Source organism: Lucilia sericata, unplaced genomic scaffold, assembly GCF_015586225.1.
Source record: "Lucilia sericata isolate MDLA Ls3-8-SP2 unplaced genomic scaffold, ASM1558622v1 Contig000603F_arrow, whole genome shotgun sequence".
Lineage (NCBI taxonomy): Eukaryota > Metazoa > Arthropoda > Insecta > Diptera > Calliphoridae > Lucilia > Lucilia sericata.
In genome coordinates this window covers 118,074-224,391 of record NW_023994610.1, presented here as the reverse complement: position 1 = coordinate 224,391, position 106,318 = coordinate 118,074, and the positions used below count along the sequence as shown (strand labels likewise).

Genomic DNA, 106,318 nt, shown 5'->3' with positions numbered 1-106,318 from the left:
AGAATTAGTTTAATTTTCACCTATTTTTGTTTAGACTTGTTATGCAGATGAAGCTAATTCAGAGAAATTATGGAAAAATTATCATTCTGTTATGCTTTATCTGAAATTGTTACTTACATTTATCTAAAAAATCATGACTTGATGTTAAAATGCATTAACAACCACAAAAGCTGAACGCTAAATTTTACGATATTCAATATTCCGGACACTTATTTACGTAAACATGGATGCAAATAAAGACATTTCTTATTCTTTCAGTTGTTATTTTAAATTTTTAAAACAAAAATCGCAAATTTCTGTTGTGTTTATTTATTGTTTTTCTATTACACACACACATTTTTTTTGACAGTTTGGCCTATTTTACAATAACAAAATGCCTGTTGTTTTTGTATTATTGTATTTGTTGTAGCGACGAGACTACCTTGTTAAATATACCATGGCGTTTCTAGAAGATTCAACAGTATTCCCTCAAAATATCTAGAAAATACCAAAGTTTGTGTGACTCGTATAAATACCGCAACACAAACTCTCTTCGGCATTAGTACAATACAAACAAGCAAAGTGAAAACATTAAAGAGAAATAACAAGCGAGTTAAATTAAACTGCTACATTCAAGTGAACAAGAAATTAAATAAATCAGAATATACAAAAGAAAACAACAAATAACACAATTCTATAAAAAGTGAATCTTAAGCAAGAAGTTTTTTAAAATCAGCTACATTTTTTTCATCAAGTTTTCATACACAAAGAAGAAGAAAAACAAAGTCACACAATGGTAGCAATTGGTATTGATTTGGGTACAACCTACTCCTGTGTTGGTGTCTTCCAACATGGAAAAGTTGAGATCATAGCCAACGATCAAGGCAACCGCACAACACCCAGTTATGTTGCCTTCACAGACACCGAACGTCTTATTGGTGATGCGGCAAAGAATCAAGTCGCCATGAACCCCAAAAACACAGTATTTGATGCAAAACGTCTTATTGGTCGCAAATATGATGATCCCAAAATAATGGAAGATATTAAGCACTGGCCATTCAAAGTGGTCAGTGATGGAGGCAAACCAAAAATCGGCGTTGAATTCAAGGGTGAACAAAAGAAATTCGCTCCAGAAGAAATCAGTTCAATGGTGCTGACAAAGATGAAGGAGACTGCCGAAGCCTATTTGGGTCAGACAGTAACAGATGCAGTAATTACAGTTCCTGCCTACTTCAATGATTCACAACGTCAGGCTACAAAAGATGCTGGTCGTATTGCTGGTTTAAATGTATTGAGAATTATCAATGAACCCACGGCGGCTGCTCTAGCATATGGTCTCGATAAGAATCTGAAAGGTGAACGCAATGTACTCATCTTTGATTTGGGCGGTGGTACATTTGATGTCTCCATCTTGACCATCGACGAAGGTTCATTATTTGAAGTGAGAGCAACTGCTGGTGATACTCACTTGGGTGGTGAAGATTTCGACAATAGACTCGTCTCACACTTGGCCGACGAATTCAAACGGAAATACAAAAAGGATATACGCTCTAATCCCAGAGCATTGAGACGTCTAAGAACTGCTGCTGAACGTGCCAAACGTACATTGTCATCCAGCACTGAAGCTTCCATTGAAATTGATGCCTTATTTGAAGGTCAAGATTTCTACACCAAAGTGAGTCGTGCCAGATTTGAAGAATTGTGTGCAGATCTATTCCGTCAAACATTGGAACCGGTTGAGAAGGCTCTTAATGATGCTAAAATGGACAAGAACCAAATACATGATATTGTACTGGTTGGTGGTTCTACACGTATCCCTAAAGTTCAAAATCTTCTCCAACAATTCTTCTGTGGCAAGAGTCTGAACTTGTCCATTAATCCTGATGAAGCTGTGGCCTATGGAGCTGCTATTCAAGCGGCTATACTTAGTGGTGATAAGAGCAGTGCTATTCAAGATGTTCTGCTGGTAGATGTGGCTCCACTATCACTTGGCATTGAAACAGCCGGCGGTGTAATGGCAAAGATTATCGAGCGCAACACACGCATTCCATGCAAACAAACACAAACCTTCTCTACTTATTCGGATAATCAGCCTGGTGTTAGCATCCAAGTCTTTGAAGGTGAACGTGTCATGACAAAAGACAACAACAAGTTGGGCACATTTGATCTCTCTGGCATTCCACCAGCTCCTCGTGGTGTGCCACAAATTGAAGTCACTTTCGATCTTGATGCCAATGGCATTCTAAATGTCTCTGCAAAGGAAATGAGTTCTGGCAACGTTAAGAATATCACTATTAAAAACGATAAGGGACGTTTATCGCAAGCCGAAATCGATCGTATGGTCAGTGAGGCTGAGAAATTCGCCGAAGAAGATGAGAAGCAGAAAAGTAAGATTAGCGCTCGCAACAATTTGGAAAGTTATGTGTTTGGTGTAAAACAAGCATTGGATCAATCCGGGGATAAGATTTCTGCACAGGAAAAGAGTGAAGCATTGCGTGCATGTGAAGATACAATTAAGTGGTTAGATGCCAATACATTGGCTGAAAAGGAGGAATACGAAGACAAGATGAATTCACTCACAAAATTATGCACACCAATAATGACCAAATTACACAATGGTGGCGGTGCTGGTCCATCATGTGGTCAACAGGCAGGTGGATTTGGTGCCGGCAGAAGTGGTCCCACCGTAGAAGAAGTAGATTAAATCAATTAAAAATCTCAGTATCATTCCTAGAAACATTTCATCCTTAAAACTCATCAAAATTATTAAGTTCATTTAGAATATAAAAATTGTATTTTAGTCATAAGTATTATAGTTATAAGAACTAAAATAAAAATAAATTGTTTTATGTTAAAACGAATATTTAAATAAAAATTTTCGTGTGTTTTTATTAAATAAAGGGCAAAGCTGTGAATGAATCATTCATTTTTTAATTCGCGAATTAATAATTAGCAAATTTTGAATTGTTTTCTCGGAAAAATTTAGTTGAATAAAATTTAAGTTAATTTTAATAAATTAGGTAAAAATGAATTAGAATTTATTTCCAATACAAATAAATTTGTCGAACGAAACAATTCGTTTCCAATTCAAATGAATTGCAATTTGTATCCAAATCAAATGAATTAGACTTGCCGATGACATACCGGATTTTATAAATGATGGTTGGTGTCTTCCCTATTTTCTAAGCTTTAGTTAATTTTTTTTTTCAAAGTAAATGGGTCAAAGAGTGTTGACAAACAAATTTTAACTATCAGAAGGAATTTAATTAAAATGTAAATACAATTTTTTTAATTGAATTAAAAATAAGAAGTAATTTAACTCTCCATAGGAATAGTAAATCGAATGCTATATGAATTAATTTTTAGGTAATGGGTTTCGAAATTTATGATTGCTGGAATTTAAAACATTTTGTTAAAAATTTTCTAAAAATAATCACAAATTAATTTAAATTAATTAAATTATTAATTTAATTATTTTCAAGGATTAATTTTGATTAATATCAATATATCTAGAGTAATATCCTTTTTTACATTAAGTCTAATAACAAGTTCACACGACCAGTTGAATTACTTAATTCGGCCTATGAATGACGATAGCCAATTAACCGTTTCTACGACACATTCGTAATTCATTTTGACATTTCATCGCCATGTTGTTTTTTCATTTATTATTTTGTAATTTTTTTTGGAATATTGGTGTGTGTGTGTATGATCCAAAAATACGTCTTTTACATTATTTTAACAAATTAAGTTATATATTTTCTATTTATTTGCATTTTTTGTGATTTTATATTTTATTTGTATCCAACCAATGAAAACAAACAGCTGATTATAATAAATTAGAGATGACACTCATTCATTCGTAATTCGTACGTAATTCAAACTGTATTACTTACAGCTTGTGTAATTCGCAGCTGAAATTTTTTATGGCCAATCATGTAATTCAGTATGTAATTGGGGGTTGAATAATGAATGAGAGTGTGAATGACGAATAATTGAATCATGTGAACGGGGTATAATGGAAAACAGTTTTTCAATTTATGACACTATTTGAAGTAAATATACGTGTTAATAAAAACAATAAATTTATCAAGTTTATTTCAATTGAAAATCTTGATCTCAGTATAACATGTTTTCGAAATGGTTTTCAAAAAATGCGCAATTTCCAGCTGATTACGGGAAAAATATTTTTTAGAGTTTTTTTAAAAGAAATATTGACTTTTTGCATATAAACCTTATTGAGATCAGTTAATAAATAAATAAATCAGGTTGAAAAAATCGATGTACATACATATACAGTATTGTTCGAAACCTAAGCAACTTTTTTTGACATTGTATACAAAGTGCTATATTTTCTATTTTAATTGATTGATTCAAAATTATATAATTGATAATAATAATATTATGTGTCTACATTATAATAACAGCAACAAAAGTTTAATTCGATTTCGCTGTGAGTTAGAAGAAAATAATAATAAAATTAACTCCATAAATAGATGTTCGAAACTTAAGCAACTTTTTGATCTTCTTATGAAAATCTTTGGTCCTTTTGAGTTCCAAACACCTTTATGGAATAGATTAGTTACTAGTGTAGTTCGTAATAAATCCCAATCGGATTTTAAGCCATTCGCCAGCTGTAATGTTTTCTAAAACTGCGAGTTTCGACCCAGCGCTTCAGAATACCGAACAGCATCTCCAAGGGGCTTGAGTCAAGAGATTTTGATGGACAATCAAAGAATTTGGGTCCCATTATACGATAACTACTCTTAGATCAACTTTGCCAAAGGTTTTGGTTCATTATCATGCTGAAAATCGCGATAAAGTAAGTTGTTCTGTTCAACACACTTAATCCTTTGGTTCATTTTGTTGGCCATAAATGTCCCAGAAAGTAAAACAATCCAATTTTATTTGTATTTCAACATCAGGACTTACTCTACTCACTAAAAATCTTGCCCACAACCTTAATTGTTTGACCTCCATGCTTTTTTAAGTTTTTAATGTACGATGATGTAACCGCATATGAATCCCGCAGTGACATGGCACAGAGTTTACTTAAAGAAATTTGATTTTTTCAAAAATTGTGTACAAAGTTGGATTGTTTTTCCTTTTGGGACGTGTTTCGCCAACAAAATGAATCATATGATTGAGTACACCGAACAGAACAACTTACTTTATTGCGATTTTCAGCATGATAATGAACCAAAAGCTTTGGCAAAATTGATCTAAGAGTTGTTATCGGGTAATAGGACCCAAACTCTTTGATTGCTCATCAAAATTTCCTGACTCAAATCCCTTAGAGATGCTGTTCGGCGTTTTGCAGTGCTGTTTCGGAACTCGCCGTTTTAGAAAACATTGCTTAAAATCCGATTGGGATTCATTCCGAACTACACAAGTAACTAATCTATTTCAAAAAGGTGTTTGGAACTCAAAGGGACCAAAGATTTTCATAAGAAGATCAAAAAGTTGCTTAAGTTTCAGTTATTATTTTCTTGTAACTCACATCGAAATGGAATTAAAATTTTGTTGTTGTTATTATAATGTAGACACATAATATTATTATTATCAATTATATAATTTTGAATAAATCAATTAAAATAGAAAATATATCACTTTGTATACAATGCCAAAAAATTAATATTTTCAATCACGAAAAAAATCAAAAAGCGCAAAATATCAAAAAAGAATATAATTCTAGACACCCCCTATTTTAACGGATATATAATAGTTATGCGCATTTTTGTACAGTTGTGTTACTTTTTCACCTTTAAAGTTTTGAAAATTTACCATTACTATGTCTTAAAAATTCGTAAATTAACTCTCAACAATATATAATATTATAATTCGTAAAGAAAAAATAGATTTTTTATAATAGAACGTCCTATTATTAACATCAAGTATAGGTCTTTCAACAGGAATTATTACTTCATTTCATTTGAACTCAGCTCAAGCTCAGTTTAAAGCTACTAGGAAAAATGTTGTGAACAAATCTTATGCAATAAATTGTCTTCTTTCAAATGATATATAATTTGTTTTATAAAAATCAGTTTTCATTTCTGACTTATCGCCACAGGTCTCTATGTGGCTGCCCCATCGTGTAATGTTATACACTGTTTTTCTTAAAGAGAGGTTAAATTTTATTAAAAACAAAACAACTCCTTTGTAAGAGAAATTGTAAGTACTTCTTTAACTCTCCATATTTGTAAGCAATCGTTGAAGTACTTGCCTCCAATGACATCACCGTGTTAAAATAATGTGTTAAAATGTTAATGAAGAAGTAATGAAAAGAGTTTTTATTAGCTTTTAAACACATTACTTTTCAATGTAAGTTTTTCCTGGGAGTATTATGAAATAGTGAAAAATTGAACAATTGAAATTCTTCTTTCAATAAAAGCCAAAATAAATTAAGTTCATTTTATTTGACTTTTCAAAATACACCAACATCAGAACCACCCGTTAGTACTTTAAAGGCACTCTGAAGGGTTTTGTTAATGACAATTTTTGTCCCGAAATTTAAAATAGTTCATTGAAATTCATGTTAATAAATTAAGGATTTTTAAATTGTGAATAATTGTTCAGATTAAGTTTTTTCTTAAAAGTTATAAAAAATAGTTTAAAAAACACAACAAAATTTTAATTTAAATATTTGTTTTAACATAAAACAATTTATTTTTATTTTAGCTCTTATAACTAAAATACTTATGACTAAAATACAATTTTTATATTCTAAATGAACTTAATAATTTTAATGAGTTTTAAGGATGAAATGTTTCTAGGAATGATACTGAGATTTTTAATTGATTTAATCTACTTCTTCTACGGTGGGACCACTTCTGCCGGCACCAAATCCACCTGCCTGTTGACCACATGATGGACCAGCACCACCACCATTGTGTAATTTGGTCATTATTGGTGTGCATAATTTTGTGAGTGAATTCATCTTGTCTTCGTATTCCTCCTTTTCAGCCAATGTATTGGCATCTAACCACTTAATTGTATCTTCACATGCACGCAATGCTTCACTCTTTTCCTGTGCAGAAATCTTATCTCCGGCTTGATCCAATGCTTGTTTTACACCAAACACATAACTTTCCAAATTGTTGCGAGCGCTAATCTTACTTTTCTGCTTCTCATCTTCTTCGGCGAATTTCTCAGCCTCACTGACCATACGATCGATTTCGGCTTGCGATAAACGTCCCTTATCGTTTTTAATAGTGATATTCTTGACGTTGCCAGAACTCATTTCCTTTGCAGAGACATTTAGAATGCCATTGGCATCAAGATCGAAAGTGACTTCAATTTGCGGCACACCACGAGGAGCTGGTGGAATGCCAGAGAGATCAAATGTGCCCAACTTGTTGTTGTCTTTTGTCATGACACGTTCACCTTCAAACACTTGGATGCTAACACCAGGCTGATTATCCGAATAAGTAGAGAAGGTTTGTGTTTGTTTGCATGGAATGCGAGTGTTGCGCTCGATAATCTTTGCCATTACACCGCCGGCTGTTTCAATGCCAAGTGATAGTGGAGCCACATCTACCAGCAGAACATCTTGAATAGCACTGCTCTTATCACCACTAAGTATAGCCGCTTGAATAGCAGCTCCATAGGCCACAGCTTCATCAGGATTAATGGACAAGTTCAGACTCTTGCCACAGAAGAATTGTTGGAGAAGATTTTGAACTTTAGGGATACGTGTAGAACCACCAACCAGTACAATATCATGTATTTGGTTCTTGTCCATTTTAGCATCATTAAGAGCTTTCTCAACCGGTTCCAATGTTTGACGGAATAGATCTGCACACAATTCTTCAAATCTGGCACGACTCACTTTGGTGTAGAAATCTTGACCTTCAAATAAGGCATCAATTTCAATGGAAGCTTCAGTGCTGGATGACAATGTACGTTTGGCACGTTCAGCAGCAGTTCTTAGACGTCTCAATGCTCTGGGATTAGAGCGTATATCCTTCTTGTATTTCCGTTTGAATTCGTCGGCCAAGTGTGAGACGAGTCTGTTGTCGAAATCTTCACCACCCAAGTGAGTATCACCAGCAGTTGCTCTCACTTCAAATAATGAACCTTCGTCGATGGTCAAGATGGAGACATCAAATGTACCACCGCCCAAATCAAAGATGAGTACATTGCGTTCACCTTTCAGATTCTTATCGAGACCATATGCTAGAGCAGCCGCCGTGGGTTCATTGATAATTCTCAATACATTTAAACCAGCAATACGACCAGCATCTTTTGTAGCCTGACGTTGTGAATCATTAAAGTAGGCAGGAACTGTAATTACAGCATCTGTTACTGTCTGACCCAAATAGGCTTCGGCAGTCTCCTTCATCTTTGTCAGCACCATTGAACTGATTTCTTCTGGAGCGAATTTCTTTTGTTCACCCTTGAATTCAACGCCGATTTTTGGTTTGCCTCCATCACTGACCACTTTGAATGGCCAGTGCTTAATATCTTCCATTATTTTGGGATCATCATATTTGCGACCAATAAGACGTTTTGCATCAAATACTGTGTTCTTGGGGTTCATGGCGACTTGATTCTTTGCCGCATCACCAATAAGACGTTCGGTGTCTGTGAAGGCAACATAACTGGGTGTTGTGCGGTTGCCTTGATCGTTGGCTATGATCTCAACTTTTCCATGTTGGAAGACACCAACACAGGAGTAGGTTGTTCCCAAATCAATACCAATTGCTACCATTGTGTGACTTTGTTTTTCTTCTTCTTTGTATATGAAAACTTGATGAAAAAAATGTAGTTGTTTTTAAAGAACTTGTTGCTTAAGATTCACTTTTTATAGAATTGTGTTATTTGTTGTTTTCTTTTGTATATTCTGATTTATTTAATTTCTTGTTCACTTGAATGTAGCAGTTTAATTTAACTCGCTTGTTATTTCTCTTTAATGTTTTCACTTTGCTTGTTTGTATTGTACTAATGCCGAAGAGAATTTGTATTGCGGTATTTATACGAGTCACACAAACTTTGGTATTTTCTATATACTTTTAAGGGAATACTGTTGAATGTTCTAGAAACGCCATGAATGTGTTTGTTTATTTAAGAGAAGTTTGTGATTTTTAAGAGCGTGAGAAAGTTTGTTGGTTTGTTTGTGAGAAAGTGGTTGAGTTAATATTTTTGTTTTGTTTTATAGCGGTGTTTTTTTTGTTAATATGATTGTTTATCTAAGAGAATTTTGGATTTTTAAGTGAGTGAGAAAGTTTGGTGGTTTGTTTGTGATAAAGTGGTTGAGTCAATATTTTTGTTTTTATAGCGGTGTTTTTTGTTATTACCCTGCAGTTCGACAAAGAGTCAGTGCATCCGAACTTGAAAGTTAAATAAAGATACATCAAAAACTTGTCCATTAGAGGTATAAACAGATAGTGGACCTATCGCCACACGATATCTAATTTTTTTTTCGTTTTCAATCAAAAATTTTCTAACATTTTAAATTTGGGTTAGAATAAATTTGAATTATGATACAAATCGATAACTATTTGCGAAAAATATAAAAAATATAACAACTATGTAAATACGTAATATTGGTAATTTGGAAAACTTCAGCCCTCTAGATCCCCTCGTTTAGTGTTTTCGAACGGTCATAGCTATATTGTCTGAAAAACGCATGTTTCTGGAACTTTTAGATCACAGAATCCCATTATCTTTTCAAGATTTATGTCAGGATTCTGAGATGATATTTTCATGAAGTTATAAACGAAGAGTAGCCAGGATCATACTTTGTAGGTTTGGTGTATTTGGGTCATTAACCTGATAAAAGTACCGTCAATCCTTAGGATCTATTTTATGAAATGATTTTGATAAATTTTGCCTTAAAGTCCTCTTTCCGATTCCTCTTTCGATTCCAAAAGCCTTTTCTCAATATTTGTATAGTATTAAAAATTTATCATTAGTTATATGTACTAGTATCAGTGTGACCATTTTGGCATTTTTGCAGCTAGATTTAGCATTTTTTATTTTGATTTAGCTGTAAAATTTTAATTTAGCATTTGGCATTTTATTTAGCATTTTTATAAAATATTTTTAGCATTTTTAGCTTTTTTTGCAATTTCAGTATATAAACAAAAAAAAAAAAAAAAAGACAAATTTTTGCAGAATTAAATGTCTACCCAAACACAAGTAACAAGAAATATGAGAAATGTAATAATTTACACTGTAATTCAAAATAATGCAAAAAGATTCATAAAGATAAATAACTTAAAATTACGCCAATACAAGAGAATACTTTAAAATGTTGTATTCTAAAATATTTTTCTGGAACCCAATGCTTTTTTAAATTCGAGGTGATAGAAATAATTCAAGAGATTTCATATATTTTTACAAATACGTTCAGTACGCTATTTTACAAACTAATACTCTTTGTTTGCTCACGGAATGAAACATATAATTTTGGAAAAGGCTATGTATGACAATTAATTAACAAATTTAATTTATTCCTATACGAAATAAAGATGTTTTAATTTTTATCATTCTTCAGGAGTTCTTGTTAATTTATTGAAAATAAGTATTGAAAAAAATCAATAATATATAATTAAGACTTTCTCATCCTACTTTCTGTTCTTTTTATTTTTACCAAATTTTTAGTAATTTTGTTGTGACGTTTTTTTTTTTTTAATTAAAAAAATACATAAATTTCGAAAATATTATTGACAATTTATTCCAGAATTACAAACTTACGGATTTGAATATATCTCTCAATTCATTTCATATATTCTCATATATATTTTTCCGAAAAAATCTTGGAAGTATGAGTTATAAACCTGACATCTATTCACCGAGATTTAAAATTATTTCAACGGAATTTTCAATATTTTTGTGACATGAAAACCATTTTTAAAGTGTTTTGAGGAAGACAAATAAAATTGTTTATATAAAAAAAAGTAAAACTAGAAATATTATACTTTTCCTTCCGAAAACACATATAGGTTTTATACCATGAGCAACTAGTGTAATTAATAGAGTTTTAATGTAATTTTTGCATTCAGAAATATTTTAAAGTTAGAGACATTACATATTGCTAAATTTACAAAAATTTTGAAATAATTTTTAGCATTTCTGTTTATCTTAATATCACGGAACTTAATTTTTTACCCTACTCCACTATACTACGTTTGAGTATACTAATCAGTTAAGAATCATTTTCTGAATCGATTAAGCCATGTAAGTCTGACCGTCTGGTAGAGGTTGAAATTATCAAAACAATAAGCACGTATGCTTTTTGGTCCAATGACAAAACCTTTTAAAAATGGTTAAAGTCCGTCCTTTATTTTACCTAGCCCCCATACATATACAAATGTATAAAGCCTTTCTCAGAAAATTAGTTTAAATATATCGGAACCAATGTTCAATTCAACATAAATGCTTTATTACGAAAAATAAATCAAATTTTATACTCATATGGTCAACCACGGCAGAATATACATTCTTACTTGTTATAAATTACAATGAATTTCAGTTACAAATTAATATGAATTGTTCATAAAAACACTTAAAAAATTTTAGCATTTTTAAATCAACTTAGCATTTTTTCTAGCATTATTTTGGATGGGATTTAGCCGCAACATTTTTTGATACCTGGTCACACTGACTAGTATAAGTTAAAACTATAGAATGTTCATTCACGTGAATTTAAAATAAAGACAAGTAAGAATTTTGTAAGAATATTGTAAGTAAGTAAGAATATTGTACCCTAAACCAACTATGATAATAAAATATGATTTATTTCTCATATTAAAGCTTTATGTACATATATACATATTTATGTATGTATGTTCAATTTTACCTTGCCTCCGTTATATTTAAACAATTTATTGATGAAAAACTAACCTTTTGAAAGAGGTTTTATAAGTGGGTTTTGGGATAATAGGGTCTGATCCTCGTAAAGTTTGGTGGTTGGATTTATGTTTACATTTCATGTTGCGACATTAGTCTTTTTTTAGAAAATTGTGGACATTTAAGTCATTTTCTGAAAGGAGTTTTGTATGGGGGCCAGATTTTTACGAAATTCGGCAGAGTCATCAAGGCTTGTATAAAATTTAGTTGTGCCGCTTTTTGTCGAGATACCTACTAGTGTATTAAACATAATTATGAGCAAATGCCCTATATGGGGGTTCACTTGTATGGGGGCTAAGTGAATCAATGCACGGATTTGAACCATTTTCAGTGAGATCCGTCCCTGTTACAATAAAAGAAGGTTTACTTAGATGAACAGACGTAGCTTACATGTAAATCGACTCAGAAAATGATTCTACTGAGTCTATCGGTATACTTTAAGGCAGTGGGTACGTATGTATGTACATATGTACATACATACATATGTACATATTTTTGTGCGTTACAAACATCAGTAAAAACCTAATATACATTCCCCACTAAAGTGGTGTAGGGTATAACAAACAGTATATGTACATATAAACAAACAATGAAAACGTGCAGAAAGTTCCAGAAATAAATACAAATATTCCAAGTATTATTCCATTACATTTGTCATTCATAACATTACCCAAATAAATTTAGCGTACATATAAACAGAAATACATATGTATGTACATAGATACAAACATACACAGTTCATTGTATGATTGCATCTACGTATGAATACAATAACAAAAAAACACCGGCATAAGAAATAAAAACAAAACAAAACAAGTAAGAAAGTATAGTCGGGCGTGGCCGACCATATGATACCCTACACCAGTTATGAATATTTTATGTGATTTATTTTTCATATTAAAGCATTTATCTTCAATATTCCCTTGTTCCGATACATTTAAGCAATTTACGGATGACAAACTAATTTTCTGAAAGAGGCTTTATATGGGGGCTAGGGGCAAATATGGACCAAGCCCGATAAAATTTTGTGAATATATTTATATTTACATAATATTTTATTGTGCTGAATTTCATCGCGATATTTGTGTTTATAAGTTAATTTGGGACATTCAAGTAATTTTCTGAAGGGGACTTTGTATGGGAGCTAGGGTCAAATGTGGCCCGATCTTTATGAAATTTGGCAGGGTCATCAAGACTTCTATAAAACTTAGTTGTGCCGTATTTTATCGGTATATATGTATATTTAACATAATTATGAGCTCAGAAGCCCTTTTCGGGGGGTCCTGTTCTATGGGGGCTAGGTGAAATAATGGACCGATTTTAACCATTTTCAATAGGCTTCGTCCTTAGGTCAAACAAAACGTGCGTGCCAAATTTCATCCAATTATCTTGAAAATTGCGACCTGTACCTTGCGCACAAGGTTTACATGGACAGCCAGCCAGCCAGCCAGACGGACGGACGGACGGACGGACATAGCTTAATCGACTCAGAAAACGATTCTAAGCCGATTGGTATACTTTAAGGTGGGTCTAGGACGAATATTTTTGTATGTTACAAACATCAGCACAAATCCAATATACCCTCCCCACTAAAGTGGTGTAGGGTATAAATATTGACTCAACCCCTTGAACAGAAACAAATCATCAAACCTTCTCACTCTCTTAAAAATCACAAACTTCTCTTAAATAAACAAACACATTCATGGCGTTTCTAGAACATTCAACAGTATTCCCTTAAAAGTATATAGAAAATACCAAAGTTTGTGTGACTCGTATAAATACCGCAATACAAATTCTCTTCGGCATTAGTACAATACAAACAAGCAAAGTGAAAACATTAAAGAGAAATAACAAGCGAGTTAAATTAAACTGCTACATTCAAGCGAACAAGAAATTAAATAAATCAGAATATAAAAAAGAAAACAACAAATAACACAATTCTATAAAAAGTGAATCTTAAGCAACAAGTTCTTTAAAAACAACTACATTTTTTTCATCAAGTTTTCATATACAAAGAAGAAGAAAAACAAAGTCACACAATGGTAGCAATTGGTATTGATTTGGGAACAACCTACTCCTGTGTTGGTGTCTTCCAACATGGAAAAGTTGAGATCATAGCCAACGATCAAGGCAACCGCACAACACCCAGTTATGTTGCCTTCACAGACACCGAACGTCTTATTGGTGATGCGGCAAAGAATCAAGTCGCCATGAACCCCAAGAACACAGTATTTGATGCAAAACGTCTTATTGGTCGCAAATATGATGATCCCAAAATAATGGAAGATATTAAGCACTGGCCATTCAAAGTGGTCAGTGATGGAGGCAAACCAAAAATCGGCGTTGAATTCAAGGGTGAACAAAAGAAATTCGCTCCAGAAGAAATCAGTTCAATGGTGCTGACAAAGATGAAGGAGACTGCCGAAGCCTATTTGGGTCAGACAGTAACAGATGCAGTAATTACAGTTCCTGCCTACTTCAATGATTCACAACGTCAGGCTACAAAAGATGCTGGTCGTATTGCTGGTTTAAATGTATTGAGAATTATCAATGAACCCACGGCGGCTGCTCTAGCATATGGTCTTGATAAGAACTTGAAAGGTGAACGCAATGTACTCATCTTTGATTTGGGCGGTGGTACATTTGATGTCTCCATCTTGACCATTGACGAAGGTTCATTATTTGAAGTGAGAGCAACTGCTGGTGATACTCACTTGGGTGGTGAAGATTTCGACAACAGACTCGTCTCACACTTGGCCGACGAATTCAAACGGAAATACAAGAAGGATATACGCTCTAATCCCAGAGCATTGAGACGTCTAAGAACTGCTGCTGAACGTGCCAAACGTACATTGTCATCCAGCACTGAAGCTTCCATTGAAATTGATGCCTTATTTGAAGGTCAAGATTTCTACACCAAAGTGAGTCGTGCCAGATTTGAAGAATTGTGTGCAGATCTATTCCGTCAAACATTGGAACCGGTTGAGAAGGCTCTTAATGATGCTAAAATGGACAAGAACCAAATACATGATATTGTACTGGTTGGTGGTTCTACACGTATCCCTAAAGTTCAAAATCTCCTCCAACAATTCTTCTGTGGCAAGAGTCTGAACTTGTCCATTAATCCCGATGAAGCTGTGGCCTATGGAGCTGCTATTCAAGCGGCTATACTTAGTGGTGATAAGAGCAGTGCTATTCAAGATGTTCTGCTAGTAGATGTGGCTCCACTATCACTTGGCATTGAAACAGCCGGCGGTGTAATGGCAAAGATTATCGAGCGCAACACACGCATTCCATGCAAACAAACACAAACCTTCTCTACTTATTCGGATAATCAGCCTGGTGTTAGCATCCAAGTGTTTGAAGGTGAACGTGTCATGACAAAAGATAACAACAAGTTGGGCACATTTGATCTCTCTGGCATTCCACCAGCTCCTCGTGGTGTGCCACAAATTGAAGTCACTTTCGATCTTGATGCCAATGGCATTCTAAATGTCTCTGCAAAGGAAATGAGTTCTGGCAACGTCAAGAATATCACTATTAAAAACGATAAGGGACGTTTATCGCAAGCCGAAATCGATCGTATGGTCAGTGAGGCTGAGAAATTCGCCGAAGAAGATGAGAAGCAGAAAAGTAAGATTAGCGCTCGCAACAATTTGGAAAGTTATGTGTTTGGTGTAAAACAAGCATTGGATCAAGCCGGAGATAAGATTTCTGCACAGGAAAAGAGTGAAACATTGCGTGCATGTGAAGATACAATTAAGTGGTTAGATGCCAATACATTGGCTGAAAAGGAGGAATACGAAGACAAGATGAATTCACTCACAAAATTATGCACACCAATAATGACCAAATTACACAATGGTGGCGGTGCTGGTCCATCATGTGGTCAACAGGCAGGTGGATTTGGTGCCGGCAGAAGTGGTCCCACCGTAGAAGAAGTAGATTAAATCAATTAAAAATCTCAGTATCATTCTTAGAAACATTTCATCTTAAAACTCATTAAAATTATTAAGTTCATTTAGAATATCAAATTGTATTTTAGTCATAAGTATTTTAGTTATAAAAGCTAAAATAAAAATAAATTGTTTTATGTTAAAACAAATATTAAAATTAAAATCTTGATGCCTTTTCATTATTATGTAGTAGAAAAAAAGTCATAGCCCCTATTCTGCATATCAATTCGAATCGAAATTTTCTCCGTTTGGCAATTTTACTATTCTGCATTTCGATTCGACTCTCCGCCACATAAAAACAACTTATGTACAAAATCGTAGGTACGATCGTAACGCAGAATACATACATTCGTAAAGCATTGAAACGAAATGTAATTGCTTCTTCTTTTTCTTACGATTCAGTTTTTTGTTGGAATACCTTATTTCGATTGTTTCGTAACTGAATGCGTAAACGTAATCGAAATGCAGAATAGGGGTGATAATTTTTTATTTTAAGAACGGAAAAGAAAAACAATGGCATGGTATTCTGCATTTCGATTCGAATCGAAGTTTTCTCCGTTGCCAACTTTGGTATTCTGCATTTCGATTCGAAGCTCCGTCACTAAAATAAAAATGTACGAAGACATAGTTACGATCGTAATGCAGAATACACACAATCGTAAAGCATTGAAATAAAATTGAAACGTAATCGAAATGCAAAATAGAGGTATAGGTATTAACATAAATTTTCCACATATAAAATTGATATCAATAGAAATCTATTACAAATTAAAACCTAGATCAGTCCAAAATTGACCATATACAGCGCCCATATAAAGTCCACTTCCGAAAATCCGTAGCTTCCATATAAAGTGCACTTCCGAAAATCACTTAATCACAAATAACTCAATGAATAACGATATCGAATATGTTTTGTGGAATTTTTCCGGATCGGCCCATATAAGGTCCTCTTCTTAAAGTTACTTAATTGTAAATATGTAACTCATAACTTAATTATGATAAACATACAGTTAATCTCAAAAATAAGTATACAGAAATACTGACAATTGGTTTTATTTAAAAAAAGGATATTATTTTTTCAAAAATCAAAAAAGTAACACATTTATTTATTAAAAACAATTATGATAATTATTATTCACTACTTTTTTCTGGGTTATTTTGGTTACTTGAGTTCTCATTTAAGGTGAGTATACAGATAATTTCAAAATGTATTTGGCTTAATGATATTAACAAAATTCATGAAAATTTTACCTGTTTGAATGTAATTATTTTATAATAAAATATTCTGTACACTATAACATGGAAAAAATTCACTTTTTGTTCCGAAAAATTGAAGTTTTTGGTAATTGATCTGAATATTATTTATAGGAGCATTTTTTCCTATTTAAGAACATCTGACTATTTAAACCCCCGGAGTTTTGGATCGGGTATTCAATAACATCCCTCGTTTGTTCATTATGATACATTAGAAGACGATATTTTAACTTTTAAATTAATTGTTTCTTTACAATAATTGCAATCCATTGCGGAACATTGACGTTTTTAACATAGTATAGCGTTCATATTCGATATTTAATGGCGATTTCCTAAAATATATATCATAAAATACGATATTAATAATATTTGTACTAGTATCCATTAATTAAAACAAGTTTTTTGGTTCCAATCATCCATTACACACTCCTAAATACTACCAATAATCGTCAAATGGTGACCATGTCAATAACTTACACTACATATCGGTTCTGAAATTGATTATTGTCCAAAATAGTAAGATTTTTACATTAAATCAGGCTCAATTGGTGGTATGAATACGAATTGAACAATTTTGAACACGGATACATCATAATTTGTTGCTAGAACAAATAAAATGTCCGATCCATAAAACATGGTTATTGTATCGATTATATCAAGATATGATTGGTAGCATTATTGTATGCTTTGGAAATCGGAGTATTTCGAAAACCTGTTTAAATTAAAGGAAATATATAGAATTATCCAAATTTTAAAGTTTATGTTATAAGTCTTAAGAAATCGAAGTTAAGTTTCGGTTTTTTAAGAACGTACTGTGTTCAAAATAGCCAAATCCATGCACATAACATTAATTTCGAAATAACAACTCTTTTCAAAAGTTAAAAATTCTATTTCCAATGCATCATTTGGAGGGTTCAATGACCACCAGATCCAAAATCCGGTGTCTAAAGTGTAAAAAAATCGTAGAAATGAGAAAAAACTGTTCTACTAATTAATTCCGGAGCCAATCGGCCCAAATTTCAAGATTTCGGAACTAAAAGTAGATGTTTTCCAAGTTATTGTGTAAAAAAATATTTTATTAAAGGTATTTTTAGACTACAATACTGAGTATTAACACACTTCAAATTAAAAATATTATGAAAATAATTCGCATTTTCAAAAAATCAATCTGAAAAATACATTTTATGTTTACACTATAACATTTGTAATATTTTTTATCCAATTTTCAATTATTTATGCACTTTTCGTTCTTATTTTCAATGTATTTTACACTTTTTGTTTGTTTTTTATTGTATTTATAAAATACATACCGAATACGTTTGAAAATAAAAAGGTTTTGAATTGTTTTAAAAAATTTATGAATTACAAATTATATTTAGACTAGTAAATTGTATTATGATACAAATATTTTTGACAAGTATTAATACTCAGTATTGTAGTCTGAAAATACCTTAAAAAGTAATTATATTAATACAAGTAAAATTTTCATAAATTTTGTTAATATCATTAAACCAAATATATACTGAAATGATCTGTATACTTACTTTTGTGACGTAAATTTTGCACCTTTTTAACTTCAGCTTAAATGAGAACTCAAAGAACCAAAATATGAATAAAAAAAGTAGTAAATAATAATTATTATAATTGTTTTTAATAAATAAATGTGTCACTTTTTTTTTTTTTGAAAAAATAATATCTTTTTTTTAATAAAACCAATCGTCAGTATTTCTGTATACTTATTTTTGTGATTAACTGTACATATCATTCTGCAATGAGAAAATTAAGCTGATATTGATAAGCAAAATAAGTTGTATAACTGTTTCGAAGAAACCCAAAGACAAATTACAAATGCTCTGATTCTTTTGTGCGAGACAAAGCTAATGCTGGCTATGAAGTCGTATAAAGTTCAGAAATATCCAGAACAATTCGGTAAATTACTTACACCTTACACAACTTATCCACTGGAAGGCTTTTAACAATTTCCAGGTCAAGATTTTTATGCGGCTGATCGACGAGGTAACAAAATTTCCCAAAATGTTTCCTGTGTGACAAAAGCCATTTGCAGTTTGTGACATCAGGCTTGATAAATTCAGAAATATCTATTACGAAGTGTCTAAAAAAGGGGGTTTACTTATTTTTAAACAGCCTATAGTGTCTTCATATTTCTGGGCCAATTTGGCATCATGCCACTATAAAAAAAGGTTCTTAAGTGGTACAAAAACCGTAATGACAAAAAAGCATTTTATCTATAAACTGAAAGTTTAAACACAACCAATATGTATAACATGTTCAAGGTCAAGGAATGTTCGAGTATCCTTTTCATAATACGACAAAGAAAATTTCAATATGAATTTGTTCTATTAAATACATTAAATGTTATTATTCTGCGTGATGTAGGTCAGTAATTATAAACAGATTACAAGATACAGACTAGGGATGCCAATCGGGACTGGTTTTTAGAAATCCCGGGATTCGGGATTTTTAAATAAATCCCGGAATCCCGATATCGGGATCCCGGGATTTTCGGGATTTCTAAATCCCGAAAAATATAAAAAAAATTCAAAAAATCTTAATAATTTACCGACAAAAATAAAATGATTTATTTCATATTGCAATATGAATACTCTTAGTAGGTATTTACTTTCCAATAAGCATTTTGTGAAAAGAAAAACAAATTAATTCAAAGTACATACTTAGAATAAAAATCTTTCCATCCCAGGCACTGAATAGTAGAATAAAAACCTAAAATATGATATCCATGATATCCAAATTTACAATGGTTTCCAAATAATATTTAAATAGTATGTGTAATGGGGATCCATACGAGGCTACATAGAGCACCTGTACTGCACCTATATCTCCTCCACCTTATATTCCGTGTTCACTAACCAAGGGAATTATCTTCTCGCCATCTTATTGACAGGTTGACTTCCATTATAGATATCCGATAGTATCAATGCCTATTTATTGCCCTTTTTATACCCTTAGTAGGGATGGTATATTGGGTTTCTCCGGAGTAGTGCTTTTGTTTTATACTGTCCTAAAATACGCTGATGAAATTTGAAATGATCGGGCTTTTGATCCGAGCCCCCATACAAAACACAGCTTTAAAAAAGAATTAGTGTCCACAATTCGCTTAAAAAGAGAACTGTCGCAATGAAATTCAGCATAAAACATTTTATGTAATCGTAAATTCGCCCTCCAAATTTTATGAGGATCGACTCATATGATGGCGTCCTTCCCCCAAGCATATTTCAGAAAAATAGTTTTTTAACAATAAAGTGCTAGAATATATCGGAGGCGAGGTATACATTTATTATGAAAACTAAATTACATTTTACTCTCATAACTGGTGTATGGGGTTATATGGTCGGCCTTGCCCGCCTATAATTGGTCTAAAAAAATTATGAAAAATTTTATAAAAACGGTCAATGATTCACCCTACCTCTCATATAAGATCCTAACAGTAAATTTGATGAGTAATATCACCCTGATGTTTATAGAAAAGCATATTCGGCATAGCCGAATATAGCACTCTTACTTTTTTTTGATATTTCAGCTTGTAAGTTAGTAGAGTCATCTTAAGTCCAAAAACTTTTAAAATTCTCTTATTTAGTACTTTATAATGTATAAAATAGCGGAAAAATACTTAAAAATTCGGGATTTTAAAATCCCGAAATTTCCCGGGATTTCATTTTTTAAAATCCCGGTTTTCGGTACTTTCAAATCCCGAAAATCCCGGGATTTTCGGGAATCGGGAATTCCCGTTTGGCATCCCTAATACAGACAAATAAAAAGAGAAAATCGTCAAGCATTCATACAACTCTCTTACAAAAGGCACACACAATCAAATATACACAGAACTCTCTTTTGTATATCTCAAATTCATACCTACATACATGTTTGTGTATTTTTGAATACAAATTACATGAATATTGTAAATAATTACACACATAGATACATATACATATATGTATGTAACTACAATCCTTCAGAAAGTTCTGAGAAAATTCCCGAATTTTCTCTTGTGTAAATGCAAACGTGTCAGCAAGTATAAAAGGCCAGTGCATTCCGAAAGTCGTTACATTTAAGTACAAGATATCAAAGTGATAAGTTAATTTTAAAGTGAAGAAATTAAAGTGAATTTTTTAATTCTAACTAAAAAGTTTTAAACAATAAAATAATTAACAATTTAAGTGCATCAAAAAAATAAAATTACAACAGAAAACAAAATGGTAGCAATTGGTATTGATTTGGGTACAACATACTCCTGTGTTGGTGTATTCCAACATGGTAAAGTGGAAATTATAGCCAACGATCAAGGCAATCGCACAACACCCAGTTATGTTGCCTTCACAGATTCGGAGCGTCTTATTGGTGATGCGGCCAAGAATCAAGTTGCCATGAATCCCCAGAATACAGTATTCGATGCAAAACGTTTAATTGGTCGTAAGTTCGAAGATCAAAAGATTCAGGATGACATGAAACACTGGCCCTTCAAAGTGGTAAATGATTGTGGAAAACCAAAGATTTCAGTAGAATTTAAGGGGGAACAAAAGAAATTTGCTCCCGAGGAGATTAGTTCCATGGTGTTGACAAAAATGAAGGAGACAGCTGAAGCGTTTCTAGGCACAACAGTGCGTGATGCAGTCATTACAGTGCCAGCCTACTTTAATGATTCCCAGAGACAAGCCACCAAAGATGCAGGAGCCATTGCTGGTCTTAATGTATTGAGAATCATCAACGAACCGACAGCCGCTGCTTTAGCTTATGGCCTGGACAAAAACTTAAAGGGTGAACGTAATGTTCTAATCTTTGATTTGGGTGGTGGCACTTTTGATGTTTCCATTCTCACCATCGATGAGGGTTCATTGTTTGAAGTGCGTGCTACAGCTGGCGATACTCACTTGGGTGGTGAAGATTTTGACAATCGTTTAGTCAATCACTTCGCCGAAGAATTCAAACGTAAATACAAAAAGGACTTGCGTTCGAATCCTAGAGCTTTACGTCGCCTAAGATCAGCAGCTGAACGTGCAAAACGCACTTTATCATCCAGTACTGAGGCTACAATTGAGATAGATGCTTTATTCGAGGGTGTGGATTTCTATACTAAAATAAGCCGAGCTCGATTTGAAGAATTATGTGGCGATTTGTTCCGCAACACTTTGCAACCTGTGGAGAAAGCCTTAAATGATGCTAAAATGGATAAGAACCAAATCCACGACATTGTCTTAGTAGGTGGTTCTACACGTATCCCAAAAGTCCAAAATCTACTACAGGAATTCTTCTGCGGAAAAACTCTCAACTTGTCCATTAATCCTGATGAAGCTGTGGCCTATGGTGCCGCCATTCAAGCAGCTATTCTCAGTGGTGATAAGAGCAGTGCCATACAAGATGTTTTGCTAGTAGATGTGACACCTCTTTCATTGGGCATTGAAACGGCTGGAGGTGTAATGACCAAATTGATTGAACGCAACAGTCGCATACCCTGCAAACAATCCAAGACCTTTACCACATATGCTGATAATCAACCAGCTGTCACGATACAGGTCTTTGAAGGTGAACGAGCCCTGACCAAAGACAACAATCTATTGGGTACCTTCAATTTGACTGGTATACCACCAGCACCTCGTGGCGTGCCCAAAGTAGATGTAACATTCGATTTGGATGCTAATGGTATTTTGAATGTAACAGCCAAAGAAATGAGCACTGGTAATGCCAAAAATATTGTCATCAAAAATGATAAGGGTCGCTTGTCCCAAGCCGAAATAGATCGTATGGTCCGTGAAGCTGAACAATATGCAGATGAAGATGAAAAACATCGTCAACGTATAGCAGCACGCAATCAATTGGAAGCTTATGTATTCAATGTCAAACAATCAACCCAAGACGCAGGCGATAAAATACCTAAATCCGATAAAGATCGTGTCATGGAGAAATGTGAAGAAACCATCAAGTGGTTGGACAACAATACCACCGCTGAAAAAGAAGAATACGATTACAAATTGGAGGAAATAACAAAATTGTGTCAACCCATTATGACAAGACTACAACAGGAGGCTAGTGGTGTAGCTGCTGGTCCACAGGCAGGTGCTGGTTGTGGTCAACAAGCAGGCGGATTCGGCGGTAAAACTTATGGCGGTCCAACTGTTGAAGAAGTAGATTAAGAGTTTTAGTTTATAATTTTATTTAAAATATATTTAATTGAAAAAGACTGAATTTAAGTTATGTTAACAAATAAGTTTTAAAAATAGTTGGTTTGTTTTAAGTGTTAACTTAATTTTAAATATTTTGAAATTGTTTTTTTTTTTTTTTTTTTTGTTTAAATATTTAAGAATAAAGTTTTTATTTAAAAGTTTAAAAGTTTTGTGGTAATTTTTACTTTATACTAGTTTCAACTTCAACAGTTTATTTATAAAAATATAGCTATAAATTTAATGAAAATAACAAATTTTATGAAAATCACCAAATAGAAGAAAATTGCATTTACAGATATACCATTCGATATACATATGTACATATATACGATATACCAAAAATAATACTAGGGACCTTCTACAAAAATAATACTTTTTGAGTCGATTTAGTTATGTCCGTCCGTTTGTGTGTCCCTGTGCGCACATTTGATGAAGTTTTGCAATTTGACTTTGACAATTTAACCCATGCCGAAAGCTTATTGAAAATTGTTAAAATTGGTCCATTATTTCGCCTAGCCCCCATACAACTTACCCCCCAAATAGGTCTTTTGAACTCATAATTATGTTAAATGTTCTAGTATTCCTACAAAAATCCAAAAAACTTAGTTTTATATAAGTCTAAATGAAATAATGATCATTTCATCCTAGTCCCCATACAAAGTTCCATTCAGAAAATGACTTGAAGGTCGAAATTCACTTTTAAACATTAATATTACGATGAAATTATCGAATTAAGTTTCTACTTATTTAGAAGTTAGGTTAAGATTATTTATTTTGAGGATTCACTGGACTTGTGCACACTGGATTAATTACCACTCATTTCAAGTCATGGTTTAAAAATCAAGAACTGCACTACTACTGAACTGATTTGTTCAGATTCCTCCTCCATCGTAAAAAAGTTAGCGAAATATTAGACAAATTTATTTAGTTGAAAACTATTGAATCCCACTATCAAAAATTATGGGGGTATATTGATTTTGTCATTCCGTTTGTAACACATCGAAATATTGGTCATAGACCCACAAAAGTATATATATTCAGGGTCCTTATTAAATTCTAAGACGATCTAGTTATGTCCGTCCGTCGTCTGTCTGTTGAAAACACGATAGAGTCCGAACGGAATGAGCTAGAGGGTTGAAATTGCACAAATATTCTCTATAGGTAAGGTTTATTTGGTATTGAAAATGGGCAATATCGATTCACGTTTTCGGATAGCCCCCATACAAGTGGACCCCCGAAAAACAGCCTTAACAGGCATATATGTTTTAAAAGTGTTAGTATAGCAATGATATTTGACTTAAGCAAGTCTCTTACGAGCCAAAATCTCTCTGTGGATCGGTTTATAATTGATCCTACACCTTATATAAGATCCCCTTCGGAAAATGACTTTAATGGTCATTACTGGCTTAAAAATACGAGTACAGCGATGAAATTCGACTGAAGTAAGTTCCTTGCGAGCCAAAATCTCTTAACTAAATTTTATGTTAAAGATTTTGTAAACATGTTTATATTCGATTGTAAAAATGTTTATATGAATCAAAATCGGTCTAAAAAATTTTATGAAAAACAGTCAGTTAATTTGATGAGTGATTCTTTTATGACATACGGTTTGATGGTGGGTATATGAGATTCGGCACAACCTCACACTCTAACTTGTTTATTTTATCAACATTATCCTACAATGTTAAGTTAATAAAACACTTTTTTTTAATTTGTTTTAACATAAAACAATTTCTCTTTATTTGAGATCTTATTACTAAAAATAAATAATTTCTTATTCTAAATGAATTAAATAGTTAACATGAGTGTTAATGATGAATTGTTTCTAGGAATGATGTTGAGATTATTCATTAATTTAATCGACTTCTTCTACGGTGGGACCACTTCTGCCGGCACCAAATCCACCTGCCTGTTGACCACATGATGGTCCAGCACCGCCACCATTGTGTAATTTGGTCATTATTGGTGTGCATAATTTTGTAAGTGAATTCATCTTGTCTTCGTATTCCTCCTTTTCAGCCAATGTATTGGCATCTAACCACTTAATTGTATCTTCACATGCACGCAATGCTTCACTCTTTTCCTGTGGAGAAATCTTATCTCCCGCTTGATCCAATGCTTGTTTTACACCAAACACATAACTTTCCAAATTGTTGCGAGCGCTAATCTTACTTTTCTGCTTCTCATCTTCTTCGGCGAATTTCTCAGCCTCACTGACCATACGATCGATTTCGGCTTGCGACAGACGTCCCTTATCGTTTTTAATAGTGATGTTCTTGACATTGCCAGAACTCATCTCCTTTGCAGAAACATTTAGAATGCCATTGGCATCGAGGTCAAAAGTGACTTCAATCTGTGGTACACCACGTGGAGCTGGTGGAATGCCAGAGAGATCAAACGTGCCCAACTTGTTGTTGTCTTTTGTCATGACACGTTCACCTTCAAACACTTGGATGCTAACACCAGGCTGATTATCCGAATAAGTAGAGAAGGTTTGTGTTTGTTTGCATGGAATGCGTGTGTTGCGCTCGATAATCTTTGCCATTACACCGCCGGCTGTTTCAATGCCAAGTGATAGTGGAGCCACATCTACCAGCAGAACATCTTGAATAGCACTGCTCTTATCACCACTAAGTATAGCCGCTTGAATAGCAGCTCCATAGGCCACAGCTTCATCGGGATTAATGGACAAGTTCAGACTCTTGCCACAGAAGAATTGTTGGAGGAGATTTTGAACTTTAGGGATACGTGTAGAACCACCAACCAGTACAATATCATGTATTTGGTTCTTGTCCATTTTAGCATCATTAAGAGCTTTCTCAACCGGTTCCAATGTTTGACGGAATAGATCAGCACACAATTCTTCAAATCTGGCACGACTCACTTTAGTGTAGAAGTCTTGACCTTCAAATAGGGCATCAATTTCAATGGAAGCTTCAGTGCTGGATGACAATGTACGTTTTGCACGTTCAGCAGCAGTTCTTAGACGTCTCAATGCTCTGGGATTGGAGCGTATATCTTTCTTGTATTTGCGTTTGAATTCATCTGCCAGGTGTGAGACGAGTCTGTTGTCGAAATCTTCACCACCCAAGTGAGTATCACCAGCAGTAGCTCTCACTTCAAATAATGAACCTTCATCGATGGTCAAAATGGAGACATCAAATGTACCACCGCCCAAATCAAAGATGAGTACATTTCGTTCACCTTTCAAGTTCTTATCGAGACCATAAGCTAAAGCAGCCGCTGTGGGTTCATTGATAATTCTCAACACATTTAAACCAGCAATACGACCAGCATCTTTTGTAGCCTGACGTTGTGAATCATTGAAGTAGGCAGGAACTGTAATTACTGCATCTGTTACTGTCTGACCCAAATAGGCTTCGGCAGTCTCCTTCATCTTTGTCAGCACCATTGAACTGATTTCTTCTGGTGCGAATTTCTTTTGTTCACCCTTGAATTCAACACCGATTTTCGGTTTGCCGCCATCACTGACAACTTTGAATGGCCAATGCTTAATATCTTCCATTATCTTGGGATCATCATATTTGCGACCAATAAGACGTTTTGCATCAAATACTGTGTTCTTGGGGTTCATGGCAACTTGATTCTTTGCCGCATCACCAATAAGACGTTCGGTATCTGTGAAGGCAACATAACTGGGTGTTGTGCGGTTACCTTGATCGTTGGCTATTATCTCAACTTTTCCATGTTGGAAGACACCAACACAGGAGTAGGTTGTACCCAAATCAATACCAATTGCTACCATTGTGTGACTTTGTTTTTCTTTTTCCTTGTGTTTAAAAATTTATATTTTTTTTTTGTTCAAAAAACTTGTTGCTTATAATTCACTTTTTATAGAATTGTTTTCTTTTGTGTCTTCCGATTTATTTAATTTTTTATTTACTTGTTCAATGTAGATCTTTTTAACTTGATTGTTATTTCTCTTTAATGTTTTCACTTTGCTTGTTTGTATTGTACTAATGCCGAAGAGAGTTTGTGTTGCGGTATTTATACAAATCACACAAACTTTGGTATTTTCTAGATACTTTTGCGTGAATACTGTTCACTGTTGCCAACTTTTTTCCCAAAAATATCGCTAAAGTCGACTGAAAAATAGCTAGAAAATAGCTAAATTCAAGACATTTTGAAAAATTTAGCGATAAATCGTCAAAATAATATTTATTATATGATTCTGAAAAGAAATAGCTAAAAATACTAGCTAAATTTTTCAGATTTTTTATATTATTCTAAAAAGTCAGCGATTTATCGCTAAAATCTATATACATACGTAGGAATGGGATAGTGATACAAACACATCTTATAACAAACACATAAAAGAATCTTTTTTTATGTTAAATATTTTCACTTTGGGTTAGGAAAAATGTCAAGTTGAGGCTAATTTCGATATGCGACTCTATACAGATTGCTTTAGAAATATTGTAAAGATAAATTGAATTTCGAAATGCTGGCCTTTATGGATCGATCCTTTATTTTCGGCATAAGAGTATTATTTATTTTTCCATTACAATACAATTACAAATTATATTCTAACCTAATTTACCGAGCAGGGTGACGATAACCATACGACCGTTGTAGTGTAGCAGACCAGGATCTCTGCTGGGAATCGAACCCACAACCACCAGACTGACAGGCTAGCACACTACCAACTAGCCTACCGGGGCACCCAATATTATTATTATACACTCCTTTTGTGGGAAGTTTATCTGCAATATCGATATGCGGACCTATACGCCTTAGAAATGTTGTAAATTTTTAAGACTTTATGGATCGATCCTTTCGTCACTTCCAATGTTCACTAATTTTTAGAATTATGGTAAATTTTATTATCATATCACTCATTTACTAAAAGACTAGAATAATTAAATATTCGTTTTTTAATTGAGTACAACAAAATATACCCCTTTTAAAGTTTTTCGTATAACTTTACCTGTACGCACAAATATTTGCTCCTAATTATGTTCTTCAGAACATTCAAAACAAGTATAATACACACAGCTAAAACTCAAATAATTTACATTGAATGCATATTTTTATATACATACATATATGTAAATATCGTCATTCGTAGCAACTTTTAAGAAATATTATCACAATATAAATGAACAAAAAATGCCTTAATATCTAAAGAAAAATCGCTAGATTTCCCGCTAATAGCTGAATCATATTTTCCACCGCAAAATGGGATTAAAAATCGCTAGATTTGACGAGAAAATAGCTAAATTGGCAACAGTGATACTGTTGAATTTTCGGGAAACAACTTGAATGTTTTTGTTTATTTAAGAGAGTTTTTATATTTAAGAGAGAATGAGTACGTTGGTGGGTTGTTTATGTTGAGTCAACATTTATACCATTGTTTTTTGTTATTAATAAACAAAAAATACATACATATGTATGTACATATATAGGTACTTGCATACATACATATGTGTAAATAATAAACTAAGTATCTGTGTATATCTTTGAGATATTTTACGAATGGTAAATTCTAGAACTTTCTACACGTTTTCATGGTTTGTTTATAGTTTTTTTTTAATTCACGTGAATGAACTTAGTGTAGTTTTAGTTATAGTATAATCATTGTAAAATATTTTTGTATTTTTGAACCAAATTTTGCAAACAAATAACATAAACAAAGTGACGGCAAAAAATAATGGATACAAGCTGTATTCCAAATACATACAGTGTCTCTCATAATTATTCGAATTTGGGTAAACTATAAAAAGAAACCAAGTTTAATAATATATTTTGTGTGCAAAATAAATAAATTAATTTGTTATATTGTCTAGATAGTCGTTATGTTTGATATCACGCTTTTTAAAACTTGAAAAATTTGCATTGACTTAAATTAATTATGGATTTTTAAAAAAAGTCCATGAAATTGCCTCTCAAAAGTATACGAATTTTTCCTGTATTTCATATTTGATCATATTATACGCAACACAAATTTTAGAATCGAATGGTTTTTATGCGTAATATTGTTTTAAGGGGTTACTATCCACGGAAAGGATATATTTTTGGACCATTTGGTCCACAATTTTGGGGAATTTGTACCTTTTTTCAAGTAATATCATTAAAATGGCGATTTTTGGCCATAATTGTAAATTTTTCTCCTTATTTCCAGAGATAAAACAAAAATTTGATATTGGGACTTATAAGACCCCTTGGGGTATATAAAAATAATATTTTTTGTTACAAGAATCTGTATTTAAACGTTCCAAGATAAATTATTCGGATCATTCTTCTGTCGCTAATTCAATATATTGGAACTTAAGTCCATTTTTATAATACTAGGATCAACTATTTTCGGGGAAGTTTTCTGGTATATATTCTTTTAGATATCAGCTTTTATACATTTTAAGTTTTCAATGTGTTGTGGAAGTGTACAACTCCAAAACATGCCTCGAAGAAACACCATTCAAAATAGTAAAATCATTATTTTTAGATACCAATGGCCTCCATGCTGCATGGCACGATATCATTATGATCTAACTCAAAAATATTGATATATGTTTAAATATTATTTACTATGATCAAATTAAAACCAAAATTTTGGACTTACAGTGTTATTGTAACGGGCAACATAAGCGTGAAAGTTACGAGTAGTAAAAACTGAAATCTACTATATAGGATGACGTTTTATTAAGGTATGTTTTGGGGTTGTATACCGCTATAATATATTGAAAATTTAAAATATATTAGTGCCAATATGTACATGAATATACACTAGACAACTTTGTCGGAAAATATCGTCCCTAGAGGTACGAAAAGGGACTTATGATCCAGATAATTCAATTAGAAACTGAAAAACGATACCAAAAATACATCTTGGAACGTTTAAGTACAGATCTTTATAACAAAAAATATTATTTTTAGATACCCTATGGGTTCTATTAAATTCCAATATTAAATTTTAGTTTTATCTCTGGAAAAAGGGTGAAAACATTACAAATATATCCATGCGGTCCCCTTAAAACAATATTAAGCATAAAACCATGCGATTCTAGAATTTGTGTATCGTATAATATGATCAAATATGAAATACAGGAAAAATTCGTATACTTTTGTGAAGTAGTTCCATGGACTTTTTTTAAAAAAGCACAACTAATTTAAGTAAATGTAAAGTTTTCAAGTTTTAAGGGGCGTGATATCAAAACTAAGGACTATCTAGACAATATAACAAATTAATTTATTTATTTTCCACACAAAATATATTATTAAATTTGGTTTTTTTCATAGTTTACCTAAATTCGAATACTTATGAGAGACACTGTATGTATGTATGTACATACATACATACATTAGGAAAAAATATAAAATTATATTTTTAGATTCAGCATTCTTTGTTTGTATGACGAAAATAGATTATATCAATTTTATTTTTAAAGATTTTTTAATATGTTTAAATAATTTTTATATTTTTAGTGAAAATGTTGTCATCAACTACAAGAAATCAAAAACTATTTCGTGTGCAATTATTACTAAAAATTATTTAAATTTTCTAAATAAATAAGTATTAAACAAATAGAAAAGATTTGGCTCAAAACGTTCATTTAGGAAATTAAATCAGAAATTGTAATAGTTTTTAGTTATTACTCAATCCATAAAGATTCCTAACTCATGTCTCTGTAACTCTGATCGATGATCAAAATGACAAACTTTTGACCACTGCAGTCTCATTGGAAGAGAAATAAATAAGAATCGAAAATATTTATTAAATTCGTACAAATATTCGAAAGTAACCTTGACATCGGGGAAACAGCTCCAACAGAGTTTCCGAATAGGGACAGTTGGCTGGATCCGATAAGCTGTTCGAGAGATGTTCGATGGATATTGGCATAGTTATAAGAATTACCTTTAAACTGCCAGACGAATGTAGTGCTATACATGTGGAAATCTGGAAAGCAAAGGAACTGATATTGAATCACATTAATAGGGAGTCTGTTGTGATAATTTATGTCGATAGTCAGACTGACAATCTTTGGCCGATTATGACTCGGGTCGATGGCTATATCTGCGACCGTTTGAATAAGACCCTCAGCCCAAATTATGGCATACGATATCGATTGAAATCTCAGTAAAATCTAAATGGAGATTTCGATCGATATCGTATGCCATAATTTGGGCCTGGCTCTCGTTCGAGTACATTTTCCAGAGGGAAATTATACGAAATAACTCCAAGCCGAATGAGCGTTTCATATACATATTACGTGTTCTCATGCTATTGGCCTCATGCTCTGATAGAGCTTATGAGACTGTTGGATATCTGGATATCGTAATATGTATGAACTTTCAAGATAAGATTTTAAAGTAGATCTAAATGGAAGGGACAGTTGTAAAAACACTAATTTTTCATTAATCTCTGAAAGATTCCGTAACTCTCTCAACCAGCCCTAGAATAGTAATATGGATAGAAAAGTGTCCTAATATTTGAAGCAAAAGATAGTTTTGGGATATGACAACCGTAGTAGAATCCTTCTTCCTAATCCTAAGCTTAAGAAATATGTTCCACGGAAGCATTGCTGGGTGTAAACCATGCAGTCTACTAGGATTTATTTGGGGAATAAACCGTTTTCGACTGGTAGACTATAGCCAGTAGTCGGATCTCCTAACACACTTCTACCAACTTGAAATCTGAATCTAGGTATTGTCTATTCAGAAGCTAAGTTACGTAGGTCATTGTTCTCATTCTATACCACTCTTTCGCTCTCTGCATTAAATTTATTTTTTCTCCTTTTTCATTCTACCAGAAGTAATCAGAATGGATCACAGCCTCGTATGTACATATGTATGTCAGTGTGAAGTTGTATTTTAGATGTGCAGAATCCTCCGAAATCTTTTACAAATATTTCTTACATCAATATTTCTTGATCTCACATTTGTCTTCCGTTTCATAAAAATATGACAAATTGCAAGTCATGGGTATTTCAAGAATGTTCGTTTTTACTTCTGACAAACAGAGAAGAAACATTTTCCAATATGAAATATGTATGTATGTATGTACATACATATGTATGTATATGAAATCTTATTTACAGTTTTCCTATTCAATATTCGAACATATTAGTTTGGGTAAGGTAGGTCAGTAATTTTAAAGAGATTTGGAAAGACAATCTAAGAGTGAAATATATATACGATACAAACATAGATACACTTTATTCTCTCTTCTTAAATGCATATGTAAACACACACAACAAATACATGCTAAACTCTCTTTTGTATCTCTCTGTACAATTTGTTTTGAACAAAAATATTAAAAAATATTTGCACACTAATACTAATACAATATGTATCTACAATTTTCATGAAAAATCTGGCAAAATTCTCGAATTTTCTCTTAATTGAACGCAAACAGAGTCAGCGAGTATAAAAGGCCAATGCATACCGTCAGTCGTCACATTTAAGTACAAGAGATCAAAGTGAGAAGTTATTTTTAAAGCGAAAAAGTTAAAGTGAATTTTTAAATTCTAACTAAAAAGTATTTAAAAGTTGCAAACAATAAAAGAAAGTAATTGAATAATTAACAATTTAAGTGAATCAAAAAAATAAAATAACAACTGAAAACAAAATGGTAGCAATTGGTATTGATTTGGGTACAACATACTCCTGTGTTGGTGTATTCCAACATGGTAAAGTGGAAATCATAGCCAACGATCAAGGCAATCGCACAACACCCAGTTATGTTGCCTTCACAGATTCGGAGCGTCTTATTGGTGATGCGGCCAAGAATCAAGTTGCCATGAATCCACAGAATACAGTATTCGATGCAAAACGTTTAATTGGCCGCAAATTCGAAGATCAAAAGATTCAGGATGACATGAAACACTGGCCCTTCAAAGTGGTAAATGATTGTGGAAAGCCAAAGATTTCAGTAGAATTTAAGGGGGAACAAAAGAAATTTGCTCCCGAGGAGATTAGTTCCATGGTGCTGACAAAAATGAAGGAGACAGCTGAAGCGTTTCTAGGCACAACAGTGCGCGATGCAGTCATTACAGTGCCAGCCTACTTTAATGATTCCCAGAGACAAGCCACCAAAGATGCTGGAGCCATTGCTGGTCTTAATGTATTAAGAATCATCAACGAACCGACAGCAGCTGCTTTAGCTTATGGCCTGGACAAAAACTTAAAGGGTGAACGTAATGTTCTAATCTTTGATTTGGGTGGTGGCACTTTTGATGTTTCCATTCTCACCATCGATGAGGGTTCATTGTTTGAGGTACGTGCTACAGCTGGCGATACTCACTTGGGTGGTGAAGATTTTGACAATCGTTTAGTCAATCACTTTGCCGAAGAGTTCAAACGTAAATACAAAAAGGACCTGCGTACGAATCCCAGAGCTTTACGTCGCCTAAGATCAGCAGCTGAACGTGCTAAACGTACTTTATCATCCAGTACTGAGGCTACAATTGAGATAGATGCTCTGTTCGAGGGTGTGGATTTCTATACTAAAATAAGCCGAGCTCGTTTTGAAGAATTATGTGGCGATTTGTTCCGCAACACTTTGCAGCCTGTAGAGAAAGCCTTAAATGATGCTAAAATGGATAAGAACCAAATCCACGATATTGTCTTAGTAGGTGGTTCTACACGTATCCCTAAAGTCCAAAATCTACTGCAACAATTCTTCTGCGGAAAAACTCTCAACTTGTCCATTAATCCTGATGAAGCTGTGGCCTATGGTGCCGCCATTCAAGCAGCTATTCTCAGTGGCGACAAGAGCAGTGCCATACAAGATGTTTTGCTAGTAGATGTGACACCTCTTTCATTGGGCATTGAAACAGCTGGTGGTGTAATGACTAAATTAATTGAACGCAACAGTCGCATACCCTGCAAACAATCCAAGACCTTTACCACATATGCTGACAATCAACCAGCTGTAACGATACAGGTCTTTGAAGGTGAACGAGCCCTGACCAAAGACAACAATCTTCTGGGCACCTTCAATTTAACTGGAATACCGCCAGCACCTCGTGGGGTTCCTAAAATAGATGTTACATTTGATTTAGATGCTAATGGTATTTTGAATGTAACAGCCAAAGAAATGAGCACTGGTAATGCCAAAAATATTGTCATCAAAAATGATAAGGGTCGCTTGTCCCAAGCCGAAATAGATCGTATGGTCCGTGAAGCTGAACAATATGCAGATGAAGATGAAAAACATCGTCAACGTATAGCAGCACGCAATCAATTGGAAGCTTATGTATTCAATGTCAAACAATCTACCCAAGATGCAGGCGATAAAATCCCCAAATCCGATAAAGATCGTGTCATGGAGAAATGTGAAGAAACCATTAAGTGGTTGGACAACAATACCACCGCTGAAAAAGAAGAATACGATTACAAATTGGAGGAATTAACTAAATTGTGTCAACCCATTATGACAAGACTACACCAGCAGGCTAGTGGTGGAGCTGCTGGCCCGCAAGCAGGTCCTGGTTGTGGTCAACAAGCTGGAGGTTTTGGTGGTCAAAATTATGGTTGCCCAACTGTGGAGGAAGTAGATTAAAAAATTTAATTTATTATTTTATTTAAGCATTTTTTATTTGAAGAGACTGAATTTATGAATTCGAATAAGTTTAAAAATTACTAATTTATTTACTGAAATTTATTTGTTTTAAGTGTTAACTTAATTTTAATAAGTTTATGTATACGTATTAGTTTTTAAGTTAATTATTTTAAGAAAATTTCCAGATATTTTCTTAAATATATATTTTTGTTACAAAAAATTTAACAAAAAGTTGTTTTATATTTTTTTTTCAGGAAGTTAGTTAAATTTGGTGTACATTTTCAGTTTAAAAATGGCCTTACAAAATAGGAAGGAAGTACCAAAGATGGAGAAAAAGTGAGAATTTCTATTGCGCCAATTGTTCCTAGAATATATTTTTATAATCACCCCTATTCTGCATTTCAATTCGAATACAAATTTTCTACTTTTCTCAACTTTGGTATTCTGCATTTCGATTCAAAGATCCGTCACTGAAATAACAACTTACAAAAACGTAGTTACGATCCTAATGAAGAATACACGTAAAACTTTTCCAAAAATAGAGAATTGCATATTTATAAAAGTCCTTTCTGAATCTTTGTCCGATTGGGAATCGGGTCGTTCCGCAGCGAAGATCCAATTGTCGGGGGAACGTAGGAACTGAACGACAGCCTCTTTCACTTCTCTTTGCACGCCACCTACATTTACCATAAAGTGAAATCTAGAAATAAAGTCTTAAAGGCACTCGCTGACACCTCCTAGGGAATGGATAAGGAGACAATCACTGCGACATACAAAGCAATTGGTCGCAGTGACACACAAGATGACAAACGGCACCTACACAAGCTGGATAGACAATTCCTGGTGACATGTCATCAGCCATCCCATTTCAACCATCAACTTTTGATAGAAGATCCCCCCTCGACACATTCGGTCAGACTTTCGGCGTTATATTGGAGACTTCCAGGACGTCATCTTATCAGACGTCGACAAATTGTCAATAATAATCGTACAGAAGGCATTGAACCAAAAGGCTGTCACAGAAGCCATTAACGGCTATAGGTACAATAACATTCGAGTCTAAACATTTTTAATAATAAAATAAAAAAAACATTTTTGTTTCAGAAAATCAATAAAAAGCTCATGACATCATGTTTAGTTTCTAATTATATATTCACCGAGACAAACAGTATTAACAACATTAAAATTGTTTTCAGTTTTAAGCAAACTTTTGTTAATATCAAAATTTATTAATATCAAAACACGGCAGTTGAAATTTTCAATTAAATACTAAAACATTTACTTAGGTAAACCTTCCTTTTCAGCATATTCCAACCAAGAACCCACATAGTTTTTGGTATTTTCATAGCCAAGAGTTCTAGCTAATTCAGCAGCACTCTGTGATCTCTTACCCGATCTGCAATGGAAAATAATTTCCGAATTTTTTTCCGGCTTATCACGACCATATTTTGCCTTAAAAGCAGCTTTATCTACACTATCAGCCAATTCTTGGCCCACCTGTCCCAGGGGAATATTAATGCTGTTAGGTATTTTACCAGTTTCTTGTAATTCTTTAGGTTCTCTAACATCAATTAAAAGTTCTGCAGATTGATTTGTTAATTTTTTAATTTCTTCATAAGTAACAATGGGTATATTATTTTCGCCCATAGTCGAGTATTGTTGTTTGGCAAAATTGACACTGTTTAAGGATTTGCTGGCCGTTGTTAGGAATGATAAGTTTTGTCTAGACAATTTTAGTGGTATGGAACTTGTGCCAGTTCTGACTGCTTTAAGGCAAGTCATTCTATTCAATTGTCTCAAAAAAGTTCTTGTGGCCATTGTGGAGAATTTTAATTAGCTAAAAAAAACAGAATTGTTAAAGAATAACAATATTTTAGGAAATATTTATTGTATTTATTATATAATCTCTGGAATCTTACCGATGGTGGTGCGTGTATGTACTACAGTTGTTGATTGTTTGTATTTTGCTCGAATAGTATAAATAATTAATATGTATGAACAAAAACACTATTTTGCTTTCGTTCCCACTACATTAATTAGCTAAAAAAAACAGAATTGTTAAAGAATAACAATATTTTAGGAAATATTTATTGTATTTATTATATAATCTCTGGAATCTTACCGATGGTGGTGCGTGTATGTACTTCAGTTGTTGATTGTTTGTATTTTGCTCGAATAGTATAAATAATTAATATGTATGAACAAAAACACTATTTTGCTTCTGTTCTCACTACAACTAATAAATAATGTGCGTAAAACTAACATTTAAATTTTACAAATGTTCAACATGTGGAGATATGAGTTGCTAAGTTATTTTAATAATAGCATAATAATGCAATATACATACATATTTAGTAAACTTCATTAAAACATTTGAATTTGTTAAAACTGAATAGAGATCTATCGGCGTCTATCTAGCTAGCGAGCGAGCTATTATCTAGCGAGCGAGCTATCGAGCGCGAGATCAGCTAGACGAGCGAGCGAGCGAGCGAGCGAGCGAGCGAGCGAGCGAGCGAACGAGCAGCGAGCGAGCGAGCGAGCGAGCGAGCGAGCGAGCGAGCGAGCGAGAGCGAGCGAGCGAGCGAGCGAGCGAGCGAGCGAGCGAAGCGAGCGAGCGAGCGAGCGAGCGAGCGAGCGAGCGAGCGAGCGAGCGAGCGAGCGAGCGCGGGCGCGCGCGCGCGAGCGCGCGAGCGCGCGAGCGAGCGAGGAGCGAGCGAGCGAGCGAGCGAGCGAGCGAGCGAGAGCGAGCGAGCGACCGCGCGCGGCGCGATCTATCTATCTATCTATCTATCTATCTATCTATCTTCTATCTCTGTCTCTCTCTCTATCTCTCTATCTCTCTATCTATCTATCTATCTATCTATCTATCTATCTATCTATCTATCTATCTATCTATCTACCTCTCTCTCTCTCTCTATCTATCTATCTATCTATCTATCTATCTATCTATCTATCTATATATCTATCTATCTATCTATCTATCTATCTATCTATCTATCTATCTATCTATCTATCTATCTATCTATCTATCTATCTATCTATCTATCTATCTATCTATCTATCTATCTATCTATCTATCTATCTATCTATCTATCTATCTATCTATCTATCTATCTATCTATCTATCTATCTATCTATCTATCTATCTATCTATTGAATTGCCGGTAATAAGAAATTTTAAAAAAATAATTTCTTTGTTTTAATGAAAATCTTAAGAAAATTTATTCAAGTTAATTCAGTAACATATTACTTGAAATCCACTTAACTTTACTTAGCCAAACCCTCCTTTTCAGCCCATTCTGTCCAGGAACCCAAATAGTTTTTAGTATTTTGATAACCTAAACTTCGAGCCAATTCGGCAGCATTTTGTGATCTTTACCAATTTTACAATGGAATATTATTTCAGTATTCTTATCCGGCTTATCTCTACCATATTTTGCTTTAAAGGCTCCCTTATCCATATTAGCTGACAATTCTTCGGCCACTTGCCCCAAAGGTATATTAATACTGGTAGGTATCTGGCCAGTTTCTAGCAATTCGTTGGGCTCTCTAACATCAATTAATAGTATTTTGGGTTTGTTTTTTAACTGTTTTACTTCCTCGTAGGAAACTATGGGTATATTGTTGACAACCGTACAGTAACCCTTGGATAAATTGTGAACATTTGACTTATCGTTGGCTGTTGTTGGATAACTTGCCGTTGTTAGACATTTTGTTGCCGTAAATCCATTATTAAATCTTGTTAAATTTACACTGGCAATTTTTGTTAATTGTTTGAATAAAAGTTTTGCCGCCATATTTAATATGATTTATTCTAAAATGTAGTTAAATTAAGTTTTTTTTTCAAGAATTACATAATATTTAACTATTACCGGTGTAACCAAAATTATTGTTGTGCCGGTGTTTAGACAAACTCAAGTGATGATAATCTTTACAAATACAGGCGATTTTAAAATGAATTTTACCAAAGTGAAGTACTACATAGTTTTTAAAAGCGTGGTTATAGGTTACAGCGTGGTTATAGGTTACAGCCAAGGAATGTTTAACTGATACTTAGTTTTTAACATAATAGGTGCAAGGTAAAGGGGTTTAAAAAAATCACCTGTTTAAAATTAATTTAATACCTATTATGTATTTTTATAATCGGTATACAAATATAAAAATAGGAGTGGTCCTAGGTTTTTGCCAATCCAAATCTTAAACCAATTTATAAGATACAGTTCAGGATGGTTAATACTAAAAATCGGTTCATATATAATATAAAACTTAAATTATATTTACTGATTTTTTTTCCATTTTAATGGGTATTTACTACTATTTCCCATTTTTATTTACATACATACATACATATTCTGATTTTTTTGTTATAATAAATTGTTATGCAAAAATATAAATCTTAATTTATTACTTTAATTAAGTTTATATGTAGATGATTTTTAATGAATAAAATTAACATCACTGAAAACAAAAATAAAAAAAATGGGAACAGTATGAGTGAAATCAAATTGCCATGTGAAGATAACAACACATTTGACTAATAATTAATCATGTGTTTGTTTCATTACTTATTAAAAAACTTAATGAATAAGTTTATTTTAAAAATTGTCTTCATATAAAGCTTTTAAGTATTAAATTTTTTCCAAACTTAAAATTTGCGAAAAATAATTTAAAACGTATGGAAATTTTTAATATCGCCATAACTTACCGACTGAAAACGGCAGGCAAATACAATCATCAGGTTAAAATCCGTCGAAATTTAAACCGCATTTAATAGGTAGATAGATAAATAGATAGATAGATAGATAGATAGATAGATAGATAGATAGATAGATAGATAGATAGATAGATAGATAGATAGATAGATAGATAGATAGATAGATAGATAGATAGATAGATATATAGGGCGCTGTGGTTAAACTTGCTGTTAAACTCGGACTTTAACCGATTACTGTGTTTTTTATTAATGATTAAATTAAAAATTTACATAATCATTTTATGTAAATTTGTATACCCTAACCCTTGTTCTCGGGAGTTTATCGATGTAAAAGTAAACTAAACGAATAAGATATTAAAAAAGGGAAAAAAGTCGAATGATAATATTCTTTAAATTATGATCTTACATCCATCAAAAATAAAAACAAATTTAACAATTTAACACAAAACATAAATTTATTAATATAAAACATTTTAAAACCCAAAAGTACTTAAAAACCTCAAAGTGTTTTCAATAATAAACCATAATCCTTTACATCAACGAATCTGTTTCGATTCCATCCTTTTTATTCCTTAGGCAAACCTTCATGTTCGGCCCAATCCAACCAGGAACCCTTGTAATTTTTAACATTCGTATAACCCAATTGTACAGCAATTTCTGCAGCTTGCTGAGCTCTTCTGCCGGATCTGCAGGTGAAAATTAAAGGCATATCAGCGGCTGGCTTATCACGACCATATTTTTGCTTAAAATCTTCAGCTTTGACATTAAGCGACAGTTCCTGTTCCAACACAGACAACGGTATATTGATACTAGTTGGTATTTTGCCCGTCTGTATAAGTTCCTCGGGTGTGCGTACATCGATTAAAAGTTTTTCCGGATGATTGGGTAGATCTTTAATTTCCTCATAATATGCAATTTCTATTTTATTATCACTATTACTCAAACTTTCTGCATGACTTGCTGCTTGAAGTAAGCACAATTGCAAAGCCAAAATTGCGAAACACGACTTGAGAGTTGTAGTTTGTTTCATAGTGCGCAATAAACTGTTTAATTTTAGCTAAAACCGAATCCGTATTAAGTTTATTATGATGAATATCATGTATGTTTTGACATTGAAAAACAAAAGTGGTTTAGGTAAGTTGTCTGTCTGTCTGTCTGTCTGTCGGTCCGTACGTCCAGTGTTTTGGGAAGAGTTTGAATTGTTAAAAAAAAGTAGTGATGAGCTAGCAATTTTTTTAAGACATTGTTGTATTTAAAAACCAGTTATTGACATGGATCGTTTAGTTTAAAACAACTAAAGCCGGTAATTTAACGGTTTATAATTTAAATATTTGAAAAATAATTGATCATGACAATTGTTTAGAAAGAGACAGTAATAACATTTCTCGATGGCTAGTGCGAACGGCACATTTAACAAAAGTAATTTAGATTTAGCAAAATTCTGAAATCTAAAATTGTTAATATCAATTTGTATTAATTGTAGATTAGTTTTGTATTTACTATAAAATGTTTTATTTAAAGTGGTCCCACTGTGTATACCTATAATTATGAACAAATTTATATATTTAAGTGTGTATTTGCAATTTGTTGTAATGGCGCGCTTGTTTATTTGATCTCTTACAAGTTCAATCTGGTGGGAATATTGATCCGGTTCTTATCAACAATTTGTTGCTTCTCAACAAAATGGCTGTATCTATCACTTGAAACAGTCGGCAACAAATAAACAACATGTTAAACGATTTATTTATAAATTAAAATTAAAAAAGACATACGGATTCAGATTTTAAAAAGAAATCACAAGCATTTGATAATAATAGACATTTCGTCTAAGATTTTTAGGAAATGATGTAGAGATATCAGCTCTAAATGGGGTAAATTACTGGGCAAAATACAATCACATTGGGTACTGTCATCAAAATATTTGGATTTTAAAATACGAAAAAAAAAAAGTACATATTTTAATTTAGCTTTAATTGATAAGTTCTTTTTTAGACATACATACAAAGGTATGTATTGAAATATTCATTAACAAAAATTTTGCGGAATGTTGTGGATTTTGAAAATAATTCTAAAATGATTGATAGACTTAATAAAATTTTAATTTGTATGTACAATAAAAAAATTCCCTTAATGGGACAACAATTACGTTTTGTAAACTCCCACCCAAAGAACGGTTATTTAGTTATAAACTTTCACACTTTAGATCGCAATAGTAATAAGATCAAATTGAAAAGTTCAATAAACTAGTTTAATCTAAATATTTTTTTATAATATTTGTCTGTGTGTATATTGCAGACGTGTGAGAAAAATGGGCAAAACTTGAAAACGTCATAACTCAAGATTTCAGATTTTTGATCCGATCTTTAAGAGATTTTAAAGATTGAACAAACTTTTCAACTTTTTGAACATTTTGCATTACGTTATCGACTTCTTTGAACTGTCGATTAATAGCCTCCTGAGTACCCTATTATTTTATAGCGAGCTTATAAATTTTCTCATAATAATACATTTTGAATTGTTTAAAAATCTTTTTTATTTGCTGAGATATCGTCTGATGAAATTTAATCCGTAAATTAATTTAAGGCAATATCTATTTTTTTGGAATTTATTGTTGCTTTTAACTTTAGTTTAAGATATCTCTAAGTAAGAAAAAAATATAACAGAGGTTCTAAATTTTAGACTTTAGACTTTAGGTCGACATTATAAATTATATATATAAAGATATCTACGCACTGTTATAACATCTCAAATATGGCCTAAAACGGGGGTTTACAATCTTAATGAAACGATATCTGTAAAACATGATAAGATAGGGGATTACTATATTTTGGTCTCTGGGTTTCGATTTTTTTTTTTTTTAATTTTGTTGTTTTAACAAAACAGGACCAAATTAAATAGAACCAAGTGAGCTGCTTGTGAAATAGCTGCCCTTGAAACATAACCTCTGTATTATATGGACACGAATCCATTCTGAACGAGAAGTCTGCTCAGTTCGAGTGAATCTAAGATAGAAAAATCTAATTTATTTCAGCTTTTTCTACTATTTCTAAAAAAAGACTTATTATACCCTCCACCACCATCAGTGGTGATAGAGGGTATATATAACTTTGTCATTCCGTGTGTAACACCAAGAAATATTCATCTGAGACCCAACAAAGTATATATATTCTTGAACCTTATGAAATTCTGAGTCGATTTAGCTATGTCCGTCCGTCCGTCTGTCTGTCTGTCTGTATAAAACATTCTCACGTTAACACGAAGCAACAAAAATTAACGAAATTCACCCAAAATATTTATTATTGTCCTAGGCAGTTTGGTATTGAAAATGAGCAAAATCGGTTTACACCGGGAAAAGTTATGAATCAAAATTTGAAACAACCTCGAAAAAAATAAGCATTTTTTACACATTCTGATGTAATTTTCTCGAAAACTATGAAAGATAATTCCATGAAAATCAGCATACATTCGTTTCTACACAAGAGCTTGACTCCTGCTGAAAATTGCCAGAATCGGTCCACAATTTCATATACCTCCCATACAAAAGTACATATTCCCGGAAAATGGGGTTTTTGTTAATAACTTCCGTCAGAATCTCGAAATCTTCACAAAATTTTACAAATTAAAATCTTATGTCAATAGAATTCATTCAGAGAAAAAATTTTCTGGATCGGTCCATAATTGGACATAGCTACCATACAAGGACCCTTCCCGAAAATCACTTAAACGCGCATAACTCATTACTAAATTAAGATATCCATATAAAATTTGTTACAAGTATTGCTCATATGCACAGAAATATTACTGTGAAATTTTTTTCCGATCGGTCCATAATTGGTCATAGCTCTCATACAAGGTCCCCTCCCGAAAATCACTTAAACGCGCATAACTCCTTACTAAATTAAGATATACATATAAACTTTGGCACAAGTATTGCTTATATGCACAGAAATATTACTGTGAAATTTTTTTCCGATCGGTGCATAATTGGCCATAGCTCCCGTACAAGGTCCCCTTCCGAAAATCACTTAAACGCACTTAACTCATTACTAAATTAAGATATCCATATAAAGTTTGGTACAAGTATTGCTCACATATACAGAAAAATTACTATGAAAGTTTTTTTCCGATCGGTCCATAATTAGTCATAGCTCCCATACAAGGTCCCTTCCCGAAAATCACTTAAACGCGCATAACTCATTACTAAATTAAGATATCCATATAAAATTTGGTACAAGTATTGGTTATAAGTACAGAAATATTACTGTGAAATTTTTTTCCGATCGATCCATAATTGGTCATAGCTCCCATACAAGGTCCCCTCCCGAAAATCACTTAAACGCACATAACTCATTACAAAATATTGATATCCATACATTTAGCACAAATATTGCTCTTATATACATAAATTACACTATAAAATTGTTTTACGATCGGTCCATATTTGGTAATAGCTCTCATGCTAGGTCCCCTCCAGAAAATCCCTTAAATGCACAATATTTATTGCCAACTAATGATATAGATACAGAATTTTGAAATTTTGTCTTTATATACATAATTGGTCATAGCTCTCATACAAGGTCCTTTTACGAAAATCTCTTAAACGCACATTACTTATTACCAATTAAAGCCATTGATACAAAATTTGGCACAAATATTAGTTTGGTATACAAAAATTCTATTTCAAGATTTTTTCACGATCGGTCCATAACATGGGTGCGGTCGGTCCCATGCAAGTGTACCTTCAGAAAATCACTTGAACACACATTAGTTATTACTAAATTACGATATAGATACAAAATTTGACTGAAATATAGCTTTTATGTACAGAAATTTTGCTTAAAGAATTTTTTACGATAGGTCTATAATTGGTCATATCTCCCATACTAGGTCCTGCCCCTAAAAGCAATGTAACCGTTTTTAACTAGTTGTATTATCAATTTGTGTAGAACAAAATTATATATGTATTTTGAAAATCCTTAAATTTTTCACACATATGCACACATGGACATTAAATATCGTTAAAGCATATCTTAGGGCGTTATAAAAATATAAAAGAAAATGGGGTTTGTAATGTTCAATAAATCTTGGAATTGTAACAGATTTAAGCTGTTTAAATCTTGGGGGTTTTCTATTTAAGACATAAGAATACTTATTTCTACAAATATTTGATCAATTAAAAAAGTATTAATATAAATGTAGCTGGTGGAGGGTATTTAAGATTCGGCTCAGCCGAATATAGCACTCTAACTAAGTTATAACACTTTTACATTATATGAGTGATCATTCTACATATCTTATCAGTTTTAAAGTCATTCCTTTGTTTAGATTTGTACTGATCAGGGGTAGCGTGTTAATAGTATTAACTTAATACTATTCGTCGGGGGTTTTAAGTTTTAGACAGTACATTCAAAGATTAAAATGTATAAAACTTAATTTAAACTAATAACTTTTTATATTAACTTTATATTAAGACAAATCTAACCAGGAAGCATTAATATTTGGATATCTTCTATTGGATCTACAAGTGAAAATTAAATACAATCTTATCACGATTGTTTTTATGTCCTACATCGCTATATTGAGAAGTGTATTATACGTTTGTGCTGATGATTATAAGCATAAACCTATCGTTCCTACACCCACCTTAAAGTATTTAACAAATCGGTCCAGAATCAATTTTTGAGTCGATTAACCTATGTATGTCCGTCCGTCTGTCTGACCATGTAAACTTTCTGCGCCCGCTGCAGGTAGGATTTTCAAGAACGAAACACATTGGAAATTGTGATAAACGTTCCATTATTTAGTTTTAACACACTATGTATGGTAAAGGGCACAGCCGAATATAGAACTCTTACTTGTTAAAATTTAAAACAAATCTGCAGAAATTTCATTTCATAACACTTTTCCAAAGAAACTATAAATTTTCATGAATTAATTATTTAAAGTTACTGATTATGTTATTACATTAATCTATTTGTATACAAAACGGTAAAATGCGTCTACAATGAGTGGATCACACTTAAAATTTTAATCATTAACACTACGTCATACATTTTTTGTGCAATTTTAAGCATGGCGTGAGGTTTGTCCAATTTAAGTCCGGGTTCACTTTTTCTTACTTTTCACTTTAATAGTTGATTAATAATGTTTATTATTAAACTTTCCCTGAATAATAAATCGAAAACGACAAAGAAAAAAAAATGATCCGATCCTTATCAAAAAGAACGAGAACAGGCAAGCAACACGCGAATAGCTGAAAAAAGTGTCATTTAAAAAAAAATATTCATCAAGGAACTTATCATCTACAAATGGCACAATTTACAATAAAATATGTTTATCAATACATCGGCTGAAAGTTTTATAAATAAATGAAAATAAAACATAGAACCGGAACTTTTAATTAAGTGTTTGCAAGAATTTTTAACAAACAGCCGGCACTACGAATCCAGCAATATAAAGGATCCAGTTTAATATAAACTGCTTTGTCAACTATTTATTAAACAGGAAATTCTAAATGGTTGCTAAAAACACAACATTTCTTATGGGATTAACATAAAAATAGTTTATTTTTATAAATAAACTATGTACTAGTATAACAAATTTAATATTTTCCCGATAGTATGTCAATAGCATGCATTTCGGCTTCAGCCAATCGCTTCTTTTCCTCAGCTAATGTTGCATCACGTATAGCTTTCTGTTTAGCCTCAGCTTCACGAAATTTTGCTTCCTTTTGCGATAAGCGTTTTTGATTGTAGACACCGTAAATTATGCCCAGACTTAGCATGGACCAACGTCCAAATTTTATCAATGGAGATACAGCAATAGGTGGTTGTGACATAGTTTTTTTTTTTAGCGAAATAAATATTAATATTCTTTTCAATTTATAAAATTCGTTAATATTGACAAGTTAGTGATGACACAAAGTCGATGTTATTCAATATCTAATGAAATTATAGAATGTAAATCACATCTCTAAACAGTGGCTAGTTTCTGCAATTTATAAGAAAAGTTTTTAATTTGCAAAAATTGTTTTAATAAAATTCTAATAATAAAACAAGTAAGAAAGTATAGTCGGGCGTGGCCGACCATATGATACCCTACACCAGTTATGAATATTAAATGTGATTTATTTTTCATAATATCGCATTTATCTTCAATATTCCCTTGTTCCGATACATTTAAGCAATTTATGGATGAAAAACCAATTTTCTGAAAGAGGCTTTATATGGGGGCTAGGGGCAAATATGGACCAAGCCCGATAAAATTTTGTGAACATATTTATATTTACATAATATTTAATTGTGCTGAATTTCATCGCGATATTTGTGTTTATAAGTTAATTTGGGACATTCAAGTAATTTTCTGAAGGGGACTTTGTATGGGAGCTAGGGTCAAATGGGGCCCGATCTTTATGAAATTTGGCAGGGTTATCAAGACTTCTATAAAACTTAGTTGTGCCGTATTTTATCGATATATCTGTATATTTAACATAATTATGAGCTCAGAAGCCCTTTTCGGGGGGTTCTGTTCTATGGGGGCTAGGTGAAATAATGGACCGATTTTAACCATTTTCAATAGGCTTCGTCCTTGGGTCAAATAAAACGTGCATGCCAAATTTCATCCAATTATCTCGAAAATTGCGACCTGTAGCTTGCGCACAAGGTTTACATGGACAGCCAGCCAGCCAGCCAGACGGACGGACGGACGGACGGACGGACGGACATAGCTTAATCGACTCAGAAAACGATTCTAAGCCGATTGGTATACTTTAAGGTGGGTCTAGGACGAATATTTTTATATGTTACAAACATCAGCACAAATCCAATATACCCTCCCCACTAAAGTGGTGTAGGGTATAAAAAGAATACTAGAAAGCTCTATATTATAATTATAATGCCCGTAGTTATTATTCTTATTTTAAGGGCAATAAAGATGAAGCCGACTTTTGAGTAAAATCGACTTGAAAAGAAACAGTGGGAGAGGTATATGTTTATACCCTATACCACCATAGTGGGGAAGGTATTATGCATTTATGCTGATGTTTGTAACGCTCAGCCTGAACCCATCTTAAAGTATACTGATCGATTAAAATTATTGCTGAGGGACATAGTTAATGAGCGGTTTTTTTTCCCCTTTTTGCCCTCTACGATCAATATTGTTACAAACGTATATAGTAACAGTTCGTTCCCATGACAATTGGATCTTCGTTCCGTAACGACCGGAGTCATATTCGAGATTGTTAATTCAACAACAACTGTATCAACTGAAAGTTTTTTCCCAGGAAAAATTTATTGCCCATAGCCGAACTGCTACAACAATAAAACAAGTAAGAAAGTATAGTCGGGCGTGGCCGACCATATGATACCCTACACCAGTTATGAATATTAAATGTGATTTATTTTTCATAATATCGCATTTATCTTCAATATTCCCTTGTTCCGATATATTTAAGCAATTTATGGATGAAAAACCAATTTTCTGAAAGAGACTTTATATGGGGCAAATATGGACCAAGCCCGATATTTGTGTTTATAAGTTAATTTGGGACATTCAAGTAATTTTCTGAAGGGGACTTTGTATGGGAGCTAGGGTCAAATGGGGCCCGATCTTTATGAAATTTGGCAGGGTTATCAAGACTTCTATAAAACTTAGTTGTGCCGTATTTTATCGATATATCTGTATATTTAACATAATTATGAGCTCAGAAGCCCTTTTCGGGGGGTTCTGTTCTATGGGGGCTAGGTGAAATAATGGACCGATTTTAACCATTTTCAATAGGCTTCGTCCTTGGGTCAAATAAAACGTGCGTGCCAAATTTCATCCAATTATTTCGAAAATTGCGACCTGTAGCTTGCGCACAAGGTTTACATGGACAGCCAGCCAGCCAGACGGACGGACGGACATAGCTTAATTGGTATACTTTAAGGTCGGTCTAGGACGAATATTTTTATATGTTACAAACATCAGCACAAATCCAATATACCCTCCCCACTAAAGTGGTGTAGGGTATAATCAGTCTAAAATCTATGACTTTAAAAGCCACTTAATAAAAACGTTTTGTTTTGATCGCGAACATTTAAAAAAATGTTCTTTTTATACCCTACACCACTATAGTGGGGAGGGTATTATGCTTTTATTTGTAACGCACAAAAATATTGGTCCTATACCCACCTTAAAGTATACCGATCGACTCAAAATCACTTTCTGAGTCGATTAAGACATGTCCGTCCGTCTGTCCGGCTGATTGGCTGCCCATGTAATCCTTGTGCGCAAGCTACAGGCCACAATTTTCAAGATATTTTGATAAAATTTGGACCATCCGGACGATGCCTTTTAAAAATGGTTGAAATCGGTTCATTATTTCACCTAGACCCTAACCCCCATACAAACCCCCCTTTTAAAAATATATTAAACGTCCAAAAATTTACTTATAACCATTAATATCTCGATGAAATTCTGCATAACTAACCTTTATATAAAAATACATCTCTCCTCTCAATTTGTTCATGATCGGCTCATATTTGACCCTAACTCCCATATAAAGTCTGTTTTAGAAATTTAGTTCGGAATTAAGGTAAAATACAACATAAAAGTTTCTTTATGAAAAATAAATAATTTTTAAAATATACCCATGGTGTAGGCTATCATATAGTCGGCCATGCCCTTTCCTACTTGTGTTAAATGCATAGAGAATAAAGTCGGAAAATGTTGAAAAGTCCGAAAAAATATTTTATTCATTCTTAGCCACCACTAAAGCTAGCTTTACACGATATGATCTGACAAAATTTTATGTAGAAGAGTACGAATGGGATTGTGAAAAGGTATTTCAAAATTAACAGTCGTAGGACAGATTTAGATTCACATTAGGTGTTTGAAATATCGTATCCTAAAATAAACAAGTAAGAAATTATAGTCGGGCGTGGCCGACCATATGATACCCTACACCAGTTATGAATATTAAATGTGATTTATTTTTCATAATAAAGCATTTATCTTCAATATTCCCTTGTTCCGATACATTTAAGCAATTTATGGATGAAAAACTAATTTTCTGAAAGAGGCTTTATATGGGGGCTAGGGGCAAATATGGACCAAGCCCGATAAAATTTTGTGAATATATTTATATTTACATAATATTTTATTGTGCTGAATTTCATCGCGATATTTGTGTTTATAAGCTAATTTGGGACATTCAAGTAATTTTCTGAAGGGGACTTTGTATGGGAGCTAGGGCCAAATGTGGCCCGATCTTTATGAAATTTGGCAGGGTCATCAAGACTTCTATAAAACTTAGTTGTGCCGTATTTTATCGATATATCTGTATATTTAACATAATTATGAGCTCAGAAGCCCTTTTCGGGGGTTTCTGTTGTATGGGGGCTAGGTGAAATAATGGACCGATTTTAACCATTTTCAATAGGCTTCGTCCTTAGGTCAAATAAAACGTGCGTGCCAAATTTCATCCAATTATCTTGAAAATTGCGACCTGTACCTTGCGCACAAGGTTTACATGGACAGCCAGCCAGCCAGACGGACGGACGGACATAGCTTAATCGACTCAGAAAACGATTCTAAGCCGATTGGTATACTTTAAGGTGGGTCTAGGACGAATATTTTTGTATGTTGCAAACATCAGCACAAATCCAATATACCCTCCCCACTAAAGTGGTGTAGGGTATAAAAAAAAACAAAATTTTTGGTCATATTTGAAACGTTATAAGGGCGCAAAGACACTATTAAGCTGAAGGTCCACACTACACGTCTTCGCCTCAAAGCATTGCTTGTTTGTCATACCTACTGAAAGCGGAAATATTCAAATTAAAAAATAAACTCCGTACAATTAATTTTATAAACATCTTTATTTCATAAATATACAAAAAAAAGTCTTTTATTCTCCATAATTAATTTGGAGATACAATTAAACTTTAAATTATTATCAACAATATACACAGCGAATTCTTAAAAATAATACAAATTAGTTTATAAATTATTTGGCCTTTAATATGGCATATTTTTGTGTTAATTTTTTTTTTTTATAAATATTAATAATTTTACATTGAGAATTACTATGAGAGTACGTATTTATGTATGCATATTAAGTTAAATAAATAAGTTTAAAGTAATAGGAAAAATATATATAAAAAAAATACTTGAAAATTTTAAAAATTACAATAGTATTTTTAGGTAATATAAAATAAAACTAAAAATTAGGGACCATTTTTGTAAAACGAACCAAAAACTAAATTAGAAATTAAGTTTTACAAAAACAGTTTCAAAGGTATATAGAAAGTGTGTTTAAATTAAGATAAGTTTAATATTTTTTTTTTTTTATCGCAAAAGGCACTTAAGCTTAAGTTTATTGCCATACGACAATATATATTATATTCTTTTTAATTTTAAACCATACATTTATATTTGTTTATATTTTCAGGTATGTATTCTTCTAATTGCAATAATGCTGAAAGGTGAAGCATAATGAAATGATAATTACCAAAAAAACAAAAGTAATTATGTCAACAAGTCACATTTGTTTTCATTGTCGTAGTTAATTAAGGTAACTATATAATTCGATAAATATGTTTCGAGTTTTGAAGTTCTTTGTACAATATCATTTATACAAGAACTCAAACTAATAAACCACAAAAATATATATTAAGATTTTTAAATCGTTAGATGTTTTTTTTATCGAATTCGTGGTGGGTTTTATACTGTCACTTATTTCAAACAGACTTGTATTGAAACTGTTCTTGAAAATATGTAAATTTGTTAACACATAAAATTTCAAAATAGTTCTTTTGAAAAGATAGATACTTTGAAATCTACATAAAATGTGCGTTTTGAGAACAAATTTAAACGACGAAACTTTATCGAAATTCCTAGAACTCATTGAGCCATATTTCGATAAGCAAAATTCCAAAATAGAATCGCTCCAAACAATTTGTATACAAACTGCTTAAAACGAAGAGAATTTAAAAAAATAATGATTTCATTGTTTTTGTATTCTTAAGCCATGTGACCTAATGCCTGGCCTACTTTAACCTTTTGACCAGCTTCTATATCAAAACGGAAATTATTGGGAGCCTCAAATAACAATACTATAGTACTACCCATATTAAATTGACCCACTAGATCACCTTTCTTCAAGCATGGTTTTTCGGCCAATAAAAGTTCATCATATTCACGGTTAGTTCTCAAGCCAACCCAACGATTGGTTTTTAGCTTTTCATCCATAATTATTTCCATGGAACCAACGTTGGTAGCGCCGACAGCGGTATAACTGAAGAAACCATATTGCCATTGGCCCAAATATAAGGCGCGTTCGTTAAGTACAAATAAGCCGGGTAACCAGGTGGCAATTTTTGGATTAACTGATAGCAATTCGCCGGTAAAATGTCTTCGCAATGTAGGCTGCCATTCGGCGGCGGAATGGAAACGATGATAATCACCAGGAGCCAAATAAATAACACATTGGTAAAGAGTGGTAGAGCCATCTTGTTTGTGCTTAATGGCATCGGCATATTCTTCGTAGGTCTTGTTGTTATTCTCCAGCCAAGTAGCGGGACCCAAAAAGTCTTGTATGCTATAGTTTACACCCTTTACTTGCTCTATAAGTGACTTGGAGGCCGTGCCAAAATGTAATATTTTTCCATCGGCCGGCGATACTATGGGTGCTTTCATGTCAATTGGTCGTACACCTTCTCTTAATGGACGAGTGAAAAATTGTGATAAACTTTCATAGTATTTATAGTCTGGATATAAAGCCTCTTCAATATTCACACCAAACGACTTGGAATACCAGCCATACACAAAGGGTCTAAAGTTCTCCGGTATATAACAGGCGGCCAGCCAACCCCAAGCTCTACTTAGCAATCTCAAAGGCAGGGAACAGTAAAACTTTGTCTGAAATTCCGAGGCGGTCTGTGGCAACTGTTCTCGTACACAATTCTGCTTATGTAATTGCCATTCCAAAGCACCAAATACACAAATACCCATAGGAGCCCATTTCAATAGAAAACCAGTCCATTTTAACCATATGCTAAGACGTCTCTTTTGTAATTCTTGATGTCTGCGAACTTGAAAACTCGTGTTTTTATTTAAAGAATTATTTCTTATAAGATTATCAACTTTCGACTCTGTGGTCTGATTGTTGACATTATTGCCAGCTGCTTTGGTGGAAAATGTTTGGCGAAAATTCTTAATCAACGGCCATTTGCCGGTTTGTTGTTGGCCGGTTTGTTGATGTTTCTGATGAGCTTGTCGTAAATTACCAGCCTTGATAAGGAAACGACCGCGAGGTACAAAATAAGAAACCATGTTTAGTTCAACAGCAACGAAAAACACACGATATATTTTTTTTTTTTTTTACTCTATAATAATGAGGTGATTACGTATTGTACTTTTGTTAGTTGCAACAACAAAAAGAAATTAGTAAACAATTTAAGTTAAAATTTCTCTGTCATTAACCACTTAAGAAAAATTAACTTTACAATTTTCAATTCTTTTTTAATTTTCAAATAGTTAAAACGGAAAAAACACGTCCTCTCTGATGGAGGTTATAAAATTGAATGAACGTTCTTTTACTGCGGCTTGTCCAAAAATTGGGTTAGTTTTCTTCATCTGCTGATAATTCTTTTGCTCTTTTTTCTCTATGCATCAATTTCTCGGCTGGTGTTTCTTTCATTATTTTTATTATGTATTTCACTGTGTGGTGGTTGTTTTCTTATCACACATATTTTTTTCTAAATTCTTTCTTATTTTGTTATTATTCTTCTATTCGCATTTTAGTTGATGTCAGTCAAGGTTGTCAGTGTGTTTTACACAATATTATTTTGTTTTGTTTTATATACCTCCATATGTTTGTATAAAAAAAAAATTATGTATTTTGGATTATCCAATGTTTAAAATTATCACAAAATTCTGGAGATTTCTGTCGCAAGTTCTTATATGTTGTTAGTTATTTTATTTTTAGTTAAATTTTGTTTTTGTATGTAATTTAAAGATTTTAATTTATAAGTTTTTACTTTGATTTCATTTCTGTCCGTTTCGTAAATAGAAAAAAATGAACAGCGTTTTGAAATAAAAATATGTATGTAGTATAATGAGGGATTAATTCAGGAGAACAAAAAAAGTGAGCAGGCATGGAAAATTCAGTATTTTAGTACCTTTTTCAGTACTTTTTAATATCGGAAAATACCGAGGTACTACCACGACATTTTCGGTACTATTTCTAACTTATAAACTTTTGATAAGTAGTCCACATAGTAGTTAATATATCAGTCTATAGTCTCGTCTGTAGTCCAGTCTATAGTCTAGTCTGTAGTCTAGACTATAGTCTAGTCTGTAGTCTAGTCTATAGTCTAGTCTATAGGCTAGTCTATAGTCTAGTCTATAGTCTAGTCTAGTCTATAGTCTAGTCTATAGGCTAGTCTATAGTCTAGTCTATAGTCTAGTCTAGTCTATAGTCTAATCTATAGTCTAGTCTATAGTCTAGTCTATAGTCTAGTCTATAGTCTAGTCTATAATCTAGTCTATAGCCTAGTCTATAGTCTAATCTATAGTCTAGTATATAGTCTAGTCTATAGTAAAGTCTATAGTTTAGTCTAGTCTATGGTTTGATCTATAGTCTAATCTATAGTCTAGTTTATAGTCTAGTCTACAGCTTATTCTATAGTCTATTTTATAGTCTTGTCTATAGCTTATTCTATAGTCTATTTTATAGTCTTTTCTATAGTCTAGTCTATGGTCTTGTCTATAGTCTAGGAGGAAAATTAAATCTCTTGATTGTAAATAACTCGTGAATTAATATTGGTAGCTGAATAAAATTCAACTCGAAGGTATTTTGTATATGTGCAATTCATTCTGTGAAAGCTTTTTTCCTATCGGTCCATAATTGGTCATAGCCCCATATAAAGCCCTCTTCTGAATATCACTTAGGCGCAATTTACATGAAGACTTTTCAGACGTCTGTTTTTTCCAATTCTCTTTTGAGAATCTTCCAAAAAATCATGAACATTTATACGGTGATTTTTTACATGCAACTATGCATGTCTTTTTTTGATGTTTAATTGTATAATCCTTTTTAATTACTTATTCGTAATAAAAATAAAATGAAATTTTTAACATAAAAACCATTTAATTTGATTTAAAAAAATTTAATAACACGCTATAGTATTTTTTTAATGCAAATTTTAATGTTTTCATGTAAAAAAAAGACATAATTATTTTTTTACACGAGCATAATATCAACAGTACGAATGAGTTTAAAGAGGAATATCAAAAACAATCATGAAAATCCCAAATCATGTTTGTTTTCTTACCCCCCATTCTTCTCTACCCCGCTCACCACCAATCATCGACAAACATGAAAACAGACGTCTGGGCAAACATGAAAAAAATCATCGTGTAAATTGGGTGTTAAACGCAAATACTCATTAACTTAATTACAATATCGGGATAACATTCAACACTAATATGTTGTTTATATATGTATACAAATCATTTTGCAACACTTTTTCTACTCGGTTATCTTCAAAATATTTTCGTCACTAATTTACTGTTTTTACTTATCAGCTGTGAACTGAAGAAAAAAGTGAGGAAGAAAGAAGAAAACAAATAAACATCAAACAATAAAAAATTTACCGAAATTAGGTGTTTTGGAAATTAAATTACAACACTATTCATTTCATATATAGAGAAACTCTATGGGGAAAAACAAATTATACAATTTAATGTATGTAGGTTTAGGTTAAGGTCTATTGTGATTCCCTTCAAGGAGTGAGGATTCAAATATGTATATGGCAAATAAGAGGGATCGAGGACAAAACTTAATGGAAAGTTGTAGGTAACAGAAAAAGGTATCAATGATGTATCATTGGTAAGTTAGTTTCCTCCAAATTGGTCAGAAAATTCTTTGCTTCTCAATTATAAAGGATCTAATGGGTCGATTATGTATGGCAACCGAACTTAAGTTGCCTTGCCAACAACTGGCAACGCAACTGAAGTAGCAATCGAGATATACATATAATCGACCTACAAAAGTTTAATCTGATTCTTTACATAGAATTATTTAAGAGAAAAAACCATTAAATATTTCATAACTAAAGGATTTCTATTCTTGATCATAGTGATATTCATAGACAGTAAACAGTTGACGGAGGACATGAATTTTTCTACATTTTCCAAAAATTCATGAAAGAATCCTGTACAAATTACTGGCTTCTACAAATTCAAATAGAATATTTTACATTTATATGTTTTTTCATATTAATTTATTACCTTGGGCAAAACTTTTGCCTTTTTGTGTTCTATGGGTTCTTATACAATTCCATGGCGATTTTTATAGCCGATATATAAGTCTTGGATATTAGCCAAATAGGATTGCAGCCAATTTCTTAAATATTTGTGGTCCTGATTTTTATATGACCACCCACATTTGTTTGGTGAAAACAAAACGACAGTCATTAAGTGTCTGAGCATCACTAAAAATGTTAAATATTATAAATAGCTCTGTTAATTGTCAAATTAAAAGTTGTTTTGTCTTCTCTGTCAAGATTCAAGAATTCTTCATATTTTCCTAGGGCAGAAAAAAACGTAATTTTGTTCTATTTAAAAGAATTTGAAATCTTCCAATGAGACCAAATTTTGAAAATGCTCAAAAAAAGCTTCTTAAATTTTTCTACAAAATAGTCAAAATTTACTAAGCTCATTTTCAATTTGTAAATTTTAAAGGGACTTTTTGGTCTAGAAACTGACTTTAATGATTAAAAAAGGGCAGAAAATTCATAATTTTTCGCAAAATGACTTTTATCAACTAAATATTTTAAAGATTTACAAACATTTCGGTTAACCGTTCTTTTATACTCGGTTAACCGACAAACCGGTTTTCTTGAAATGGTCAATTTTCTGTTAACCGAAAAATCGGTTCCTACAAAAGTCGGGTTTTTTATAAACACTATATGTAACCCCATAATTTGTAATCAATTTTAAATTGATTCTAATAATTTTTTAACCAAATTTAATTAAATTAAAAATCTATTTTTGTTTTAATAAATTATAAAGTTTTTAGTTTGAATTTGTAAAAATATATTTACAAATGTAAATAAAAATTCAATTCTTAAAATTTTTGTCGCAATAATTCATGTACTCCTTAGTTATAAAAGTTTTATCGGTTTCACCACTAAATATTTCATAATTGAAACTTTTCTCATCTCGATTATAGTAAAAAACGTAGACCGTTTTCAAGCAGTCGACAGAAGACATGAGTTTTTCTACGTGTTGTAAAAAATCATATAAAAATCCGGTGCAAACCGAGGGTTTCCAATAAACATTCTGAAAAAAAAAATAAACTTTTTTTATACTATTTTTCTTAAAATATTAATTTATGTACGTTACATACATTAGGTATATCGCCTGCGACTTTATGCTCTAAAGGTTCTTCTATTATATTATCTTTAATTTTGTAGCCGATATAGAGATCTTGAACATTAGCTAAATATGCTTGCAGCCAGAATTTTAAATACTTGTTATCGTTTTTATATTTTTTCCACATTTGCTTAGAGAAAACAAAACGACAATCATTGAGAGCTTCCAAATCGTCACTAAATAGAAGGAAGATCTATAAACTATAAAACTATTGTGTACCTAGTGCTAGATAATACTTACAAATCTTTAATTTCATCTTGGGAAATGATTCCTTGTATTTCTCCTGAGTAAATAATATCATATTTACCAAAGTTACTTCTGTGTACTCCAACTAGTTCAATGTTTTCGTCATATGGTTCATCAAGATTTGGTGGCTTACCGGGTGAATCTAAAAAGACAGAGTAGACTACAGATTAGACTATAGTCTAAACTATAGACTGTACTATAAACTAAAATATACACTAGACTATAGGCGAGACTATAGAATAGACTATAGACTAGACTATAGACTAGTCTATAGACTAGACCATAGACTAGACTATAGAATAGACTATAAACTAGACTAAAATATAAACTAGACTAGACTATATACTATGCTAAAAACTAAACTATAGGCTAGACTATAGACTGTACTATAAACTAAACTATAGACCAGTCTATAGACTAGACTGGACTATAGACTAGTCTATAGACTAGACTATAGACTAGTCTATAGACTAGACTATAGACTAGACTATAAAGTAGACTATATACTATGCTAAAAACTAAACTCTAGGCTATAAACTAGACTATAGACTATAAACTTGACTATAGACTATAAACTAGACTATAGACTTTACTATAAACTAAACTATAGACTAGACTAGGAATACTTCCAAAAAATACGACTTGACATACCAGTAAATAACAATTTCTCCAAACGAGAATGATGCGTTTGATATGGAATCAATTTATGTGTTGATTCATCCTCTTCTTCCAATACCATATATATATGACCATTATAGCGTGATACACGTATTATTAATTCATCAGAATACTTTTTACAATAATACGATTGCATAATATAAACTAAAGTTCCACGACGAGTGATTACTTTTGTCTTCTCCATGTTTTCAACACTATCGCGTTCGCCAGCCACGGACATGTCATATTTAAGTGATAAATCTATATTCCTTGAGTACATGGCCGATTCACGAGGTATATACTTTTCAAAACCATCATTTAAATTAATTGGATAAATATTAGATTTTAGGTTTTGAAAATAGTTCATTCTTTTGGCAGTTGTTATTTTTCCGTAATTGTAATCGTAGAATGCAACCAATTTAGGTTTGGAGAAAAACACTGATTTTTCTTTATATTTTTTTATAGATTGTGGTGTTATATTATAAAAAAACATTTTTTATTTCGTTTAATATCTATGAGATTATTATATTCTTTTTATCTGCGATAGCTTTCGATGCCAAAAGTGTACTATTAATAAAAGTCATAGATTTGTTATACATACATACAATATATATAAATATCATATTCATCAACGATGACGGTAATTCCCCTAATTTTAAAATTTATTTGACGCAAGTGAAAACAAAACTAGGGGTCTATACACTGTTGCCAGATTTGACGATTTTTATTAAAATCAAATTAAAAGTTGTTTTGTCTTCTCTGTCAAGATTCAAGAATTCTTCATATTTTCAGGACAGAAAAAAAACGTAATTTTGTTCTATTTAAAAGAATTTGAAATCTTCCAATTAGACCAAATTTTGAAAATGCTCAAAAAAAGCTTCTTACATTTTTCTACAAAATAGTCAAAATTTACTAAGCTCATTTTTAATTTGTAAATTTTAAAGGGACTTTTTGGTCTAGAAACTGACTTTAATGATTAAAAAAAGGCAGAAAAATATAAATATTTTATCGTTTTAAGATAAATTTTGATATCTTTTTCAAAAAAAAAGTCATTACAGATAAATATTCTCTTTACTTTTCGAAGAAACCCGGGCAACGCCGGGTACACGCAGCTATTTCATAATTTTTCGCAAAATGACTTTTATCAACTAAATATTTTAAAGCTTTACAAACATTTCGGTTAACCGTTCTTTTATACTCGGTTAACCGACAAACCGGTTTTCTTGAAATGGTCAATTTTCTGTTAACCGAAAAATCGGTTCCTACAAAAGTCGGGTTTTTTATAAACACTATATGTAACCCCATAATTTGTAATCAATTTTAAATTGATTCTAATAATTTTTTAACCAAATTTAATTAAATTAAAAATCTATTTTTCTTTTAATACATATATTATAAAGTTTTTAGTTTGAATTTGTAAAAATATATTTACAAATGTAAATAAAAATTCAATCCTTAAAATTTTTGTCGCAATATTTCATGTACTCCTTAGTTATAAAAGTTTTATCGGTTTCACCACTAAATATTTCATAATTGAAACTTTTCTCATCTCGATCATAGTAAAAAACGTAGACCGTTTTCAAGCAGTCGACAGAAGACATGAGTTTTTCTACGTGTTGTAAAAAATCATATAAAAATCCGGTGCAAACCGAGGGTTTCCAGTAAACATTCTGAAAAAAAAAATAAACTTTTTTTATATTATTTTTCTTAAAATATTAATTTATGTACGTTACATACATTAGGTATATCGCCTGCGACTTTATGCTCTAAAGGTTCTTCTATTATATTATCTTTAATTTTGTAGCCGATATAGAGATCTTGAACATTAGCTAAATATGCTTGCAGCCAGAATTTTAAATACTTGTTATCGTTTTTATATTTTTTCCACATTTGCTTAGAGAAAACAAATCGACAATCATTGAGAGCTTCCAAATCGTCACTAAATAGAAGGAAGATCTATAAACTATAAAACTATTGTGTACCTAGTGCTAGATAATACTTACAAATCTTTAATTTCATCTTGGGAAATGATTCCTTGTATTTCTCCTGAGTAAATAATATCATATTTACCAAAGTTACTTCTGTGTACTCCAACTAGTTCAATGTTTTCGTCATATGGTTCATCAAGATTTGGTGGCTTACCGGGTGAATCTAAAAAGACAGAGTAGACTACAGATTAGACTATAGTCTAAACTATAGACTGTACTATAAACTAAAATATACACTAGACTATAGGCGAGACTATAGAATAGACTATAGACTAGTCTATAGACTAGACTATAAACTAGACTAAAATATACACTAGACTAGACTATATACTATACTAAAAACTAAACTATAGGCTAGACTATACTAGACTGGACTATAGACTAGACTATAGACTAGACTATAAAGTAGACTATATACTATGCTAAAAACTAAACTCTAGGCTATAAACTAGACTATAGACTATAAACTTTACTATAAACTAAACTATAGACTAGACTAGACTAGGAATACTTCCAAAAAATACGACTTGACATACCAGTAAATAACAATTTCTCCAAACGAGAATGATGCGTTTGATATGGAATCAATTTATGTGTTGATTCATCCTCTTCTTCCAATACCATATATATATGACCATTATAGCGTGATACACGTATTATTAATTCATCAGAATACTTTTTACAATAATACGATTGCATAATATAAACTAAAGTTCCACGACGAGTGATTACTTTTGTCTTCTCCATGTTTTCAACACTATCGCGTTCGCCAGCCGTGGACATGTCATATTTAAGTGATAAATCTATATTCCTTGAGTACATGGCCAATTCACGAGGTATATACTTTTCAAAACCATCATTTAAATTAATTGGATAAATATTAGATTTTAGGTTTTGAAAATAGTTCATTCTTTTGGCAGTTGTTATTTTTCCGTAATTGTAATCGTAGAATGCAACCAATTTAGGTTTGGAGAAAAACACTGATTTTTCTTTATATTTTTTTATAGATTGTGGTGTTATATTATAAAAAAACATTTTTTATTTCGTTTAATATCTATGAGATTATTATATTCTTTTTATCTGCGATAGCTTTCGACGCCAAAAGTGTACTATTAATAAAAGTCATAGATTTGTTATACATACAATATATATAAATATCATATTCATCAACGATGACGGTAATTCCCCTAATTTTAAAATTTATTTGACGCAAGTGACAACAAAACTAGGGGTCTATACACTGTTGCCAGATTTGACGATTTTTATTGTCAAAAATGGCCTGTTGACGATTTGACGGATTTTCACTCAAATTAATGTTGCCCAAAATCGCGATTTCCTATCACGCGAGATAGGGCAAGAAATTTCTGCTGACGTTGCGTTGACTCACCTACACTATAAGCTTACTTGTGTATTTTCTTATTTGGGCATGTGTTAGTTGATTATCTACCCAACAAACCAAAAAGCTTTAAAATTCGTTTATAACAAACTTACTACCATAAGCGTTAGGTTTGCAAAACTATTATGATAATTATTGTAAAATGCTTGTTAACAATTATTTTATCAAGAAAATTGAACCCTTGTGATAATATTCCTAGTTGCAGTTTACAACAAGCTTAGAATCGCAATTATGAAATAAGCTTACTGAAAAATAGTTTTTGAAACATGATTGAAGTAAGCTTATTTTCGTAACATTTTTATAAGCTTGTTAATTCAATTAAAACAATATTTTTTTTTTGTTTCATACATATTTTTTATTTTTCATTACTTTACTGATATTTTTCAATTATACTTTCTACAATTTTGCACTTTTCTATATATATTTTACGTATTAGTCTATTATTGGTAAATGGAAAAGACTTGTTTATACTTTTTATGAACTCGTCCTCCCTCAATCCTATAGAAAAAGCGGCATCTATAAAATAAAAAAGCACATTGTTTTATTATGTGGCATTTTTTATATATTAATTAAATTACCATTTTTAAACACAAATTTTATATTACTTTATTTTATAAAATTACACTCTTAAACACTTAAAAACACTGCCTTTGCCAAACTAAACAAGAAGACTGAAATGAAGAAGAATAATAATAAGAAAAACACGCAATAAAATAACGGGATATCTTATAGGAAAACAATTACAAAACTATTGCGATCATTAGTCTTTTACAATCACATTTGTAAAACTTGTTATCCTAACTAAGTGTACAGCAAGTATTATTGCAAATATTGTTGCTATACGAAGCGTTTTTTAAGCATTATTTTAAAAGTATTTATAATTTCCATTAAAATAAACCTATCATAAGTATCCTTATGAAATGTTGTAGAAAATTCTTTATTATAAGTTTATTTTAAAATGTAGTTATATTTTGATTATGGCTTGGTTTGTTGGGTATCAACTTGCAAAACAAAATCAACTCAGTTGCTGCACAAAGTATACAGAGGTGTCACTTTTGACATTTAAAAAAGTCTAAAATCAGCTTTTGTTTGATGCAAAGTAAATTAATAAAGTAGCATCACTTGAACAGCTGACTATTTTTTTTAAACTAGATAAATGAAGCAAATTATCAAAGTTTGTTTTGAAAATTGTTAACATTGTTTACGTCGCCATTTTTAAATTGTGTTTTGCTATTTGTTAAAATTTGTGAAAAGTTGAAAAAGTGAATTAAGAGTGGTTTTAGAGTAGTTTAAAAGTGTAATAAATTGTATAATATATAATAATATAATTAAATCGTTAATATCTTTAGCTTAAAAGTAATATTTTTTATTTATGTTTTGTTCACATTGTTTTTCAAGGAAATTTTATTTTGACACAATCTTAAATTTTCCAAAAACAAAATACATGTGGTTGTTGTAGATGTTGTTGTACAACAAGAGATGTCGCTACTTTCAAAGTAAATTAATAAAGTAGCGACACGAGTTGTTGTACAACAAACGTCTACAAAAACCACAGGCAATTTGTTTTTGTTCGAAATACTCACTTGTCAAAATTTGTTTACAAAAATGAACCAATAATTAATGGAAAATATGGCATTATTGTTGTACTTTCCAAAAATATGTTGTTATTTATATTAAAAGTCACAGAGTTTTCTTTATTTTTTAAAAATTAGAACATTTTTAAAAATATTATACACTTAAAATACACTTTTTCACATTAAATACAACAAATTACTCAGAAATTTGTACAAAAGCAAGCGTTAAAATGAAAACAAATATGGCAACATAAACATTTTTGACAAGTAAGTCCACAAATAGCAAGTTTAAAAAAAATAGTCAGCTGTTCAAATGAGTCTACTTTATAAATTTACTTTGGCTACTTTATTAATATACTTTGGTTTGATGTTGAAATTGTTTGGTGAGAAGAGGTATATAAAATACAGCTAAAAAAAATTATTGAATTCGTTTTGTGCGAAAGAGAGGGAAATAGTTTTTTGCTCGTGACGCCTCTGTATACCCTGTGGTTGCTGATCAGCATTTGTCGAAGTGAAATCTGTACGCAACTTTTTTAAAATCCACACAGAAATACAACAACAAAATTTTGAGAAAGCCGAATTTATGTAGATGAATGAGAGAGCACATCTGATAGTGTTTTATACATGAACTTTAATGTACGCTGTCTGTCAAAATCCATAATATCAATTTGACAGTTAGAATATACTTTTTAGTTTGCAGTCATTTTATTAGTATAGTTTTATTTTGGGTTACATTTTGTTCTCTGCTGCTTTAACAAACAATACAAATTGATGTGTAACAGTATGTGTATGGGCAGCACTGCTCTAAATTTGACGATTTTTTATAATAGGATTTGTGTACTAATTTTAATACATTTTATCATTTTTCTATCTATAATTTTAAAGAAAATCGATGTATTTAGAATAACCAGTGAAAATGTTAATAAAATTAAACGTTATAATGTTTTAGATAGATCAAATGATTTACGTAATAACGAACTCAAACATTTTTGAGAATTTCTCTTTTTTTGGGGGGGCAGCACTTAGGGGTTATTGGATCTAGAATAATGGGTAGTGGGAAGAATGATAGAGGGAGTAGTATTTTTGGAAATTAAACAGATAATAAACAAATGCATTCGTAATTCAGATCTGGGTGGAGGAAGATTGCGTGCCTCGATGCCATTGTCGATTAAGGGGAATCAGGCCGTCCTTTTTGCTCTGCCTTCGAGAGTTTTACGTTTCAAACCTCATTGGTCAAATGTGTGACGTCGAATAACTGTACCGAGTTATGTTTTTTTTGAAGTGCTTTGACTTTTTCCGACTTTATTCACAGACGATAGTCGAGTTATCGACTTTTTTGGAACAAAATAGTCTTGTACTTATTGATATTTTTAAGTTCTCTTATAGATTTTTTTAAAATTCTCTTATAGAAAATTTTCGAAAAATTCTGAAATGGAATATTTTCATAAATAGTTACTTAGTTAGTTCGTTAGAAAGTTAGTTAATTAGTTAGTCCGTTTCCTCTTTTATTAGCGACTTTTTAACTTGTTTCGAAACAAATTGTTTTACATATGTATGTACATTTATTTAAATTGTTATTTTTTTTACCTTAAGAAAGTCGATTTTAGTTTTGTTCAATCCAATTTAAAATTTAGTTTTTATAAGTGAATTTCTAAGTTAATAACAACACCATAATACAATCATTATATGTAATAACACATAACTTATTAGTTAAACAAATTTATTTATTATCGTAATAAAGTAATTAACATTCCTACAAAATAAAATATTTTTATTTTTTGTATTAGTAATAATTCCTTAGTCTTTTTTTTTTTAATTCCATGTTCATAGCTTAGATATTTAAAGGACTTTTTTTCATTTTTTTACATAGTAATAAATTCACTATATTTTTAAACTAGTAAAATATCAATTATTCTATCCTTAAATTATTTAAACTCATAACGTATACATAAATACAACAATAACAATAAATTACATATTTGATAAATTCTTATAATATTTCATATAATCTTCAGATATAAATGTTTTATCAGTTTTACCCTTAAAAATTTCATAACTAAAGATTTTCTCTTCCGGATTGTAGTGAAACATATAGACAGTATTTAAACAGTTGACAGTAGACATGCGTTTTTCTACATTTTGTAAAAAATCATATAAAAGTCCCATACAAATTGATGGCTTCCAAAAACAGTTCTGTGAAAAAAAAAAAATAAATTCTTAATATTTAAACATTAATTACATAAATATTCTAACATAAATTTACCTTGGGCAGATTTCTTGCTGTTATATTTTCTATGGGTTCTTCTATAATTCCATTTTTGTTTTTATAGCCAACATAAATATCTTTGACATTGGCTAAATACGATTGTAGCCAATATTTTAAATATTTATTATCTTTATTTTTAATTGTTTTCCACATTTGCTTAGTGAAAACAAAACGGCAATCATTGAGAGCTACCAAATCATCACTAAATAAAGATAAATAATTATTTATAGCGGAAACATTGTCTTTTGTATTAATTAATTAATAATTACAAATCTTTAATTTTTTCTTGTGAAATAATTCCTTGTATTTCGCCCGAGTAAATAATATCATATTTACCAAAGTTACTTCTATGTACCCCAACAAGTACAATGTTTTCATCACAGGGTTCATTAGTTTTTCCTGGCTTATCGGGTGAATCTAATACGATTAAAAAATTGAAAACTATATGAATATATTGTTCATTTACTACAAGACTGGCATAATCCAAAATATTTCTGTATTTCTTACAGATTTATCAAATGTCTAGAAGTGTTTACGAATATTAGATAAATAAAAATTAAATTTCAATTTAGATGCGAAATCTCTAACTGAATCTGGTTTAATTTTTCAAATCCCTTGATCTGTTTAAACTTTAAAAGTTATTAAAAAAATAGTTACATGTACATTCAAACCCGTTTTTCTGAAAACGATTTTTTTGGATTATGCCTGTCTTGTAGTACAACATATATTTTCCAAACTTACCAGTAAATAAAAATTTCTCTAATTGGATATGATGTGTATTACACGGTTTCAATTCACTCAATGAATCATCTAATTCTTCTCTCACCATATAAATATTGCCATTATAACGCGATACACGTATAGATAACTTATCATATTGTTTATTATAATATGATTCCATTATATGGACTAAAGTACCACGTCTTGTTATGACTTTTGTTTTCTCAACATCCCGACATTCGCCGTTACATTTCATCTCATATTTAAGCAACAATTCAATATATTGTGAACGTATAGAAGATTTTCGTCTTATGTATGTTTCAAAACCGGCATTTAAATCAATTGGATATTGACGAGGAGTTGGATTTCTATAATACATAATTCGCTTGGCTGGAGTGATTTTTCCATGATTATATTCGTAGTAGGCCACCAAACGGGGAATTGTGAAATACACATTCATCTTTTCATATTGTTTTAAAGTTTGTGGTGTTATTTTATATGAAAATTTAGCTTTCTTTGATTTTGTTTCCATTTTATAATATTTATTTTGTGATGTTTTAATTTATTTTATTGAATGGATTCTCTCAGTTTACTAACTCCGCAGTTACACCTACAAGTTTTTCTATCAAGTTTATTTATCACAGTGTTACCATTTATAGCCCGATCTGCTGAAATGATTTGAACAAAAAAACCTCATAGAAAATCTAACATGTAAAACGAATTATCAACGTTGAAAATAAAGTTAAAAGTTTCCTTACTTTTATCCTATTTACCTTTTTCAATGCTGCCACCCCACTATCATAGGGTATACAGAGCCGCCACGAGCAAAAAACTATTTCTATTTTCCAACACAAGTTTCACACTATTTTTTTTAGCTGTATTTTATATATCTCTTCATGCACAAGTTTCACAAAAGCTAGACAACGTCTGATTTTAGACTTTTTTAACGTCAAATGTGACAACTCTGTATACTTTGTACCATTATGTTTGCAACTCGATGTATTATAATATAAAGTTCATGATACAATTAATATCAAGTGTACACTGATAACGTTTGTGTATTCGAATTTCTGACTTCCCCGAATTATTTTATTTTTATAAGTTTTCTGTACATGTTGCATATTACAACACATTAAATAAATCAGCTGGGCTACCACCAGACCTGATAAGGTTGTACATTTTATTGGTACAAATAAATGCTTAAAAGTACCATTGAAGCATTTAATACGAGTTTGTATATCATTCTACATAGACTATCATTCTAATTTGGCACAATTTATAAAAATCCATTGTCATCCCCGGTTACCATAGGGTTCTATAAATCGACTTTCGAATAATCGAACAATCGACTTTTTGTCGAAAAAAGTCGAAGTCGACTATTTTGTTCCAAAAAAGTCGATAACTCGACTATCGTCTGTGAAAAAAGTCGAAAAGTCGACTTTGTTAATAAAAGTCGAAAAAACGAAAAAAGTCGATATGTCGAAAAAATTCGAAAAGTCGTAAAAAGTCGAAAAGTCGAAAAAAGTCGGAAAAAGTCGACTATTTATAAAATACTTATAGTCGAAAAGTCGACTTTTCGACTTTTTGCTTTTTATAAAAAGTCGATTTTTCGACTTTTTTCATTTAATTCGACTATTTTCACAGACGATAGTCGAGTTATCGACTTTTTTTTTGGAACAAAATAGTCGACTTCGACTTTTCGACTTTTTTCGACAAAAAGTCGATTGTTCGATTATTCGAAAGACGATTTATAGAACCCTACTAGTTACCATTCAATACAATGTCATTCATCATAAAATAATATACAAACTAAACCAGTGTTATCTTGTTGATTTTAGCCTTTATGAATCGAATTACAGCAAAACGTCAACCTTTAGACTTTTCTATTAGCAAATTGTACAAAGTTATGGTTGTACTAAAGGTGGTATTAGAAGACATGTATTTTACATATGTACTGTCACTTTTTTATCCAAATGTATTTCAGAATGTATGCCAAAATTGTCATTTGTCAAAAAAAAAAAAAAAAAATTATTTCATATTTGTTTATGTTTGTCACGCAAAAATAGAGCGAAAAAATTACATATGTATGTTTGTATGTATTTCCACATGTATTTTACACATGTAATGTTTCATATGTATCAAACGATATCTACAACATTTACAGATGGAAATTTTGACAGTACATACATATGTATGTAAAATACACGTCATGTGATAACACCTTAACCAAAGTTCTTATGGTTCTAAATAGGGTTCTATAGTTGAAACGAAAAGTCGACTTTTCGACTTTTTTCATTTAGTTAAAATTCGACTTTTTGCATTTTATGAAAAGTCGATTTTTCGACTTTTTTCTTTTAATTAAAAGTCGACTTTTAGACTTTTCGACTATAAGTATTTTATAAATAGTCGACTTTTCGACTTTTTCTGACTTTTTTCGACTTTTTCCGACTTTCCGCTTATTGACTATTTTCGACTTCTTTCGAATTTTTTTCGACTATTTGACTTTTTTCGAGTTTTTCCGACTATTTTAGAGTTTTTGACTTTTTTTTCCACTTTTTTAAAATATCCGACTATTTTTTACTTTTTTCTACAATTTTCGACTTTTTTTGACTTTTTCGGACTTTTTTCGACTTATTGACTATTTTCGACTTCTTTCGAATTTTTTTCGACTATTTGACTTTTTTCGAGTTTTTCCGACTATTTTAGAGTTTTTGACTTTTTTTCCACTTTTTTAAAATTTCCGACTATTTTTTACTTTTTTTTACAATTTTCGAGTTTTCGACTTTTTCTGACTTTTCGACTTTTTTCGACTTTCAGACTCTTCGACCTTTTTCGACTTTTATTAACAAAGTCAACTTTTCGACTTATTTTACAGACGATAGTCGAGTTATCAACTTTTTTGGAACAAAATAGTCGACTTCGACTTTTTTCGACAAAAAGTCGATTGTTCGATTATTCGAAAGTCGATTTATAGAACCCTAGTTCTAAATATGTAGGAGGAAAAGTCGAAAAGCCTACAATTTCGAAATTATAAAAAGTCGATTGTGTGAAAGTACCTACCCCATTTGTTTGCAAATACCCTACACCACCATAGAGTGGAGGGTATTATGCGTTTGTGCTGAATACCCAAAAATATTGGCCCTATAATCAAAACCATTTTCAAGTCAATTAAGCAATGTTCCATGTTAAACAAATAATGTAGATTATCTTTATCAGAAAAACCCGCCCTTAATGGTTCAAATCCTGATCCGTAACTTTGATCAAATTTAGCAGTTAATTGTTCAGTAAAGTTAATTTCAAATAATCTGAACACTGGCAAAAAATAATATTTAATTACATGATATCTTTATTTAAAATATTTCTTAAAATTCACAATATTCTTTATATTCATCCATTATAAAAGACTTTTCAGTTTTGCCTTCATAAATCTGGTAACTAATGCAATTTATGTTACGTTTTATCTTAAATACATAGACCGTATTTAAACAGTTGACATTGGACATTAGATTTTCAATACGTTGCAGAAAATCAAATAGGAATGCCTCACCAATCGATAATTTTTCAACAAGATGCTGAAAAAATAAAAAAAAAATAATAAAATTTGCTCTAAAAATAGGCTTTAGTTATATTAACCTTGGGAAAATTTTTTACAATTTTATGTTCCAGTGGTAGTGTAACGATACCTTTCCTATTCTTATAGGCCACGAATATGTCATTGACTTTACTTAAATGGGCATGAAATAAATAATGTAAAAATTTTTGACTTTTAAAGTCAATATCATTCCACATTTGTTTAATTAAAACAAAACGACATTTATTAAGTTGATCCATATTGTCACTGAAAAAAGTAGAGAAATAAGATTAAACTAAACAACAAGTTGTTTGTTGTCATTATAGGTAGTAGTATTCATACAAATCTTTAAAATTTTGTTTGGCTATGATGCCCTGTACTGATCCAGAGTATATTATATCGTATTTTTTTAAATTACTACGAAATACTGCAAGCAATTCTTTATTTTCATTCCAAGGTTCTTTAATATTTGGTTGATCATGTGGTGAATCTAAAAATCAATTTTATATTATGTATGAAGGTACATAGTTTCAACATATTAAGGCGTAAACTTATATACCTGCCAAAAAATATCTTTTTATCTGATTGTGATGTGTTTCAGTAGGGGACTCTACTACCTTATCGCCTTCCATTTCTTCGGACTTTTGGGAATCTCCAGTAATCATATAGATATTTCCTCTATAACGTGTCACACGTATTAATAGTTCTCTGTCTTTTTTGCTACGTATAGATTCCATTATATGAACCAGTGTACCGGAACGGGTAAACACTTTGGTTTTATTTTTTATTTCAGGCTCTTCAGGAGAAGACATGACATATTTAAGGCACAAATCAACACCTTTAGAATACAGTGATGTCATTACATATTCTTTATATCCATCATTTAGGTCTATTTTATAACTCCCTCTTGGTGGTTCTATAAAATATCGAATTCTTGTTGCTGGTTTAATATTTTTAAAAAGTCTTTCATAATATGCAACAATACGAGTATTTGAAAAATGCACGAAATCATTCTTGTATTTATGTATTTCTTTTGCGGTAACTTTAAATAAGAATTTTGTAGAAACTTCGTCCATTTTGTATTGAGGTTTAAGTGGAAATGTCTACATTTATGAATAATATTGTATTTATAACCCAAACTGTAGATGTTAGAGCATCGTGTGTATTCATTTTTAATGGGGGAAGTACCAGTTTAATACTTGTTCTAAAGGTAAAATCAGTGTACACTTAATAAGGTAGCCTCGTCGCTACAACAATACAAAAACAACAGGCGATTTGTTATTGTAAAATAATTACATCTGTCAAAATAAACTGCATGCGGAGAATGAAAAAGCAACAAATAAACACAATAAAAATATGAGTTTTTAGCAAATATTTAAAATTTTAACTATTAATATTAATATGTATATTAAATTAATTAAACCTGGAATGCCTGAAAATCATAACTATAACTATTGGGAAGACAAATTTAGCGAATAAAACTAGCTTTTTGTGAAAAGTAATTGGACGTGCTAAAAATTGTTGAATCTAATTTGGAAAGTATGCCGGAACAAAAGATTTTCTTATTTTATCAAGGGAGGAGGACAACAAAGACATTTAATCACAATTGACCTAGAAAACTTATTTAAAAACATAATTTTCTTCACTTTTTAAAATTTTTTACAACTTTTGCTATTTTTCCTTAATGTAAACAAACAGGAATTTTGACAGATAAGATTGTAACAGCTGTTGTACATATACAGTGAATCAATTAAGTAATTTGCCTATGTAAAATTTTATAAATTTTAAGAAAAAACTTTATCTGAACAATTATTTTTAGCAAAATAAAGCAATTTGTTTGTTGTATTTTTTAAAGAATATCTTATATTTTAATTTTCTACCATAAAAAGTAAAATCGTGATATTAATTAACGAGATTTTTGATAAAATCTGAACGTATTGTTAATTTTTAAGGTCAATGAAGTATTTTGCTTTTTTAGGTTTTTTGTTAATTTTTTTAATATTGCTGCATTATTTTATAAAATTTTATATTTTTATTACTCCTATATATTAGAATAACATTTTTTAGATATTTTAGTAGTGGAACGACTAAGTTTAGACATTTCTTAGCCGAGTTATTATCCTATATACCTATAAGAATTTTTCAATATCTGACTTAACATGAAATCTATCGTTTCTTTGATTAAATTTCGAAAATAATAAGTAATTTTGAATTGGACACATGATATATTAGGAAATCAATGGATTTGGACCTAGAAAAAAATATTAGTGGGGTATAAATCTATAGATTATAACAAAAAAAATCTGGGTTTTTTGTCATTTTGTATTGATAAACAAAAACTACACTACGGAAACCCCATCTATTTGGGGAGTACTGTGTGAATTTTATTTAGAATTGTATAATATTGATTCTTATTCAATAAAGCTAACACTAAGTACTATCCTAGCCACTCTAAGTATGGGGATATCACCGTATACCACTATAGAACTATTACATGCTAGAATTTTGATATTCTACCTCATATTTTGAATGCATTATTTTATGAATAAAATACAGTAGGCGTAGCTGGATTTGGATAGTTATTCTTGATTTGGGTTCTAACTATATATAAGTGTATGTATTAGCTGAAAAATATTGCTTTTGTGGATCTTAGGTAATGAGAACCGCCTCTATTTGTAAATACCTAAATTAAGTATTTTTCCCGTACCACACGATAGTTCACTTTATATTGTTTCCAAGCAACCTAAGGTCTGTTTAGAGGTCTAAATTTAAACATAGTGTTCTTTTAAGTTCGTATACGGACTTTGGAGAAGATAAATGAGGACTTCAATGGTTTTTGCTTGGATACAAGTCGCTCTCCTTTGGCAGTTAAAGATTTTGAAAGACAACTCAGTGCGTTTTTTTTAATAATTCTTTGTGTTAATTCATCAATTTCTATATTTTATATTTTTTAATGATTGATTAAACATCTCATAATTGAATTCCATTGATTTATACTTGTTCTAAAAATCTAAATTAATTTTTTATATTGGAATTGCCTCATTATTTCCCTTTAAACATTTTTAACGCAAATAACTACACAGTTTCACACAATAAGGATATGATTTTTGAAAATTCCAATTGAAAAATACTTAACACGTGTCCTTTTAACAATAAAACAATAAATTTCAAAAAGCAATTAAAAAATAATTTGAAAAACCCAACGAAATTAACTGGAAATTTCAATATGCAAAATACTTTATTGACGTGCAAATTCTGATGAAAAATAATAAAATGCTACAACAAATGCACCAACATTTTTATTTTAATATTTTTTTCTTGGTTTTCCCATTCTACACAATCTCTATTTTCAATTGGAAAACATAAATTTACTTTTTACCTGTTTTTTTGAATTTTATTTATGAACAAAAAACTAAATTCTCTTAAAAAAAGGTAGGCAAAAAACTTAGTTGATTCACTGTACGTACATAGGATGTCCCAAAAGTATCAATGTTCCTCTGATGTGTCTAGTATTGTAAATAAGTGCCTAAACCATAGTCCAATCAAATAATGGCAATATCTGCAAGAAAACGTTTAAAAATTGCTAAATAGCACTATTCTTGCTGTACTAATTACTAAAACGTTATTTACTAATAAATGAAATAAATACTTAAAACACTTGTACAAACTTTTTTTTTTTCTAATTTTATTTTTAATTAAAAAAATAAATAAAAATTTCACTTAAATTAGAAAACTAATTGCAATAAACCAAAACTTAAGCTTTTTGAGCCAGACTATTGCTACGATTATGTTGACGTTGCATTTCCAATTGTTTCACTCTGGTATAGGCAGCACTTGCCACTAAAACTACAATATTTGAGGTCCACCATAAGAATGATTTAGTTTCATTGTACCACTGGCAAGCTATCACAGTTTGGGCACAAGCTTTAGCTGTCCCCGAAATATTATGGGTCAAAGGTGAAGTGACCTGAAAGGAAATTGAAACAGAAAATTAAAGAAATTTCATAATATTTATACATTATAGTATGTACCTTTATTTGTAGGGCTGTTACAAAGCCAATGGCGAAACCACATAGGCCACCTATTAACATGGTTAAAACAAACCAAAATTCGAAAATATTTTTATAGGTTATTATAGCCTCCAGTTCTCCATTAAGTATTATCAAAGGCAAAAATAAAACCGATGAATACAAATTATTGTAATAACTCAGCAGCCAAACTTCTTGATTTACATGCTGTAAAGCTTTTTTAGTATGAATTGAATACATAGCCAGGGCCAAAGAACCCAATACACCAAATACGGTGCCACGCCAGGAGAATGATTCTGTTAGTGATTCCTGATCCACGCCCAACATAAAACCGGCTACTATACCAGCACAACAAATTATAGAGGCGAAACTAGTTTTTTGTTTCAACAAAACATAAGTTAGCACTACATTGAAGACAGTGGTTAAGGAGCGGCCGACATAGTAAAAAGCTACTCCCACATATTTCAGGCAGAGGTTATTTGTACCCACCATTAAGGTAAATAAAATTGATAAAGGTAAAATCTGTAAAAAGGTGAAAGTAACATATTAATATAGGATCAACTGAAAAAAAAGAAAAAAATCACCTTCCTGAAAGTATCAATATCCAATGGATTTCCCTCAGGAAAACTAATAACATTGGGATACTGTTTACCCAAACGGCTCATAACGAAACATATTATAGCACTAACAACACACTGAAACCATGTAACAAAAAGAGGTGCTTCCAGTTTGACGCTATCACTGCTTAGTAAATGCTTATTTACAAAAACGGTTAAAATAGAAATGCACCTAGGAAATGGAAAATAGGCACATGCATCATCAAATGAATTTAACTGATAAGAATTTTACAGAAAATTATTAAAAAACACACCAGTAGAGAGCTACAACTAAAAATACTTTTATATATTTGCCCACTAAAGTTGTGGGCTGTTTGGTTTCTTCCAATTTTTGATACATTTTGTTTGTTTAGTTAAATATAGTTTTGTCAATTTATTTGTTTTATTTCAATTTAAATCATATTTTTTCTAAAATTAGTAAAATTGTATGTTATTATTACTACTATTTTTTATTTATATTCAGAGCCCTACGCCGACAGACATTAACGACAGCGGCGGCTGAAAATCGACTCTAAGCCGGCTGCTAACTTTTCAGCTGTATTTTTACATTTTCCAATTATAATAAAAACAGAATCCGAGTGATTAAAAAGTGGGATTTGGCAGCAAATATTTTAAAAATCGTTATTTTTTAAATTGCCATATATATAATATCGAGACTTGATACAACTTAATATAAAAAACAATATTGTACTGTGTTTAATGTATGTAAGTAAAATCAGTTTTGAAATTTTTTGTCATACATATTTTCAGATAAATCTGAACCACATAGGTACATACATAATTCATTCTTTGAAAGATAGCCGAAATCTTTCTTTTGCTGAACATTCTAAAAAACATATTTAAAAAATATAGGAATAATCAAGGAATTTACCCATTTTTAACCCTTAAATATTATAATTTCCAAAAATTCTGTTTTAGAGGATCTATTTAGTGGAACTCCAGTCCAATTTTTTTTATAGTTGCAAAAATAAAAACACAAATTTTGATTTTTGAGCCAGGAACATCATCATACTAAGTTATCATACATTCCCATGTATTTCTTTATGGTATATAATATAGTCTTCATGCCCAGTGTCGCCAAATTTGGGGATTTGTCCCCAAATTGGGGATTTCATGTGTTATTTTCGTGATAGGGATTTGGGGATTTTTTATGATTTTTCTGCTATTTTTCGTGATTTGTATATTTCTTATAAATATTAACAATGCATTCTAGTTGTTTTTTTATATATATAAGGGTCGTTTTAAAATATTTCAAACAGGGTTCGCACCTTACCCTCTCCGACTTGGAGAAATACTCTTTTAATAAATACAAAATACAATTGATTTTATAATTAATAATTTATTGTTTATTTTTTAATTCTTTGTTATATGATTATATTTTTTATGTATAATTTTTTTTTAAGTAGAAATTTGTAACCGATTATGGCCAATAGGCTAGGTTTATTTTGGAAAATCAATTTAATTAAATTAAAATTCAAAGTTCTAAAGAATTTTCAAAATCGTTAATTTTTAGATTATAGCGAATTTCTAAATAAATTGCTCGATTTTTTAATCTTGGTCTCAAATTAATGGTTATTTGTTCTAGCTTGACAATTTTTGAGAAAAAAATGTTTTTATATAGGGATATTAAATTCAAAAACATATTTTAGAGATAGGAAAAGGGTAAATAAATACCCGGTAAAATGTGAAAATTGGGTAAAAATGGATAAATACCCGGGTGTTTTGCAAAAATGTGGGTTTAAACTAAAATTTTGTTTTGCAAACTAATTTTGCATCCAAAAATCATTTATATTCATAACAAATTTCAAAAATTGCAAATGTGAGTAGTATAACAAATTGTATGTCACCTACACCTCGAAAAACATAAAAAATAATTTTTTCGTTTTCATACCAACGAGATATAATAACAGAAGCTGTTTTTAAAGACAAACTATTTTTTAATAACAAACATACCCAAACATATGAGCGTTAGATTTGTCCAAGGTATGGGTCCCCAAAAAGTTATTAAAAATGTATTTACCCGGCATATACCCACAATTTTCCCAACGACTGGATAAATACCGGGTATAATCCCATCTATACGGATTTCTTATCCTATTATTTTTATTATTGTTTTGAGGATTTAGCATGTTTTGCATACCACAGCAAACGTTCATGTTTAAAGTAAAAATAAGGTAATGTTTTTATTGTATTTGTATTGTATTTCAAGTTATAGTAGCATTCAGCATTAAAATCTCAATTTCTATAAAAATTGGACTTGTTACGGTTGCATACTAATCGTTAGCTAACTGCTAACAAATTCTGGGTCCTTATTAAATTCTATGACGATCTAGCCATGTCTGTCCGTCTGCCTGTTTAAAGCACGATAGAGTCCGATATCGGTCCACGTTTTCGAATAACCCCCATACAAGTGACCCCCGAAAAACAGCTTTAACTGTCATAACTGCTATAAAAATGCGAGTATAGCGATGAAATTCGACATAAATAAGTTTTATATGAGCTAAATTCTCACTACCAAATTTTATGAGGATCGGTACATAATTGACCCTCATACATATGTATATTCTCCCCTCAAAAAAATTACTTTAACGCCTATTACTGGCTTAAAAATACGAGCCCAGAGCTGAAATTCAATATAAGTAAGTTTCTTAAGAGCAGAAATCTTTCTACCGAATTTTATGAGGATCGGTCCATAATTTACTATACCCCCCTATAAGGTTCCCCTCAGAAATTGACTTTAATGCTTACTACTGGCTTGAAAATACGAGTATAGCGCTGAAATTCGACAAAAGTAATTTTCTTACGAGCACAAATCTCTCTACCGAATTTTATAAGAATCGGTCTATAATTGACCCTACCCCCACATTCAGAAAATGACTTACTGGCTTAAAAATGAGAGTATAGCTATGAAATTCGACATACAGAAGTAAGTTTCTTACAAGCCAAAGTCTCTCTACCAAATTTTATAATTGAACCTAAAGTTGGACAAAAATATTTTGTTTTTAATAATTACTATTTTGTAAATACGAAAGGGATGTGTCCTTAATTGACTTAAGCCCTATTTCAAATATCAACCTAATGTTTATATAGGAGCATTCCATTTACGGCATACGGTTTGATGGGTATATAAGATTCGGCACAGCCGAATATAGCACTTTTACTTGTTTTTAAATATAATTTGTGTTCGAAAAATTAAAAAAAAAAATATGCTAAATATGTTATAAAAATATTAGAAATATGCAAAATATATGCATTTTAAAGCAAAATATGCAAAATATGTCCAGGTGATTAACTATTTTGTCCTACGAGGAAGTCAATCGTTACCGATGGGACACTAAAGGACGATTGTCTTCAACCTAGTTTACAAAGAGTACATCCGTGAAGAAAGACGAAATAGAGCCGAAATAGAGTTCGAATATTCGTCTACTTAAATCTGTTCCTGTAGTCCAAATTGACTAAAATTTGATAATTTTATTGATATTTGATACATAATACCAATAAAATTTAAATTCGACTACGACGATTGTCGATTTTCGACTACAACATACATAATAAGGGTGATTGTCTAGAATATTGTCTAATCTATAGTCAATTATATTGTCTTTAGTCTAGTCTATAGTCTATTCTATAGTTTAGTATATAGTGTAGTCTATTCTATGGTTTAGTCGATAGTCTATTCTATAGTCTACAGTCTCGTCTATAGCCTTTTGGCTAGTCTATAGGCTAAACTTTAGACTAGACTACCCTATATACTACAATACACTAAAAGCTATAGTCTAGTCTATAGTCTATATTATTATTATATTAAACTAATATTAGTAATCAAAATTATTTCTAATAACACATAAATCTCTTTTGATTAAATTAACAATCTGAATTAATTTTAAGAAATTTTTAACTGCGGAATAGGTTAAGTTTTGAAAGGCGTTAAAATGAGTTATTATCACTGTTATTAAAGAAATCATGAAACTTACATTCACTTTGCACCATTATTCTCGTAGTCGACTACAAAATTGCTGGCAGGGACAATTTAAATCTATGTAGGTACCCTGCCAGCAATTTTGTAGTCGACTACGAGAAAAATTCACTTCTAGTTTACTTTTACAGACTGACTATAAGCTAATTACAATGTAATGCAGAGCTGTCCCTAAATTTTGTATTTGGCAACGTAAAGAACTGACTTTTAAATACTAACTACAAGCTAACTATAACGTAATGCAGAAGTGCCTCAAAATTATCTGGAGAGAATTAATTGTATTTCAACATGTTTTCTCTTGTTTCTCTATTATTATGATTTTATTTGTTAACTATAGTAGACTGACTATAAACGAACAACAATGTAATGCAGAAATGTTCCAAAATTTGGTATTTATTAACGTAAACAACCGACTTTTAAAGACTAGCTACAAGCTAACTATCATATAATGCGGGAGTACCCCAAAATTATCTGGAGAGCATTTTGTTTCGACATGTTTTCTCATGTTTCTTTATTATTTGGAATTTTGTTTTACATTTTTTCATTTTCTTGTATACGTTGTGAAATTAGAGTCAGTAAATTGGAAAAATTAATTATAAAAGGTTAAATATTTCAAAACTCGGTCCCTAAATTATAAATTCTGCTCATCAATACTGTAAATATAATACATTAACAGTTAACATTACACATAACATTTTAAAATTTATTTTAGATTTGGATCAATGGGAATCATGGAAATAATGAACAAATCATTCATAATTGTATGGATACCGGTGTTATTATTAGTTCCCCTGCAGAAAACTGATGTCTATTAATTTTAACGAACTAATATCATAACTTGTATTAAAGCGAAATGTAATTTAGATAACTAGTAGTTAATTTTTAAATATATTTAATTAAAATTTAATTAATTAATACAGTAGGGAATACAAAAGAAAACTATTACTTGACTTTTCTGCAACTAACTTTAAGTTAGTTAATAAAGAGTTACCTTTAAGCTAATTTTTTAGTAACTAACTTTAAGCTAGTTGAAAAGTCATGCAGAGTCGGACAATTGACTACTGCGTAGGACATCGCCATGTTAAAATAGTCAGTTGGCTCCATTAAAAATAATCCAAGAATCAACCATAACTAGTTGATGAAAAAGTCAGCTTTTAATGCATTTAAAGTTAGTTGAGTTGCTGGCAGGGTATGTATGTACATACATGCATATTAGGGTGATCGATTATTCGACATTTTCCAAAAACCGGTTTTCGAATAGTTCGAATAGTTGACATTTAAAAAAAACCGGTTGATATTTTTCAAATTCAGAAAAAACCGGTTAACCGGTTTTTCATTATAAATAAAAAAACATATTTTAATTTGAAAAACTTAATGTTTATGTTTAAATTTGATTAATAAAACATGGCCCGAAATGATTTTTAACAGTTTAAAAGAGTATAACTTTAGATCTAGTCGTCTGATTTACATTATTTCATTAATATAAAAAAATTAGGAAAAAAGTGGGACACTTCTGTTAAACATAAGGTACTATGTAATCCTAGCTTATTTTAAAAGCCCTGTTTAGGAAATTTGCGTAGGCATTCCAACACTTCCATAAAATTTCAGCCGTAAATTAATTATTGTAATTGGAATATAATCTTAAGATTGATAAAATTTTATCAAATAGTTATCAATTTTACAAATAAATTTTTTTTAATTAATTAGGAAAATCAAAAAAGTTTAACCAAAGGAGCTTTAGAAAAATATACGCTAACTCCTCGACTCGAATATTTTTAAAATTTAGGCGGGCTGTATTATTATTTACTTAAAAATTTCATTTAAATAATCTTTGAATACAAAGCAAATAAAAGTATTCGAAACCGGTTTTTAAAAAGTGAAAAAACCGTGTTATTCGATATTCGAAAAATCAACATTAAGAAAAAACCGACACTGGTAAAGCAGAAAAAAACCGGTTTTAAAACCGGTTGAAAAATCGAGTCGATCACCCTAATGCATATACATGTATATGTTCAATTGTTCGTATATAAAACAAAATGCAGTATTTTTTAATATGAATTCTATAACGTTTAGGTAATATTTATAAATATACAAACGTACATACAGTGTCTCACATAAATATTCGAATTTGTTATTTTTTATGAATTACTGTGTTATTTTAATGATGCTACTTTAAAAATAATAATAATATTTAAAGTTTTTTAATGAAATTTTATTAATTTTTATTATTTTTACGAAATACAAGAAAAAAGTATAAAAAAAGGGACATTTCAGGTACTGCGCTAAAATATTCGAATTTTTTCTAAGAACTTGTTTAGAATCCTTGAACACGTGTTTTATTGCCCATTAATTAACCCATTATGCAGGTAGTGGTTATATGGAATATACATATAACATTATATTTTTTGTAGAATTGCATAATTATGTTGTAAATTCTTCCTGTGTAAGCGCTTAAAATGTTCAAAGAAAAACAGTTGATCAATTCAAATTAAAAAATTAATTTATATCTGTATAATCAAGGCCGATCAATTAAATACATATAGGAAATGTTTGATAGATTTCCATCGACAATATATTTTGTCATTACACGTATGGAACAAAGAATTCTATCGAGTATTTACCATTATCAAGTCGTCCAAAACTGCTGTCAATACAGGACTACAGAGAAATACTGAGGATATACCGAAGGAACCTCCATTTATCAGCTCCAAAAATTAACAACGAACTCAGGACAGTCCTGTGAATAAAAATGAGTGTCGAAATTGTGCGCAAAGTACTAGGGAGTAATAATTTGCATGGTCAAGTACCAAGGTGGAAACTGCTCATATCGAAGTTAATCGATGTTAAGTGTCTTGACTCCGCAAATAGACTCATAAGTTAGAATATTGGATTCTGGAAGGAGGTTTTTGGCTCAGATGGTCGTCAAATGATATGGCGAAAGCTTGGAGATGCCTTGGAATTATCTAACTTAAAAATAACTGTAAAGGACCCAAGTTGCTCTGTCATATTTTAGGGTTCTGCGTCCATCCTCGGTGTTGGACTGCTAAAATTTATTACTGTAATTATAGACTAGAAGGTCCACTTGTCAATTTTAGAGCAGAATTTGCATGCTAGTACCACCAAAATGGGGCTACAACCCATTCAATTTATTTTTCAACAGAAAAACGTTCCAAAATACACGACCTGGTACGTGAAAATGTTGATCATTTACAACACTAAGTATCTTCTTTCACCAAATTTTCAATGGAGTTAATGTCTGGACTTAAACTCCATTGAAAATTTGTGGTTATATTTACAAGAACAACTTTTAAATCACTCATTATCCTCCAAAACCACCATACGGTTGCTTTGCATGAAGAATGGGACATAATAACGCCAGAACTATCCCATAAGTTTTTAGAAACGGTCCTACGACGCTTGGAAGTTGTTTTTAAAAACAACGGCTACTATTCGAAATATTAATTTCATTTTAATCATTTATTTTTACTTCCTAATGCTAATCTATACAAAAAATTCGAATACTTTTGTAAAGCAATTTTTTGCACTTTTTTAAAAAAAAAGCTAAATTAGTTTAAGTAAATAATTTTTTTTACATTTTTTAAAATGTTATATAAAATTTAAGGACTGTCTGGACTACATAATAAATTTATTTATTTATTTTTTCCACAAAATCTATTATAAAAAAAAAAAAATTATAAAATTAGTCTGTTTTCATAATACATTAAATTCTAATATTTACGAGAGAAACTGTACATATGTATGTGTGTATGTACATAAAGTAAAACATGTAATTTTTATAAACTTTACTCAAAACTTATGGATCAATATTGATTTTTATTTATTTGCACCTGAGGACTTTTTGCTTTATTAGTAAAAGTTTTGAAAATTTTCTTTAATTGTTATACATTTGTTGGTAATTTATTAAACTTTTAATATTTTAGGTGAAAATCCAAATTAATTAAAAAGAAATGATTGAGGCTGTAAGTAGAATCTTGATATTTGTTTTGTAAAAATACAAAACATCGATATTGCATATTTTAAGCAATGTATGTTGATAATAATCATTTCTAAAATTAATACAAATTTTCCTAGAATTATAATTTAAGTAAAAACGTTTAAAAATAGTTTTTTCTTGAAAACATTTTATTTACTACATCTACAATACATAGCACATAAATTATTCTTGAAAACCAAAAACCTTAAGATTACCCGCCTCACGTCTTCGATCGTTACTATCCTTATCGTCACAAGCATACGCTAGTAAATACTGTTTTGGATGCCAAGCCACAGTAAAAGTAGCAGCATCTACAGAAACATCAGCCACTTTTTCACCCGTCTCCGTATGAGCAATGTCAATCATTAGATCTTCGGAGGCAGAAGCCAACAGTTTACCATCATGACTAAAGGATATAGTACGTACGGGCCAATCTAAACGTGATAGAACACGTAAACAAGCCAATTCATTGGCATCCCATAACGAAACCAAAGCATCAGCAGAACCAGTAGCAAAGTATTTGCCAGTAGGATCAAATTCTATGCAAATACAAGTAGCGGGATGAGCCTTTAGGACATGTTGAAGTTCTAATGAAGGATAGCTAAGTATATGAACGCAACCCATGCCGTTGGTAAGAAAGAACAAGTCACTGCTATTGTTCCAAGCAATTTCATTAACCTGCCGGAGTAACTGGTTTTTAAAAACGTTTTATGTCATTTTTATTTATTATAGTTACCTCAAAATTAAATTGTTCCTCAGCTCTTATTTTATTTGTTCTGGTATCAATAAATGTTACCAAATCTTCTTTATTGCCCACAGCTATAGTTTTACCATCTGGTGACCAGGTTATATTGATATTCTCACCTTTTGTATTGGTTACCGAGGAACATTTACCACTTCTAATATCCCATATACGCACAGTTTTATCACCACTAGCTGTACTTAAGAGATCCGCATTGGTAGCATGCCAGCAAAGCTGATCCACCGAACCGGTGTGACCACGATATGTATTTTCTTTACTCTTTAAAGAAATTAAAATGTTAGATTTTCCTTCATAACGTTATCAATATAAATACCCACCACTCTATCACGTTCTAAAGTATATACGGCTACAGTTTTGTCGAAAGAACCCGATGCCAAACGTCTTCCATCACAGCTCCAGCCAACAGAATGAACCTATCAACAAATGTTTTCTTTAGAAATCCCTATTGTGTTTGCAAAATCTTTCTTTACCTTTGATGTATGTGCTTTTTGTTCTCGTATTTTACTGTGTGTTTTAAAATAACTTTTTAATTCATCTACTGTAGCATTAGTACGACCCATTTTAGAAAAAAATTATTAAAATTAATTTAAATTTCCTTAAATATTATACCAAATCTGTAAACAATAAAAAACGCCGATTTCAATTTTGACAGTTTATTTTGTGTGGCCACATGCCAGCTGTTTTGTTTATCATAAAGAGTTGCCCAATTTTGTGTGTACGGCATTACTGTTCGATTACAATTGTGACCACAACCACTGACCACAAATATTATGTATATACATATGTATATGAAGGAAAATTATCGCAAAAAGTAACATTAAGTGACCTTTATATGGGCTATGGTTACCAAAAAAAATTTTGCATAGCGGCGTCGATATATGTATATTCTTTATAGGGTTGGAATGATAAACTTATAAAGTCGATAATTTGACTTTCATTTAAAGATTTTATTATTATTATTCTTGCAAAATTATCATTTTATCAACTTTATTAAGTCAATAAATCAACTTTTTGAAAACAACAGTTGTTCAAAAGTCGTTCTATAAAGCCCTATTGTAGTATGAATTTCTTTTCTACACACCCCACAAACGATTAATGTTTATTTGGATTGATAACAACCCTGTTTTCTCAACAGACCAACTGTCACTTTAGATGTCGTGTCGATGTGTTGTTATTGTTTTATTTTGTTGATTTTGCCAAAGATTTAGTTTTTTTGAAAAGAAAAAATAGTAATAAATTTTGACAAAATCTTTATAAAATTAACGTATTCCGACATGGACATTGAAAAATATACTTTACAGTCTATAAGACAAGAGTTAATAGATAATAATCTACAGGCTAAAGCCATAATACAAGTAAGTTGAACTCTAGAACTAAACTGATTCATGTTTACGAATGATTAATCATGATTTTTAAACGATTTTAAGGATATAGTATCTTATCGTGGCTCTATACATGAATTGGAAGCATTAAACGAAGCGGGTAGAGCTAAACTGGCAGCTTTAAGGAAAAATATCGATCGTTTAAATGATTGGGCTAGAGATACCGGTGATCCGGCCCTATCGAAAGAAGTTGATACACAAAGGGAACAATTTTCGAAAGTATTACAAGCTTTTCGTAAGGCTAATGTAGCTACTATGCTGGAAATAGAGAAGGCTAATCGTGAAGAATTAATGGCTATTACCGGAGAAACCGATTTAAGGCAGAGACACAATGCCACAGATGGTAGCGGGGCAAGAAGTGGTGGTGGCACGGCCACACGTCATAATCGCGGCAGTCTGGTGTCACAGGAAAATAATGTTACTGAAAAAATGTTGGCCATTTCGCGACACCTCTCCGAGACCACACAAAAAAGTGCCATCACTTTAGAAACGCTCGTAGCTTCTTCACAGAATGTAGAAGCCACTCGTGATGAACTGCAGAACACAGCTGGCACAATTTCACAATCTGGAAAATTGCTTAAAAAATATGGACGACGTGAGTGCACCGACAAAATGTTATTATTCTTTGCATTTGCTTTCTTTTTGGCCTGTGTTTTTTATATTGTACAAAAACGACTGTTCTAGACTGAGTGTTATCGATTTCACTAACAATAGGTTGGATATGGCTTATAACAAGAAGAACAGGAACGTTTATTATTATTTTCTTAGAAGGCTGGCCTCTCAGGGTTTCTTTTCCTCGCTCTTAGCGGAAATGTTACCTTTATTTCCAGATGTGTTTTGTTTAGGGAATAACTTTTTAAAATGAAAATAAATTGTAAAGTGTTTTAGTGTATGCATTTTGAATGTGTAGTAAAAAGTTAAAATTAAATTTAAAACAAATATATAATTATTACTATAATCTAATGCTTATTATAAAATAATAGTCTTTAAATTAATATAAATAAATATTTTAAATTATCTAAATGTAGTAAATTTTTATTTGAATTTCATACAAAAAACGGAAATATACTGAATACAAAGTCTCTCGATATGTTATTTGAAACATGATTTCTGAAAAAATGTTGACCGATATATTTAAAATTTTATATTTTAATAGGACGCTATTTTAACAACTTTTGTTAAATGTTTTTTTTTTCGTTCGGGAATAAAAAGAATTGGTAAAAAATTTTGCTCTACTTTATTCTGGTCGATCCATTATTTCTATATTATTTAAACATTCAAAATTAATAAAATCTAATTTTTAATAAATATTCGTCTTGGTAATAATTAACTTTAAGATAAGCACTCAGACGTGCATTAAATTAGTTTTTATTATAATAATATTCTATAAACTATATATGTAAATACATTTAATTAAATTATTTAATACATTTAATTCCATGTTTTATAAAAATATAATCTATCTATATCTATAATCTATCTATCTATCTATAATCATTAATATGGACATCTGGGTACATTTCCCGGATTTGTAAAGCCATCATTATGAACCATATGACAGATATCCTTATAGGATTTCTCTTGTCTTACTGGACTCTGACGTTGTCTAGTATGATGTCTTCTGGGTGGTGGTGGCTGATAATAATAACCATTCGCATTTTGTGGATATTGTTGATAAGTTGGCGACGACACTGGATACTGATAGGAATGAGCATTATAATAACGTTGCTGTTGTGGTACCAAAATTTGACCAAATAATTTTGTAAAAATTTGCGAACTATTAACACAAATTGCACTCGAACATATTAAGAAGACAAAGAAAAAATTTAAAATTTGCATTGTAATATATTTTCTTTTGGACTGTGGTTTAAACAAGAACGTCTTAAATACTACTTGAATTTTAAATTTGTATTCCTGTTTAGATTCTATGAGCAATGAACTTCTATGTGTTCTGTTAGGTATGCCAGTTTTTATATTATGTCGTGTGTATTATATGGATTTTCCTATACAAAAAGCAAAAAATAATAGAATAATACACACTCTTAAATAAAACTGATAAGATTTTGCCTTGTACTATTTTTTTATTGTTGTTTTGATGTCTCATCAATTGATCTTAGAGTTGTAGGTCCATTCATGGTTGGTTATTGTTCTTGACGAACGTATTCAGAGAATCATACTTATTTAAATGCGATTTTTTTAAAAATTACATTATGAGAGAGATGCCATGTAGGAAATCAATAGATTATAATAATGAATATATAATTGACATGCATTTTCACACAAATTTCTGTAATTTTATTTATTTTTCAGCCTTTTATTTTCATATGTTTTAATGAAAATTCTCAAATATTTCAAAATTTTATATTTGACCTCCGCAGTTTATGGATTAATATTGTCCGATTTTAATAAAACTTCGTTGGTATATTTAATGTTATCTGAACTTTAATGGTCTAGATATATTTTATTTAAAATCTATCAAATTAAAGAATTTTGACGTATTTTCTAAAATATTTATTTATTTCCTGTTTCGTATTCGATTTCAAAATTTTTATATATTTTTGAAAAGCGTTCGGCTTAGTCCTATAAAACATGTCTTTCTTATTTATAGGCATTACAAATTTGAACTTTGAAGGTCCAAACCTTTTTACTTTTTTTTTAAATATGTATATGTATGTCATTATTTTGCACAAAATTAGATTAATTTACCAATTTTCTATATTTTTACAGACCATACTCCAGTTATTTGTTAATAACTAGTCCAAATATTTCTCGATTTGTGTTTATAAGGTAATTATGGACATTCAAGATATTTTCTGAAGGGGACTTTGTATGGGAGCTAGGCCCGATCTTATGAAATCTTACAAGGCCATTAAGTCTTGTATAAGACTTAGTTGTATCGCTTTTTATAGATATATAGGCATATATATATCCAATTATCTTCAAAATTACGACCTGTACCTTGCGCACAAGGTTTACATGGACAGCCAGCCAGACGGACGGACAGACATAGCTTAATCGACTCAGAAAACAATTCTAAGCTGATTGGTATACTTTAAGGTGGATATAGGGTATAGGACGAATATTTTCTCCACTAAAATGATGTAGGGTATAAAAAAGAATTGTTTAAAAGTAAAGTTACATAGATTTCACTTTAAAAATGCAAAAAGGTTCAGGTTCAGGTTTCATTTAAACATTTTAATTTTCCATGCCTGGCTTGCGTATCACTGCTGTCTGAAACTCACTTCAAACTTGTTGCAACAAATCAGTACACATATCAGTGGTGAGATTTGTAGTAAATATCGCACGGCCAATACAAAAGTGACGCAACTCAAAATATACTGATATGTTTATAGTGATAAACAAGTATCTTTTGCATAGTTTAATTTAAGGCTTAAGCCCCCTTCACACGAGCACACAAGTAATATGATCTGTCAAAATTTTGTGTAAAAGAGAACGGATGTGATCGTCTAAACGCAATATGTAATGAAACCACAAAGTATACAGAGGTGTCACTTTTGACATGTGAAAAAGTCTAAAATCAGCTTTTTTTGATTTTGAAATTGTTTTGTGAGAAGAGGTAATAAAATACAGGTAAAAAAATCATTGAAATGGTTTTGTGCGAAAGAGAGGGAATTAGTTTTTTGCTCGAGACGCCTCTGTATACCCTGTGATGAAACCATCACACATTGAGAGAAAATACGAATGGAAAATTTGACAGTCTTATGGCTCTCTTATTTTTTTAAAATAATTCAAAAAACAAGCAAGTCGAATTAGATCAGGGATGTATTTTTATGTAAACACATATGAAAAAAGTGAAACAGCTGTTTCCATCTTACTTTGTTATTGTTTCATTACCAATCGTGTAAGCACAAAAAATATAAATCATACGACTTTTATTCCCTTTTTTGTGATACGGATGCAATTTGTTTTTACTTTTTCATTAGACTTGTCGTACGTAAAGTAAAGGCTCTTTAAAAAATACAAAACGTAAAAATAAAATTTTGACTTTAGTCACTTTTGTACTGGGTGTGCGATATGTAGACTAAAGACTTTAGTTGAAACTGTGATTTTCAATTTGAAATTGAGAAAATTCAAAATCATGAAATGATGAAATTAAAGAAAATAAAATTCTAAATGAAATTGATAGTTTAAAATTTAAATTGAGTAAATTCCAAATAAAATTAATAAACATTAAATTATTTGAAAATTTAAAATTCTAATCTTCTCAATTTCAATTCCAATTTCTCAATTTTAATTGAACTTTTCTAAATATCAAATGGAAATTCACAATTTTATTTGTCGATGGTCTGCACTATTTCCAATTGTATTTCAGAACTTTTCCAAATTAATTTAAGAAAATTCTAATTATTTTCCAAAAACTTCTAATTATATTTCAGAAATTTCTGAATTTAAATAAGAAATGTCTAAAATAGAATTTTATGAAATATGTATAAGCCCTTCAGTAATACAAGTGAAGGGCTTGTTGCAATAACTTAATAAGCAACTCGATATCGAAAACTGATTTTATGTGCTTATTGCATTGTCATATATCATGGCCAAAAATATTTTCATAACATTTTAATATAATTATTTTATATAGAAAAAAATATAAGTCAAGTCCTACTTAGATGAATTTCATATAATTGTAAAATTTTTCAAAACTTAAAAATCGGTTTTCTTAATATTTTTATTTTGTGGCATACCTAGTTACATAAGCCCTTCAAGTAGAAATTTCTGAATTATAATTAAAATTTTCTGAAATTAAAAAAATGTCTAATTATATTTCAGAAATTTATAGTTATTTTTTTAGAAATTTTTAAATTTAAATCTTCTGAAGTATAAGTGGAAATTCTGAAATACCATTAGAAATTTCTTTAATATACATAAGTAATTGGAAATTTCTCAAATATAATTGGAGATTTCTAAAATATTATTAGAAATTTCTGAAATGTAATTAGAAATTTCTGAAATACACAGCAAAAAAAGAACTTCCAAAGAAGCGAAAAAATAAGTAGAATTTACTATCTGGAAGTACTGAAAAAGGCCTACAGAAGTGATGATTCACTACTTCCGAATTTATTCTCAAGAAGTAATTTTTATGTTCTTTTTTTTGAAGCTATTTGGAGGTAAAATTGTAGCATTTAGAATACAACTTATTTGACTTAAATAATATGCGGAAATAAGCACATTCTTCAGCATTGAAAAAATATAATTATTTTCACTTCTTCGGAAGTCATTAAACTCCACTTCCCCAAAAGGTGGAAAAATTTACTTAGTGCTACTTTTGAAGTGGTGATAAATGTTATTATTTTGGAAGTACTTCGTTTTATTTTTGCTGGGTATAATTAGACATTTCTGAAATATAATTAGAAATTTCGAAAACACCATTAGAAATTTCTAAAATATAATGGTAAATGGTGTAGTCAATAGTTTAATGTATAGTATAGTCTATGGTCTAGTCTATAAACTAGTATATAATCTAGTCTATGGTAACGTCTATGATCTAGTATATAGTTTAGTCTATAGTCTGGTGTAGTTTCTACACTAATAATTAGTTTTGTTCTCTAAAACCTAAAAAAGTACTATTTTTGTTATACATATCTATGTATGTTAGTACTATTTCAAAATTAACATTTTCCATGCATTTTAATTCAATTAGTACTGTTTATTTTCCCAACCCTGCTTCATGCCAAATTATTGCAATAATTGAGAGCTTAAGAGAGTAAGAAATTAAATTTAGGTTTTCAGATTTTGTAAATTTTAATGGGATTTGTCATTATAGTTTGGGGATTAAAAAAATAAAAGAGCAAATGCTAATAACAAACAACAATTAGTAGTTCAATATGTATAAAGTAATCATAATAAATTGTATTAAATAGAACAAAAAGTTGGATTATAAAATATGTATGTATACATATGCATATAATATATATATATATATATAATGTATATCTGAAAAATTTTCTTTATTTTCTATATTGATTTTTTTCTCATTTGGGAATAACATAACATGAAGTAACTGGTAACCCTGATTATAATACACTAACAAATAAAATTGACAACAAATGGTACATATGTATTTGTTTTTGTGCTCTGCAATAAAAACAGCACGAATCTCAAAAAATACAATAATCAGAAAAAGAGGGGCAAAAACATAGTACTTTTTAGTGTTCATATATATGTATGTATGTATGTATGTGCACATTTTGTAAGGCAGGTTGGCTGGTTGGTTTGGTGGGTATAAATATATTTAGTGCACAACAAGTTCATTGTAAACGTAAACGTTGTATTGTAGAGAGTTAAAAATCTACCAGATACGGAAAAAAATAAACCAAAAGGCAAAAAATATATCTATTAACATCAAAATAATAAAAAAAAAAAAAACGTATTTGTTGTGCCACCAAATCACCAGAAACAAGATTGTTGTTAGTAAAAGTATTATTTTGCAATTTAAAAACAAAAGAATAATAAAAAGGAATTTTATTCACTTGTTATCCCTTTAATGGTAAATTTTGTTATTACATATTTTTAAAGAAAAAGTGTTTAATTTTGTGTATGAGACTAAAATTAAAAGTATTAAAATAAAAAGTTTTTTTTTTTTGGTAACGTGTCTAGTGTAATTTGATTATTTCTATATTTTGTTTGGTGTTGTTGTTTTTGAAGATTGTGTATAAATTTTGAATGCATTGCCGGTTAGAAAGTTCTTGTTGTTGGTATTTGATTATTTTATATTTTTGTTGTGTTTTTGAACAGTCATACGAAATCGTAAACGTTGCATTAGACGATTTTTATTAAAACAAAAAAACTAAACTATTGTTTTGAAAAAAAAAAAAAAATAATAAAATAGTGGTACTTGTGAGTTTTGATTATATATTTAAGTATTGCCTATTGAAACCGATTTCCTAATAAAATATTTTTTTATATAAAATAATTTTTAGTGATAAATTTTATCTTAATACAATCCCGTAAATAAGTTTAAATGATAAATGGGCTTTATGAGGGTCATGACAAATTACAAACATATTGTCACCTAAAACGCAAACGGCTTTATCTAAAATTTTTAAAATTTTACAGGAGAAGCAAAAAACTATTGAAATTGAAAAGTTTGTTTGTATCAACACGATTTATTTGTAGTAAATAAACAAATTGTTTTTATTAAAATTTAAAAATGGATAAATTGGATTTTTACCTTTAATATTTAAATGTTTTTGTAGATAGGTCCTTTTGTTTTTTGTCAATAAAATCGCTAATTTTGGAGGAGGAGTCCAATTTTTTGTGTGGACTTGTTTGTTTTCATGCAATACTTTATAATCAACAATAAAATCGATTTTGAATTTTTGGTTAGTTAGGGCCGTTTGCGTTTCAGGTGACGATATGTAAATGTCCAAATATGGACTGAACTAAAAAAAACAAATTTTAGAGTTTTTTATCATAATATAAAAAAATTACTTCAGCAAATATTTTACAATTTTATATGTATGTATGTAAATTTCAGGAATTCAATAGCTAATTTGAGTGAAATATTGGCATTTCTTAGTACTCTGCTTAGTATTGTAGTTACATAAAACTTTTTATTTAATTGCCTTAAATATTTTCGCCAGTAGTTTGATTACAAAATTTACATATCGTTCATTTATGTACTACAAAACAAAATTCGGGTTTTTGAACTGAGTACTAGAAAATATATGTCATATTAAAGCCTTTCATATAGTTTTGTCTATTTTTAAAAATGTTTATTATTTTCGGTGTATTATAAACGTCAAAATTAAATTAAAAAAAAGTTTTCACTTACATATACATACATATTTGAAAAACAAAAATTAAGTTTATGTTCAGATTAGAATTATCAGGTTTTAATTTTCAAATTATTTAAAAAAAGTAAAATTTCATAAAACATTCAATACTGCTTTACTCAAAACTAATTTTTTTGATTTATGACAGTCTTGTTGTAAATGAGGGATATGTAAGTGGACCAAGTCATTAGTCCTGCAGAGGAGGAGTCGTTGGTTTTAAGTTTTAAATGTAGTTAGTAGTTAGTTAGTTAGTTAGTTAGTTAGTGTTAGTTAGTTAGTTAGTTAGTTAGTTAGTTAGTTAGTTAGTTAGTTTAGTTAGTTAGTTAGTTAGTTAGTTCGTAGTTAGTTAGTTAGTTAGTTAGTTGTTAGTTAGTTGTTAGTTAGTTTTAGTTCGTTAGTTGTAGTTAGTTCGTTAGTTTGTTCTTCGTTCGTTAGTTTGTTAGTTAGTTTCGTTTTCGTTGTTCGTTAGTTCGTTCGTTCGTTCGTTCGTTCTTCGTTCGTTCGTTTCGTTCGTTCGTTCGTTCGTTCGTTCGTTCGTTCGTTAGTTCGTTCGTTCGTTCGTTTTCGTTCGTTCGTTCGTTTCGTTCGTTCGTTCGTTTCGTTCGTTCGTTTTCGTTCGTTCTTTCGTTCGTTCGTTCGTTCGTTCGTTCGTTTTCGTTCGTTCGTTCGTTCGTTCGTTCGTTCGTTCGTTCGTTCGTTCGTTCGTTCGTTTCGTTCGTTCGTTCGTTCGTTCGTTCGTTCGTTCGTTCGTTGTTCGTTCGTTTCGTTTCGTTCGTTCGTTCTTCGTTCGTTCGTTCGTTTCGTTCGTTCGTTCGTTGTTCGTTCGTTTTCGTTCGTTTCGTTCGTTCGTTCGTTCGTTCGTTCGTTCGTTCGTTCGTTCGTTCGTTCGTTCGTTCGTTCGTTCGTTCGTTCGTTCGTTCGTTCGTTCGTTTCGTTCGTTCGTTCGTTCGTTCGTTCGTTCGTTCGTTATTCGTTCGTTCTTAGTTAATCGTTTTTCGTTTCGTTCGTTCGTTATTCGTTGTTCTTCGTCGTTGTTCGTTAGTTTCCTTGCCTTTTATTCCCTTCCCTTCCCCGCCATACTCTTAAACGTCCAGTCAAAAAATTGCACTTTTTAATTCTTTCTCCACTATCCAAAAAATTAAAGAACTTGAGTAACTTGTTTTATTAAAATATTTTCTAATAATGGGTTTTGCTTATTTTGCTAGTTAGTCAATCTATTTTAATTTAAAGAAATTTATTCACACGATTGTATTTGTAAGATTTTTAAGTATAAACCATAAAACCAACAGATTAAATTACAATTAATAAATTTTTCTAACCAGCTATTCATTCATATTTACATACTGCAATTGTTTAGTTATTTCGCTCTTTTACTCTCCCGGCATGTTTGTAAATAAGCAATACAAATATGTAAATACATACAATAGCAAGTACGCAAACAAAAACGATGACAATTGACAAAATAAAAAAAAAAAATACAATAATCAAGTAATACTTATGTATGCATATGTATGTACTATGTATGTATGTAAATAAAACTCTATTTAGTTTCTAAACTACAGCATGAGTGCATTCTCTGACATTCTGTTAACCACAAAGAAACAGCAATTTTCAAACCCCTAGAAAATGATGCATTGTTTATTGACAATTAAAATAATAACAATAACATTGCAACGTCACTATCAAATAATGTTACTTACCGTTATTTTGTTGTTTTATTTAATTGCCTGTTGTGTCTAGAGCCAGCTAAAATAGACTTTAATTTATTTGCGTTTTTCTATTATGTCTTTAATTTCTTGCAATAAAACGGGTTTTGTTTATAATATTTGTTATAATTGCTTTGTTGTTTTTGGGGTTTATTGAAAACGAAAGTATTATTTTAACAGGTTAACCAATTTTTTTGTTGGCGATTTTACCAGCCTTAAATTATTGTATTATTAGTTGTGTTTTCAAATACATAATATGTAATAAAAGATTTTCAAGAAATAGTTAAACAAAAATAAATTATATTTAAATTTTTTTGTAACGTTACCAAAGAATTAGAATTAGTATGCAGTATTATTCGATACATAAGGTTCGATTAGGTTTTTAAAAGTCCTAGCAATAAGTCCGTATATGTATTTCACTTTTGATAAAAATCACGTACATTTTCTGCCTTAATTTTGTACTGTCATTCATATTTTGCATGTTTAAAATACTACATTTACAATACATGTGATATCAAGTCCAAAGTTTGGTAATTTCAATAAATTTTTTTTTAATAAGCAAAAATTTTCTTTTAAGTTGCATTTATTTTAATATTGTTTGTAATAAGTAAAATTATGACATATGATAAACAATAACATTTTATTAAGAAAGTTTTCTATAATTTTATATCGTTTCAGGTTATGAGTTCCTAGTATCAAATTACTTCTAAAGTATTTCTGTTAATTTTAAAAGAAAAATAGTTCAAATTTGTATATAAAAATGAAATATTTTGGCGGAATTGAGGGGTAAGTACCTATTTGAACAATTTAAACCTAAATACATCAATTCATTCATATTAAATAATTTTCCAATTGATCATATAAACGCCCATGACATACACACCCATAAATAACACGAGCCCTCTTTTATTTTGTCAATTTATTTAAACACATTTTTATTTCTCTTATAAAAGTGTAGTTACCTAAATACATAAATCACAAAAATTCAATTAATTTATTTTAAATTGTTATTAATTAAATTTCTTTTCATTCTTCCTCAAAAAAGTTTATTGACTTTAAATTAACTTTGTGCTTTTCTTTTATTGAGCAATCAATATATGTAAGCACTGATTTCAATCAATTAATAAAAAAATAAATATTTTTTATGAAAATTAAAAAGACCTCTTATCATACTCTACATTTGAGCAAAAATATGCATAAAGTAATAAATTTAAAGTATGTTTATTGAAAGAAAATATATTTGGAAAATAATATCCTTTTTCAATTTGAATTTAAAAGTGTTATAGGTAGCAGAGATACAGCTATCAGATCAAGAACTAATATGGTAATGAACTAGTAATTATTAAAGAATGATCCAGAATTGAAATAAAAATAAACTACGCCCAGCAAAAAATAATTGATGTCATACTTTACAAACGACATCTTAATCACATCTAAAAATGCGATTACATACTTTTCGCTTTTATAAACCAAACATATCCTTACAAATGAAAACACAGTCACCAGTCGGGTGACACTTTTTTGCTGGGTACATAAACTAGAACTATCTACAACTTTTTAAATTAATGAGAAATTATCCTAACATTAGTCAGAAATTATCTAAAAAATAGCCAGAAATTATATAGAACTAGAACTGAACTAGAGCTGAACTAGAACTGAACTAGAACTGACTGAACTAGAACTGAACTAGAACTGAACTAGAACTGAACTAGAACTGAACTAGAACTGAACTAGAACTGAACTAGAACTGAACTAGAACTGAACTAGAACTGAACTAAAACTGAACTAGAACTGAACTAGAACTGCACTAGAACTGAACTAGAACTGAACTAGAACTGAACTAGAACTGAACTAGAACTGAACTAGATCTGAACTAGAACTGAACTAGAACTAGAACTTAAGAACTGAACTAGAACTGAACTAGAACGGAACTAGAACGGAACTAGAACTAAACTAGAACTAAACTAGAACTAAACTAGAACGAACAGAACTAGAACTGAACTAGAACTGAACTAGAACTGAACTAGAACTGAACTAGAACTGAACTAGAACTGAACTAGAACTGAACTAGAACTGAACTAGAACTGAACTAGAACTGAACTAGAACTGAACTAGAACTGAACTAGAACTGAACTAGAACTGAACTGAACTAGAACTGAACTAGAACTGAACTAGAACTGAACTAGAACTGAACTAGAACTGAACTAGAACTGAACTAGAACTGAACTAGAACTGAACTAGAACTGAACTAGAACTGAACTAGAACTGAACTAGAACTGAACTAGAACTGAACTAGAACTGAACTAGAACTGAACTAGAACTGAACTAGAACTGAACTAGAACTGAACTAGAACTGAACTAGAACTGAACTAGAACTGAACTAGAACTGAACTAGAACTGAACTAGAACTAAACTAGAACAGAACTAGAACCGAACTAGAACGGAACTAGAACTAAACTAAACTAGAACAGAACTAGAACTGAACTAGAACTTAAGAACAGAACTAGAACTTAAGAACAGAACTAGAACTGAATTAGAACTAAACAAGAACAGAACTAGAACTGAATTAGAACGGAACTAGAACGGAACTAGAACGGAACTGGAACGGAACTAGAACTGAACTAGAACTGAACTAGAACTAAACTAGAACAGAACTAGAACAGAACTAGAACGGAACTAGAACTGAACTAGAACTGAACTAGAACTGAACTAGAACTGAACTAGAACTGAACTAGAACTGAACTAGAACTGAACTAGAACTGAACTAGAACTGAACTAGAACTGAACTAGAACTGAACTAGAACTGAACTAGAACTGAACTAGAACTGAACTAGAACTGAACTAGAACTGAACTAGAACTGAACTAGAACTAGAACTGAACTAGAACTGAACTAGAACTGAACTAGAACTGAACTAGAACTGAACTAGAACTGAACTAGAACTGAACTAGAACTGAACTAGAGCTGAACTAGAACTGAACTAGAACTGAACTAGAACTGAACTAGAACTGAACTAGAACTGAACTAGAACTGAACTAGAACTGAACTAGAACTGAACTAGAACTGAACTAGAACTGAACTAGAACTGAACTAGAACTGAACTAGAACTGAACTAGAACTGAACTAGATCTGAACTAGAACTGAACTAGAACTAGAACTTAAGAACTGAACTAGAACTGAACTAGAACGGAACTAGAACTAAACTAGAACTAAACTAGAACTAAACTAGAACTAAACTAGAACAGAACTAGAACTTAAGAACAGAACTAGAACTGAACTAGAACTGAACTAGAACTGAACTAGAACTGAACTAGAACTGAACTAGAACTGAACTAGAACTGAACTAGAACTGAACTAGAACTGAACTAGAACTGAACTAGAACTGAACTAGAACTGAACTAGAACTGAACTAGAACTGAACTAGAACTGAACTAGAACTGAACTAGAACTGAACTAGAACTGAACTAGAACTGAACTAGAACTGAACTAGAACTGATCTAGAACTGAACTGGAACTGAACTAGAACTGAACTAGAACTGAACTAGAACTGAACTAGAACTGAACTAGAACTGAACTAGAACTGAACTAGAACTGAACTAGAACTGAACTAGAACTGAACTAGAACTGAACTAGAACTGAACTAGAACTGAACTAGAACTGAACTAGAACTGAACTAGAACTGAACTAGAACTGAACTGAACTAGAACTGAACTAGAACTGAACTAGAACTGAACTAGAACTGAACTAGAACTGAACTAGAACTGAACTAGAACTGAACTAGAACTGAACTAGAACTTAAGAACAGAACTAGAACTTAAGAACAGAACTAGAACTGAATTAGAACTAAACAAGAACAGAACTAGAACTGAATTAGAACGGAACTAGAACGGAACTAGAACGGAACTGGAACGGAACTAGAACTGAACTAGAACTGAACTAGAACTAAACTAGAACAGAACTAGAACCGAACTAGAACGGAACTAGAACTAAACTAAACTAGAACTAGAACTGAACTAGAACTTAAGAACAGAACTAGAACTTAAGAACAGAACTAGAACTGAATTAGAACTAAACAAGAACAGAACTAGAACTGAATTAGAACGGAACTAGAACGGAACTAGAACGGAACTAGAACGGAACTGGAACGGAACTAGAACTGAACTAGAACTGAACTAGAACTAAACTAGAACAGAACTAGAACTGAACTAGAACGGAACTAGAACTGAACTAGAACTGAACTAGAACTGAACTAGAACTGAACTAGAACTGAACTAGAACTGAACTGAACTAGAACTGAACTAGAACTGAACTAGAACTGAACTAGAACTGAACTAGAACTGAAGTAGAACTGACCTAGAACTGAACTAGAACTGAACTAGAACTGAACTAGAACTGAACTAGAACTGAACTAGATCTGAACTAGATCTGAACTAGATCTGAACTAGAACTGAACTAGAACTGAACTAGAACAGAACTAGAACTGAACTAGAACGGAACTAGAACTGAACTAGAACTGAACTAGAACTGAACTAGAACTGAACTAGAACTGAACTAGAACTGAACTAGAACAGAACTAGAACTGAACTAGAACTGAACTAGATCTGAACTAGAACTAAACTAGAACAGAACTAGAACTGAACTAGAACTGAACTAGAACTGAACTAGAACTGAACTAGAACTGAACTAGAACTGAACTAGAACTGAACTAGAACTGATCTAGAACTGAACTGGAACTGAACTAGAACTGAACTAGAACTCAACTAGAACTGAACTAGAACTGAACTAGAACTGAACTAGAACTGAACTAGAACTGAACTAGAACTGAACTAGAACTGAACTAGAACTGAACTAGAACTGAACTAGAACTGAACTAGAACTGAACTAGAACTGAACTAGAACTGAACTAGAACTGAACTAGAACTGAACTAGAACTGAACTAGAACTGAACTAGAACTGAACTAGAACTGAACTAGAACTGAACTAGAACTGAACTAGAACTGAACTAGAACTGAACTAGAACTGAACTAGAACTGAACTAGAACCGAACTAGAACGGAACTAGAACTGAACTAGATCTGAACCAGAACTGAACTAGAACTGAACTAGAACGGAACTAGAACGGAACTAGAACGGAACTAGAACTGAATTAGAACTGAACTAGAACTGAACTAGAACTGAACTAGATCTGAACTAGAACTGAACTAGAACTGAACTAGAACTGAACTAGATCTGAACTAGAACTGAACTAGAACGGAACTAGAACGGAACTAGAACTGAATTAGAACTGAACTAGAACTGAACTAGAACTAAACTAGAACAGAACTAGAACTGAACTAGAACTGAACTAGAACGGAACTAGAACGGAACTAGAACGGAACTAGAACGGAACTAGAACGGAACTAGAACTGAACTAGAACTGAACTAGAACTAAACTAGAACAGAACTAGAACTGAACTAGAACGGAACTAGAACTGAACTAGAACTGAACTAGATCTGAACTAGATCTGAACTAGATCTGAACTAGAACTGAACTAGAACTGAACTAGAACTGAACTAGAACTGAACTAGAACTGAACTAGAACTGAACTAGAACTGAACAAGAACTGAACTAGAACTGAACTAGAACTGAACTAGATCTGAACTAGAACTGAACTAGAACGGAACTAGAACGGAACTAGAACTGAACTAGAACGGAACTAGAACGGAACTAGAACTGAACTAGAACTGAACTAGAACTAAACTAGAACAGAACTAGAACTGAACTAGAACTGAACTAGAACTGAACTAGAACTGAACTAGAACTGAACTAGATCTGAACTAGAACTGAACTAGAACTGAACTAGAACTGAACTAGAACGGAACTAGAACGGAACTAGAACGGAACTAGAACGGAACTAGAACTGAACTAGAACTGAACTAGAACTAAACTAGAACAGAACTAGAACTGAACTAGAACAGAACTAGAACTGAACTAGAACGGAACTAGAACTGAACTAGATCTGAACTAGATCTGAACTAGATCTGAACTAGAACTGAACTAGAACTGAACTAGAACTGAACTAGAACGGAACTAGAACTGAACTAGAACTGAACTAGATCTGAACTAGATCTGAACTAGATCTGAACTAGATCTGAACTAGAACTGAACTAGAACAGAACTAGAACGGAACTAGAACGGAACTAGAACTGAACTAGAACTGAACTAGAACTGAACTAGAACTAGAACTGAACTAGAACTGAACTAGAACTGAACTAGAACAGAACTAGAACTGAACTAGAACTGAACTAGAACGGAACTAGAACTGAACTAGAACTGAACTAGATCTGAACTAGATCTGAACTAGATCTGAACTAGAACTGAACTAGAACAGAACTAGAACTGAACTAGAACGGAACTAGAACGGAACTAGAACTGAACTAGAACTGAACTAGATCTGAACTAGATCTGAACTAGATCTGAACTAGAACTGAACTAGAACTGAACTAGAACTGAACTAGAACTGAACTAGAACTGAACTAGAACTGAACAAGAACTGAACTAGAACTGAACTAGAACTGAACTAGAACTGAACTAGAACTGAACTAGAACTGAACTAGAACTGAACTAGAACTGAACTAGAACTGAACTAGAACTGAACTTGAACTGAACTTGAACTGAACTATAACTGAACTAGAACTGAACTAGAAGTGAACTAGAAGTGAACTAGAACTGAACTAAAACTGAACTAGAACTGAACTAGAACTGAACTAGAACTGAACTCGAACTGAACTAGAACTGAACTAGAACTGAACTAGAACTGAACTAGAACTGAACTAGAACTGAAGTAGAACTGAACTAGAACTGCAAGAAAAAAGTCGGAATATCATTCAATGTCTGACTTTAATGGAACTTTCATATTTATTATTTTTTTTTATTTTATTTATTAAATAAAAAAATTATTAAACATATTTACAACATTAAATTTAATAAATGTCAATCTAAGCACATTAAACTGAAATATTTAACTTTAGTTCATAAGATCAACTAATTTTATAAGGTCACAATAGTTTTCATTTGTTCAATTTTCTTTTCTTTAAATGTTATTTGTTTTTTTATTTAATCTTAACATTGTAATAGAATTGCAAAATCGTTTAATAGATTACAATAGAATCTTTTTTAAATTTATTATATTTTCCGTTCATTATTGTTTGTGATCGTAAATTATACATATTACAATATCTTTCATTATCAATTGATTACAAATGTTTTTTTTATTATTTTATTGGGGAATTTATTGAAATGATTAAAAAAAATCAATAACTAACATATGAATTACTTCTCACGAGATTTGTTTATTGTAAAAATAAAAATATTTTGATGAATTTGTTGTATATATTTTGAAAAGATTGATTCTGCCCCTCTGTACAACGGTTGCATGCATATTCTATCTGGAAACAGTGCGACCGGTAATCAGACAAGTACTAGGATTCTATCGGTTAGAAGCGATTGTGTGATTCACAATCTCTTACCTTATAGTGCTGATCTAGGGATTTTTCCAATCGGATTACCAGATATTACAGAGAAATCTTATTCTTACGCGTTGTAAGGACTTCTTTTGAGAGACCCTTAGATTCGGGGTTGATTTCAGGCGCACGTCTTCACAAAATCTTTTTTTGGGTTTATTCTTCGTATTCCGCGCTAGATATTGTGGAAAAATCCGATATATCCTCTATCTTTTTGAACTTTCTCATCTGTGTCCTAAATAGCTGAATCTTTTATTCTTATCGCAGTATTTATAAAATATTTATACATTTATATATGGTTTTTAACATGAGTATTTTTAGGTTCGAAATATTGGTCTCAATAAAAATTGGTCTCAAATAAAACTAAAACTGTGTTTTTGTGAATCCTTTTGTTGTTTCTAGAGCCTGCAAAGACATTTTTATAACTTATCTCTGCTCACTTTTATTTTACAAGATATCATTATTAATCCATCCCTCCCTACTAAATTTACACTAACTCTTTAGCACATCATTTGCTATTTCCAATTCAATACTAAAATAAAACAAGTAAGAAATTATAGTCGGGCGAGGCCGACCATATTATACCCTACACCTTTGACAAAAATATAATGTTATTTAGTTGCCATAATAAAGCATTTAAGTTGAATTGTACCTTGCCTTAGATATACATACTTAAGCCGTTTATTGTTGAATAAAATTGTGGACATTTAAGTGAAATTTTGATGGGGGCTTTTCATAGGGGCTAGGGTCATATGAGAACCTATTGTTATGGAATTCGTGGGGGTCATCAAGTCTTGTATACAACTTGGTTTTGTCGAGATATGAGTATATTAAACATAATTATGAACTTAAAAGCCCTATTCGGCGGGTTCAGTTGTATGGGGGCTAGGTGAAATAATGGAATGGCTTCGTCTACGGTACCATAAAAGATCATGTGCCAAATTTCATTGAATTATCTTCAAAATTGCGACCTGTAGTTTGATTACAAGTTTTAAAAGCCCTATTCGGGGGTTCAGTTGTATGGGGGCTAGGTGAAATAATGGACCGATGTTAACCATTTTCAGTAGGCTTCGTCTACGATACCATAAAAGATCATGTGCAAAATTTCATTGAATTATCTCCAAAATTGCGACCTGTAGTTTGATTAGAAGTTTTAAAAGCCCTATACGAGGGGTTCAGTTGTATGGGGGCTAGGTGAAATAATGGACCGATGTTAACCATTTTCAACAGGCTTCCATAAAAGATCATGTGCCAAATTTCATTGAATTATCTCCAAAATTGCGACCTGTAGTTTGATTAGAAGTTTTAAAAGCCCTATACGAGGGGTTCAGTTGTATGGGGGCTAAGTGAAATAATGGACCGATCTTAACCATTTTCAATAGGCTTCGTCCCTGGGACAATAGAAGATCATGTACCAAATTTCATTGAATTATCTTCAAAATTGCGACCTGTAGTTTGATTACAAGGTTTACATGGACGGACGGACAGACGGACGGACATAGCTAAATCGACTCAGAAAATTATTCTGAGCCGATTGGTATACTTTAAGGTGGGTATAGGACCAATATTATTGTGCGTTACAAACATCACCACAAACCCAATATACCCTCTCCACTAAAGTGGTGTAGGGTATAAAAAAACAATCTTTAAATTTGAAACCTTTTATTACAAACATAGTGGTGCTACACATTCGCGTTTAATCATCTGTTCGGAGGATGGTGAGTGTGTTGTTACAACAACTGGACTGGGTACCAACCACTGGATGGTTGGCATTGCCGAATGTGCCCGACGTATTGCCGATATGATTGAGCGTGCGAAAACCGATGCAAATATACCGCAAGAGACACGTTTAACAAGTTTGGGCTTAAGTTTAAGCGGCTGTGAACAGGTAAGAAAAACACAAATAAATAATTAACATAAAATAACAAACAATTATTAATAAAATATTTAAAAGTGTGTTACATTTATTTAAATGAGACAAGGTCAGATACAGGCATATTAATTGTAACTTTTCGCTCTTTTGCGTTAAGTGGCTCTTATCTGTTTTGTTAAGTTTTGAGTTAACACTTTTTAGTTGTAAATAAGTGTTATAAAAATAATAATAATAATTTTTAATCACATCCACAAAAGGAAGCCACCAACTATGAATTGGAAATGGAATTACGCACTTCTTTCCCCGATATAGCCGATCATTATTATGTCTGCAGCGATACTATGGGCAGTATTTTTACTGCTTCTCCCAGTGGTGGTATGGTACTGATATCGGGTACCGGCTCAAATGCCTTATTGAAAAATCCCGATGGAACTTCATTTAGCTGCGGTGGTTGGGGTCATTTCTTGGGAGATGAGGGTAGTGGTAAGTTTTCAGTCAGTGTTTGCTTCCTAGAACTTGACCATGGAATAATATTTAAACTAACATTAACAATATTTTAAAAAATTAATCATAAATTTTACTTTTTAAACATAATCAAAATAAATTTCATTCTTACAGCCTGGTATATTTCCCATCGTGCCATGAAGCTGGTCTTCGATGACATGGATAATTTCTCCAAAGCGCCATTTCCCGTCGAAACTGTTTGGAAACTTATACAGGAACACTTCAATATACAAACACGCCTCGATTTGCTGCCACACTGTTATGCCAAATTCGATAAACCCTTCTATGCCAGTCTATGCAAGAAACTCTCTCATGCCGCCGAACAAGGTGATGAACTATCGAAATTTCTCTTTCGTGAGGCGGGTGCTCATATAGCCACTCATATCAATTCGCTAGCACCAAAAGTTCACAATGATTTAGTTAGAGAGGGAGATTTAAATGTGGTCTGTGTTGGTTCGGTATGGTTGAGTTGGCCTCTCCTTAAAGACGGTTTTATACAGGAGTTGAAAAAGGCTCATATACCATTTGGTCTTAAGCTAATACGTATTACGAAATGTATGGCTTACGGTGCCTGTTATTTGGGAGCCGATAGTATTAAATTTCCTTTACCACGTAATTATTTAAATAATTACAAAGTAATGTATCACTATGGACAAGGTCACACAAATGGTAATGTGACTATGAATGGTAATCACTCAAACTCTAATGAATAACACTGGTTTATAGAAGAACAAATTAAGAAGCTACAAAACGTTCCATTTTAATATATTTAAAGCCAACATTCGAAGAAGAACATTTAATGTTTTTGTCCTGTAATCGAAATCTTCCATTTATATAAATCCTTTACTCTTTTTTTGCTTTTTTTATTGGTAGTTTATATTAGTTAAACAAAAATTGTAAACATTTGTATTGGAAATATTTATAGACTTGTATTTTTTAACAAAATATATACTACTTATAGATTATTAAAATAACAACAGAACAACAAAACCCCCTTAAATTGTGTTTCTTTTTTAGTTTTGTTTAGTAAATTTCGCAAAAAGTACTTAAAGTATTTTCATTGAGCGATTTATACTTCCAGGTTTTAATCATTATTTATATACAGTGGTTTAAACAAAACAATTTTTGAGAACTTAATTTGTTAATTTCGTTTACAAGTATATCGCGGTAGTTTAAACTAGGGAAAGAAATGTCCAAGTGTAAACAGCTGATGCGAATAATACATCAAAAAGGATTAAATATTAATCGGTGTTAATCCTCAACTAAAAAATCCGTCCTTAAAGAATCTATCTTATTCTGAGGATATAAAGAAATGGATATAGTCAAGGTCTGTATATTTTTCTCTTGTTTCGAAAATTAGATTTCTTTTCTTTCAAATTGAGGTACGCATTTAATCCATGAAATTTTTACTTATTCTTGTTTTTAAAAGTTTCAATTCCACTGTACTTTTTTATTTGTTCTATTGTTTTTTTTTTTTATCAATATAATTTGTCATATTCGTTAGTATGGATAGCAGTAGTAGTCATCCCGCATACAATATTTTTTTAGTTTATATTTTTTCTAAGGGTTTAATTGTTCATAGATTTTTTTGTCGTTTACCAGCAACGAGCGGCATAAGTGCATCTAAGTGGGTGTGTAAAAATGCAAGCACATACACTACTTGATAACAAAATAATCCCTGCTTTGAATTATTTGATATTTTTTATTGGAACTGTTTAAATTTCAGTGCAGATATTAGAATTAATTATTTATTATATTATTATTTATTATTTACTTTGCGTTTTATAAGTTAAAGTGTGTAAAGTCTGGTAAAAATAGATAGATAGATAGATAGATAGATAGATAGATAGATAGATAGATAGATAGATAGATAGATAGATAGATAGATAGATAGATAGATAGATAGATAGATAGATAGAAAGATAGATAGATAGATAGATAGATAGATAGATAGATAGATAGATAGATAGATAGATAGATAGAAAGATAGATAGATAGATAGATAGATAGATAGATAGATAGATAGATAGATAGATAGATAGATAGATAGATAGATAGATAGATAGATAGATAGATAGATAGATAGATAGATAGATAAAGATAGATAGAGATAGATAGATAGATAGATAGATAGATAGATAGATAGATAGATAGATAGATAGATAGATAGATAGATAGATAGATAGATAGATAGATAGATAGATAGATAGATAGATAGATAGATAGATAGATAGATAGATAGATAGATAGATAGATAGATAGATAGATAGATAGATAGATAGATAGATAGTTAGATAAATAGATAATAGATAGATAGATAGATAGATAGATAGATAGATAGATAGATAGATAGATAGATAGATAGATAGATAGATAGATAGATAGATAGATGATAGATAGATAGATAGATAGATAGATAGATAGAATAGATAGATAGATAGATAGATAGATAGATAGATCTAGATAGATAGATAGATAGATAGATATAGATAGATAGATAATAGATAGATAGATAGATAGATAGATAGATAGATAGATAGATAGATAGATAGATAGATAGATAGATAGATAGATAGATAGATAGATAGATAGATAGATAGATAGATAATAGATAGATAGATAGATAGATAGATAGATAGATAGATAGATAGATAGATAGATAGATAGATAGATAGATAGATAGATAGATAGATAGATAGATAGATAGATAGATAGATAGATAGATAGATAGATAGATAGATAGATAGATAGATAGATAGATAGATAGATAGATAGATAGATAGATAGATAGATAGATAGATAGATAGATAGATAGATAGATAGATAGATAGATAGATAGATAGATAGATAGATAGATAGATAGATAGA

The 106,318-nt window shown here is 31.2% G+C and overlaps 19 protein-coding genes and 1 pseudogene across 26 annotated transcripts; 6 read left to right on the top strand and 14 right to left on the bottom strand.

Annotated features, from left to right (window-relative positions):
- Positions 1-528: 528 nt before the first annotated feature.
- Positions 529-2,848, top strand: LOC119606582 (heat shock protein 70-like). Its single transcript, XM_037960143.1, has one exon. It carries the CDS (start codon positions 773-775, stop codon positions 2,681-2,683), a length of 1,911 nt encoding a protein of 636 aa, XP_037816071.1. The 5' UTR covers positions 529-772; the 3' UTR covers positions 2,684-2,848.
- Positions 2,849-6,619: 3,771 nt separating this feature from the next.
- LOC119606581 (heat shock protein 70) lies at positions 6,620-8,915 on the bottom strand. The gene has a single exon (XM_037960142.1). The coding sequence runs from the start codon at positions 8,687-8,689 to the stop codon at positions 6,779-6,781; it is 1,911 nt and encodes a 636-aa protein (XP_037816070.1). The 5' UTR covers positions 8,690-8,915; the 3' UTR covers positions 6,620-6,778.
- A 4,731-nt stretch (positions 8,916-13,646) lies between these two features.
- LOC119606583 (heat shock protein 70-like) lies at positions 13,647-15,939 on the top strand. The gene has a single exon (XM_037960144.1). The coding sequence runs from the start codon at positions 13,872-13,874 to the stop codon at positions 15,780-15,782; it is 1,911 nt and encodes a 636-aa protein (XP_037816072.1). The 5' UTR covers positions 13,647-13,871; the 3' UTR covers positions 15,783-15,939.
- Positions 15,940-21,147: 5,208 nt separating this feature from the next.
- On the top strand, positions 21,148-23,301 carry LOC119606579 (heat shock protein 68-like). The gene has a single exon (XM_037960139.1). It carries the CDS (start codon positions 21,275-21,277, stop codon positions 23,207-23,209), a length of 1,935 nt encoding a protein of 644 aa, XP_037816067.1. The 5' UTR covers positions 21,148-21,274; the 3' UTR covers positions 23,210-23,301.
- A 1,658-nt stretch (positions 23,302-24,959) lies between these two features.
- LOC119606584 (heat shock protein 70-like) lies at positions 24,960-27,005 on the bottom strand. The gene has a single exon (XM_037960145.1). The coding sequence runs from the start codon at positions 27,003-27,005 to the stop codon at positions 25,095-25,097; it is 1,911 nt and encodes a 636-aa protein (XP_037816073.1). The 3' UTR covers positions 24,960-25,094.
- A 5,561-nt stretch (positions 27,006-32,566) lies between these two features.
- LOC119606578 (heat shock protein 68) lies at positions 32,567-34,963 on the top strand. The gene has a single exon (XM_037960138.1). The coding sequence runs from the start codon at positions 32,826-32,828 to the stop codon at positions 34,758-34,760; it is 1,935 nt and encodes a 644-aa protein (XP_037816066.1). The 5' UTR covers positions 32,567-32,825; the 3' UTR covers positions 34,761-34,963.
- Positions 34,964-35,858: 895 nt separating this feature from the next.
- Positions 35,859-37,021, bottom strand: LOC119606595 (rhodanese domain-containing protein CG4456-like). 2 transcript variants are annotated; one of them, XM_037960164.1, is made up of 3 exons: positions 36,883-37,021; positions 36,680-36,800; positions 35,859-36,597 (listed from the first exon to the last, which is right to left on the bottom strand). In XM_037960164.1, exon 3 carries the CDS (start codon positions 36,576-36,578, stop codon positions 36,039-36,041), a length of 540 nt encoding a protein of 179 aa, XP_037816092.1. In that variant the 5' UTR covers positions 36,579-36,597; positions 36,680-36,800; positions 36,883-37,021; the 3' UTR covers positions 35,859-36,038. The 2 variants fall into 2 exon arrangements, with proteins under 2 accessions (XP_037816092.1, XP_037816091.1); XM_037960163.1 differs by lacking the exon at positions 36,680-36,800 and having other exon boundaries at positions 36,883-37,001.
- Positions 37,022-37,949: 928 nt separating this feature from the next.
- LOC119606596 lies at positions 37,950-38,793 on the bottom strand (annotated as a pseudogene).
- A 1,109-nt stretch (positions 38,794-39,902) lies between these two features.
- Positions 39,903-40,581, bottom strand: LOC119606597 (rhodanese domain-containing protein CG4456-like). The gene has a single exon (XM_037960165.1). It carries the CDS (start codon positions 40,502-40,504, stop codon positions 40,040-40,042), a length of 465 nt encoding a protein of 154 aa, XP_037816093.1. The 5' UTR covers positions 40,505-40,581; the 3' UTR covers positions 39,903-40,039.
- A 5,493-nt stretch (positions 40,582-46,074) lies between these two features.
- Positions 46,075-46,408, bottom strand: LOC119606600 (ATP synthase subunit e, mitochondrial-like). The gene has a single exon (XM_037960167.1). It carries the CDS (start codon positions 46,310-46,312, stop codon positions 46,076-46,078), a length of 237 nt encoding a protein of 78 aa, XP_037816095.1. The 5' UTR covers positions 46,313-46,408; the 3' UTR covers position 46,075.
- Positions 46,409-50,314: 3,906 nt separating this feature from the next.
- On the bottom strand, positions 50,315-53,503 carry LOC119606585 (phosphatidylserine decarboxylase proenzyme, mitochondrial). Its single transcript, XM_037960147.1, has one exon. It carries the CDS (start codon positions 52,786-52,788, stop codon positions 51,478-51,480), a length of 1,311 nt encoding a protein of 436 aa, XP_037816075.1. The 5' UTR covers positions 52,789-53,503; the 3' UTR covers positions 50,315-51,477.
- Positions 53,504-56,496: 2,993 nt separating this feature from the next.
- Positions 56,497-58,377, bottom strand: LOC119606590 (decapping nuclease DXO homolog). The gene is made up of 4 exons (XM_037960156.1): positions 57,793-58,377; positions 57,136-57,283; positions 56,870-57,071; positions 56,497-56,802 (listed from the first exon to the last, which is right to left on the bottom strand). Exons 1-4 carry the CDS (start codon positions 58,289-58,291, stop codon positions 56,581-56,583), a joined length of 1,071 nt encoding a protein of 356 aa, XP_037816084.1. The 5' UTR covers positions 58,292-58,377; the 3' UTR covers positions 56,497-56,580.
- An 821-nt stretch (positions 58,378-59,198) lies between these two features.
- On the bottom strand, positions 59,199-60,912 carry LOC119606589 (decapping nuclease DXO homolog). Its single transcript, XM_037960155.1, has 4 exons — positions 60,323-60,912; positions 59,802-59,949; positions 59,536-59,737; positions 59,199-59,468 (listed from the first exon to the last, which is right to left on the bottom strand). The coding sequence occupies exons 1-4, from the start codon at positions 60,819-60,821 to the stop codon at positions 59,247-59,249; spliced, it is 1,071 nt and encodes a 356-aa protein (XP_037816083.1). The 5' UTR covers positions 60,822-60,912; the 3' UTR covers positions 59,199-59,246.
- A 3,692-nt stretch (positions 60,913-64,604) lies between these two features.
- LOC119606586 (decapping nuclease DXO homolog) lies at positions 64,605-66,886 on the bottom strand. Of its 6 annotated transcripts, none has more exons than XM_037960149.1 (5): positions 66,501-66,886; positions 65,764-66,410; positions 65,292-65,439; positions 65,020-65,224; positions 64,605-64,949 (listed from the first exon to the last, which is right to left on the bottom strand). In XM_037960149.1, exons 2-5 carry the CDS (start codon positions 66,272-66,274, stop codon positions 64,728-64,730), a joined length of 1,086 nt encoding a protein of 361 aa, XP_037816077.1. In that variant the 5' UTR covers positions 66,275-66,410; positions 66,501-66,886; the 3' UTR covers positions 64,605-64,727. The 6 variants fall into 6 exon arrangements, with proteins under 6 accessions (XP_037816077.1, XP_037816081.1, XP_037816080.1 ...); XM_037960153.1 differs by having other exon boundaries at positions 65,764-66,407; XM_037960152.1 differs by having other exon boundaries at positions 65,764-66,446; positions 66,516-66,886.
- Positions 66,887-69,065: 2,179 nt separating this feature from the next.
- On the bottom strand, positions 69,066-70,432 carry LOC119606587. The gene is made up of 4 exons (XM_037960154.1): positions 69,873-70,432; positions 69,656-69,803; positions 69,376-69,580; positions 69,066-69,314 (listed from the first exon to the last, which is right to left on the bottom strand). The coding sequence occupies exons 1-4, from the start codon at positions 70,387-70,389 to the stop codon at positions 69,105-69,107; spliced, it is 1,080 nt and encodes a 359-aa protein (XP_037816082.1). The 5' UTR covers positions 70,390-70,432; the 3' UTR covers positions 69,066-69,104.
- Positions 70,433-72,990: 2,558 nt separating this feature from the next.
- LOC119606592 (GDP-fucose transporter 1) lies at positions 72,991-74,467 on the bottom strand. The gene is made up of 4 exons (XM_037960160.1): positions 74,213-74,467; positions 73,926-74,130; positions 73,345-73,863; positions 72,991-73,280 (listed from the first exon to the last, which is right to left on the bottom strand). Exons 1-4 carry the CDS (start codon positions 74,296-74,298, stop codon positions 73,068-73,070), a joined length of 1,023 nt encoding a protein of 340 aa, XP_037816088.1. The 5' UTR covers positions 74,299-74,467; the 3' UTR covers positions 72,991-73,067.
- Positions 74,468-82,060: 7,593 nt separating this feature from the next.
- LOC119606593 (THO complex subunit 3) lies at positions 82,061-83,362 on the bottom strand. Its single transcript, XM_037960161.1, has 4 exons — positions 83,162-83,362; positions 83,009-83,104; positions 82,665-82,949; positions 82,061-82,606 (listed from the first exon to the last, which is right to left on the bottom strand). Exons 1-4 carry the CDS (start codon positions 83,249-83,251, stop codon positions 82,112-82,114), a joined length of 966 nt encoding a protein of 321 aa, XP_037816089.1. The 5' UTR covers positions 83,252-83,362; the 3' UTR covers positions 82,061-82,111.
- A 455-nt stretch (positions 83,363-83,817) lies between these two features.
- On the top strand, positions 83,818-85,172 carry LOC119606594 (vesicle transport protein SEC20). Its single transcript, XM_037960162.1, has 2 exons — positions 83,818-84,046; positions 84,119-85,172. The coding sequence occupies exons 1-2, from the start codon at positions 83,966-83,968 to the stop codon at positions 84,755-84,757; spliced, it is 720 nt and encodes a 239-aa protein (XP_037816090.1). The 5' UTR covers positions 83,818-83,965; the 3' UTR covers positions 84,758-85,172.
- A 119-nt stretch (positions 85,173-85,291) lies between these two features.
- Positions 85,292-86,071, bottom strand: LOC119606599. Its single transcript, XM_037960166.1, has one exon. It carries the CDS (start codon positions 85,910-85,912, stop codon positions 85,571-85,573), a length of 342 nt encoding a protein of 113 aa, XP_037816094.1. The 5' UTR covers positions 85,913-86,071; the 3' UTR covers positions 85,292-85,570.
- A 4,261-nt stretch (positions 86,072-90,332) lies between these two features.
- Positions 90,333-104,450, top strand: LOC119606591 (N-acetyl-D-glucosamine kinase). 2 transcript variants are annotated; one of them, XM_037960157.1, is made up of 5 exons: positions 90,333-90,578; positions 94,251-94,358; positions 102,751-102,961; positions 103,204-103,429; positions 103,565-104,450. In XM_037960157.1, the coding sequence occupies exons 2-5, from the start codon at positions 94,333-94,335 to the stop codon at positions 104,161-104,163; spliced, it is 1,062 nt and encodes a 353-aa protein (XP_037816085.1). In that variant the 5' UTR covers positions 90,333-90,578; positions 94,251-94,332; the 3' UTR covers positions 104,164-104,450. The 2 variants fall into 2 exon arrangements, with proteins under 2 accessions (XP_037816085.1, XP_037816086.1); XM_037960158.1 differs by having other exon boundaries at positions 90,342-90,498.
- The last annotated feature ends 1,868 nt before the right edge of the window (positions 104,451-106,318 follow it).

Excerpts from the sequence above, each read along its gene's own strand:
- LOC119606581 (XM_037960142.1), bottom strand. The coding sequence starts at position 8,689 with ATGGTAGCAATTGGTATTGATTTGGGAACAACCTACTCCTGTGTTGGT.
- LOC119606582 (XM_037960143.1), top strand. The coding sequence starts at position 773 with ATGGTAGCAATTGGTATTGATTTGGGTACAACCTACTCCTGTGTTGGT.
- LOC119606597 (XM_037960165.1), bottom strand. The coding sequence starts at position 40,504 with ATGAAACAAACTACAACTCTCAAGTCGTGTTTCGCAATTTTGGCTTTG.
- LOC119606585 (XM_037960147.1), bottom strand. The coding sequence starts at position 52,788 with ATGGTTTCTTATTTTGTACCTCGCGGTCGTTTCCTTATCAAGGCTGGT.
- LOC119606592 (XM_037960160.1), bottom strand. The coding sequence starts at position 74,298 with ATGTATCAAAAATTGGAAGAAACCAAACAGCCCACAACTTTAGTGGGC. Across the intron at positions 74,131-74,212 it reads TTAGTTGTAGCTCTCTACTG|GTGCATTTCTATTTTAACCG; the intron begins GTGTGTTTTTTA and ends TCCATTTCCTAG. Across the intron at positions 73,281-73,344 it reads TAACAGCCCTACAAATAAAG|GTCACTTCACCTTTGACCCA; the intron begins GTACATACTATA and ends ATTTCCTTTCAG.
- LOC119606590 (XM_037960156.1), bottom strand. The coding sequence starts at position 58,291 with ATGTTTTTTTATAATATAACACCACAATCTATAAAAAAATATAAAGAA. Across the intron at positions 57,284-57,792 it reads GGAGAAATTGTTATTTACTG|ATTCACCCGGTAAGCCACCA; the intron begins GTATGTCAAGTC and ends CTGTCTTTTTAG. Across the intron at positions 57,072-57,135 it reads CAAGATGAAATTAAAGATTT|TGACGATTTGGAAGCTCTCA; the intron begins GTAAGTATTATC and ends CCTTCTATTTAG.
- LOC119606586 (XM_037960149.1), bottom strand. The coding sequence starts at position 66,274 with ATGGAAACAAAATCAAAGAAAGCTAAATTTTCATATAAAATAACACCA. Across the intron at positions 65,225-65,291 it reads CAAGAAAAAATTAAAGATTT|TGATGATTTGGTAGCTCTCA; the intron begins GTAATTATTAAT and ends ATCTTTATTTAG. Across the intron at positions 64,950-65,019 it reads CAGCAAGAAATCTGCCCAAG|AACTGTTTTTGGAAGCCATC; the intron begins GTAAATTTATGT and ends TTTTTTTCACAG.
- LOC119606584 (XM_037960145.1), bottom strand. The coding sequence starts at position 27,005 with ATGGTAGCAATTGGTATTGATTTGGGTACAACCTACTCCTGTGTTGGT.
- LOC119606594 (XM_037960162.1), top strand. The coding sequence starts at position 83,966 with ATGGACATTGAAAAATATACTTTACAGTCTATAAGACAAGAGTTAATA. Across the intron at positions 84,047-84,118 it reads AGGCTAAAGCCATAATACAA|GATATAGTATCTTATCGTGG; the intron begins GTAAGTTGAACT and ends AACGATTTTAAG.
- LOC119606578 (XM_037960138.1), top strand. The coding sequence starts at position 32,826 with ATGGTAGCAATTGGTATTGATTTGGGTACAACATACTCCTGTGTTGGT.
- LOC119606589 (XM_037960155.1), bottom strand. The coding sequence starts at position 60,821 with ATGTTTTTTTATAATATAACACCACAATCTATAAAAAAATATAAAGAA. Across the intron at positions 59,738-59,801 it reads CAAGATGAAATTAAAGATTT|TGACGATTTGGAAGCTCTCA; the intron begins GTAAGTATTATC and ends CCTTCTATTTAG. Across the intron at positions 59,469-59,535 it reads TCGCAGGCGATATACCTAAT|AATGTTTACTGGAAACCCTC; the intron begins GTATGTAACGTA and ends TTTTTTTTTCAG.
- LOC119606599 (XM_037960166.1), bottom strand. The coding sequence starts at position 85,912 with ATGCAAATTTTAAATTTTTTCTTTGTCTTCTTAATATGTTCGAGTGCA.
- LOC119606595 (XM_037960164.1), bottom strand. The coding sequence starts at position 36,578 with ATGGCCACAAGAACTTTTTTGAGACAATTGAATAGAATGACTTGCCTT.
- LOC119606593 (XM_037960161.1), bottom strand. The coding sequence starts at position 83,251 with ATGGGTCGTACTAATGCTACAGTAGATGAATTAAAAAGTTATTTTAAA. Across the intron at positions 82,950-83,008 it reads CTTTAGAACGTGATAGAGTG|AGTAAAGAAAATACATATCG; the intron begins GTGGGTATTTAT and ends ATTTCTTTAAAG. Across the intron at positions 82,607-82,664 it reads AGGAACAATTTAATTTTGAG|GTTAATGAAATTGCTTGGAA; the intron begins GTAACTATAATA and ends TTACTCCGGCAG.
- LOC119606600 (XM_037960167.1), bottom strand. The coding sequence starts at position 46,312 with ATGTCACAACCACCTATTGCTGTATCTCCATTGATAAAATTTGGACGT.
- LOC119606587 (XM_037960154.1), bottom strand. The coding sequence starts at position 70,389 with ATGGACGAAGTTTCTACAAAATTCTTATTTAAAGTTACCGCAAAAGAA. Across the intron at positions 69,804-69,872 it reads AAAAAGATATTTTTTGGCAG|ATTCACCACATGATCAACCA; the intron begins GTATATAAGTTT and ends ATTGATTTTTAG. Across the intron at positions 69,315-69,375 it reads TTGTAAAAAATTTTCCCAAG|CATCTTGTTGAAAAATTATC; the intron begins GTTAATATAACT and ends TTATTTTTTCAG.
- LOC119606583 (XM_037960144.1), top strand. The coding sequence starts at position 13,872 with ATGGTAGCAATTGGTATTGATTTGGGAACAACCTACTCCTGTGTTGGT.
- LOC119606591 (XM_037960157.1), top strand. The coding sequence starts at position 94,333 with ATGAAATATTTTGGCGGAATTGAGGG. Across the intron at positions 102,962-103,203 it reads GTTTAAGCGGCTGTGAACAG|GAAGCCACCAACTATGAATT; the intron begins GTAAGAAAAACA and ends CATCCACAAAAG. Across the intron at positions 103,430-103,564 it reads CTTGGGAGATGAGGGTAGTG|CCTGGTATATTTCCCATCGT; the intron begins GTAAGTTTTCAG and ends TCATTCTTACAG.
- LOC119606579 (XM_037960139.1), top strand. The coding sequence starts at position 21,275 with ATGGTAGCAATTGGTATTGATTTGGGTACAACATACTCCTGTGTTGGT.